Source organism: Ammospiza nelsoni, chromosome 17 (genome assembly GCF_027579445.1).
Source record: "Ammospiza nelsoni isolate bAmmNel1 chromosome 17, bAmmNel1.pri, whole genome shotgun sequence".
Lineage (NCBI taxonomy): Eukaryota > Metazoa > Chordata > Aves > Passeriformes > Passerellidae > Ammospiza > Ammospiza nelsoni.
Window position 1 is genome coordinate 16,815,150 of NC_080649.1, and position 142,964 is coordinate 16,958,113.

The 142,964-nt window shown below is 46.2% G+C and overlaps 3 protein-coding genes and 1 pseudogene across 3 annotated transcripts; 1 reads left to right on the forward strand and 3 right to left on the reverse strand.

The window, feature by feature from the left end:
- Positions 1-1,838: 1,838 nt before the first annotated feature.
- Positions 1,839-23,846, reverse strand: LOC132080772 (synaptonemal complex protein 1-like). Its single transcript, XM_059484055.1, is given in 31 exon segments — positions 1,839-2,360; positions 2,446-2,532; positions 2,841-2,987; positions 4,195-4,254; positions 4,691-4,765; positions 5,676-5,768; positions 6,431-6,541; positions 7,120-7,236; positions 8,094-8,156; positions 8,826-8,890; positions 9,207-9,267; positions 9,734-9,815; positions 10,461-10,531; positions 10,787-10,904; positions 11,396-11,499; positions 11,856-11,878; positions 11,881-11,949; positions 12,535-12,615; positions 13,535-13,602; positions 14,042-14,226; positions 14,363-14,457; positions 14,978-15,086; positions 15,545-15,618; positions 16,186-16,255; positions 16,638-16,696; positions 18,041-18,114; positions 18,280-18,347; positions 18,738-18,902; positions 21,792-21,838; positions 22,000-22,086; positions 23,750-23,846. Coding segments are annotated over 31 exon segments (2,769 nt in total). The 3' UTR covers positions 1,839-2,216.
- An 11,805-nt stretch (positions 23,847-35,651) lies between these two features.
- Positions 35,652-79,954, reverse strand: LOC132080773 (zinc finger protein 418-like; annotated as a pseudogene).
- On the forward strand, positions 50,965-72,933 carry LOC132081107 (synaptonemal complex protein 1-like). Its single transcript, XM_059484638.1, has 30 exons — positions 50,965-51,067; positions 51,188-51,211; positions 52,755-52,811; positions 52,973-53,019; positions 55,908-56,072; positions 56,463-56,530; positions 56,696-56,769; positions 58,115-58,173; positions 58,556-58,625; positions 59,189-59,262; positions 59,721-59,829; positions 60,349-60,443; positions 60,580-60,764; positions 61,205-61,272; positions 62,192-62,272; positions 62,858-62,949; positions 63,306-63,409; positions 63,901-64,018; positions 64,274-64,344; positions 64,990-65,071; positions 65,538-65,598; positions 65,915-65,979; positions 66,648-66,710; positions 67,570-67,686; positions 68,265-68,375; positions 69,037-69,129; positions 70,040-70,114; positions 70,551-70,610; positions 72,274-72,360; positions 72,446-72,933. The coding sequence occupies exons 1-30, from the start codon at positions 50,965-50,967 to the stop codon at positions 72,587-72,589; spliced, it is 2,622 nt and encodes an 873-aa protein (XP_059340621.1). The 3' UTR covers positions 72,590-72,933.
- Positions 79,955-96,773: 16,819 nt separating the features above from the next.
- On the reverse strand, positions 96,774-97,706 carry LOC132081110 (olfactory receptor 14J1-like). Its single transcript, XM_059484641.1, has one exon. It carries the CDS (start codon positions 97,704-97,706, stop codon positions 96,774-96,776), a length of 933 nt encoding a protein of 310 aa, XP_059340624.1.
- Between the last annotated feature and the right edge of the window lie 45,258 nt (positions 97,707-142,964).

A 142,964-nucleotide genomic window follows, 5' to 3' on the forward strand; every position in this document is an offset into this window, starting at 1 on the left:
GCAGATAATTATTGTTTTTCTTTTCCTCTGAGGCTTCTCAGCCTCTCAGGAGAAAACTCCTGGCAAAGGGATTTTTCAGAAAATACCATGGCAGCACCAAAGCTCCACCTCCCTTGTCCCATATAAAACCCTGGATTCTGCTTTGTTCTTGGTTCTCTGTGCCTGGAGCCCTTGGGTGTGCTGGCCCATAAAGCACCACTGGAACTCCCAGCACGGATCCCCTCCCGCCTGTTTTCCCCTGAGCTGCAATCGCCACCGGCCTGGTGCTCGCTGGGGCATCCCTGCCCTAGAGGAGACGCTCTGGGTAAGGAAGTGCCTGGGGCTGGGATGGGCTCTGGGCGCTGCTTTGGGCTGGGGAGGCTGAACTTCCTTCCCAGGGGCTTCTCTGGGGCAGGGCTTGGGTTTGGCCTGGAAACAGAGGGAAGGTTCCAGGAGGTTTTTGTTCCTGCCCAGAGCCGAGGCCTTTCCTGTTCCTCATCCTGCCCTGGCAGTGAAGGGCTGGGGGAGCAGCAGAAAGGGGCAGAGACACAGCTGGGACAGGGACCCTGACTCGAGCCCAGGGCATTCCCAGAGCGTGTGGAAGAAGGATCAGTCTGGAAAGAGGGGGAAGGAGCAGAAAGGGGGGGATGCTGGCAGTGATGGCATTTGTGTCCCCAGGTCACCATTGCCTGGGCTGGAGCCCTGCTCACCTGGGCACGGACGAACACTCACCTGCCCGTGGGAAGCAGGGAATGAATTCCTGGCTTTGCTTCCTTGCACAGCTTTTCCTTCCCCCATAGACCTGTCTGTGCCTGAGCCCAGGAGTTTGGGCCCTTTGTCTCTCTCACTCCCTGGATTTTCCCCCATGGGTGCTCCAGGGAACTGGGCCTGAGGCCAGAGAGAGAGACAGGAGAGATGGAGCCGTGCACTGCTGCCATGGCCACAAGCAGGGCACCCTCATCCATTAATGAAATCACGCACAGACACGGGCAGATGTGATTTTACACCCTCCCCTGCTGTTTGCATTTCCTGCAAGCTTTCTGCAGTGTTGCTGGCAATATTTTTGTCCTTTTTCAGGTGATTGACACAGCACCTCACAGGACACACTCACAGGATCAGGAGAATTATGTGATATACCATGGATTCATGTCCCTAAAATTACCAAGGCTCTAATTGATTAGTTACTGTTTGAGTCTAGAAGTGGTCAGTACAAACTTCAATTTTTCACTTTCAGGTGCTCATGGGGAAAGCACAGCATATTCTTCCAGGTCTTTGCACAATATTTGTTAGCTACATACAATAACAAATCTCATTTACATCACTGTTCAACAGCTCAACATAGGGAACCCAAACTACTGGCCTATCCCTAAGACTACACAAACAGAATAAAACAAATATGTCTTGCTTCCCACTTCAGCTGCATTTGGGATTTTTGATCTTTCAGTGTATTTTAAGATGTACTTGTAGTTTTCCTGTTATGTCTAGGCTCTGAAGTAGTGTTTGTCATTGTTGTGAAACCAAGATTAATCAAGGATTAATACAGAAATAGATGTTCTAATCTATCCTTGCACTTCTGCTGGTCCCTAGGAAGGCTGGTGGGTGATTTCTGTCTGTGTTCAAATATTTAAAGCAACAACAAATAGTCCCACACTTTATATTTCAGATAAGCAATTTATTGGCATCTTAACATTGTTTTCACAATCTTATAACGTGTTTATTTTACTCCTTGTGAAGCTGAAATCTTTTTAAATACAAGTAATTCTACTGAAATTTTAGAAGTTTCAAAATCATTTTAACATACTGAAAAGCAAACAGTCTAAAAAGACAGGTGCAGGAAAAAGCAAAAAGACTTCAGGTAAAAGTACATACATTTAACAGCTACATTTCTGCCACTAAGTATTTATGTGTTAAGAAAAACAGAGTAAATTTAAAAGAACAGAAGTTCTTTAAAAGCAGAATTTCTAATGCCAGAAACAGCTTTGAAACAACTTTCTATGTAGTTCTATTTATTTCCAAATTTAAAATTGGCTAATTTGTGTCCCAACATTTTGCAGCACAAGGGAGGAAAGGTGGAAGATGCTCTGCAGGGGTTGCAGTTATGGATCTATAAAGTTTATATGTGTAAAGGAATGAACATAGTATTAACACTGAGTATGACAGAAAAACGCAACAAAGCACCAACTCTGAGAGAAAAACAACCCTGTAAGCAATGCCAGGGCACTGGGCATTTCTGCATTTTAAGCAAAGAGCTTTACAGCATCTTTAATTTTCCTTTTCCTGTCCATTTTGGAGAGCACAGTCCAGCCCACCTGGCGCATTCTCCTCATGGTTTTGAGTTTCAGAGCAGAGCCTGGAGATTTCACACTGCATGGAGCTGGGCTCTGGGAAGGAAAATAAAGCCATCCTTTCGTTTCTGTAAACAATCTGATTAACTGCTTGGTTTAATCTTAGGAAAGGCTAACATACCTTTTTTGGTGCTGTGGAATGTAATTGTGATGCTTGTGGATAATCTTTGTACAAATTTTTAAACATTTCTTCTTCCGAGACTATGCTCTAATTAATTAAAAGTTGAAAGTTAAATTAAAAGTTACTTAGTCACACTATATTAAAAGTACTTTTTCTTTCCGCCTAAGGATATTAAATTATGAAAAAGAAAAGATGTCATTATGACGCAAAACAGTTGAATAAAAAGAATGTTAATTATGTACATACAACTACAATTCCAGGAAGAACCAATAAATTAAAAATATACACATAAATATTGGCTGGAATGTGGAAGCCCAAACTCTTTATTTCCATTCTCAGCCCCAGCAGTGAGCACAAAGAGCTGCTCAGCACACGATTTGTTCTCTGGCTCTTACCAGGAGCTCAGTGTGCTCAGAGCTGTCTGACTCAGTGTCCAGCTGCACAAGCACTTTCTGCTTTTTCCTGCTGCTCTGCCCTGCAGGCAGGTTTGTGCTTCTTCCACTCTGCATTTTATCCACTGGAGGAGTCTTTATAACACATGTCTGGGAAAGAAAATGTTTCTCTTTTTAGATTATATTTTATGGGGTAAGTATGGAATCTAAAGCCAAACTCAGGACTCAGTTTACAGTGTAAATGTCCAAGAATTCACCTGACAGAAATGGTGGAACTCTGATCTTTCCATCCAAACGTGGAGCAAATACCCAAACAAAGTGGGGTGGGGTGGAAATATCATTTTTTATACTATTTTTGTTGCCAAATGAGGAGAATGAAGGGGAAGCTATGGAAGAGCTGAGTTTCATGGCACATTGTATTTAAGTTCTCCATGCTTATCTGCAGAAATTCAGGTTATTCTGAACTGTAGCCACTACGTTGGACTCTATCAAACATCAAAGAAAATAGGAACAAACAAAACTGCAGGAAAAGGCTTCCAGAGAAAGATTGATAGCTACATCAAGATTGGTGTTACTTAAAATAGTTTTTTCATTAGAAGTTAAACAGAGAAGCATTGAATGGTCCAGTGCAGTCCTTTTTTAGACAGATAACATCAAAATGGTGCTGGATTCCATTGTTCCAATGTGAGAACCTCAAGTGAACTCCTGACAGGAAGAAGGGTGAGTTCTGCCGTCAGGACTACTTTGATACTTTGACCATTTTTACAGCTGTATCAGCTTTTTTCTCTTCCATAGAGGAAAAGTGCCTTTACAAATGGACATTTGTAAGACTAAGTAAAACAATTCTAGAGACATTAAAAAATCAACAACTGAGCAACAAAAATTACACACTGGGAGCCCTTCCAGACTCTGCTGTCTAATATCTCCATGGGATGGTGTGACCCTTTAAAATCCCTTCTTATCCCAGGGGGGAAAAAAATCATCTACAGAGAAGTAAGAAATACAGGCAGAAAAATGCAACAAGAAAAATTCACTGTTAGGAGTTATAAAATATCAATGTTGGACTGCCCAAGGGGCTTCCTGTTTGGAAGAACATATTTTTTATTTTTATCTTTTTTATTTCAGGAATATAATTTGGAGAGTTTCTATTTTTTACATGAATAGATTCACTGTATAGATCTAAACAAGGTTTAGAAGTCAGGAACATAAGTTTGTATTTTCTATAATTTAAAAAGTTTGAAGTCAAAAGCATTCCAGTGTCTTTTGCTGAATGCAAATAAATTATCATGGCACTGCAATTGATTGTACACATATAAATACTACAAAATTCTAAAAGCAATAAAAAAGTTAAAGTTACCTTGTGCTTCTTTTCACTTTCAGCAATCATAGTGCCAGAGTGCTCTTTTACAAGATTCTCCTACAAAAGAGTTATGCGACAGCAAGAAAATATTTATTTGAATTCAGTTGTTAAAAACCTTCTTGCTGCCATTACAGAGCACAGTCTATAATCACAGACTGTTACAAAGTTCACACAAAAATATGACCAGGTTTGGTACAACCTCAGCATTCAAAAGTCACTAAAAAACCCTACAGTTTAGGGAACTTTTTTGCTTTAGCTAGTTAAAATTAACTAAAATAAAGGAGAGTTTTGTTTTGTTGTTTGTTTATTTATATATAATCTATAATCACAGACTGTTAAAAGTTCACACAAATCTATGACCAGATTTGGCACAACCCCAGCATTCCAAAGTCACTGTTTTTCTGTTCAGTTTCATTTCTTATCCAACTTCTCCCACAGCACAAGCCCAGGCCACACCTCTCACCCCCAGTGCTCAGGGAATAAAAAACTCCACCTTTTCTTCCATTTCTGCTTTCAGTTGTTCCTTAAGGGAGGACAGTTCCCGTTTCAAACATGACAGCTCATTTTCCTACAAACCATTAAATAAAGGACAGGGTTAACTCTGCACAGCCCAGGAAAAGGAAAACAGTCCCAGGTGAGACAGTAATTAACAGGGACACTCATTAGATACACAAGATAATTCTATGTGCTTTTCAGCCCTATACTTGAAGCTTTGCTTTAGCTTGTTTAACAAAGACTGAAGCACTGTAAGAAACAGGTACTTGATCAGAAGTGTTCAAGGTAATACCTTAAAACCCTTGAGAGAGCAGGGGTGAGAGGGCACAATCTAAATATTTAAAACAAAAGTTTCCTATTCAAAGTGGGGAGTCAGAACATGACACACTATCTGGAGGAGCAGACACAAACACACTGCCACTCCAATTTATTTTCAGAAACATTTGGAGTTTTTAGTGCCCAGAATAAGATCTGTTGCAGCGGGTTGGATGGGACTGCTACTGGTAAAAATTAAAAGCACACTGGAAGAGTTCCCAGAGAATGTCTCTGGTGGGAAAGACCCCAGAGCACAGCAGGAAAAGAAACTCTCTAAGCAAACTGAAAAAAGATTTTAGAAGTCAAAGAGTGACTGAAGATCACTCTTCAGTCTGATCTGTGTGTGGTTGGTGGGCAAGAGAGAGGGATTGGGAAAAAAGGTGTTTTAAAGTTTATTTTAATTCTCATTACTCACTTTTAATTCTATTAATAATAATTATTTTATACTATTTAAGTTTCAATCTGCTTTACCCTCAAAGTGTTTTTCCCCTAATCCTTATCTGAACTCAGTCCTTGAATTTTTCTTTCCCCTCCTCTGCTCAACTCTAGCAGAGAAAAATGACTGAATGTTTTTTTGTGTGTATGCCTGCACTTAGCCAGTATAAAACCCCTACACAGGGACACAAGCCCCTTCACTGAATTATTGACCATTGCAAAGTGCTCCTTACCAGTGCTCTTTCTGATGAGAACTGCTTTTGCTGTTTCATTTTATATACTTTTAACTCTGCATCTTTTTCTTCAATCATTTTATCATATTCATTCTGTGTTAAAAAAACCAAACCAACAACAAACTCAAAACATGTGACTAAATGTTACAATTACAGAGTCTTAAAACATCATTTTTTTCAAACCAGGCCCTTAAGATTTAGAAAGAAAAGATTCATTGATGCTTCTGCAGAAACTGTAAAACAGGAAATGCTCAATTCAAGTATTATTTTGTGGACTGGCAGAGAGTGCTTTATTTCTGTGCAGCAATATCTGCTCAGCATTAAGAGCCAGCTGTGCCATCTCTATTAATGTATCTGCTAAAGATATTGCAAAATGAGGAATAGAAAGGTAAACTAAAATGTGTCAGGCTAAACTGCTGACAGTCACTATGTAACCTCTGAGAAAGAGGCCAAACTGATACTGAAAAATATTGCATTCACATGGTATCAAAGGAAGCCTGAATTGAAAAAAAAAAATCTAAAAATCCCAGAAGTTTAGATGAATGGAATTTATCTGCCCATAGGAATGTGTTCATAATCTTCAAATGAATTTGATTTTAGATGATGCAAAGTGCAGCATGTGTTCAGCTTCCTTTTCCCAGACTCAGGCCTGTTTGTGCTTTTGAAAGGTCATTAACGTGGTGTCACAAGTTATAAACATGGTATTGACATGGTATCACCCATTGCAAACCACAGCAAGCAGGAAAATCTCTGACCTTGTGCTTTTCCATCAGTGCCACCATCTCAGTTATCTTGTGCTGACATCTGGCATCAGTTTCTCTCTGTATCATTGCAGTTTCATCACAAAGCAACCTCATCTTTTCTACCTGTTAGTAATAAATTGCATTTCATTCATCAATATAACAATATATTTCTTTTAAATCTTAATTTCTTCTTCCTCCTGTAGGTACAAAGTTTGCAGTCTCACTTGGGGTTTATTTGCTTTTAAGACCCCTTTCAAATCCCAGATCTTTTCCGGAGATTGTTAAAATGGGCAAGATCAAAGGTACAGCCATGGCAGGCAAGCTCTCTGCAAACGAAAAGGCCATTTCAAGCCCTCTGCCCTAACATTTCTTAGCATTGCCATAAAAAAAAGTGTGGGCAGAAAAATACTAATATGGGAGAAGTTATAATCTAATTTAACTATGCTGACTTTATACCAAGGGTGGAATTTCTTTGACCTATATCTTGAAAGAAAGAAGTCTTAATGGAGTTCTCATTTTCAAAGACATATTCAAATACTTCAATCTAAGCACCTAATGTACTAAAGCTTTGCTCACAGGGATTCACAACAAGTTCCATTTATGTCTGCAATGTAAGAGCAAGAACTCTTGCCATAAAAGCTTCATAAAAACATTTTAAATTAAAAAAAAAATAAATTGCAGTAAAAATTAACACCTCTCACCTCTTCATGAAGTTTATTTTCATTTACTTTTCTTGTTTCTATGTCTTTTTGATACATGTCAACTTCTTCCTTATGTTGCTTGTTCATATTTTCCATCTCTAACTGCAATTTATTCACCTTTGGAGAATGCAGAATTGCTGCTGTTATTTGTTTAGGAATTACTATGTTAATGATTTTTTCTTACCTCTTATTTTTGAGCACAAACACTGTTACTTTTCAGGTATATGATTAAAGTGTTTCCTATTTAAAAGTTCAGGTTTTTTTAATAAAGAGTTGAACTTTGGCTTGAGGTGAGTTAGAAAATACTCAAAGAAAGAATGGCAACAGCGCAATGGGGAAGACTGCCCTAAGCAGTCACCCTAAATGCTCTGAACGCCTCAGAAAAAAACAAATGCAGATGGAGATTTTATTCTCTCTCTTGTAAATCTATATAAGATTTTCACAGGTTTTATGGTACATTTTCTTCCCAGCTGTGCATTTTGATTACAGTTTTTCCTTTTAAGTTTATCATATGAATATCCTCAAAAAAGTCCACTTTTCTTCAAGTGCAGTACCCAAAGCTGGACACAATATTCCCATCAGAGGGATTGCCACTGCAGAACACATTTAAAGAACAGCCTAAAAAGATAGATATATATATATACACACATATATATATGTCTTTTAAATGCTTTTCTGTTACAATGAGGTTGCTGAACCCTGTTCAGTCCACTATCAACAAAAGAAAAAAAAAAAAAAGGAACAGATTGGAAACACCATTAATTGCAATGTGAATCCATCTCTTAAATGTCCAATAGTCAGTGCCCAATGATTAAAAATGGAAGCATCTTCTAAAAACTATGAGCTCATTCCTGCAAAGTCTGTATCCCAGATCCAAAAACCAGTTCAGAATGTATTTAATAAGTATTATCATTATTTACAGAGGGACTTAAAAACACTCACCTCGTCTTCTACATGATATTATTTAAACCTACCTTCCCTTCATAAGTATTGCTTTTCTTGCTTTCTGCAGTAATTTTCTTTTTCAGCACCTTATTCTGTTGAAATTAAACAAAACAAGCACTGTACCATAATAAATTAATAGAATTATGTTATGGTTTAACTGCATCAAGAAGTTCCAGCTTTCATCGGGCAAATACCTCTCAGCTGTTGTGCAGCTCAGGTTCCAGAACAATTCTTCAAACAAATGAATGTTCAGCTAATTTCTGTGATAATTACTATTTCTTCATGGCCTTAAGAAAGGCTCCTCCTGAGCAGCAGCAGGGAATAACAAATGAGGTGCAGAATGGGAATTAAAACTAAGATGCTGCTGACAGAAGGTGTGAAGATGTTCATGACCAAAACCACAAGTTATTTATTTTTACAGTGAAGTTACTACAGTTTGTGCCAGTGCAGAATTCTTTTCTACTAGTGGTAACTGAGATACTCATTGCAAGTACATAAATAACACTATGCACTAAATGAAAAAGAGTAGAAGTTTATTAAAGATATTATTTTTGTAATTGCTTTTTTCAAATTAAGGCTCATTTAACAAATTAAGTGATCCCTAAGATGACTCCCTAGTTTGCTCAGGGTTAGGATAAGAAAGGAGAATTTTTAAATTACATAGGTGTATCTAAAGACATCACAGCAGACACAAACCTGCTGAAAAGCAACCCAAACTATAATGTATTTATGTATTTGTGACATTTAAAATCTCTACACACCTCCTGCTGCAACTCTTCAATGCATTTGGTTTTATTTTCCATCTGTTTCTTTAAATTATTCATCTGAAAGAGATGTTTCAGACATGAATTAGTAAGTTCTACAAATGACTCCCTATGTGAGCAATTCCTGTAGATGTTCTTGAACCTGCCCTTGCACCAATCTGGTTTGTTCCGATGGGACTGAAACACCAGCTGCCATGTTAGAATAATCAGAGTTTTAGCCATAAAGTACCACAAGATGTTAATTAATGGCAGTGAACCAGTTCCTTAGTGGTAATAGAGTTAAGAAAGAAGAAGAAAAAAAACCCAGTATCTTCACAATTTAATAAATGCACTTGTATGAAGTTCCCTACATCCATGAAAAAAATGAATTTTCCCAATTATTCTCTAGAATCTTCAATGGCTTTTCCTCTCTTCAACTTTCATTTTCAATACTCTTAACCTGAAATGACAATTGTAAATCTTTGACTTTTACAATGAAATTTTGAAATTTGCTAAAAACCCCAGGTTGCTTTGAACCAATAGAAAGAAAAGTAAAAATGTTTGAATCTATTTAAGCTCAAACTCACACTACATATAAAAAGCTAATCCAGAGCCCATCCATCACTGAGTGGGTATATGAAAAAACAGAAAAGCAGGTTCTCTGTTTGCCTGAAAACAAACAAATGAATCTTTAATATTAAACTTCCAGCACAGAGTGAACATCCCAGTGACTGTGCTTGTCTTTTGAAATACCAGGGCTCACATGTGGACACACAAGGGCACAGCTGGCAGCAGCTGGGAAAGAAGAAACCTCTGGCAGAGATCACATCCCCCAGGCAGAGCTTTGCAGAAAAACCCCAACAAAGATTTTACATTGAATGCTGTCCTACAGGTTCTGTAAGATAGCTTCCTGACACATGACATACATTTTCTTCTCTTTCATCCAGTGTACTTTTCATCTCTTCACCTGTCTTTGCCATTTTCTCCTTCAAAGACTCCAGTTCATTTCTAAGTGTCAAATTAACAAGCATTAGTAAATACTTCCTTATTGCCTTTAACTTATTTTCAGTACTTCTAATAAACCCATATTTTATTTTCTAAAAAGAGCTGCTAATGTTGATGGGAACTTCATAACCTGCTCAATGAAAATGTTCTTAAAATGCAGCAACATGCCCAGTAAGTCAATATGTGAACTGTCCATACTTCTTTTAAGTAGGAAAAGATGTTCCAGGAACCCAAGGAAAATACATCCTGACCTGGACTATTGCAATGCAGCTGTGAAACATGGGAGCTGCCTGTCTGTTGAACTGGGGAGGATACAGAGAGTAACTCTGATCCAGTTTTGCCTTGTCACATTTAATCCATAACCTTCAGGTTCCATTTGAATTTCCTTCACACCTGAGATGTCTAATGCAAAACAAGACAGCTCCTACCGTGTAATACAAAATGATGGCAAACATTGTTCCTGCAGCAATTGGTATTTCTAATCTGAGACAATTTGTACTTGGCCAACAGCAATTCTGAATAGTTTCTGTTTAGCTATGTAATCTAGAAAAACATTAATCAAAAAATCCCAGAAAGTAGCATTTGAACAGAACAAACTGAGTCTACTTCCTTTAACAATATCAGTTATTATTATTTGTTTTTACTTGCCTTAGCTGGCTATTTGCCTCTTCTAGGTTTTCAACTAACTGCTTTGTATTTTCTTCTTCTTTCTTACTATCCTAAATAAAGACCTCTGTGTCAGCAAAGAAATAAAATTCAAAGTGACTTCTTAAAAAATTCAAACACATCCAGAGCACACTGACCTGCCTTGTTCAGAAGTGTAAATACACTTCCTTTCCAATTCAAATACAAAAAATAGCTCAGGTACTCTACAGAACCAAGTCATGTTGCAGCTCATCATCTAATTTGTGAAACTGAGTAATTTGTCAAATTGAATGTTGTCCTTTCAAGAAAGCTGGAAGTTTACAACTTGCCTCTTGTTGTTCTTGCAGCTTCTGGAGTTCTGCAGCCACAGCATTTTTCTCTTGTGCTGTTTGTTCTTTCTCTAGTGAAAGCTTACTGAGATACACTGTTAGCTGTTCATTCTTTAACCTAATTTAAATCAAATGCCCAAGAAGAATAAGAAGATGCATTTTGAAATCTCCTTTTAAATTAAACTTACCCATTATCAAGTGTTATTCCATGCTGAAAAAATGTCCAGGCCTTTATCTACAAATATAAGCTTTGCAGAAGAGTCAAAGAGATGTAAAAAGGTGACAGAAGAAGGAAAGAAACTCAGAGTCAACTTTTATATAAATATAATGGTTAGTGAAGGTGATGTAGTTCAAAGCAAGATTAGCAATGAATTCAGAAACTTTCTCTTCTTGTTAAATAAGTCAGAGAGATGTGGAACAACTACATATGCCATAGAATACATACAAATAGAGAAAGTGGAATTTAGAAATATAAGTATATAATTAATGGCATATATGTGGTTCAAAACTTCCATTAGAAAACAATCATAGTTCATTTCACTGTAGATTAAAGCAACTTCTATATGACACCAAAACTAATTCAATATTATATTTTCAAAATGGTCATACACCTCTTGTTCAAGATCTGTTTTCAGAGTCACAAGCTGCTTTAAATAATCTTGTTCCTTCTCAGCTGTACATGTCAGCTGTGCTTTCAAATCCTGCAATTCTTTCTGCAAAATGGAAAGGAAGAGTTTTCAGTATCCATGTGCAAACTCCAACTGCTGGAGGTTATCAGACATGAACTAAGAGCACAAGGCTTTCAGAAGAACCCAACAACATCCATGCCATGGATTATCCAGATTGGATCTTTGCAGTCTCTGCTGGGATCTGGAAGTGGTGTGAGACAGTGAACTGCGACACCAGTGCTGTTCATGTCTGTCCCCTGCTGTGAGTTTCATTACCTGGGCTGCGCAATTAGGGTGGGACCCTGCTCTGGGTGCTGTTTCTTATGTATAAACTTGTATCCAAGTCATGATGTGTAACTGAACTATTTCTAAAAACATGTTACTGTGGCCCTGCTTCAGACCTCTCTCATCTGGAGAGCATTTTCATTTCTCTCTCCACATTTTTTTCTCTCTGCATATTTTCTACAGTAGCCTCAAGATTCTTCTTCAATAAAAGTCCTCCAATTTACCCATTTTAGAAAATGAGTGAAACTCAGTTCAGAACACTCAATGCACAGATTATAACAACAAGCAGACACAGTATAACGCACACGTGATTTCACACTATCTTAACTTTCGTTGATACGGATTCTTGTTAGGCTTGTAAATATAAAATCATAATGAAAATAAACCTCTGTTAAGAGTGTATTTCATATAGCTTAGACTGCTGTGACAGAAAATGGGCCTGTGTCACAGCACAGCAGGGTTCACAGAGGCAAGAGCTAATTACCTTCCTGGAAGGAAGAAAAAATGGGAAAACTTTATATCCAGAGAGAGTGGCATTTGAATGGGCATGAACAAAGAAGGAAATAACCAAAAACCTTGAGAAGGAAAACCAAAAACATGGGAGACAAGAAAAACCAAAAGCACAGGAGACAAGAAAAACGGAGGCAATAAAGAAGTTCTTCAAAGAAAACACTGAAATTGTGTGTGAGAAAGTTTAGTAGAAATGTTAAGGTTGACTAGATGGAGTTTATTTATGGCATTTAAGATACTTACAAAGCAAGAGGAATTTCATATGAAGAGCAAATGCCGTGAGATTAATAAAATGAACATTTACCAGAGTTTCTGACAGCTCTTCAAGTTGCACTTCTTTATCACATTTCACTTTAGTCATCTCTTCTACAGCACATGGAATGTAAAATGAACGGAACATAAATGATTTTTCATATTTAGCAGGCAGTATAAAACATTTACCCTTTTGCAATACCCAGTTCTCAAAACTTGTGGGATTAAGTTAAGAAACTGAAAAGCTAATTTATGACTTAATCTAAATGTAGACTTGAAAAAATGATTCAGACATTAGCAAATCTATATCTGAAGAGAAACTAAATATTTATCCTAAATAAAATTTAGAGCCTATTATGTTTTCCACAAATATAGCTTCAAATAAACCATGGACTGTAAGACTAGAGTATTCTCCAAGTATTGATGCACCTGCATTGTTCCAGAAAAAAAATCTGAACTGCTGAAGGTATCAGATGGATATGCTGAGAAAGGAAACTAGTTGTTACTAACTTCCAGATGGTTTCTATGTGCACATCCACAATTCTGGTATTTTTTGCAAGTTCTCAACAGCAAGACAGAGCTCTTACCCTGGGGACTAAGGAGCACATCCCTAGAAACCACAGGATATCAAATTGATGATATTTAAAGACAACCCCTGCCAGCATCATTCCACTTCCAGCATGGGCAGGGTCACAGAAACCTCCATGGGAGGTTTTATCTCTGCTGCAGAAGTCACTCCTGGCACCTGCAGTGCTGCTGCTCTGAGCTGCAAACCAAAATTACCTCCAGAGGAATTCATGCATGAATGGTCTGAATATTGGAGCTGTGCACAGCACTGCCCTGTGGCTGCTGCCAGCACCAATGAGCCCCAAAGAAAAGGGATCAGCTGAGTAAAAATAAATCCAGGCATTCCTGACAGGTACAGTACTGTAAAACCATTTCTCCAACTACCAGAGACAGTCTATTTCCAGACAACAGCAGAAAACATTTTTATTACTGCCCAGCTCATTTTCTGCCTTTCCACAAGCCTTACCCAGTTCAGCAGATTTATTCTGGAGCTCCAAGGTAAGTAGCTTTGAATCATCTTCAGCTTTCTTTAATCTAAGAAAATGGTAAATTAAAAACCCCAAATGTAGAGTACAAAGCACTGCATTTGAAACTTACAGGACAATAAGACAAAGTCTTAGCACAAGCACTTTAAGAACATTTACCTTTCAACAGGCAGCTGATAGATCTGCCTGCAACACACATCAAATTTCACTTGTACAACCTCAGAACAGTAGACATAAAAGTAAACAAATATATACCTACAGAAATCTGTATTTCTTAAAGAGAGAATTGTGAAAATTGGAGGGGGCAAAAATTTACTTTTTATACAGTATCAACTATCACAAACAAAAAAAATTACATTAAACTCTCTGCATTTAGACCACTGTGGGGAAAAAACCTCCAAATTTCAGCTTCATTTCCAACTGTTCTTGGTTTTGTCATAGACTGCAACCTGTAAGATCGCTCTTGGAATTTAAACTCATTCATTTACCTATTTTGCTTTTCTTGCAGCAAGCTTTTCAAATTGGCAACAGAAGTCTCAAACTCCTCTGTCAGGGCTTCAAGCAAAGCCTTCATTTTTTTACATTCTTCCTCCTGCTCTTCCTTTTCTCCAGTGACCTGAATTAAAGTTTTCACTGTAGTCTGGAATTCAGTTTCCAAGTTCTTCTGAGCAACCTTCAAGACATGATATCGTTTCTAAACATGTTTTGCAACAAACAGCTACAGCTGTTTCATGTCTAAAGTATCCATAATTACTTATGCAAATACTCATCCAGTCTATTTCTACTGTAAAACTATAAACAAGGGGTACCTCTGCCTTTTGCAATGAAATTTTAGCCTCTTCCAGCTCTGCTCTCAAATGTTCTTTACTGACCTGGGATTCCTTTAACATTTCTTCATTATGTACTAAACAAAAAAAGATGTTTATATTTTAAAAAATAGGATATTTACTAAAAAATACTGCTAAAAATGGAAAATTACATACATTTAAAGAATGTAACAAAGACCAATGGTACTAATATCATCTACTATGAAATAATATATAAAATTTTAATATAAATGGCTTAAAAATATTGAAAATCAAGTTCTGAAAAGTAAGTTTCCTCAGTGACATCTGCCTGACTGTACATTTGCAAAACTGAAGCAACATATTTTCCCCTTGCAATTTTCAAAAGCTCTCAATGCTTGACTCACCCTAAAAACTGCCCTGCCAGTCCTGCTCCCACATGAGCAGCTCCTGCTCCAAACAAAAATAAGGCCTTCAAAGTCCCAAAACTCTGCTGCCAACCAGCAACAGAATAAGACTATCATGGCCCTGTTTCCTATGCTTCTATAAACAATTACAGATAATAAATAAAGATTCATAAACAACTACATTGAAATTCTATAAACAATTACATTTAAACACAGCAGGCAGAACTCTTACATTTTGCTTCCATTAAGTCAGCAATCTTATTTTGTGACGTCTGCAGCTGAGCCTCGATGTCTTTTATGACATCATCTTTTTCATCTCTCTGTATGGTAAGAGCTGAAATCTAGAAAAATGCAAGAAATATCATCATTAAGTCTGGAAAAGGGACAGATATTAATTTTCATTTGTACCCAGGTATAATAAGCAGCCATTTTGCTGTCATTCAAGTTAGATTAGACAGATAGATAGACAGACAGACAGAGATAGATAGATAGATAGATAGATAGATAGATAGACAGAAAGACAGACAGATAGATAATATTTGTCTAGATATAATCTTAGCCAAATATTGATCAAGTCACATAACTATAAACAAAAAAATTCTCCAATTCAAAATCAAACCATAAATTCCAGGAGACTAAAGGTACTGAAACACCACTAAACTTAGCAGAATTTGACTTAAATGCAGCTTCAGATGTTATTTTGTCTTTTTTACTAATACCCAGAAACACTTCTTGGCTCTTGCATTGCCCCTTTAGGCACAAATAAAGCTCTACATCTTAGATGGTAAAATGAGCAAACCTGCTTTTCCTTTTGACTGACTTCCAGTTTGCATTCTTTCTCAAACTTGTCCACTTTTTTTGCTTCTTCTTTTACTTTGGAGATACAGTAACATCCATAGTTAACATTCTAGCTGAAATATACTCCAAGTTCAATACAACTTCCACTTTAAGACTGCTTGGAATTGTACAGCTGTACCATTTGTTTCCCAAGAGTAATTGTTGAGGCAATGTTTGATTTTATAATCAAAATACAAACAGAAAAGAGCATGTGAAAATGAAACAGGAACATACCAGACTATACATACAGAGAGAGAGCATTTAGCTAAAGTTTCTGTAGCTATACACTAGTGCATTGTCATTTAAATAAACAAACTATGGGAAGTAAGTATTGATCTCTAGACTGTACTTCACAGACAAAACTTCAATTTTGAGTGACTGTTTGAGAAATAAAGTTCCAGCTTTGGCCCAGTGGAACAGCAACAGAAAGGGCCAGGCAGTGACCAAAGGCAGCAGGAATAAAAGAAGGGTCCCAGTGTCTCAGTGTGAGCTGCTCACCATTCCAGCCGTTCACATTTCTCTGCCCTGACACTGCATGTGTAACACAAGCTATGAAGTACAAAACTGAGCCAGCTGTATAAACTCAATAAACAGAATTCTCACATTTGAAACTCATTTCCAATCTGTCGTTCTCTGCTTGCACACGAAGCTCTTCAAATGCCACCGTCATTCTCTAAAAACAAAATTTAATATTTGAAGTTCAATACTGGAAACCCTGGAACTTCTCCAGGGCTGCTGCCCCCCTCAGCCATTCTGAGGAACCAGCAGGGAGGTGAAACAGAGCCCAAAGAGAAGCCAGAAGCTGTGGCAGTGACCCAGCACTAAGCACACATCACCCAGATCACAGGATCTACATCCCACACACTGCTGCACCTTCTCCATTGAATGTGTTTGATAGAACACAAAAATAATTCTTGAAAAGGCATTGAAAACCCAACTTCCTGCATCACACATGACATGATACCCACACAGTATGGATACAAACAGTATCCCAACATAAACATGGAACTCAGCTCACATAACTCACATTCCTTTCATCAAGCTTGCTCACTTACTTCTATGTTGCTGTGAAGTTCCTCATACAATTGTATTGTTGCTTCCTTTTCCTGTTCATCTATCAAAGCAAGAACATATGAGAAAGTTTTTCTTTTGAACAAGAATGCCAGCTGCCCAAGTCATTATACTTAATCAGCAAAATGAATTCAAAACGGAATTCTCAGCTCCATTCTTATTAAATAAGTCATTATGAAACATGCTGCCGAAAGTTACAGAATCTAGGGAAAATGTGTATTTCATTGAAACATTGAGCAAGCTCAGCTTTTAAATTTCCTTCCTAAGATATTTTTTTTCTGTGAAAAGTGTAATTCTAGATCAGTTTATGTGACCATATTAATTATTATAGTATTAATGCTGTTGAATAATAATGTATCAGTCCTGTTAGTATTTATAAACTGTAATCCAGGGTTTAGCACTGAATTTCTTCCTATCAGCAGATACCTATAACCACAGAGCTGTCATTATAAAATTGCAACAACACTCCAGGTCCATATTTTCCTTCTTTCCTTTCACTTTTGTAATTGATACTATTTTTTCCTAAGAAAACAATTAAAAAGAGAACAGTAACAGAAACAGCTATCAAAAAAGAACAATACATCTATATACAAGTGTTTCTAGAATTAAGGCTAAAAAGAAACAGACATTTAAGTATCCAGGATCAAGTTAGTAAAATTCTAATTATTATAATAACGATTCTAAATTGCATATAAAGTAGGATTTCCAATCAAGAACATATTTTAAAACCTCAGGAATTTAAACTTCATTCAGTTGTCCAACTGTCTTGGCTTGTTCCGTTTCATGAGAAGAATTCCAGTTACTCATTATACTTTGGGGTTCAGACCTTTTTTCCCCATAAATGTGTGATGGCTGAAAACAGGAAATGTCAGCTCTGGAAATTTGTTCCAGAGTGCTGGGAATTCAGAGTAGATTCTACTGCCTAAAACCAGGCATGAAGTGTCACTTCCTATGTCTGAATATATTCCCAGAGTGTGGCTGGGGCTGCAAAGCTTCAATGGGCTGAGCAGCCTTGGGGAGCCCTGCCCTGCCCTGCAGTGGCTCCAGTGCCAGTCGGGGCTGTGGGCACTGCCTCAAACCTGGAGCACTGTTTGGGCACCCAAAGAGCTCCCAGGCTGGCAACCTTGCAGCAAGCAATCTCACTGCCTTCAAAAGCCCTCTGCATTTAGCACTACAAACCACAAGTCTGTTAGACCTGGGGCTTCACTTCCAATTTTGTGAGCCACTTAAAATTCACTTCTCATTCTGAGAGCCACATCCAGTTGATCTCAACTGGAGAACTTTTCTGAACAGCATGAGAAATTTCTTCTTCTTGCTTCTGTTTGTGAATTTAGAGCAAGCTAGAAGTACATTTACTCTGATAAATAAAAGCTAAAAAAGCATTTACATTTGCTGGTCTTCTCTGCAAAGCGAGTGCAGGTTTCCTTGAGCAGATTACACAGATGCCTTGAAGCAGCAGCTCTAAAGGAGGGAAAAATATCATGTTTGCACAGGAGTGCACAGTGCTTTGTGCACCTAAAGAGTAGCAATGGAAATGACCTTCAAAATTTAACAGCTACATAAAACTGCCCACATGGAAACTGATTATTTCCACCACAAAAATATATCCTTGGTTCTATTACTTACTCTTTCAAGAGATCTTTATTTTCACATATCTCATCTTCCAGTTTCAAATGGAGTTTCTCATTTTCAAACTGATTTCATAGGGAACAAATGCAAAAAGACACTGTTATTGAAAAATATATTAGAAATGCACTTGAACTTCTCAAATCCCTCATGAAAAAGTCATTTGGGGCATCAGTAGACAGAAGTCTGTTTTATCTGGTATTACATGCTGAGTCATCTTTTGCATGAAAGATGCAATAATTAATGAACAATAATTTACCAGCAAATGAGACACAGGTATATTCTTCATACACACCCTCACACAGGACAGGTGCCTGCAACTTCTCAAAATAATCATTTTCTCAAGGCACAAACCAAACTGCAACAGTCTTTAATATTTAACTGTATCAATAATAGTGTCATACTGAATCAGGAAGCACTGAACTTCATCTATTCAATGTACACTATACAATACTGGCCTGCAGCTCTTGAATGGCTTTCTTCTGTGCTTCAATAATCTTTCTATTCTCTTGGAGTTTTCTTTCTTTCTGGTTTAGTTCAGTTTCCACAGTCAGTTTCCACTGCTTGATCTTCTCAGCCTCTTTGTAGAGTTTTGAGAACAATTCATTCGTTGTTTCTGGATTCTATTAAAACAGGTTCCACAAGTTAATCTCAAATACTATCTAATTAATAGTATATAATATCTAATTAATACTGTTGTAGATAATGTATTTATCTCTTAGAAACATCACAAGAGTAATATTTTTTCCACAGATGGTGATATAAGCTTTTACATGATCAGGAGCCCAAGTTTAAATCTTTGTGCATCCTCTGTGTATGTATGAAAAGGCATTACAGGGCACATAGAAGATACAAATACAATGAAATATCCCAAACCCCCTTCAGACATCTCCAAATAGATGGGCTTAAAGACACGGATAACTGCAGTCCACCAAAATCAATAAAAGTTTTGCCAGAATTATCAGTGAAGCCAAAATTCCTTCTAGCAGGTTCTTCACACATTTCTGTCCTCTCCTTCTGACAGATACTGCTGAGTTAAGTAAAAGCAGCTTCAGAGACTTTATCCAAGAGTACCTGTGATATTGCCATGGACACACAGAGAATCACAGAATCACAGAATAATGAGGCTGGAAGAGACCTCTCAGATCATCGAGTCCAACCTATGCCCTGACACCTCAACTGCAGCACCAAGTGAAATGTCCAGGCTTTTTTAAACACATACAGAGATGGAGATTCTACCACCTCCCTGGGAAGAGCATTCCAGTGCTTCATTATTCTTTTAGTGAAAATTTTTTCCCTAGTATCCAACCTATCCCTTCCCTGCTGTAGCTTGAGACTGTGTCCTCTGGTTCTATCAGTGCTGCCCAGTGGAAGAGACCGACCCCACCTGGCTCCAACCTCCCTGCAGGAAGCTGTAGAGAGCCATAAGGTCACCCCTGAGCCTCCTCTTCTCCAGGCTAAACAGCCCCAGCTCCTACAAATGTTCCTCACAGGGCTTGTGTTCCAAACCCCTCACCAGCCTTGTTGCCCTCCTCTGGATGTGCTCCAGCATCTCAACGTCCTCCCTAAGCTGAGGGCCCAGAACCGGACACAGCACTCAAGGTGCAGCCTCTGCAGTGCCCATACAGGGGCAGAATGAGCTCCCTGCTCCTGCTGGCCACACCATTCCTGATCCAGGCCAGGATGCCATTGGCCTTCCTGGCCACCAGGGCACACTGCTGGCTCATGTTCAGCCGGCTGTCACCAGCACCCCCAGGGCCCTTTCTGCATGAGCACTATGCAGCCACACTGTCCCCAGCCTGGAACGTTGTAGGGGACTTCTGTGGTCAAAATGTGGAACTCAGCACTTGGACTGATTAAACTTCATGCTGCTGGACTCTGCCCATCCATCCAACTGATCTAAGTCTCTCTGCAGAGCCCTCCTTCCTTCCAATAGATCAACACAAGCTCCCAGCTTAGTGTCCTCTGCAAATTTACTGATGAAGGACTCAATGCCCTCATCCATGTCATCTATAAAAATATTAAACAGAACTGGTCCCAGTACAGCCCTGAGGGACAGCACTGGTGCCTGGCTGCCAGCTGGATGCAGCACCATTCACCATCACTCTCTGACCCGGCCATGCAGCCAGTTCTGAGCCCAGCACAGAGTGCTCCTGTCCCAGCCGTGGCTGCAGCTTCTCCAGGAGCGTGCTGTGAGAGACAGTGCCAAAGGCCTTGCTGGAGCCCAGATACACAACAACCACAGCCTTTCCTGCACACACCAGGTGGTCACCTGCTCACAGAAGGAGCCCAGGTTGGTCAGACATGACCCACCCTTGGTAAAGCCATGCTGGCTGGGTCTGATAGCCTGGCCATGCTGGGAGTGCTGTGTGATAGCACTCAGTGTGAACTGCTCCATTATCTCACCTGGCACTGAGGCCAGGCTGACTGGCCTGGAATTACCAGGATCCTCCTTCCTACCTTTTCTGTACATGGGTGTCACACTGGCCAGTGTCCAATCATCTGGAACCTCACCAGTGAGCCACAACTCCTGATAAATGATGGAGAGAGGCTTGGCAAGCTCATCTGCCAGCTCCCTCATCACCCTGGCATGGACCCCATCTGGACCCAGGGATTTATAAATATCCAAGTGTCCCAGCAGTTCTCTGCTCACACATGGAGCAAGAAGGAAAAGCACCACCCTTGTGCCCTTAGAACACCTTGAAAGTGTCCTACAAGCAGTGCTGGGCCAGTGGTTGAGGCAGGGAGAGCAACACAGGAGCCCCAAGGGCCCTTTGGTTCACTTACAACAGCCCCAAACAACATCCTTGTACTGGCTGCACCACAGTTTTGTTACAGTCCTGATGGTACTTTAATAGCTTAGGATTAAATAAGTCTAAAAAGTTGTCAGGGATATGAAAATCAGCAGGGAGAGCACAAGAAATGTGTTTTATTTTGTGGTAGCAAACAGTGTTTTGTAGCTGCAAAGTACAGAAGCTATTGCAAAAAAAATGAGCTGTACTGAGTTGTGCTAAAGCAGAGATGTGCTGGTAAATACACTGTGAAAGGAATCCAGTGCTTGAGGAAACCACTGAATTAATTGTTTTACAGATAAAATAAAGCCAGACCAGGCAATTGGGACAATCCATTTCGGTTTTCCAAATAATACTCTGACTTCAACCCTTCTGCCCCTCAACAGAGTATTCAGAGGCAGTTCCACAAGGATAGTTAAGTGTTTAAATCTTACTCTAATTAAAGCTCATAGACTTTGCAGACACTTCAAACAAAGAAAAAAACAACAACAATATTGCAATCACCTTAATTTTTAAAGATTAATTTCCAGGCATGTTCACTAAATCACAAATATCTCCTCTAAAGTGATTCAGCTTAAAACAGGAGACAGAAAACATTATTTCCTTCTGATTACTTCCTTTAGCCCTGAAATATCTACTGAATAATGCTTTAGGCGCTGTTTGGGAACAAATTCAAAAGACCCCAAGGAATTAGATGTGCAGAGTTGATACTTAGCTGACCTCTTCATCTACTTCAGAGCAAAGTTTCACTTGCTGTGAAATTGTATCTGAAACATGAAGAGATTTTGATCAATGTATTTCTAAAAAAAGTAACAGTGAAACTGTATTTAACAGTTACAGATATGAAACTGTGAGACTACTCATGAAAATTAAAACTTGACAATATATAAAAATCTAAAAAGGTGCATGGCAAATATTCCAATCGTACCTGAATCAGTGATTTCGCCACGGCTCGACACATCGAAGGGCAGCTTAAATTCATCAACTGAGCGTCTGTTAATACTCTGCACAAATTTAAAAATTAGTTCCTTAATAGTAGATTTGCAAAGAAGAATTATAAAAGCCAGAAAAAATCCCTACAGATGATGTGAAAATAGAATGTGTCATTAATTAAACAGCTGCCTACAATTTTCAAAGCCCAAGGGATTGGTAATGGCTTTGGAACTCACTTCTTACTTCCCAGTGGTTGATCAAACTGTTGGTGTCCTGCAGTTTGATTTACAGACTGTGGCCAAAGGGGAGCTTTCAATGCAGGGAACTCAGCAGCTCCTGCCTGTCTGGGCACTGGTGCATGGCAAAGGACTCAAGGAGAAAAATTACTTTTCTGAAGACTTCAGTAGTTGATATTTCTTTTTTGCTTTACTTCCAAGGGCACTTCTAAACCACATCTGATTATGTTTCAATATGAAAATACCCTTTTACAAGTTTTTGAAGTCACAGAAGTTCATCCTGTAAACAGCTAACTCATCTGATGTCAGAATATCCTGTTTGAATCTCAACATATTTCATAAGGAGCTTCGACATGAAAAAATAACTTGTTGAATTCTCATAACTCAGTGTGGGGACAGAACATTTTCACTGCACACCTGATCTGGTGAGACCAAGACACCAATGCCAGTGCGAGCATCTAAGTGGGGCCTGTGGGAATCCATAAAATCAGAGGGGTTTGGGAAAGCTGCAAAAGGCAGGCCTCAGAGACAGCAGAACTGTGATCAGAGCCAAGCAGCAGCCATGAGATAGGTCAGCAGAAAAATTATGCAAAAAGTAGAAAAGTAAGGACAAATAGAACAATGGTCTGTGTATTAATGCTTGGCTAGAATAACTACCTAAGCTACAGAAAAGTTTATCTAGCAAGGTATTAGGAAGTTCTAAGCTTAATAATGGAGCTCTGTGCATTGTGTTTCAAGGCTCACAAGCAGGTATTGTATTCAAAAAAGGCAAGCATTGTTTTAACCAAAGGTACCTGTGCTTAAAGTGGTTGGATAGAACTGCTGTCAATATGCTTTTGCTTTGTGTGATTGGTCAAAAAACTTTTAAAGTAAGTTGTCACATTATGTTCTTTGTCTGCCGCCTGGGATGTGAGCTGCTGGCATCTTCCCATTGTCATAACCACGTAATGAGACTGATGCTGGAAAATAAAACAACTCAAGGCAGTTCCTCAGCAGTTCCGTCCCATTGGTGATTTGTACACAGACCCCGGCCAGTGATAGAGTCCTGCTCACTCTCTGGGCTGAATTACCCACAGCAAACGTGGACTTACAGCACAGAGCAGATGCTCCAGAAGATGATTCCCTTCAGTTTTGAGAGAACACAACAACAAAAGTCTTTGAAATTCAAACCGAAGATGTCTGTGCATGTGCCACTCTAGGCATACGCACAGAAATGAGTCCAGTGCAGGAGCCGTCCCGGCCTATGCAGGGGCAGGTGTGTGTGTGTGCTCCGGCTCTGCTGGGACAAGGGGCAGGTGTGTGTGTGCTCCAGCCCGGGGCAAGGGGCAGGTGTGCGTGTGCTCCAGCTCGGGGCCCTGCCGGGGCACTTCCCGGGCCCAGCACTGTCCCCGTGTCCCCGGGGAAGGGCCCTGCGCTTTCCCCCCGTCCCCTCCTCAGCCGCGGCCTCCAGAGCAGCACAGCCCGAGGGGTCGGCCGGGGGGGTGTGTGGTATGGGCCGCCTTCAGCGGCCCCGCGGCCGAGCGCTCACCTGGGATCTGCCCGCAGACACCTGCCCAGCGCTCAGGCGCGGCGGCATGAACAATTTAAAGCGGTTTTCCTTCTCCATGGCTCCGATAAAAGGGCGGGCGGGGCGGCCCCAGCTCCCAGCGGCCGCTGAGGGCTGGCGCGAAGGGCGGGAAGCGGCAGCGGCCCCTCAGCGCGGGAGAGCTCTGAGGGGAAGGGGGAGTACCGGCTGCACAGGGAATAACTGGGGGAGCCCAGTCCTCCCGTCGGAAAAATGCGTGTTTTATGATTGTCTTTTCGCAAATATTAAAATTAATATTATATGTGTTGTGTCAGAAAGTTATGCTGTATTAATTTTCATAAGTAGTGTGTTAAATCTAGTTTTAGGGTATAACATAATATTAAAATAAAAACTATGCTATGTGAGATACTTTTTTTAAAGAAAGGACTCGCAACGAGATAGCGGCCACAGGACACCTAAATATTTCAGAGAAAGAGAATTTATTGCTCTCTTATCAGAAGAAACGAACTTCTTCCTGCCTGCTCAGCCATGAAGACGCCGTCAGGATTCAGAGGAAGAAGCTGACATTAATCAGACAGAATCCTGGGTTTGAATGGAATTTATGCATCATGTATGAGGGGTATGAATATGCAACAGGCTATTGTTTTTAAGGGTTAACCCTCTGTTAAAGTGTGTCCTTTTTCAGGCTTATGCTGCCCAGAAGAAGTTACCCAGACGTCTGTAACTCTTTGTTTCTATTATCTCATATTGTCCTAATTCAAATTGTCCAAATCATTAATACTCTAATTATAAAAGTATCTTACGTAGCATAGTTTCTATTTTAACATTATGTTATAACCTAAAACTAGATTTAACACACTACTTAAGAAAATTAGTACAACATAACTTTCTAACACAACACATATAATATTCATTTTAATATTTGTGAAAAGCCAGTCATACAATATGCATTTTTCACACAGGTAATGCAGGCCCTGGAGGCATCTCCTGAAGCTGGCACAGCCCCAGCAGATGGCATCGGTGAGGAGGGGGCTGCTGGGGGGCAGTTTGGAATAACTGTGCTGTCCTAGGGTGACATTAGGACGCTTGTATCCCCAGCTGTCTGTTCTGTTCATGCTGGATATTATGTTCTGTGCCTTCAAGACTGGCTCTGAAGAGCGAAGTTTTGTTTTGGTTTTGTTATCAGCCACTCCCCCATGGCTGGCAGGGCACAGAGACAGGGCAGTACATGGTGCTGCTTTTGCTTTTTGCTTGGCTTTTTGCTTTGCTCTTGCTTTTGTTTCTGCTCATTAGTTAGTTTAGCTAAGCATTCTGAATTTTTGCCTGGACTGTTTTCCTTTCCCTTTTTTGGAACCACTCAAACCTGCTCCAGACTGGGCCCTGGGAAACGCCGAGAGTTTGCACCTTGTGGCTGCAGCAGCTACTCCCGCACCGGAGGGACTGATAACAGAGCGACCATTCCCAAGAGACACTTTCTGAATTTGTCATCTTTTTCAGAGTGGTGAAAGAGTGTTGTCACCTGGTATTGTTCATTTTGTGTGCTGGGGGTGCTTTGTCTGTTAAATAGACAGGTTCTTTCCACTTCTCTCCAAGGAATCCTTCCTGACCCGGTTGGGGAGAGGGGCTGTGTGGGTTTCCTTTCTGGAGGGGCCCCTTTGGAAGTTTTCTCCGAAATTTGCCCTAAATCAGGACAAAAGTTGGTGCCCAATGCATGGGGCTTGAGAGAGAGTGGAAAAAACCCTGGTCTGACTGCATTTTGGTTGCCATTACTCTGTGTTGGTATCAAGCAGTTAATGGCCATGTTTTCTGAATTCATAATGTCTCTTGGGATGGAGGCTTGCATGCATTTCTGGTCCCCAGGTGCAGAGGATCATTAACGGGACATCACACCATGATCAATATGATCAAGTGAAGCCAATTTATTACAAAAAGCAAGCCATATTTATACTGTTCTCTATTGTTCACACCTCAAGCTAATACATGATTGGTTAAGTCCTTTTTACGCACGCATTTTGACATTTCAGTTAATTTTAGTTAATCTTTCTTCTTCATGCATCTTGCTGCAGGTTTTCTTGTGTGCCTTTGCATCCTGAACCATCTGCTGCTGAGCATGTTCTTCTCCTTTTGTGTCCTTCAAGGGCATAGAGACCTTACTCAGTTTCTAAGAAGGCTGGATTGTGCATATGTTGCATATGTCCATTGTCCTGCAAAAAACCCTCAACACTCCTCCCAATGCTTTCTGGTCATTCAAGTGCCCTTCAGCTGACTGGTTTCATGCTTTGAGCTTTGGGGAATTGCCTAATATTTCTGAAGCTCAAATAAATATCATATTAGTCAACATCTTAATTGTGTTTATATCTCACAGAATTACCTTTTCTTTTGTCTTTGTCTACAACTGTTGCTGTACGGAAATCTCTGGGGGATGGTGGACATGTCAGATGGTGCTGGGACATCCCAGAGCACTTGGACCTTGGCTCTGCACAGGAGAGCTCTTCATCCCCTTTCTCTCTTTTCGTCCCTCTGGGCATGGAGGGAGCTCCTGACTTCAGTGTGCGACTTGTGTGTGCAAAGAGCAAATCTGGGCAGAATCAGGGCAGGAAGGGTTTGGGGAGACCTTGGGATCTGTGCTGGGCACAGAAGGTGTTTTCCATTGCTCTGAAGCTGTCTGCTGTGGAAAGTGGATTTAATATCCCACAGAGAAATGACTTTTGCATTTCATGGAGCTGTGCCTTCCCTTGGCTTTGTTAGCTGACAAGAAATGAACATCCCTCTGTGTCTCAGGCAGCTCCTTCTCCAAGGAAAGCAGGTGGGAGTTGGAGTCAAGGAGCTGAAAGCTGCAGGTGCAGCCTGGGCTGGAGGCAGCTCAGATTTGCACAAGGCTGCTCTGAGTGCCAGGGCTTGGATGGGGGAAATGGTGGGGTGGGGGTAGGGACAGAGTCTGATTGATTGTCAGCCATGAAGGGTCTTGATTTTCATATCTATTCAAACTGCATGAGGAGGTACTGGGATTCAGTGTCAATTGAAGATTGCACATATCAATTTATTAACAGGGAAAAAAACCTAAACGGGACCTAAGAAATCTTTTCTCACTGTTTTTTAAAATAGAATATATTCAGTTTGAATGCACTTCTGAAATCTGCCTAATTAACCACACAAGATTTGAAAACTGAAATCAAATTATCCCTAGAGGCTTGGCTTGTTAAGGTGTTCTGAATGTTACTGAGCCCTGGGACACTGAATTCCTGAACTGAAGAGCTGAAGGCTGAACAAGCCTCTGGAGCAGGAAAATTCAGCAGCAGCCTCCAAGGTGCTGAGGATGTCAGCAGCCCCCACCGAGGCCATCCCTGCCCAGAGACCGTGGGGGAATGGGCAGACAAGGAGAGCGTCCCTGGGGCTGGGGCAGCACAACTCAGAGGCAGCAGCGGCTCCAGCTGGGAAATGGAGTGTGGAATGTGGCTGGGAGTTCAAAGGAACAAAACAGCCTTTACTGGGAACTTTAGAAAAATCAGAGAAATTTTGGCAAAAGGTTTAGTATGACATTCAAACAACAAAAACCAATTCTCAAAGCACTGACTTGGCCCATTCACCTTCACAAACTCTTAGCTTGATCAATTTTAAGTTACTCAAATTTTACAAGAAGCGTGAATTAAAAAGAGAGAAAGACAAAAAAGATACAGAGAAGCACACACACAGCTACCAACTCCTGGATTCCAGCAGTGTTCAGATAGAAATTCCAGGAGGAGAGAGGGTCAAGATGTGTGCTTGCCTTGTGGTCAGCCTTCAATACCCCTTGGTGTTGCTGGGCCCTTCCCCCAGGTGGGCCTTGGGCTCATTTGGTCCCTCAGGAGCTGGGCTGGGGCTGCAGAGGTGGCTGTGGAGCATTGCCTGTGCTGTGCCAGGGACTGGCAGACACTGCTGGGCTGGGATAGAGGCTCTGGGAGGATTGGGGTCACAGGGCATGTCGGTTTCTCGGCTGTTTAGGTGGCCTGGAAAGGCCCAGGGATGGCCTTGAAGAGCCGACGCTTCAAAGGACGAGGAGAGACTTCTGATCTTTTCTCGGTCTCGGTGTTTATTAATTGTTTATCTAAAAGATTTTCTTTCGGCCCAACAGAGGTCTGCACAGCAAGTCAGCCATGGGCACACTGCGAGCCCCCGGGGCGGTCACCTATCTTTATACACGAAGTTACTTACACAATATTTATTATTTTTCCCCAATACCTTTTACCCTTATTAACTGGTGCACTTCTAGTAATAACCAATCCCAAAGTGCCAACATCACCACAGAAGATGGAGGCCAAGAAGAAGAAGAACAGGACACGCCCCAATTTCTCCATCTTACTTCTTTAGACCCCCCTGTACAGAAATCTTAAACCCTGTGTCTTACACTCTAATTAACTTATCCCTTCACCATTCACCCAGTGAAATCCTCCCATCCTCATACAGGTGTCGTCTCCTGTGTAGGATCAAAGTCCAGCCACCAGACACTTCTGGCAATGTTCCAGGACTCCCGAGCCCCCCAAGGGTGGTCTCGGCCACTCTGCACCTCCGTCCTGAGGTGCTGAGATCCCACCAGGGCAGGGCAGGGCAAGGCTGGACCTGTCCCTTCCTCCCCCACACACAAAATGCTTAGAGCCAACAATCTCCTCCAGTCTGTCACTACAGGGAATGCTGGAAGTGAAATCCCATTTGTGACCATGGCCACCTGTTTCAGAAGGACAGTTCTTTTCCATAGGAAGGAAAGCACAGAGCTCCAAGGTTTGAAAGGCAGATGAGAACCTCAGTAGGCCAAGACCAGCCAGACGTGTCAGGAATGGCACGTTTTTTTTGGGAGCAGTCTTTGAATTTAGGGAATTTTGGAGGTGAAAACCCAATCTCGGCCATGGGCACCTGGAGAGGCAGGACAGTTCTTTCCCATGGGAAGGAGAGCATGGACCCTCACTCAGTGTTTTGGGGACAGATGAGAAGTGACTATTGTGAAACCACTGCCAGTCAGATTTGTCCTGACAATATTCCTATGGGAACAATCTCGAGATATAAGGAAATTTGGAGGTGAAATCCCACTTCTGGCCATGGGTGCCTGGAGCAGAAGGACAGTTCTTTTCCATTGGGAAGGAAAGCACAGAGCCCCAGTGTTTCAGCAGCAGATGAGAAGTGACCCTCAACATGCACAGGTCAGCTGGACCAGTCAGGCAGCCAATGAGAGGCCAAACCAGCCAGAGCTGTTCTGTGTTCCCTTGGTTTTATGGGGCTCCATAGTGTCACAATGGTGCCTTGGATCCATGGGGCCCCGCAGTGTCATAATGGTGACTTGATTCCATGGGTTCCAGCAGTGTCAATGGTCTCTTGATTACAAGAACACCTGAACTGCCACAACGGCCCCTAGGTTCCATGGGGTCCCACAATTTCACAGTGGCCCCTAGGTGTCATAAGGCCCCACAGTGTCACAACGGTCCCAAGGACTCCCTGAGCCCTTGCAGTGTCACAATGGTCTCCATGGTTCCCCAGGCCCCACAATGTCATGGGACTCCTCTGTTCCATGAGGTCTGCAATGTCACAATGGACCTTTGTACCCTGGGGCTTTGCTGTGTCACAATGGTCTCCTCTGGCTTCACAGTGTCACAATGGACCATTGATGACAGGAGGCCACTCTATTGCCCTGGAGCTTTGGTTCCATGCAGCCCTGCAGTGTCACAAAGGCCTCTTGGTTTCATGAGGCCCCACAGTATCACAATAGTCCTCCCAGGGCCACCATGAGGAGGTCCATAGTATCACAATGGACTTCCTCATGGTCTTACTGGTTCCATGAGGCCTCACAGTGTCCCAATGGTTTTTTTATTCCACCAAGCCTCATAGTGTCACAATGGTCTCCATGTTTCCATGAATCCCAGCAATGTCACAGTGCTCTCCATGATTCCATGGTGCCCCACAGTGTCACAATGGTCCCTTGATGTCACAGCCCCACAGTGTCACACTGGCTCTTTGGTCTGACAGGGCCCCACAGTGTCACCATGGTCCCTTGACCTCCCAGGGCCCCACAGTGTCACACTGGTCCCTTGGTGTCACAGGGCCCCACAGTGTCACAATGGTCCCTTGGTTCCATGGGCCCTGTGCTGCTGCATTCCCCCCTCCCCTTCTCAGGCCGCCCTGCCAGCTGAGAAATGCTCCTTGGGCCTGGGCCTTGGCCAACAGCCCCTGGGCTCAGCTCCTCTGCAGCTCATCACAAACACTGCCTGCTCCAGGCACTGCTGCTGCCCAACCAGCTCCTGGTTCCTGTAGCAGCAGCCCTGGGACCTGTTTGTGTTCCCTGAGCGGCACAACATCCCTGTTCTCACCCTGCCAAAGAAAGCTGTTGGTGCCAAGTGCGGCCAGGATGAACCATTGCTGGGACTGAAGCCCCTCTCTTGGGGCCCTGCAAACAGCGCTCCAAAAGGAGCCCTTGGAGCTCTCCTGGGCCAGCCACTCCCTCTGAGTGGGGCCTCTCCCAGCCGGGAACTCTCCCGTTTGCTGCACTCGGGGATCCTGAACAACGACGGAGCCTGGGCCGATCCCCCCACTCCTCCAGGGTCAACCCTTCACCCGCTGGGGAGATGCCAAAGGATCCACAGTGAGCATTGCCTGCCCTCAGGGGAACTGCTCACAGGTGCCTTGCACTGACTCTTGGTGTCTGTGTGCACACAGGAGTGCCTGTGCTGGGGAAATGTGGCAGAAATGCTGCTCTCTGAGGGGTTGGAGTGCCTTGGATAGCTGAGTCAGTCAGATATCCAGATATCAGTAAGTAAGGTTTTGTCACAAGCTCTAAGCTAAGTTAAATGCTGCTAAGAGCTGTTCTTTTGCTAAGATATAAAATTTAATTTAAGTTATTACCTAATTTTTTTAAGTGGTATTCCTGTTTTAAATTGTTAAGTCATAAGTTATACGTTAGGTTAAATACTGTTAAGTAGTGTTCTTCTGCCAAATCGTGAGGTTGAAGGTATCACTTAAGGTTAAGGTGCAAGTTATATTCTGTTAGGTTTGAGCTCTATTAAGCTTTTAGGCTGTAGTCCTTTTATCCTTGCCCTCGCTGCCCTTGTGTCATACACACACACAGGGACAGTTCTCAGTAAATTTCTGGTTTGATTGCCTGGATTTACTTTGGTTTTGTTGTTACTTTGTTTCCCTGGTGTGCCTGAAGTGTCCAGTTGGGAGCAGAGTGACTCTTGCCAAGGAACTTTGTGCTGCTGTCCCTTAATATTAAATTTGGTTTTTGCTGCTCCCTGCTCAGTGCTATCACGGCCTCGTTTGTAACAGGGCGAAGGAGCCCTGGCCCAGGCTCTGGCCCTGGGGGACACGGGGACGCTGCTGGGGGTTCCCTGTCCCCCTGTGCCACCCCCAGGGCCCCGGCCCCCCGGCCCCGTGTCAGGCTCTGGGGTCGATCTCGTGGAACATCCTCTGGGGGAGGCTGCGGGGCCGGGGGCGGGGGGACCCGGGGGGACAGGGGACCCCGCTGTGCACGGGCAGGGTTGGACTGCTCTGGGGGGAGCTGTGAGGGGGGCCGGGGCAGAGTGACCTCCCCAGTGCCCTCACACAGCACCTGTGATGTCACACAGCCCCTTATGATGACACACAGCTCTTTTGCAAGGTCACATAGACACCAATGATGTCACAGCCCACTCTGGGATGTCACACATCCCGCTTGTGATGCCACAGAACCAAATCTGGGATGTCACCCTAGAATGTCATGCAGCTGCACTGTGATGTCACAGAAGACACTGTGATGTCAAAAAGGCACCCTGTGATGTCACTGTCTGTTCTGTGTTGTCACAGCCTGCTCTGTGATGTTACACAGCCACCCAGTGATGTCACAACCCACTCTCTGATGTCACAGAGACACCCTCTATGATGGCAGGATCTGCTCTGTGGCCTCACACCCTACTCTTTATTGTCACAGGCAGTTGTGTGATGTTACAACAGTCTCAGTGATGTCACAAAACCCTCTCTTCGATGTCATACTGCCATTCTGTAATGTCACAGCACACACTCTGACCTCACAGCCAGCTCTATGATGTCACACAGCCATGCCATGATGTCACAACCTGCTTGGGATGGCACAGAATCCCCTCCGTGACGCTGTAGCTGCTCAATGACCTCACACAACAAACTCTGTGATGTCATAGCCCAATCTGTGACCTCACACAGCCCACTCTGTGCTGTCACACAGCCCCTTGCTGACATCGCAGCTGCTCTGTGCCTCTGTGACACAGCCCCAGAGGTGCTGCTGTGACACAGCCCCCTCGGGGACATGCCACAGCCCCTGCCAGTGCTGAGCCCCTGTGAGCTCTGTCTGTGCCCTGCTGGTGTCCCTGAGGGGCCCTGGCAGCGTCCCAGCCCTGCTGGGCTGTGCACAGGAGCTGCTCCTGGCCAGAGCTGTCTCTCTGCAGCGCTGCCCTTGCCAGGAGCTGCCTCTGGGCCAGGAGCCCGGCCCAGCTCAGCAGCACAGACACAGCACAGGGACTTTAATGACCCTCTGGGGCTTTGGTGCTCTTTGCATCAGACTCAGTCCCTCCGAGTGTGCTCAAAAATTTCTGAAGAATTCAAAAAGTAATTGAAACACTGAAATTTCTCAAAATATAAATAGATTCATCTGAGGGACAGGACTGAGAAAGTGTCCCCAGGTTCCAGGAAGAGCAGAACACTCGTTGCAGTGATGGCAGCTGGGGACAAGCAAGGGAAAGGTGTCTCTGATGCTGAGCAAACCTGCGCCTCTGTCCCTGCAGGCTGTCGGCATCCCCCGGCTGCCCCACCTGGCTGGGCCCTTCCTTTGCTGACAGCTCTGCCTCCTGCCTGCCTCTGCCTGCCCACACAGAGCCTGGGGCTGCTCCAGGCTCCTGCTGGGGACGTGCTGCACCACAGCCCTGCCCTGCCAGGGAAATTCCTTTCTGCTGCTGCCCAGGCTGGACCTGCCCAGCTGTCCTTGGTGCTATTATGTCTTATTCAGGCTCATTCCTACTATGAAAAAAAAGCTCCAGCCTCTCTGAAACCACCCTTCCATCCCTCCCAGGTCTACCCTCAGTCTCCACAGCACTGAGCCCAGAGCCATCACCCTCTACCAGCTGGTTTTGTGATGAGGCCTCCAAAGCGCATCCTGGGAGATTTTTGTGTCTTCTCCAAGGTCTGAGAAAATGGAAAAACAGTGATCAAAGTTATTTTCTCCACAATCTTGGAATGACAGAAGAGGGGCCAATATCTTTAAATTGAATGAGTGTGGATTTATATATCTTAGAAGGAGGAAATAATTTACAAGTATGAGGGTGGCTCGAAACTGCAGCTGATTTTCCAGAGAAGTGGATTCCCCATCCCAGAAATTGTCCAAGAGCAGGAACTTTGTGCAGCCTGACCCAGTGAAAACCTCTCATCCTCAGGGACAGAATTCCTGTAGTGTGGGTTCTCTGATGTGCTGGGTGCCCTCACAACGCTTCTGGCCAGAATGTCTGCTGAGGGCAGCCAGGCTGCTGCAGGGGCAGTGACCTCACAGCCATCACCATGGCAGCCCTGTCCCTTGGGCCTGGCTCTGCCTTTTCCTCTGCCCCTGCCTTGGCTCTGCTGCCATGAAGAGTTTTGTCATTAATATCTTGTCCCCAAGGTACTGGGGCCAGTGGCTTCCCAGTCAGGCTCCTGGAGCAGAAGTGGCTTTTCAGAGCCCAGCCAGGAATGAGCCCTGAGGCAGCAGCTCTGCAGTGGTGGCCACCAGGCCGGGCTGCCAAGGGAGGCTTCTGGCCATGGCCTGCAAGCAGCTGCTGCTGCCAAGGTGCCTTTGGTGCCTCAGGCTCTCCCTGGCACAGCTCCCAGCACGGCACTCTGCCCTTGTGCCCGAGCCCTTCCCTGTGCTGGGGCTGGCCTGGGGCTTCCTGCAGAGGGACGTGCCCTGCTGATGGCACAGGAAAGGCAGTTCCTGCTGGTGCAGGAGGCTCTGCCTGCCATGGGCTCCAACAACTCCAGCAAGGCCCTGTTGACTTCAAAATTGCTGCCTAGAGCACTATATTCTAATAATAGTTATAGCTCCTGAACTGTGGATTAAATAACTGTGCTGGTGATCTTTCCATCTGATCATGATCAGAATAAGCCAGAGACATATTTATATAAATTAATCTGGTATTCTATCATTAATCCTATGGGACAAATTGTGTTAAAGTTGAATTCCACATGTTCAATGTTTTACACCTTTGACAAATTCTCGAGCTTGGATTGGATCCAGCCACTCCCAGTCTCCTCTCTTTGAAGGAATTTTAGAAGTCTAGGGGCCCTACAGGGGTTTGAGGAACCATGGTGGCTGTTGGGTGTCATTTCTCCACCTCATGATTTAGCAGGAGTTTTTCCAATAAAGAAATAAAGCTTTTACCTGAAGCTCCCACTGTGCCCATGACAGGAACCCCTGTGAGTGTCTGGGACATCCCGGCTCTTTGGCAGCCTGGAGACTCCTGGGATGTCACCGTGGAGCCCCCTTGAATGCCTGTGACAGACCGGTGCCTTTGCAGCCCACAGTCCCCCTGGGATGTCACCATGGAATGGCTGAGACTGCCTCTGACCACAGGGCTCTTCACCATCCCCAGAAAGCCCTGGGAGGTGTCCATAGAGCCCCTCTCCCTGCCTGTGACATTCCAGCTCTGGAACAGCATGGAGACTCTTAGAAAGTCCCCATGGAACCCCTCTGAGGGCCTGTGACAAATCTGATCCTTAGCAGGCAACCATCACCAGCCCCCTGTTGCTATGGTCGGTATCCATGGCAACCATCACCAGCCCCCTGTTGCTATGATCGGTATCCATGGCAACCATCACCAGCCCCCTGTTGCTATGGTCAGTCCCTCAGCAGTTCCATGGAGACCCCATGATGGGGTGGTTGCCATGGACACCAGCTCAGGCCTGCAGCCAGATCCTGTTGCCATGGCAACCATTGGCAGCCCCATCCCCAGGCTCATGGGATCCCAGAACCACAGAATTGGCTGAGCTGGGAGGGACCCATCAGGATCCTCCAGTCCAACTGCTGGCCCTGCACAGGACACCCCAACAATGCCAGCCGGGGCCTGGCAGCGCTGTCCAAACGCTGCTGCAGCTCAGAGAGCCCTGGAGCTGGGACCCTTCCCTGGGGAGCCTGGGCAGGGCCCCAGCAGCCTCTGGGCAAAAACCTTTTCCTGACATCCAACTGGAGCCTGCCCCGACTCAGCTGCAGCCGTTCCCTCCACTCCTGTCCCTGGGCACCAGAGGGAAGAGGTTCCCACAGCCCCAGCCAGGGACCCGCTCCCAAGGCTGCTGCCATGGCCACCAGGGCTGGGACCAGCTGGGATGCTCGGTTTCCACGGCCGGGGTTCAGGAATGGGATTCCCCAATTTCCTGCTCCTGCTAAAACCACGCTGCCCTCCCTGCCCTCCCACCTCTTGTGGAAAGAACAAAAGGCAAAGATCCCAGGCTGGGATAAGACCAATTTATTGGGAACAGCAGCAAGATAAGGAACAAACAGGAACAGAAATAATACTGGTAACAGAAGGGATAAAATAAAGATAAAACTACAACACAACTGACTGTCTCTTCCCGGCCACAATTTTCCACTGCCTGTAAAGGACACCCTTCTCCTCAAGAGAGAGAGAGAGAGAGAGAAATCCCTTTCCTGCCCCTGGCAATGTCCTGAGGTGGGAGAGAATGTAATGACACGGTCATGCCCACACCCTCATGTGGTTTTTCAGGGCCACATCATGTCCATTGGCAGGGGCAGGAAAAGGTACAAGTGTTTTCTCAGCCTGGATCATGGGAAACATAGATCACTAGAGGTCTGCTAAACAAGGGTCCTCCATGGGGATTGAAGCTAGAGCAATGCACAAAGCTCCTCCTGCACTTGGGGCATTGGCAGAGCTTACTTTACCAGTGCCTCCTTTGGTGTCTGGTCAACTGAGAGCTCCGGGGGAAGCTCTTCCCACACTGGGGACACTCATAGGGCCTCTCCCCAGTGTGGATGCGCCGGAGCCTGATGAGGTGGGAGCTGCGCTTGAAGCCCTTCCCACAGTCAGGGCCGCAGAAGAGCCTCTCCTCTGTGTGAATCTGCTGGTGGCAGAGGAGATTGGAGCTGGTGTGAAACCTCTTCCCACACTCGGGACACTCGTAGGGCCTCTCCCCAGGGTGGATGCGCAGGTGGGTCACAAGGGTGGATCTGTAGCTGAAGCCCTTCCCACACTCCCCACACTCCTAGGGGGCTTCCCCAGTGTGGATCATCTGGTGGTGGATCAGGGTGCTGCTCTGCCTGAAGCTCTTCCCACGCTCCAAGCACTTCTGGGGCTTCTCCCCATCATGAAGCTGCTCCTGGGCCATCAGCTCCAAGCTCTGGCTGAAGCTGTGTCCACCGTCCTGGCTCAGGGTTAGTCTTTCCTCCTCAGAGCACCCTGGGCTGGGTTTGGAGCCCCTCTTCCTGCAGGATCTCTGGGGATTTTCCTCCCCAATGTAATTCTGCACTGTAGAGTCAATCAAAACAGCCTCTTCCATGAGGTTCTGCCAAGGAGATTTTTCTTCCATGGTCTCCATCATCACCTTTTTGTCTGGGGAAGGAATGGCTAGGAGAAGATGGGATTTTCCTCCAATCCAGAAGGAAGGGGAAGGACATCCCCCCAGTGCATCCCCGGCAGGATGGTCTTGGCACCATAGTTGTCCTGCAGCTAGGGGCCATGCTGGGCTGGGAGATGGAGCAGGAGAGAGGGGGAAAGGGGCACTGATTTCCTCCTCACCTGCCAGGGTATCCCAAGGCTCCTTCCTCTTACTCTCAGCCTCCTCCTACATCCAATCAAGGTTTGGGAATGGGAAATCCTGTTCTGGGAAGAAAACAAAGGGGGCACACATTGTCTTTTGTTCTGGTTTGAAGGCAAACCTGGGGGACAGTCTAAGTCAGAATTACAATTTAAGAAAAAAATTTAGATCAGGGCAATGATACAGAAACACTGCCTTAAACTGACAGAGTCAGGATATAACCTGACACCCTGTTGGTCTGGGTGGTGGCAGCAGTCCCATTAAATGGTGGCTGCAGTCCTGTAGGAGTGATCAACGTGATTCTGTCAAAGCAGTGATCCTGTAGAAGGGTCTGGTCTTCCCCTGAAGGTCCAGTGGTGGTTATGGAGTTCTTGTCCTCTGGCAATCCAGTAGGCAAGCTGCTCCTGGTTGTAGCAAGCCTCAGCTTATAACCAGGTAGGAATGCTTGGTCCCTCCCCCTGGGCGGAGCATCCCACAATGGGATGATAGAATTTTATCAGTTCTGCAGTGACACTCAATGGCCCATTAGCAGAAGATATCTCCCCTGGAGGGCGTTATCAGGGTTGAGTCATGCAAGAGATAAAGAACACTGACCCACCTGTTTATAGCAGTTGATGAAGATGGGGATTGAAAACCTGCATTTGGTTACATCTTACATTGCAACCTGAAACAGTGGGGTAATCCCTGCTCGGTGGGTTAACACCACCCCCCTTACCCAAACTGGCTCAGGTGTAAAACCCCCACCCTGGGAATGCCACACACACAGGGGACAATGTCACACTTGCCCTGCTCCAGGGGAGGTCTCTGTCCCTTGCTCTCTCCTCTTTTCTCTTTCTTTCCCTCTTTCTCTCTACCTCACATTTACTGTTTAATAAAATGCATTTTGGATTTGATCTCATTAAAACCTTAATTGGGGCAGAGGAATCTCTATAACAATTTTCTTAACCAGATTACAATATTATTTGGGCACAGTGAGTTCAGGGCGCTGTTCTCTGACTCCAAGTGCCTTTGACCACAGCATAGTTCCCTTCTCTGAGGAGGTTGTGGTTCTTTCTGGAGCAACTCTTGGAAACTTGGAAGGACTTGGAAACAGTCCCTCCTTCCTCCTGGGGAACTTATGGGAGAAATGATGATGAAAATGGCTGTTGTGAGTGACCAGTGAAAAAGAAAATATTTTGTTGTCCTTCCTTGAAAAGTTTGTTAAAATCACTGGAGCAACTGGAGCAAATGTTACCAGTGAGACTGACAAGGTTCATTCACCCCACAGTGAGGAACACAAGGCTGCTAAAAGTCCCAGAAGAAGCCCGGCTCAAGTAGCTAAATTCCCAAATAACTCCAGAATTCACAGGCTTGGGGGCTTTGTAAAATGTGAGGTTCATTATTCTCTTCATTCCTATCACCTTTTTGACAGCTACACAGAGCTTCCCCTTCCTTTTAATATACTGTATTGGGCCAAATTTGCACTTTGCTCTTATTGGAACCTTCCAGCAGCTGAGCTGGAGCTGTGCAGGAACCGATGAAACTTGGAATTGCCACATCACTGATACTATTGTCAGTTTATTCATTTTTGGGATTTTTTTGTGTTTTCGTCACATGTGAATTGTGGGAAAATCAAATATTCTTCAAAAAAGGTATTTTATGCAGAGTTGAGGTTGATTTCTGCTAAGTTTATTTTGTCCAGTGCCCAGCGGATGCTCAAGGGGTCTCTGAGGCTCTTGCCCTGGAGGATGCTTGGGAGGGGTTTGGGGGGGTTGTCCCTGTCCCTGTCACTCCACACCATTCCCCAGAGGACACCCAGGCAGGTGAGGAGGAAGTCAGTGCCCTATTCCCCCTCTCTCCTGCTCCATCTCCCAGCCCAGCACAGACCCCAGGACAAAAGATATTGTGCGCACCCTTTGTTTTCTTCCCAGAACAGGATTTCCCATTCCCAAACCTTGATTGGATGTAGGAGGAGGCTGAGAGTAAGAGGAAGGAGCCTTGGGATACCCTGGCAGGTGAGGAGGAAATCAGTGCCCCTTTCCCCCTCTCTCCTGCTCCATCTCCCAGCCCAGCATGGCCCCTAGCTGCAGGACAACTATGGTGCCAAGACCATCCTGCCGGGGATGCACTGGGGGGATGTCCTTCCCCTTCCTTCTGGATTGGAGGAAAATCCCATCTTCTCCTAGCCATTCCTTCCCCAGACAAAAAGGTGATGATGGAGACCATGGAAGAAAAATCTCCTTGGCAGAACCTCATGGAAGAGGCTGTTTTGATTGACTCTACAGTGCAGAATTACATTGGGGAGGAAAATCCCCAGAGATCCTGCAGGAAGAGGGGCTCCAAACCCAGCCCAGGGTGCTCTGAGGAGGAAAGACTAACCCTGAGCCAGGACGGTGGACACAGCTTCAGCCAGAGCTTGGAGCTGATGGCCCAGGAGCAGCTTCATGATGGGGAGAAGCCCCAGAAGTGCTTGGAGCGTGGGAAGAGCTTCAGGCAGAGCAGCACCCTGATCCACCACCAGATGATCCACACTGGGGAAGCCCCCTAGGAGTGTGGGGAGTGTGGGAAGGGCTTCAGCTACAGATCCACCCTTGTGACCCACCTGCGCATCCACCCTGGGGAGAGGCCCTACGAGTGTCCCGAGTGTGGGAAGAGGTTTCACACCAGCTCCAATCTCCTCTGCCACCAGCAGATTCACACAGAGGAGAGGCTCTTCTGCGGCCCTGACTGTGGGAAGGGCTTCAAGCGCAGCTCCCACCTCATCAGGCTCCGGCGCATCCACACTGGGGAGAGGCCCTATGAGTGTCCCCAGTGTGGGAAGAGCTTCACCCGGAGCTCTCAGTTGACCAGACACCAAAGGAGGCACTGGTAAAGTAAGCTCTGCCAATGCCCCAAGTGCAGGAGGAGCTTTGTGCACTGCTCTAGCTTCAATCCCCATGGAGGACCCTTGTTAAGCAGACCCCTAGTGATCTATGTTTCCCATGATCCAGGCTGAGAAAACACTTGTACCTTTTCCTGCCCCTGCCAATGGACATGATGTGGCCCTGAAAAACCACATGAGGGTGTGGGCATGACCGTGTCATTACATTCTCTCCCACCTCAGGACATTGCCAGGGGCAGGAAAGGGATTTCTCTCTCTCTCTCTCTCTCTTGAGGAGAAGGGTGTCCTTTACAGGCAGTGGAAAATTGTGGCCGGGAAGAGACAGTCAGTTGTGTTGTAGTTTTATCTTTATTTTATCCCTTCTGTTACCAGTATTATTTCTGTTCCTGTTTGTTCCTTATCTTGCTGCTGTTCCCAATAAATTGGTCTTATCCCAGCCTGGGATCTTTGCCTTTTGTTCTTTCCACAAGAGGTGGGAGGGCAGGGAGGGCAGCGTGGTTTTAGCAGGAGCAGGAAATTGGGGAATCCCATTCCTGAACCCCGGCCGTGGAAACCGAGCATCCCAGCTGGTCCCAGCCCTGGTGGCCATGGCAGCAGCCTTGGGAGCGGGTCCCTGGCTGGGGCTGTGGGAACCTCTTCCCTCTGGTGCCCAGAGACAGGAGTGGAGGGAACGGCTGCAGCTGAGTCGGGGCAGGCTCAGGTTGGATGTCAGGAAAAGGTTTTTGCCCAGAGGCTGCTGGGGCCCTGCCCAGGCTCCCCAGGGAAGGGTCCCAGCTCCAGGGCTCTCTGAGCTGCAGCAGCGTTTGGACAGCGCTGCCAGGCCCCGGCTGGCATTGTTGGGGTGTCCTGTGCAGGGCCAGCAGTTGGACTGGAGGATCCTGATGGGTCCCTCCCAGCTCAGCCAATTCTGTGGTTCTGGGATCCCATGAGCCTGGGGATGGGGCTGCCAATGGTTGCCATGGCAACAGGATCTGGCTGCAGGCCTGAGCTGGTGTCCATGGCAACCACCCCATCATGGGGTCTCCATGGAGCTGCCATGGAAACTGACCATAGCAACAGGGGGCTGGTGATGGTTGCCATGGATACCGACCATAGCAACAGGGGGCTGGTGATGGTTGCCTGCTAAGGATCAGATTTGTCACAGGCCCTCAGAGAGGTTCCATGGGGACTTTCTAAGAGTCTCCATGCTGTTCCAGAGCTGGAATGTCACAGGCAGGGAGAGGGGCTCTATGGACACCTCCCAGGGCTTTCTGGGGATGGTGAAGAGCCCTGTGGTCAGAGGCAGTCTCAGCCATTCCATGGTGACATCCCAGGGGGACTGTGGGCTGCAAAGGCACCGATCTGTCACAGGCATTCAAGGGGGCTCCACGGTGACATCCCAGGAGTCTCCAGGCTGCCAAAGAGCCGGGATGTCCCAGACACTCACAGGGGTTCCTGTCATGGGCACAGTGGGAGCTTCAGGTAAAAGCTTTATTTCTTTATTGGAAAAACTCCTGCTAAATCATGAGGTGGAGAAATGACACCCAACAGCCACCATGGTTCCTCAAACCCCTGTAGGGCCCCTAGACTTCTAAAATTCCTTCAAAGAGAGGAGACTGGGAGTGGCTGGATCCAATCCAAGCTCAAGAATTTGTCAAAGGTGTAAAACATTGAACATGTGGAATTCAACTTTAACACAATTTGTCCCATAGGATTAATGATAGAATACCAGATTAATTTATATAAATATGTCTCTGGCTTATTCTGATCATGATCAGATGGAAAGATCACCAGCACAGTTATTTAATCCACAGTTCAGGAGCTATAACTATTATTAGAATATAGTGCTCTAGGCAGCAATTTGGAAGTCAACAGGGCCTTGCTGGAGTTGTTGGAGCCCATGGCAGGCAGAGCCTCCTGCACCAGCAGGAACTGCCTTTCCTGTGCCATCAGCAGGGCAGGTCCCGCTGCAGGAAAAGCCCCAGGCCAGCCCCAGCACAGGGAAGGGCTCGGGCACAAGGGCAGAGTGCCGTGCTGGGAGCTGTGCCAGGGAGAGCCTGAGGCACCAAAGGCACCTTGGCAGCAGCAGCTGCTTGCAGGCCATGGCCAGAAGCCTCCCTTGGCAGCCCGGCCTGGTGGCCACCACTGCAGAGCTGCTGCCTCAGGGCTCATTCCTGGCTGGGCTCTGAAAAGCCACTTCTGCTCCAGGAGCCTGACTGGGAAGCCACTGGCCCCAGTACCTTGGGGACAAGATATTAATGACAAAACTCTTCATGGCAGCAGAGCCAAGGCAGGGGCAGTGGAAAAGGCAGAGCCAGGCCCAGGGGACAGGGCTGCCATGGTGATGGCTGTGAGGTCACTGCCCCTGCAGCAGCCTGGCTGCCCTCAGCAGACATTCTGGCCAGAAGCGTTGTGAGGGCACCCAGCACATCAGAGAACCCACACTACAGGAATTCTGTCCCTGAGGATGAGAGGGTTTCACTGGGTCAGGCTGCACAAAGTTCCTGCTCTTGGACAATTTCTGGGATGGGGAATCCACTTCTCTGGAAAATCAGCTGCAGTTTCGAGCCACCCTCATACTTGTAAATTATTTCCTCCTTCTAAGATATATAAATCCACACTCATTCAATTTAAAGATATTGGCCCCTCTTCTGTCATTCCAAGATTGTGGAGAAAATAACTTTGATCACTGTTTTTCCATTTTCTCAGACCTTGGAGAAGACACAAAAATCTCCCAGGATGCGCTTTGGAGGCCTCATCACAAAATCAGCTGGTAGAGGGTGATGGCTCTGGGCTCAGTGCTGTGGAGACTGAGGGTAGAATAGGAGTAGCCTGGGAGGGATGGAAGGGTGGTTTCAGAGAGGCTGGAGCTTTTTTTTCATAGTAGGAATGAGCCTGAATAAGACATAATAGCACCAAGGACAGCTGGGCAGGTCCAGCCTGGGCAGCAGCAGAAAGGAATTTCCCTGGCAGGGCAGGGCTGTGGTGCAGCACGTCCCCAGCAGGAGCCTGGAGCAGCCCCAGGCTCTGTGTGGGCAGGCAGAGGCAGGCAGGAGGCAGAGCTGTCAGCAAAGGAAGGGCCCAGCCAGGTGGGGCAGCCGGGGGATGCCGACAGCCTGCAGGGACAGAGGTGCAGGTTTGCTCAGCATCAGAGACACCTTTCCCTTGCTTGTCCCCAGCTGCCATCACTGCAACGAGTGTTCTGCTCTTCCTGGAACCTGGGGACACTTTCTCAGTCCTGTCCCTCAGATGAATCTATTTATATTTTGAGAAATTTTAGTGTTTCAATTACTTTTTGAATTCTTCAGAAATTTTTGAGCACACTCGGAGGGACTGAGTCTGATGCAAAGAGCACCAAAGCCCCAGAGGGTCATTAAAGTCCCTGTGCTGTGTCTGTGCTGCTGAGCTGGGCCGGGCTCCTGGCCCAGAGGCAGCTCCTGGCAAGGGCAGCGCTGCAGAGAGACAGCTCTGGCCAGGAGCAGCTCCTGTGCACAGCCCAGCAGGGCTGGGACGCTGCCAGGGCCCCTCAGGGACACCAGCAGGGCACAGACAGAGCTCACAGGGGCTCAGCACTGGCAGGGGCTGTGGCATGTCCCCGAGGGGGCTGTGTCACAGCAGCACCTCTGGGGCTGTGTCACAGAGGCACAGAGCAGCTGGGATGTCAGCCAGGGGCTGTGTGACAGCACAGAGTGGGCTGTGTGAGGTCACAGGTTGGGCTATGACATCACAGAGTTTGTTGTGTGAGGTCATTGAGCAGCTGTAGCATCATAGAGGGGATTCTGTGACATCACAGAGCAGGTTGTGACATCATGGCATGGCTGCATGACATCATAGAGAAACCTGTAAGGTCAAAGCGTGTGCTGTGACATTACAGAGTGCCAGTAGGACACTACAGACAGGATTTTGTGTCAACACAGAGCTGGGTGTGACACCACAGAACAGACAATGACATCACTTGGTGACTTTTTGACATCACAGAGTCGTCTGTGACATCACAGAGTCTTCTGTGAAATCACAGCACAGCTGTATGACATCACTGAGTGATACTGCAGAGCTTGCTCTGGGACATCACAAGGGTGTGCTGTGATATCCCAGAGTGGACTGAGACATCACAGGAGGCTGTGTGACATCACAGGGGCTCTGCGACATCATAGGAGGCTGTGTGACATCACAGGGGCTGTGTGAGGTCACTGGGGAGGTCACTCTGCCCTGGCCCCCCTCACAGTTCCCCCAGAGCAGTCCAACCCTGCTCATGCACAGCGGGGTCCCCTGTCCCCCCGGGTCCCCCCGCCCCCGGCCCCGCAGCCTCCCCCAGAGGATGTTCCACGAGATCGACCCCAGAGCCTGACACGGGGACGGGGGGACAGGCCCCTGGGGGTGGCACAGGGGGACAGGGACCCCCCAGCAGCGTCCCCGTGTCCCCCAGGGCCAGAGCCTGGGCCAGGGCTCCTTCACCCTGCTACCAATGAGGCCTTGAGAGCACTGAAAAAATCCCCTGCAAGGGATCAGCAAATATCAGATTTAGTATTAAGAGAAAGCACCACAACGTTCCTTGGCAAGAGCCGCTCTGCTCCTGACTGGACACTTCCGGCACACTAAGGAAACAAAGCAATGACAAAACCAAACCAAATCTAGGCAATCAAACCAGAAATTTACTGAGAACTGTCCCTGTGTGTGTGTGTATGACACAAGGACAGTGAGGGCAAGGATAAAAGGAATATGGCCTAAAGCTCAAAGGATCTCAAATTTAACAGTACCTAACTTATACCTTAACCCTAACTGATGCCTTCAACTTCACAATTTAGCAAAAGAGTGGCACTTAAAAATATTTGACCTAACTTATAACACATGACTTAGCAATTTAATAGAGTAACACTTAACAATATTTAACTTAGCTAATAGCTTAAATATACAACTTAGCAAAAGAAACACTCTAGCAGCATTTAACTTAGCTTAGACATCGTGACTTACCATTACTTATATCTGGATATCTGACTGACTCAGCTATCCAAGGCACTCCAACCCCTCAGAGAGCAGCATTTCTGCCACATTTCCCCAGCACAGGAACTCCTGTGTGCACACAGACACAAAGAGTCAGTGCAAGGCACCTGTGAGCAATTCACCTGAGGGCAGGCAATGCTCACTGCTGATGCTTTGGCATCTCCCCAGCGGGTGAAGGGCCGAGCCTGGAGGAGTGGGGGGATCGGCCCAGGCTCTGTCGTTGTTCAGGATCCCCGAGTGCAGCAAACGGGAGCGTTCCAAGCTGGGAGAGGCCCCTCTCAGAGGGAGTGGCTGGCCCAGGAGAGCTCCAAGGGCTCCTTTTGGAGCGCTGTTTGCAGGGCCCCAAGAGAGGGGCTTCAGTCCCAGCAATGGCTCATCCTGGCCGCACTTGGCACCAACAGCTTTCTTTGGCAGGGTGAGAACAGGGATGTTGTGCCGCTCAGGGAACACAAACAGGTCCCAGGGCTGCTGCTACAGGAACCAGGAGCTGGTTGGGCAGCAGCAGTGCCTGGAGCAGGCAGTGTTTGTGATGAGCTGCAGAGGAGCTGAGCCCAGGGGCTGTTGGCCAAGGCCCAGGCCCAAGGAGCATTTCTCAGCTGGCAGGGCTGCCTGAGAAGGGGAGGGGGGAATGCAGCAGCACAGGGCCCATGGAACCAAGGGGACCATTGTGACCCTCTGGGGCCCTGTAAGACCAAGGGACCAGTGTGACACTGTGGGGCCCTGGGAGGTCAAGGGACCATTGTGACACTGTGGGGCACCATGGAATCATGGAGAGCACTGTGACATTGCTGGGATTCATGGAAACATGGAGACCATTGTGACACTATGAGGCTTGGTGGAATAAAAAAACCATTGGGACACTGTGAGGCCTCATGGAACCAGTAAGACCATGAGGAAGTCCATTGTGATACTATGGACCTCCTCACGGTGGCCCTGGGAGGACTATTGTGATACTGTGGGGCCTCATGAAACCAAGAGGCCTTTGTGACACTGCAGGGCTGCATGGAACCAAAGCTCCAGGGCAATAGAGTGGCCTCCTGTCATCAATGGTCCATTGTGACACTGTGAAGCCAGAGGAGACCATTGTGACACAGCAAAGCCCCAGGGTACAAAGGTCCATTGTGACATTGCAGACCTCATGGAACAGAGGAGTCCCATGACATTGTGGGGCCTGGGGAACCATGGAGACCATTGTGACACTGCAAGGGCTCAGGGAGTCCTTGGGACCGTTGTGACACTGTGGGGCCTTATGACACCTAGGGGCCACTGTGACATTGTGGGACCCCATGGAACCTAGGGGCCGTTGTGGCACTACAGGTCTTCTTGTAATCAAGAGACCATTGTGACACTGCTGGAACCCATGGAATCAAGTCACCATTATGACACTGCGGGGCCCCATGGATCCAAGGCACCATTGTGACACTATGGAGCCCCATAAAACCAAGGGAAAACAGAACAGCTCTGGCTGGTTTGGCCTCTCATTGGCTGCCTGACTGGTCCAGCTGACCTGTGCATGTTGAGGGTCACTTCTCATCTGCTGCTGAAACACTGGGGCTCTGTGCTTTCCTTCCCAATGGAAAAGAACTGTCCTTCTGCTCCAGGCACCCATGGCCAGAACTGGGATTTCACCTCCAAATTTCCTTATATCTCGAGATTGTTCCCATAGGAATATTGTCAGGACAAATCTGACTGGCAGTGGTTTCACAATAGTCACTTCTCATGTGTTCCCAAAAACACTGAGTGAGGGTCCATGCTCTCCTTCCCATGGGAAAGAACTGTCCTGCCTCTCCAGGTGCCCATGGCCGAGATTGGGTTTCCACCTCCAAAATTCCCTAAATTCAAAGACTGCTCCCAAAAAAAACGTGCCATTCTTGACACGTCTGGCTGGTCTTGGCCTACTGAGGTTCTCATCTGCCTTTCAAACCTTGGAGCTCTGTGCTTTCCTTCCTATGGAAAAGAACTGTCCTTCTGAAACAGGTGGCCATGGTCACAAATGGGATTTCACTTCCAGCATTCCCTGTAGTGACAGACTGGAGGAGATTGTTGGCTCTAAGCATTTTGTGTGTGGGGGAGGAAGGGGCAGGTCCAGCCTTGCCCTGCCCTGCCCTGGTGGGATCTCAGCACCTCAGGACGGAGGTGCAGAGTGGCCGAGACCACCCTTGGGGGGCTCGGGAGTCCTGGAACATTGCCAGAAGTGTCTGGTGGCTGGACTTTGATCCTACACAGGAGACGACACCTGTATGAGGATGGGAGGATTTCACTGGGTGAATGGTGAAGGGATAAGTTAATTAGAGTGTAAGACACAGGGTTTAAGATTTCTGTACAGGGGGGTCTAAAGAAGTAAGATGGAGAAATTGGGGCGTGTCCTGTTCTTCTTCTTCTTGGCCTCCATCTTCTGTGGTGATGTTGGCACTTTGGGATTGGTTATTACTAGAAGTGCACCAGTTAATAAGGGTAAAAGGTATTGGGGAAAAATAATAAATATTGTGTAAGTAACTTCGTGTATAAAGATAGGTGACCGCCCCGGGGGCTCGCAGTGTGCCCATGGCTGACTTGCTGTGCAGACCTCTGTTGGGCCGAAAGAAAATCTTTTAGATAAACAATTAATAAACACCGAGACCGAGAAAAGATCAGAAGTCTCTTCTCGTCCTTTGAAGCGTCGGCTCTTCAAGGCCATCCCTGGGCCTTTCCAGGCCACCTAAACAGCCGAGAAACCGACATGCCCTGTGACCCCAATCCTCCCAGAGCCTCTATCCCAGCCCAGCAGTGTCTGCCAGTCCCTGGCACAGCACAGGCAATGCTCCACAGCCACCTCTGCAGCCCCAGCCCAGCTCCTGAGGGACCAAATGAGCCCAAGGCCCACCTGGGGGAAGGGCCCAGCAACACCAAGGGGTATTGAAGGCTGACCACAAGGCAAGCACACATCTTGACCCTCTCTCCTCCTGGAATTTCTATCTGAACACTGCTGGAATCCAGGAGTTGGTAGCTGTGTGTGTGCTTCTCTGTATCTTTTTTGTCTTTCTCTCTTTTTAATTCACGCTTCTTGTAAAATTTGAGTAACTTAAAATTGATCAAGCTAAGAGTTTGTGAAGGTGAATGGGCCAAGTCAGTGCTTTGAGAATTGGTTTTTGTTGTTTGAATGTCATACTAAACCTTTTGCCAAAATTTCTCTGATTTTTCTAAAGTTCCCAGTAAAGGCTGTTTTGTTCCTTTGAACTCCCAGCCACATTCCACACTCCATTTCCCAGCTGGAGCCGCTGCTGCCTCTGAGTTGTGCTGCAGCAGCCCCAGTGACGCTCTCCTTGCCTGCCCATTTCCCCACGGTCTCTGGGCAGGGATGGCCTCGGTGGGGGCTGCTGACATCCTCAGCACCTTGGAGGCTGCTGCTGAATTTTCCTGCTCCAGAGGCTTGTTCAGCCTTCAGCTCTTCAGTTCAGGAATTCAGTGTCCCAGGGCTCAGTAACATTCAGAACACCTTAACAAGCCAAGCCTCTAGGGATAATTTGATTTCAGTTTTCAAATCTTGTGTGGTTAATTAGGCAGATTTCAGAAGTGCATTCAAACTGAATATATTCTATTTTAAAAAACAGTGAGAAAAGATTTCTTAGGTCCCGTTTAGGTTTTTTTCCCTGTTAATAAATTGATATGTGCAATCTTCAATTGACACTGAATCCCAGTACCTCCTCATGCAGTTTGAATAGATATGAAAATCAAGACCCTTCATGGCTGACAATCAATCAGACTCTGTCCCTACCCCCACCCCACCATTTCCCCCATCCAAGCCCTGGCACTCAGAGCAGCCTTGTGCAAATCTGAGCTCCCTCCAGCCCAGGCTGCACCTGCAGCTTTCAGCTCCTTGACTCCAACTCCCACCTGCTTTCCTTGGAGAAGGAGCTGCCCGAGACACAGAGGGATGTTCATTTCTTGTCAGCTAACAAAGCCAAGGGAAGGCACAGCTCCATGAAATGCAAAAGTCATTTCTCTGTGGGATATTAAATCCACTTTCCACAGCAGACAGCTTCAGAGCAATGGAAAACACCTTCTGTGCCCAGCACAGATCCCAAGGTCTCCCCAAACCCTTCCTGCCCTGATTCTGCCCAGATTTGCTCTTTGCACACACAAGTCGCACACTGAAGTCAGGAGCTCCCTCCATGCCCAGAGGGACGAAAAGAGAGAAAGGGGATGAAGAGCTCTCCTGTGCAGAGCCAAGGTCCAAGTGCACTGGGATGTCCCAGCACCATCTGACATGTCCACCATCCCCCAGAGATTTCCGTACAGCAACAGTTTCAGACAAAGACAAAAGAAAAGGTAATTCTGTGAGATATAAACACAATTAAGATGTTGACTAATATGATATTTATTTGAGCTTCAGAAATATTAGGCAATTCCCCAAAGCTCAAAGCATGAAACCAGTCAGCTGAAGGGCACTTGAATGACCAGAAAGCATTGGGAGGAGTGTTGAGGGTTTTTTGCAGGACAATGGACTATGCAACATATGCACAATCCAGCCTTCTTAGAAACTGAGTAAGGTCTCTATGCCCTTGAAGGACACAAAAGGAGAAGAACATGCTCAGCAGCAGATGGTTCAGGATGCAAAGGCACACAAGAAAACCTGCAGCAAGATGCATGAAGAAGAAAGATTAACTAAAATTAACTGAAATGTCAAAATGCGTGCGTAAAAAGGACTTAACCAATCATGTATTAGCTTGAGGTGTGAACAATAGAGAACAGTATAAATATGGCTTGCTTTTTGTAATAAATTGGCTTCACTTGATCATATTGATCATGGTGTGATGTCCCGTTAATGATCCTCTGCACCTGGGGACCAGAAATGCATGCAAGCCTCCATCCCAAGAGACATTATGAATTCAGAAAACATGGCCATTAACTGCTTGATACCAACACAGAGTAATGGCAACCAAAATGCAGTCAGACCAGGGTTTTTTCCACTCTCTCTCAAGCCCCATGCATTGGGCACCAACTTTTGTCCTGATTTAGGGCAAATTTCGGAGAAAACTTCCAAAGGGGCCCCTCCAGAAAGGAAACCCACACAGCCCCTCTCCCCAACCGGGTCAGGAAGGATTCCTTGGAGAGAAGTGGAAAGAACCTGTCTATTTAACAGACAAAGCACCCCCAGCACACAAAATGAACAATACCAGGTGACAACACTCTTTCACCACTCTGAAAAAGATGACAAATTCAGAAAGTGTCTCTTGGGAATGGTCGCTCTGTTATCAGTCCCTCCGGTGCTGGGGCAGCTGCTGCAGCCACAAGGTGCAAACTCTCGGCGTTTCCCAGGTCCCAGTCTGGAGCAGGTTTGAGTGGTTCCAAAAAAGGGAAAGGAAAACAGTCCAGGCAAAAATTCAGAATGCTTAGCTAAACTAACTAATGAGCAGAAACAAAAGCAAGAGCAAAGCAAAAAGCCAAGCAAAAAGCAAAAGCAGCACCATGTACTGCCCTGTCTCTGTGCCCTGCCAGCCATGGGGGAGTGGCTGATAACAAAACCAAAACAAAACTTCGCTCTTCAGAGCCAGTCTTGAAGGCACAGAACATAATATCCAGCATGAACAGAACAGACAGCTGGGGATACAAGCGTCCTAATGTCACCCTAGGACAGCACAGTTATTCCAAACTGCCCCCCAGCAGCCCCCTCCTCACCGATGCCATCTGCTGGGGCTGTGCCAGCTTCAGGAGATGCCTCCAGGGCCTGCATTACCTGTGTGAAAAATGCATATTGTATGACTGGCTTTTCACAAATATTAAAATGAATATTATATGTGTTGTGTTAGAAAGTTATGTTGTACTAATTTTCTTAAGTAGTGTGTTAAATCTAGTTTTAGGTTATAACATAATGTTAAAATAGAAACTATGCTACGTAAGATACTTTTATAATTAGAGTATTAATGATTTGGACAATTTGAATTAGGACAATATGAGATAATAGAAACAAAGAGTTACAGACGTCTGGGTAACTTCTTCTGGGCAGCATAAGCCTGAAAAAGGACACACTTTAACAGAGGGTTAACCCTTAAAAACAATAGCCTGTTGCATATTCATACCCCTCATACATGATGCATAAATTCCATTCAAACCCAGGATTCTGTCTGATTAATGTCAGCTTCTTCCTCTGAATCCTGACGGCGTCTTCATGGCTGAGCAGGCAGGAAGAAGTTCGTTTCTTCTGATAAGAGAGCAATAAATTCTCTTTCTCTGAAATATTTAGGTGTCCTGTGGCCGCTATCTCGTTGCGAGTCCTTTCTTTAAAAAAAGTATCTCACATAGCATAGTTTTTATTTTAATATTATGTTATACCCTAAAACTAGATTTAACACACTACTTATGAAAATTAATACAGCATAACTTTCTGACACAACACATATAATATTAATTTTAATATTTGCGAAAAGACAATCATAAAACACGCATTTTTCCGACGGGAGGACTGGGCTCCCCCAGTTATTCCCTGTGCAGCCGGTACTCCCCCTTCCCCTCAGAGCTCTCCCGCGCTGAGGGGCCGCTGCCGCTTCCCGCCCTTCGCGCCAGCCCTCAGCGGCCGCTGGGAGCTGGGGCCGCCCCGCCCGCCCTTTTATCGGAGCCATGGAGAAGGAAAACCGCTTTAAATTGTTCATGCCGCCGCGCCTGAGCGCTGGGCAGGTGTCTGCGGGCAGATCCCAGGTGAGCGCTCGGCCGCGGGGCCGCTGAAGGCGGCCCATACCACACACCCCCCCGGCCGACCCCTCGGGCTGTGCTGCTCTGGAGGCCGCGGCTGAGGAGGGGACGGGGGGAAAGCGCAGGGCCCTTCCCCGGGGACACGGGGACAGTGCTGGGCCCGGGAAGTGCCCCGGCAGGGCCCCGAGCTGGAGCACACGCACACCTGCCCCTTGCCCCGGGCTGGAGCACACACACACCTGCCCCTTGTCCCAGCAGAGCCGGAGCACACACACACACCTGCCCCTGCATAGGCCGGGACGGCTCCTGCACTGGACTCATTTCTGTGCGTATGCCTAGAGTGGCACATGCACAGACATCTTCGGTTTGAATTTCAAAGACTTTTGTTGTTGTGTTCTCTCAAAACTGAAGGGAATCATCTTCTGGAGCATCTGCTCTGTGCTGTAAGTCCACGTTTGCTGTGGGTAATTCAGCCCAGAGAGTGAGCAGGACTCTATCACTGGCCGGGGTCTGTGTACAAATCACCAATGGGACGGAACTGCTGAGGAACTGCCTTGAGTTGTTTTATTTTCCAGCATCAGTCTCATTACGTGGTTATGACAATGGGAAGATGCCAGCAGCTCACATCCCAGGCGGCAGACAAAGAACATAATGTGACAACTTACTTTAAAAGTTTTTTGACCAATCACACAAAGCAAAAGCATATTGACAGCAGTTCTATCCAACCACTTTAAGCACAGGTACCTTTGGTTAAAACAATGCTTGCCTTTTTTGAATACAATACCTGCTTGTGAGCCTTGAAACACAATGCACAGAGCTCCATTATTAAGCTTAGAACTTCCTAATACCTTGCTAGATAAACTTTTCTGTAGCTTAGGTAGTTATTCTAGCCAAGCATTAATACACAGACCATTGTTCTATTTGTCCTTACTTTTCTACTTTTTGCATAATTTTTCTGCTGACCTATCTCATGGCTGCTGCTTGGCTCTGATCACAGTTCTGCTGTCTCTGAGGCCTGCCTTTTGCAGCTTTCCCAAACCCCTCTGATTTTATGGATTCCCACAGGCCCCACTTAGATGCTCGCACTGGCATTGGTGTCTTGGTCTCACCAGATCAGGTGTGCAGTGAAAATGTTCTGTCCCCACACTGAGTTATGAGAATTCAACAAGTTATTTTTTCATGTCGAAGCTCCTTATGAAATATGTTGAGATTCAAACAGGATATTCTGACATCAGATGAGTTAGCTGTTTACAGGATGAACTTCTGTGACTTCAAAAACTTGTAAAAGGGTATTTTCATATTGAAACATAATCAGATGTGGTTTAGAAGTGCCCTTGGAAGTAAAGCAAAAAAGAAATATCAACTACTGAAGTCTTCAGAAAAGTAATTTTTCTCCTTGAGTCCTTTGCCATGCACCAGTGCCCAGACAGGCAGGAGCTGCTGAGTTCCCTGCATTGAAAGCTCCCCTTTGGCCACAGTCTGTAAATCAAACTGCAGGACACCAACAGTTTGATCAACCACTGGGAAGTAAGAAGTGAGTTCCAAAGCCATTACCAATCCCTTGGGCTTTGAAAATTGTAGGCAGCTGTTTAATTAATGACACATTCTATTTTCACATCATCTGTAGGGATTTTTTCTGGCTTTTATAATTCTTCTTTGCAAATCTACTATTAAGGAACTAATTTTTAAATTTGTGCAGAGTATTAACAGACGCTCAGTTGATGAATTTAAGCTGCCCTTCGATGTGTCGAGCCGTGGCGAAATCACTGATTCAGGTACGATTGGAATATTTGCCATGCACCTTTTTAGATTTTTATATATTGTCAAGTTTTAATTTTCATGAGTAGTCTCACAGTTTCATATCTGTAACTGTTAAATACAGTTTCACTGTTACTTTTTTTAGAAATACATTGATCAAAATCTCTTCATGTTTCAGATACAATTTCACAGCAAGTGAAACTTTGCTCTGAAGTAGATGAAGAGGTCAGCTAAGTATCAACTCTGCACATCTAATTCCTTGGGGTCTTTTGAATTTGTTCCCAAACAGTGCCTAAAGCATTATTCAGTAGATATTTCAGGGCTAAAGGAAGTAATCAGAAGGGAATAATGTTTTCTGTCTCCTGTTTTAAGCTGAATCACTTTAGAGGAGATATTTGTGATTTAGTGAACATGCCTGGAAATTAATCTTTAAAAATTAAGGTGATTGCAATATTGTTGTTGTTTTTTTCTTTGTTTGAAGTGTCTGCAAAGTCTATGAGCTTTAATTAGAGTAAGATTTAAACACTTAACTATCCTTGTGGAACTGCCTCTGAATACTCTGTTGAGGGGCAGAAGGGTTGAAGTCAGAGTATTATTTGGAAAACCGAAATGGATTGTCCCAATTGCCTGGTCTGGATTTATTTTATCTGTAAAACAATTAATTCAGTGGTTTCCTCAAGCACTGGATTCCTTTCACAGTGTCTTTACCAGCACATCTCTGCTTTAGCACAACTCAGTACAGCTCATTTTTTTTGCAATAGCTTCTGTACTTTGCAGCTACAAAACACTGTTTGCTACCACAAAATAAAACACATTTCTTGTGCTCTCCCTGCTGATTTTCATATCCCTGACAACTTTTTAGACTTATTTAATCCTAAGCTATTAAAGTACCATCAGGACTGTAACAAAACTGTGGTGCAGCCAGTACAAGGATGTTGTTTGGGGCTGTTGTAAGTGAACCAAAGGGCCCTTGGGGCTCCTGTGTTGCTCTCCCTGCTTCAACCACTGGCCCAGCACTGCTTGTAGGACACTTTCAAGGTGTTCTAAGGGCACAAGGGTGGTGCTTTTCCTTCTTGCTCCATGTGTGAGCAGAGAACTGCTGGGACACTTGGATATTTATAAATCCCTGGGTCCAGATGGGGTCCATGCCAGGGTGATGAGGGAGCTGGCAGATGAGCTTGCCAAGCCTCTCTCCATCATTTATCAGGAGTTGTGGCTCACTGGTGAGGTTCCAGATGATTGGACACTGGCCAGTGTGACACCCATGTACAGAAAAGGTAGGAAGGAGGATCCTGGTAATTCCAGGCCAGTCAGCCTGGCCTCAGTGCCAGGTGAGATAATGGAGCAGTTCATACTGAGTGCTATCACACAGCACTCCCAGCATGGCCAGGCTATCAGACCCAGCCAGCAGGGCTTTACCAAGGGTGGGTCATGTCTGACCAACCTGGGCTCCTTCTGTGAGCAGGTGACCACCTGATGTGTGCAGGAAAGGCTGTGGTTGTTGTGTATCTGGGCTCCAGCAAGGCCTTTGGCACTGTCTCTCACAGCACGCTCCTGGAGAAGCTGCAGCCACGGCTGGGACAGGAGCACTCCGTGCTGGGCTCAGAACTGGCTGCATGGCCGGGTCAGAGAGTGATGGTGAATGGTGCTGCATCCAGCTGGCAGCCAGGCACCAGTGCTGTCCCTCAGGGCTGTACTGGGACCAGTTCTGTTCAATATTTTTATAGACGACATGGATGAGGGCATCAAGTCCTTCATCAGTAAATTTGCAGAGGACACTAAGCTGGGAGCTTGTGTTGATCTATTGGAAGGAAGGAGGGCTCTGCAGAGAGACTTAGATCAGTTGGATGGATGGGCAGAGTCCAGCAGCATGAAGTTTAATCAGTCCAAGTGCTGAGTTCCACATTTTGACCACAGAAGTCCCCTACAACGTTCCAGGCTGGGGACAGTGTGGCTGGGCAGTGCTCACGCAGAAAGGGCCCTGGGGGTGCTGGTGACAGCCGGCTGAACATGAGCCAGCAGTGTGCCCTGGTGGCCAGGAAGGCCAATGGCATCCTGGCCTGGATCAGGAATGGTGTGGCCAGCAGGAGCAGGGAGCTCATTCTGCCCCTGTATGGGCACTGCAGAGGCTGCACCTTGAGTGCTGTGTCCGGTTCTGGGCCCTCAGCTTAGGGAGGACGTTGAGATGCTGGAGCACATCCAGAGGAGGGCAACAAGGCTGGTGAGGGGCTTGGAACACAAGCCCTGTGAGGAACGTTTGAAAGAGCTGGGGCTGTTTAGCCTGGAGAAGAGGAGGCTCAGGGGTGACCTTATGGCTCTCTGCAGCTTCCTGCAGGGAGGTTGGAGCCAGGTGGGTCGGTCTCTTCCACTGGGCAGCACTGACAGAACCAGAGGACACAGTCTCAAGCTACAGCAGGGAAGGGATAGGTTGGATACTAGGGAAAAAATTTTCACTAAAAGAATAATGAAGCACTGGAATGCTCTTCCCAGGGAGGTGGTAGAATCTCCATCTCTGTATGTGTTTAAAAAAGCCTGGACATTTCACTTGGTGCTGCAGTTGAGGTGTCAGGGCATAGGTTGGACTCGATGATCTGAGAGGTCTCTTCCAGCCTCATTATTCTGTGATTCTGTGATTCTCTGTGTGTCCATGGCAATATCACAGGTACTCTTGGATAAAGTCTCTGAAGCTGCTTTTACTTAACTCAGCAGTATCTGTCAGAAGGAGAGGACAGAAATGTGTGAAGAACCTGCTAGAAGGAATTTTGGCTTCACTGATAATTCTGGCAAAACTTTTATTGATTTTGGTGGACTGCAGTTATCCGTGTCTTTAAGCCCATCTATTTGGAGATGTCTGAAGGGGGTTTGGGATATTTCATTGTATTTGTATCTTCTATGTGCCCTGTAATGCCTTTTCATACATACACAGAGGATGCACAAAGATTTAAACTTGGGCTCCTGATCATGTAAAAGCTTATATCACCATCTGTGGAAAAAATATTACTCTTGTGATGTTTCTAAGAGATAAATACATTATCTACAACAGTATTAATTAGATATTATATACTATTAATTAGATAGTATTTGAGATTAACTTGTGGAACCTGTTTTAATAGAATCCAGAAACAATGAATGAATTGTTCTCAAAACTCTACAAAGAGGCTGAGAAGATCAAGCAGTGGAAACTGACTGTGGAAACTGAACTAAACCAGAAAGAAAGAAAACTCCAAGAGAATAGAAAGATTATTGAAGCACAGAAGAAAGCCATTCAAGAGCTGCAGGCCAGTATTGTATAGTGTACATTGAATAGATGAAGTTCAGTGCTTCCTGATTCAGTATGACACTATTATTGATACAGTTAAATATTAAAGACTGTTGCAGTTTGGTTTGTGCCTTGAGAAAATGATTATTTTGAGAAGTTGCAGGCACCTGTCCTGTGTGAGGGTGTGTATGAAGAATATACCTGTGTCTCATTTGCTGGTAAATTATTGTTCATTAATTATTGCATCTTTCATGCAAAAGATGACTCAGCATGTAATACCAGATAAAACAGACTTCTGTCTACTGATGCCCCAAATGACTTTTTCATGAGGGATTTGAGAAGTTCAAGTGCATTTCTAATATATTTTTCAATAACAGTGTCTTTTTGCATTTGTTCCCTATGAAATCAGTTTGAAAATGAGAAACTCCATTTGAAACTGGAAGATGAGATATGTGAAAATAAAGATCTCTTGAAAGAGTAAGTAATAGAACCAAGGATATATTTTTGTGGTGGAAATAATCAGTTTCCATGTGGGCAGTTTTATGTAGCTGTTAAATTTTGAAGGTCATTTCCATTGCTACTCTTTAGGTGCACAAAGCACTGTGCACTCCTGTGCAAACATGATATTTTTCCCTCCTTTAGAGCTGCTGCTTCAAGGCATCTGTGTAATCTGCTCAAGGAAACCTGCACTCGCTTTGCAGAGAAGACCAGCAAATGTAAATGCTTTTTTAGCTTTTATTTATCAGAGTAAATGTACTTCTAGCTTGCTCTAAATTCACAAACAGAAGCAAGAAGAAGAAATTTCTCATGCTGTTCAGAAAAGTTCTCCAGTTGAGATCAACTGGATGTGGCTCTCAGAATGAGAAATGAATTTTAAGTGGCTCACAAAATTGGAAGTGAAGCCCCAGGTCTAACAGACTTGTGGTTTGTAGTGCTAAATGCAGAGGGCTTTTGAAGGCAGTGAGATTGCTTGCTGCAAGGTTGCCAGCCTGGGAGCTCTTTGGGTGCCCAAACAGTGCTCCAGGTTTGAGGCAGTGCCCACAGCCCCGACTGGCACTGGAGCCACTGCAGGGCAGGGCAGGGCTCCCCAAGGCTGCTCAGCCCATTGAAGCTTTGCAGCCCCAGCCACACTCTGGGAATATATTCAGACATAGGAAGTGACACTTCATGCCTGGTTTTAGGCAGTAGAATCTACTCTGAATTCCCAGCACTCTGGAACAAATTTCCAGAGCTGACATTTCCTGTTTTCAGCCATCACACATTTATGGGGAAAAAAGGTCTGAACCCCAAGGTGTAATGAGTAACTGGAATTCTTCTCATGAAACGGAACAAGCCAAGACAGTTGGACAACTGAATGAAGTTTAAATTCCTGAGGTTTTAAAATATGTTCTTGATTGGAAATCCTACTTTATATGCAATTTAGAATCGTTATTATAATAATTAGAATTTTACTAACTTGATCCTGGATACTTAAATGTCTGTTTCTTTTTAGCCTTAATTCTAGAAACACTTGTATATAGATGTATTGTTCTTTTTTGATAGCTGTTTCTGTTACTGTTCTCTTTTTAATTGTTTTCTTAGGAAAAAATAGTATCAATTACAAAAGTGAAAGGAAAGAAGGAAAATATGGACCTAGAGTGTTGTTGCAATTTTATAATGACAGCTCTGTGGTTATAGGTTATCTGCTGATAGGAAGAAATTCAGTGCTAAACCCTGGATTACAGTTTATAAATACTAACAGGACTGATACATTATTATTCAACAGCATTAATACTATAATAATTAATATGGTCACATAAACTGATCTAGAATTACACTTTTCACAGAAAAAAAATATCTTAGGAAGGAAATTTAAAAGCTGAGCTTGCTCAATGTTTCAATGAAATACACATTTTCCCTAGATTCTGTAACTTTCGGCAGCATGTTTCATAATGACTTATTTAATAAGAATGGAGCTGAGAATTCCGTTTTGAATTCATTTTGCTGATTAAGTATAATGACTTGGGCAGCTGGCATTCTTGTTCAAAAGAAAAACTTTCTCATATGTTCTTGCTTTGATAGATGAACAGGAAAAGGAAGCAACAATACAATTGTATGAGGAACTTCACAGCAACATAGAAGTAAGTGAGCAAGCTTGATGAAAGGAATGTGAGTTATGTGAGCTGAGTTCCATGTTTATGTTGGGATACTGTTTGTATCCATCATGTGTGGGTATCATGTCATGTGTGATGCAGGAAGTTGGGTTTTCAATCCCTTTTCAAGAATTATTTTTGTGTTATATCAAACACATTCAATGGAGAAGGTGCAGCAGTGTGTGGGATGTAGATCCTGTGATCTGGGTGATGTGTGCTTAGTGCTGGGTCACTGCCACAGCTTCTGGCTTCTCTTTGGGCTCTGTTTCACCTCCCTGCTGGTTCCTCAGAATGGCTGAGGGGGGCAGCAGCCCTGGAGAAGTTCCAGGGTTTCCAGTATTGAACTTCAAATATTAAATTTTGTTTTTAGAGAATGACGGTGGCATTTGAAGAGCTTCGTGTGCAAGCAGAGAACGACAGATTGGAAATGAGTTTCAAATGTGAGAATTCTGTTTATTGAGTTTATACAGCTGGCTCAGTTTTGTACTTCATAGCTTGTGTTACACATGCAGTGTCAGGGCAGAGAAATGTGAACGGCTGGAATGGTGAGCAGCTCACACTGAGACACTGGGACCCTTCTTTTATTCCTGCTGCCTTTGGTCACTGCCTGGCCCTTTCTGTTGCTGTTCCACTGGACCAAAGCTGGAACTTTATTTCTCAAACAGTCACTCAAAATTGAAGTTTTGTCTGTGAAGTACAGTCTAGAGATCAATACTTACTTCCCATAGTTTATTTAAATGACAATGCACTAGTGTATAGCTACAGAAACTTTAGCTAAATGCTCTCTCTCTGTATGTATAGTCTGGTATGTTCCTGTTTCATTTTCACATGCTCTTTTCTGTTTGTATTTTGATTATAAAATCAAACATTGCCTCAACAATTACTCTTGGGAAACAAATGGTACAGCTGTACAATTCCAAGCAGTCTTAAAGTGGAAGTTGTATTGAACTTGGAGTATATTTCAGCTAGAATGTTAACTATGGATGTTACTGTATCTCCAAAGTAAAAGAAGAAGCAAAAAAAGTGGACAAGTTTGAGAAAGAATGCAAACTGGAAGTCAGTCAAAAGGAAAAGCAGGTTTGCTCATTTTACCATCTAAGATGTAGAGCTTTATTTGTGCCTAAAGGGGCAATGCAAGAGCCAAGAAGTGTTTCTGGGTATTAGTAAAAAAGACAAAATAACATCTGAAGCTGCATTTAAGTCAAATTCTGCTAAGTTTAGTGGTGTTTCAGTACCTTTAGTCTCCTGGAATTTATGGTTTGATTTTGAATTGGAGAATTTTTTTGTTTATAGTTATGTGACTTGATCAATATTTGGCTAAGATTATATCTAGACAAATATTATCTATCTGTCTGTCTTTCTGTCTATCTATCTATCTATCTATCTATCTATCTATCTATCTCTGTCTGTCTATCTATCTGTCTAATCTAACTTGAATGACAGCAAAATGGCTGCTTATTATACCTGGGTACAAATGAAAATTAATATCTGTCCCTTTTCCAGACTTAATGATGATATTTCTTGCATTTTTCTAGATTTCAGCTCTTACCATACAGAGAGATGAAAAAGATGATGTCATAAAAGACATCGAGGCTCAGCTGCAGACGTCACAAAATAAGATTGCTGACTTAATGGAAGCAAAATGTAAGAGTTCTGCCTGCTGTGTTTAAATGTAATTGTTTATAGAATTTCAATGTAGTTGTTTATGAATCTTTATTTATTATCTGTAATTGTTTATAGAAGCATAGGAAACAGGGCCATGATAGTCTTATTCTGTTGCTGGTTGGCAGCAGAGTTTTGGGACTTTGAAGGCCTTATTTTTGTTTGGAGCAGGAGCTGCTCATGTGGGAGAAGGACTGGCAGGGCAGTTTTTAGGGTGAGTCAAGCATTGAGAGCTTTTGAAAATTGCAAGGGGAAAATATGTTGCTTCAGTTTTGCAAATGTACAGTCAGGCAGATGTCACTGAGGAAACTTACTTTTCAGAACTTGATTTTCAATATTTTTAAGCCATTTATATTAAAATTTTATATATTATTTCATAGTAGATGATATTAGTACCATTGGTCTTTGTTACATTCTTTAAATGTATGTAATTTTCCATTTTTAGCAGTATTTTTTAGTAAATATCCTATTTTTAAAATATAAACATCTTTTTTTGTTTAGTACATAATGAAGAAATGTTAAAGGAATCCCAGGTCAGTAAAGAACATTTGAGGGCAGAGCTGGAAGAGGCTAAAATTTCATTGCAAAAGGCAGAGGTACCCCTTGTTTATAGTTTTACAGTAGAAATAGACTGGATGAGTATTTGCATAAGTAATTATGGATACTTTAGACATGAAACAGCTGTAGCTGTTTGTTGCAAAACATGTTTAGAAACGATATCATGTCTTGAAGGTTGCTCAGAAGAACTTGGAAACTGAATTCCAGACTACAGTGAAAACATTAATTCAGGTCACTGGAGAAAAGGAAGAGCAGGAGGAAGAATGTAAAAAAATGAAGGCTTTGCTTGCAGCCCTGACAGAGGAGTTTGAGACTTCTGTTGCCAATTTGAAAAGCTTGCTGCAAGAAAAGCAAAATAGGTAAATGAATGAGTTTAAATTCCAAGAGCGATCTTACAGGTTGCAGTCTATGACAAAACCAAGAACAATTGGAAATGAAGCTGAAATTTGGAGGTTTTTTCCCCACAGTGGTCTAAATGCAGAGAGTTTAATGTAATTTTTTTTTGTTTGTGATAGTTGATACTGTATAAAAAGTAAATTTTTGCCCCCTCCAATTTTCACAATTCTCTCTTTAAGAAATACAGATTTCTGTAGGTATATATTTGTTTACTTTTATGTCTACTGTTCTGAGGTTGTACAAGTGAAATTTGATGTGTGTTGCAGGCAGATCTATCAGCTGCCTGTTGAAAGGTAAATGTTCTTAAAGTGCTTGTGCTAAGACTTTGTCTTATTGTCCTGTAAGTTTCAAATGCAGTGCTTTGTACTCTACATTTGGGGTTTTTAATTTACCATTTTCTTAGATTAAAGAAAGCTGAAGATGATTCAAAGCTACTTACCTTGGAGCTCCAGAATAAATCTGCTGAACTGGGTAAGGCTTGTGGAAAGGCAGAAAATGAGCTGGGCAGTAATAAAAATGTTTTCTGCTGTTGTCTGGAAATAGACTGTCTCTAGTAGTTGGAGAAATGGTTTTACAGTACTGTACCTGTCAGGAATGCCTGGATTTATTTTTACTCAGCTGATCCCTTTTCTTTGGGGCTCATTGGTGCTGGCAGCAGCCAAAGGGCAGTGCTGTGCACAGCTCCTATAGTCAGACCATTCATGCATGAATTCCTCTGGAGGTAATTTTGGTTTGCAGCTCAGAGCAGCAGCACTGCAGGTGCCAGGAGTGACTTCTGCAGCAGAGATAAAACCTCCCATGGAGGTTTCTGTGACCCTGCCCATGCTGGAAGTGGAATGATGCTGGCAGGGGTTGTCTTTAAATATCATCAATTTGATATCCTGTGGTTTCTAGGGATGTGCTCCTTAGTCCCCAGGGTAAGAGCTCTGTCTTGCTGTTGAGAACTTGCAAAAAATACCAGTATTGTGGATGTGCACATAGAAACCATCTGGAAGTTAGTAACAACTGCTTTCCTTTCTCAGCATATCCATCTGATACCTTCAGCAGTTCAGATTTTTTTTCTGGAACAATGCAGGTGCATCAATACTTGGAGAATACTCTAGTCTTACAGTCCGTGGTTTATTTGAAGCTATATTTGTGGAAAACATAATAGGCTCTAAATTTTATTTAGGATAAATATTTAGTTTCTCTTCAGATATAGATTTGCTAATGTCTGAATCATTTTTTCAAGTCTACATTTAGATTAAGTCATAAATTAGCTTTTCAGTTTCTTAACTTAATCCCACAAGTTTTGAGAACTGGGTATTGCAAAAGGGTAAATGTTTTATACTGCCTGCTAAATATGAAAAATCATTTATGTTCCGTTCATTTTACATTCCATGTGCTGTAGAAGAGATGACTAAAGTGAAATGTGATAAAGAAGTGCAACTTGAAGAGCTGTCAGAAACTCTGGTAAATGTTCATTTTATTAATCTCACGGCATTTGCTCTTCATATGAAATTCCTCTTGCTTTGTAAGTATCTTAAATGCCATAAATAAACTCCATCTAGTCAACCTTAACATTTCTACTAAACTTTCTCACACACAATTTCAGTGTTTTCTTTGAAGAACTTCTTTATTGCCTCCGTTTTTCTTGTCTCCTGTGCTTTTGGTTTTTCTTGTCTCCCATGTTTTTGGTTTTCCTTCTCAAGGTTTTTGGTTATTTCCTTCTTTGTTCATGCCCATTCAAATGCCACTCTCTCTGGATATAAAGTTTTCCCATTTTTTCTTCCTTCCAGGAAGGTAATTAGCTCTTGCCTCTGTGAACCCTGCTGTGCTGTGACACAGGCCCATTTTCTGTCACAGCAGTCTAAGCTATATGAAATACACTCTTAACAGAGGTTTATTTTCATTATGATTTTATATTTACAAGCCTAACAAGAATCCGTATCAACGAAAGTTAAGATAGTGTGAAATCAGGTGTGCGTTATACTGTGTGTGCTTGTTGTTATAATCTGTGCATTGAGTGTTCTGAACTGAGTTTCACTCATTTTCTAAAATGGGTAAATTGGAGGACTTTTATTGAAGAAGAATCTTGAGGCTACTGTAGAAAATATGCAGAGAGAAAAATGTGGAAAGAGAAATGAAAATGCTCTCCAGATGAGAGAGGTCTGAAGCAGGGCCACAGTAACATGTTTTTAGAAATAGTTCAGTTACACATCATGACTTGGATACAAGTTTATACATAAGAAACAGCACCCAGAGCAGGGTCCCACCCTAATTGTGCAGCCCAGGTAATGAAACTCACAGCAGGGGACAGACATGAACAGCACTGGTGTCGCAGTTCACTGTCTCACACCACTTCCAGATCCCAGCAGAGACTGGAAAGATCCAATCTGGATAATCCATGGCATGGATGTTGTTGGGTTCTTCTGAAAGCCTTGTGCTCTTAGTTCATGTCTGATAACCTCCAGCAGTTGGAGTTTGCACATGGATACTGAAAACTCTTCCTTTCCATTTTGCAGAAAGAATTGCAGGATTTGAAAGCACAGCTGACATGTACAGCTGAGAAGGAACAAGATTATTTAAAGCAGCTTGTGACTCTGAAAACAGATCTTGAACAAGAGGCGTATGACCATTTTGAAAATATAATATTGAATTAGTTTTGGTGTCATATAGAAGTTGCTTTAATCTACAGTGAAATGAACTATGATTGTTTTCTAATGGAAGTTTTGAACCACATATATGCCATTAATTATATACTTATATTTCTAAATTCCACTTTCTCTATTTGTATGTATTCTATGGCATATGTAGTTGTTCCATATCTCTCTGACTTATTTAACAAGAAGAGAAAGTTTCTGAATTCATTGCTAATCTAGCTTTGAACTACATCACCTTCACTAACCATTATATTTATATAAAAGTTGACTCTGAGTTTCTTTCCTTCTTCTGTCACCTTTTTACATCTCTTTGACTCTTCTGCAAAGCTTATATTTGTAGATAAAGGCCTGGACATTTTTTCAGCATGGAATAACACTTGATAATGGGTAAGTTTAATTTAAAAGGAGATTTCAAAATGCATCTTCTTATTCTTCTTGGGCATTTGATTTAAATTAGGTTAAAGAATGAACAGCTAACAGTGTATCTCAGTAAGCTTTCACTAGAGAAAGAACAAACAGCACAAGAGAAAAATGCTGTGGCTGCAGAACTCCAGAAGCTGCAAGAACAACAAGAGGCAAGTTGTAAACTTCCAGCTTTCTTGAAAGGACAACATTCAATTTGACAAATTACTCAGTTTCACAAATTAGATGATGAGCTGCAACATGACTTGGTTCTGTAGAGTACCTGAGCTATTTTTTGTATTTGAATTGGAAAGGAAGTGTATTTACACTTCTGAACAAGGCAGGTCAGTGTGCTCTGGATGTGTTTGAATTTTTTAAGAAGTCACTTTGAATTTTATTTCTTTGCTGACACAGAGGTCTTTATTTAGGATAGTAAGAAAGAAGAAGAAAATACAAAGCAGTTAGTTGAAAACCTAGAAGAGGCAAATAGCCAGCTAAGGCAAGTAAAAACAAATAATAATAACTGATATTGTTAAAGGAAGTAGACTCAGTTTGTTCTGTTCAAATGCTGCTTTCTGGGATTTTTTGATTAATGTTTTTCTAGATTACATAGCTAAACAGAAACTATTCAGAATTGCTGTTGGCCAAGTACAAATTGTCTCAGATTAGAAATACCAATTGCTACAGGAACAATGTTTGCCATCATTTTGTATTACACGGTAGGAGCTGTCGTGTTTTGCATTAGACATCTCAGGTGTGAAGGAAATTCAAATGGAAACTGAAGGTTATGGATTAAATGTGACAAGGCAAAACTGGATCAGAGTTACTCTCTGTATCCTCCCCATTTCAACAGACAGGCAGCTCCCATGTTTCACAGCTGTATTGCAATAGTCCAGGTCAGGATGTATTTTCCTTGGGTTCCTGGAACATCTTTTCCTACTTAAAAGAAGTATGGACAGTTCACATATTGACTTACTGGGCCTGTTGCTGCATTTTAAGAACATTTTCATTGAGCAGGTTATGAAGTTCCCATCAACATTAGCAGCTCTTTTTAGAAAATAAAATATGGGTTTATTAGAAGTACTGAAAATAAGTTAAAGGCAATAAGGAAGTATTTACTAATGCTTGTTAATTTGACACTTAGAAATGAACTGGAGTCTTTGAAGGAGAAAATGGCAAAGACAGGTGAAGAGATGAAAAGTACACTGGATGAAAGAGAAGAAAATGTATGTCATGTGTCAGGAAGCTATCTTACAGAACCTGTAGGACAGCATTCAATGTAAAATCTTTGTTGGGGTTTTTCTGCAAAGCTCTGCCTGGGGGATGTGATCTCTGCCAGAGGTTTCTTCTTTCCCAGCTGCTGCCAGCTGTGCCCTTGTGTGTCCACATGTGAGCCCTGGTATTTCAAAAGACAAGCACAGTCACTGGGATGTTCACTCTGTGCTGGAAGTTTAATATTAAAGATTCATTTGTTTGTTTTCAGGCAAACAGAGAACCTGCTTTTCTGTTTTTTCATATACCCACTCAGTGATGGATGGGCTCTGGATTAGCTTTTTATATGTAGTGTGAGTTTGAGCTTAAATAGATTCAAACATTTTTACTTTTCTTTCTATTGGTTCAAAGCAACCTGGGGTTTTTAGCAAATTTCAAAATTTCATTGTAAAAGTCAAAGATTTACAATTGTCATTTCAGGTTAAGAGTATTGAAAATGAAAGTTCAAGAGAGGAAAAGCCATTGAAGATTCTAGAGAATAATTGGGAAAATTCATTTTTTTCATGGATGTAGGGAACTTCATACAAGTGCATTTATTAAATTGTGAAGATACTGGGTTTTTTTTCTTCTTCTTTCTTAACTCTATTACCACTAAGGAACTGGTTCACTGCCATTAATTAACATCTTGTGGTACTTTATGGCTAAAACTCTGATTATTCTAACATGGCAGCTGGTGTTTCAGTCCCATCGGAACAAACCAGATTGGTGCAAGGGCAGGTTCAAGAACATCTACAGGAATTGCTCACATAGGGAGTCATTTGTAGAACTTACTAATTCATGTCTGAAACATCTCTTTCAGATGAATAATTTAAAGAAACAGATGGAAAATAAAACCAAATGCATTGAAGAGTTGCAGCAGGAGGTGTGTAGAGATTTTAAATGTCACAAATACATAAATACATTATAGTTTGGGTTGCTTTTCAGCAGGTTTGTGTCTGCTGTGATGTCTTTAGATACACCTATGTAATTTAAAAATTCTCCTTTCTTATCCTAACCCTGAGCAAACTAGGGAGTCATCTTAGGGATCACTTAATTTGTTAAATGAGCCTTAATTTGAAAAAAGCAATTACAAAAATAATATCTTTAATAAACTTCTACTCTTTTTCATTTAGTGCATAGTGTTATTTATGTACTTGCAATGAGTATCTCAGTTACCACTAGTAGAAAAGAATTCTGCACTGGCACAAACTGTAGTAACTTCACTGTAAAAATAAATAACTTGTGGTTTTGGTCATGACATCTTCACACCTTCTGTCAGCAGCATCTTAGTTTTAATACCCATTCTGCACCTCATTTGTTATTCCCTGCTGCTGCTCAGGAGGAGCCTTTCTTAAGGCCATGAAGAAATAGTAATTATCACAGAAATTAGCTGAACATTCATTTGTTTGAAGAATTGTTCTGGAACCTGAGCTGCACAACAGCTGAGAGGTATTTGCCCGATGAAAGCTGGAACTTCTTGATGCAGTTAAACCATAACATAATTCTATTAATTTATTATGGTACAGTGCTTGTTTTGTTTAATTTCAACAGAATAAGGTGCTGAAAAAGAAAATTACTGCAGAAAGCAAGAAAAGCAATACTTATGAAGGGAAGGTAGGTTTAAATAATATCATGTAGAAGACGAGGTGAGTGTTTTTAAGTCCCTCTGTAAATAATGATAATACTTATTAAATACATTCTGAACTGGTTTTTGGATCTGGGATACAGACTTTGCAGGAATGAGCTCATAGTTTTTAGAAGGTGCTTCCATTTTTAATCATTGGGCACTGACTATTGGACATTTAAGAGATGGATTCACATTGCAATTAATGGTGTTTCCAATCTGTTCCTTTTTTTTTTTTTTTTCTTTTGTTGATAGTGGACTGAACAGGGTTCAGCAACCTCATTGTAACAGAAAAGCATTTAAAAGACATATATATATGTGTGTATATATATATATCTATCTTTTTAGGCTGTTCTTTAAATGTGTTCTGCAGTGGCAATCCCTCTGATGGGAATATTGTGTCCAGCTTTGGGTACTGCACTTGAAGAAAAGTGGACTTTTTTGAGGATATTCATATGATAAACTTAAAAGGAAAAACTGTAATCAAAATGCACACCTGGGAGGAAAATGTACCATAAAACCTGTGAAAATCTTATATAGATTTACAAGAGAGAGAATAAAATCTCCATCTGCATTTGTTTTTTTCTGAGGCGTTCAGAGCATTTAGGGTGACTGCTTAGGGCAGTCTTCCCCATTGCGCTGTTGCCATTCTTTCTTTGAGTATTTTCTAACTCACCTCAAGCCAAAGTTCAACTCTTTATTAAAAAAACCTGAACTTTTAAATAGGAAACACTTTAATCATATACCTGAAAAGTAACAGTGTTTGTGCTCAAAAATAAGAGGTAAGAAAAAATCATTAACATAGTAATTCCTAAACAAATAACAGCAGCAATTCTGCATTCTCCAAAGGTGAATAAATTGCAGTTAGAGATGGAAAATATGAACAAGCAACATAAGGAAGAAGTTGACATGTATCAAAAAGACATAGAAACAAGAAAAGTAAATGAAAATAAACTTCATGAAGAGGTGAGAGGTGTTAATTTTTACTGCAATTTATTTTTTTTTTAATTTAAAATGTTTTTATGAAGCTTTTATGGCAAGAGTTCTTGCTCTTACATTGCAGACATAAATGGAACTTGTTGTGAATCCCTGTGAGCAAAGCTTTAGTACATTAGGTGCTTAGATTGAAGTATTTGAATATGTCTTTGAAAATGAGAACTCCATTAAGACTTCTTTCTTTCAAGATATAGGTCAAAGAAATTCCACCCTTGGTATAAAGTCAGCATAGTTAAATTAGATTATAACTTCTCCCATATTAGTATTTTTCTGCCCACTCTTTTTTTTATGGCAATGCTAAGAAATGTTAGGGCAGAGGGCTTGAAATGGCCTTTTCGTTTGCAGAGAGCTTGCCTGCCATGGCTGTACCTTTGATCTTGCCCATTTTAACAATCTCCAGAAAAGATCTGGGATTTGAAAGGGGTCTTAAAAGCAAATAAACCCCAAGTGAGACTGCAAACTTTGTACCTACAGGAGGAAGAAGAAATTAAGATTTAAAAGAAATATATTGTTATATTGATGAATGAAATGCAATTTATTACTAACAGGTAGAAAAGATGAGGTTGCTTTGTGATGAAACTGCAATGATACAGAGAGAAACTGATGCCAGATGTCAGCACAAGATAACTGAGATGGTGGCACTGATGGAAAAGCACAAGGTCAGAGATTTTCCTGCTTGCTGTGGTTTGCAATGGGTGATACCATGTCAATACCATGTTTATAACTTGTGACACCACGTTAATGACCTTTCAAAAGCACAAACAGGCCTGAGTCTGGGAAAAGGAAGCTGAACACATGCTGCACTTTGCATCATCTAAAATCAAATTCATTTGAAGATTATGAACACATTCCTATGGGCAGATAAATTCCATTCATCTAAACTTCTGGGATTTTTAGATTTTTTTTTTCAATTCAGGCTTCCTTTGATACCATGTGAATGCAATATTTTTCAGTATCAGTTTGGCCTCTTTCTCCGAGGTTACATAGTGACTGTCAGCAGTTTAGCCTGACACATTTTAGTTTACCTTTCTATTCCTCATTTTGCAATATCTTTAGCAGATACATTAATAGAGATGGCACAGCTGGCTCTTAATGCTGAGCAGATATTGCTGCACAGAAATAAAGCACTCTCTGCCAGTCCACAAAATAATACTTGAATTGAGCATTTCCTGTTTTACAGTTTCTGCAGAAGCATCAATGAATCTTTTCTTTCTAAATCTTAAGGGCCTGGTTTGAAAAAAATGATGTTTTAAGACTCTGTAATTGTAACATTTAGTCACATGTTTTGAGTTTGTTGTTGGTTTGGTTTTTTTAACACAGAATGAATATGATAAAATGATTGAAGAAAAAGATGCAGAGTTAAAAGTATATAAAATGAAACAGCAAAAGCAGTTCTCATCAGAAAGAGCACTGGTAAGGAGCACTTTGCAATGGTCAATAATTCAGTGAAGGGGCTTGTGTCCCTGTGTAGGGGTTTTATACTGGCTAAGTGCAGGCACACACACAAAAAAACATTCAGTCATTTTTCTCTGCTAGAGTTGAGCAGAGGAGGGGAAAGAAAAATTCAAGGACTGAGTTCAGATAAGGATTAGGGGAAAAACACTTTGAGGGTAAAGCAGATTGAAACTTAAATAGTATAAAATAATTATTATTAATAGAATTAAAAGTGAGTAATGAGAATTAAAATAAACTTTAAAACACCTTTTTTCCCAATCCCTCTCTCTTGCCCACCAACCACACACAGATCAGACTGAAGAGTGATCTTCAGTCACTCTTTGACTTCTAAAATCTTTTTTCAGTTTGCTTAGAGAGTTTCTTTTCCTGCTGTGCTCTGGGGTCTTTCCCACCAGAGACATTCTCTGGGAACTCTTCCAGTGTGCTTTTAATTTTTACCAGTAGCAGTCCCATCCAACCCGCTGCAACAGATCTTATTCTGGGCACTAAAAACTCCAAATGTTTCTGAAAATAAATTGGAGTGGCAGTGTGTTTGTGTCTGCTCCTCCAGATAGTGTGTCATGTTCTGACTCCCCACTTTGAATAGGAAACTTTTGTTTTAAATATTTAGATTGTGCCCTCTCACCCCTGCTCTCTCAAGGGTTTTAAGGTATTACCTTGAACACTTCTGATCAAGTACCTGTTTCTTACAGTGCTTCAGTCTTTGTTAAACAAGCTAAAGCAAAGCTTCAAGTATAGGGCTGAAAAGCACATAGAATTATCTTGTGTATCTAATGAGTGTCCCTGTTAATTACTGTCTCACCTGGGACTGTTTTCCTTTTTCTGGGCTGTGCAGAGTTAACCCTGTCCTTTATTTAATGGTTTGTAGGAAAATGAGCTGTCATGTTTGAAACGGGAACTGTCCTCCCTTAAGGAACAACTGAAAGCAGAAATGGAAGAAAAGGTGGAGTTTTTTATTCCCTGAGCACTGGGGGTGAGAGTTGTGGCCTGGGCTTGTGCTGTGGGAGAAGTTGGATAAGAAATGAAACTGAACAGAAAAACAGTGACTTTGGAATGCTGGGGTTGTGCCAAATCTGGTCATAGATTTGTGTGAACTTTTAACAGTCTGTGATTATAGATTATATATAAATAAACAAACAACAAAACAAAACTCTCCTTTATTTTAGTTAATTTTAACTAGCTAAAGCAAAAAAGTTCCCTAAACTGTAGGGTTTTTTAGTGACTTTTGAATGCTGAGGTTGTACCAAACCTGGTCATATTTTTGTGTGAACTTTGTAACAGTCTGTGATTATAGACTGTGCTCTGTAATGGCAGCAAGAAGGTTTTTAACAACTGAATTCAAATAAATATTTTCTTGCTGTCGCATAACTCTTTTGTAGGAGAATCTTGTAAAAGAGCACTCTGGCACTATGATTGCTGAAAGTGAAAAGAAGCACAAGGTAACTTTAACTTTTTTATTGCTTTTAGAATTTTGTAGTATTTATATGTGTACAATCAATTGCAGTGCCATGATAATTTATTTGCATTCAGCAAAAGACACTGGAATGCTTTTGACTTCAAACTTTTTAAATTATAGAAAATACAAACTTATGTTCCTGACTTCTAAACCTTGTTTAGATCTATACAGTGAATCTATTCATGTAAAAAATAGAAACTCTCCAAATTATATTCCTGAAATAAAAAAGATAAAAATAAAAAATATGTTCTTCCAAACAGGAAGCCCCTTGGGCAGTCCAACATTGATATTTTATAACTCCTAACAGTGAATTTTTCTTGTGGCATTTTTCTGCCTGTATTTCTTACTTCTCTGTAGATGATTTTTTTCCCCCCTGGGATAAGAAGGGATTTTAAAGGGTCACACCATCCCATGGAGATATTAGACAGCAGAGTCTGGAAGGGCTCCCAGTGTGTAATTTTTGTTGCTCAGTTGTTGATTTTTTAATGTCTCTAGAATTGTTTTACTTAGTCTTACAAGTGTCCATTTGTAAAGGCACTTTTCCTCTATGGAAGAGAAAAAAGCTGATACAGCTGTAAAAATGGTCAAAGTATCAAAGTAGTCCTGACGGCAGAACTCACCCTTCTTCCCTGCCAGGAGTTCACTTGAGGTTCTCACATTGGAACAATGGAATCCAGCACCATTTTGATGTTATCTGTCTAAAAAAGGACTGCACTGGACCATTCAATGCTTCTCTGTTTAACTTCTAATGAAAAAACTATTTTAAGTAACACCAATCTTGATGTAGCTATCAATCTTTCTCTGGAAGCCTTTTCCTGCAGTTTTGTTTGTTCCTATTTTCTTTGATGTTTGATAGAGTCCAACGTAGTGGCTACAGTTCAGAATAACCTGAATTTCTGCAGATAAGCACAGAGAACTTAAATACAATGTGCCATGAAACTCAGCTCTTCCATAGCTTCCTCTTCATTCTCCTCATTTGGCAACAAAAATAGTATAAAAAATGATATTTCCACCCCTCCCCACTTTGTTTGGGTATTTGCTCCACGTTTGGATGGAAAGATCAGAGTTCCACCATTTCTGTCAGGTGAATTCTTGGACATTTACACTGTAAACTGAGTCCTGAGTTTGGCTTTAGATTCCATACTTACCCCATAAAATATAATCTAAAAAGAGAAACATTTTCTTTCCCAGACATGTGTTATAAAGACTCCTCCAGTGGATAAAATGCAGAGTGGAAGAAGCACAAACCTGCCTGCAGGGCAGAGCAGCAGGAAAAAGCAGAAAGTGCTTGTGCAGCTGGACACTGAGTCAGACAGCTCTGAGCACACTGAGCTCCTGGTAAGAGCCAGAGAACAAATCGTGTGCTGAGCAGCTCTTTGTGCTCACTGCTGGGGCTGAGAATGGAAATAAAGAGTTTGGGCTTCCACATTCCAGCCAATATTTATGTGTATATTTTTAATTTATTGGTTCTTCCTGGAACCGTAGTTGTATGTACATAATTAACATTCTTTTTATTCAACTGTTTTGCGTCATAATGACATCTTTTCTTTTTCATAATTTAATATCCTTAGGCGGAAAGAAAAAGTACTTTTAATATAGTGTGACTAAGTAACTTTTAATTTAACTTTCAACTTTTAATTAATTAGAGCATAGTCTCGGAAGAAGAAATGTTTAAAAATTTGTACAAAGATTATCCACAAGCATCACAATTACATTCCACAGCACCAAAAAAGGTATGTTAGCCTTTCCTAAGATTAAACCAAGTAGTTAATCAGATTGTTTACAGAAACGAAAGGATGGCTTTATTTTCCTTCCCAGAGCCCAGCTCCATGCAGTGTGAAATCTCCAGGCTCTGCTCTGAAACTCAAAACCATGAGGAGAATGCGCCAGGTGGGCTGGACTGCGCTCTCCAAAACGGACAGGAAAAGGAAAATTAAAGATGCTGTAAAGCTCTTTGCTTAAAATGCAGAAATGCCCAGTGCCCTGGCATTGCTTGCAGGGCTGTTTTTCTCTCAGAGTTAGTGCTTTGTTGCGTTTTTCTGTCATACTCAGTGTTAATACTATGTTCATTCCTTTACACATATAAACTTTATAGATCCATAACTGCAACCCCTGCAGAGCATCTTCCACCTTTCCTCCCTTGTGCTGCAAAATGTTGGGACACAAATTAGCCAATTTTAAATTTGGAAATAAATAGAACTACATAGAAAGTTGTTTCAAAGCTGTTTCTGGCATTAGAAATTCTGCTTTTAAAGAACTTCTGTTCTTTTAAATTTACTCTGTTTTTCTTAACACATAAATACTTAGTGGCAGAAATGTAGCTGTTAAATGTATGTACTTTTACCTGAAGTCTTTTTGCTTTTTCCTGCACCTGTCTTTTTAGACTGTTTGCTTTTCAGTATGTTAAAATGATTTTAAAACTTCTAAAATTTCAGTAGAATTACTTGTATTTAAAAAGATTTCAGCTTCACAAGGAGTAAAATAAACACGTTATAAGATTGTGAAAACAATGTTAAGATGCCAATAAATTGCTTATCTGAAATATAAAGTGTGGGACTATTTGTTGTTGCTTTAAATATTTGAACACAGACAGAAATCACCCACCAGCCTTCCTAGGGACCAGCAGAAGTGCAAGGATAGATTAGAACATCTATTTCTGTATTAATCCTTGATTAATCTTGGTTTCACAACAATGACAAACACTACTTCAGAGCCTAGACATAACAGGAAAACTACAAGTACATCTTAAAATACACTGAAAGATCAAAAATCCCAAATGCAGCTGAAGTGGGAAGCAAGACATATTTGTTTTATTCTGTTTGTGTAGTCTTAGGGATAGGCCAGTAGTTTGGGTTCCCTATGTTGAGCTGTTGAACAGTGATGTAAATGAGATTTGTTATTGTATGTAGCTAACAAATATTGTGCAAAGACCTGGAAGAATATGCTGTGCTTTCCCCATGAGCACCTGAAAGTGAAAAATTGAAGTTTGTACTGACCACTTCTAGACTCAAACAGTAACTAATCAATTAGAGCCTTGGTAATTTTAGGGACATGAATCCATGGTATATCACATAATTCTCCTGATCCTGTGAGTGTGTCCTGTGAGGTGCTGTGTCAATCACCTGAAAAAGGACAAAAATATTGCCAGCAACACTGCAGAAAGCTTGCAGGAAATGCAAACAGCAGGGGAGGGTGTAAAATCACATCTGCCCGTGTCTGTGCGTGATTTCATTAATGGATGAGGGTGCCCTGCTTGTGGCCATGGCAGCAGTGCACGGCTCCATCTCTCCTGTCTCTCTCTCTGGCCTCAGGCCCAGTTCCCTGGAGCACCCATGGGGGAAAATCCAGGGAGTGAGAGAGACAAAGGGCCCAAACTCCTGGGCTCAGGCACAGACAGGTCTATGGGGGAAGGAAAAGCTGTGCAAGGAAGCAAAGCCAGGAATTCATTCCCTGCTTCCCACGGGCAGGTGAGTGTTCGTCCGTGCCCAGGTGAGCAGGGCTCCAGCCCAGGCAATGGTGACCTGGGGACACAAATGCCATCACTGCCAGCATCCCCCCCTTTCTGCTCCTTCCCCCTCTTTCCAGACTGATCCTTCTTCCACACGCTCTGGGAATGCCCTGGGCTCGAGTCAGGGTCCCTGTCCCAGCTGTGTCTCTGCCCCTTTCTGCTGCTCCCCCAGCCCTTCACTGCCAGGGCAGGATGAGGAACAGGAAAGGCCTCGGCTCTGGGCAGGAACAAAAACCTCCTGGAACCTTCCCTCTGTTTCCAGGCCAAACCCAAGCCCTGCCCCAGAGAAGCCCCTGGGAAGGAAGTTCAGCCTCCCCAGCCCAAAGCAGCGCCCAGAGCCCATCCCAGCCCCAGGCACTTCCTTACCCAGAGCGTCTCCTCTAGGGCAGGGATGCCCCAGCGAGCACCAGGCCGGTGGCGATTGCAGCTCAGGGGAAAACAGGCGGGAGGGGATCCGTGCTGGGAGTTCCAGTGGTGCTTTATGGGCCAGCACACCCAAGGGCTCCAGGCACAGAGAACCAAGAACAAAGCAGAATCCAGGGTTTTATATGGGACAAGGGAGGTGGAGCTTTGGTGCTGCCATGGTATTTTCTGAAAAATCCCTTTGCCAGGAGTTTTCTCCTGAGAGGCTGAGAAGCCTCAGAGGAAAAGAAAAACAATAATTATCTGCTGCTGTGGAATGCAACAGGTGCATCTTTGACTGGTCCATGTTGGTTGTTTCTAATTAATGGCCAATCACAGTTGGCTGGCTCGGACTCTTTGAGAGTCACGAGCTTTTGTTATCATTCTTTTCTATTCCTTGCTGGCCTTCTGATGAAATCCTCTCTTCTATTCTTTGAGTATAGTTTTAATACATCATTTTCTTTTAATATATTATAAAATAATAAATCAGCCTTCTGAAACATGGAGTCAAGATTCTCATGTTTTCCCTTGTCCTGGGGCCCCTGCAAACACCACCACACTTTGGGTCTGAGGGCCAATGGGCAGAGGGAACAAGGGCGGTGCAAAGGCGGCACAAAAGGGCAACAACCAACTGGGATTCAGGGGAGGAGCTGCAGGGAACGGGAGCCAATGGGAAAGCGGGAGTGGGGAACATTCTGGAACTGGGGAGGAGAACCAGGATGATGTAACTTGGGTCACCAACATATAATGGACATGATGCCAGCAGGACACACACCAGGGGACAAAGTCACCACACCTGTGGGGATGCTGCCACCAGGACGCCTCCAGTGACACCAGCATGGCCCTGCATGGCCCCTGTGGGTGAGACTGACCCTTGCCCTGTCCCCAGGGGCAGTTGGGGTCCCCTGAGCGCGGTGGCCCTGGGACACCCTGGTGGCTGTCACTCACTCCTGGGCCACTTGTCACCAGCTGAACAAGCTCCCATCCTGCCCTGCTGGGGGGTGACATTCGGCTGGGACACCACAATGGTAGCAGGGGGGACGTGGTGGCAGGAACTGCATCAGGCAGCGCCATGGCTGAGATGAAGGTGCTGGTGGCAATGTGGTGGCACAGGTGGTGGCACTGATGCTGTCCCAGTTCATGTCCCCATCCATGTTCATGTCCTCCCATGTCACCATCCATGGCTGTGTCCCCCCATGTCCCTGTCCATTTCCAACCCAGGTCCCCACCAAAGGCTGTGTCCCCACACGTGCCCATCCAAGCACGTTCAATGTCTTGATTTTTACCCCAATTTCAGGGCTTTCAAAGGGATGAACAGAAACCTTTGTATTTAAAGGCCAAAACAAAAGGATTTCTGTGTCCCTGCCAGAAGAGCATCCACGTCCTTGGGTGGGTGGAAAGAACCTTTTTTGGAGGGGTTTCTACCCAACTGTCTTCAAAGTCATGGGTTTTGCCCCAATCCCACCTGATTTGGTTGTGGAAGATGCCTGTGGGGCAGAGAGAATTAAAATGATGGATTTATGTTGGAGAAGACCTCCAAGGCCATCCAGTGTTACTTGATGCCACCAAAAGACGCAAAAAGTGAGATTTTTCTGGGGTCAGAAGTTAACAAATCTGCTCAATGTCGCTATAAGATACAAAACAACAGGAGCGCACATACCACTGTTGTCAAGGTGAAAAAAGGAAAGTTTATTTTCTGACTCCAACATTTATAGTTTTCCAAAAGTGACAGTGGATCAGAGGGGGAAAGTCCCACCTCTCCAATGACTCTGGAAAAACCAACAGTCCATCAAATTTCTCCTCCTCCATCAAAGAATGCAAAACAATAAGTTATTTACAGGAAGTGTGTGAGAAAGTTTGCTACAAGAATGTAAACATCAGAAGGCTTAGAAAATCTTAAAAAATCAGGGCGACAGCTCTCCACAATGGATTTCTGATGCTGGTCTGTGGATGTGTCCAGGTGCTCATGGGGAGCCAGGAGCCATCCAGGTCTCTTCCTAACACAGATCACTGGCACCAGAGGTCACCAGGGCTCTGCCCACCGGGGTCACTGGGGATCATCCAGTGCTGATCCTCCAATGAGGGATGGAGCTGTGGAGCTGGAGCAGCACATAAAGCTCTTCCTGCCCTGGGGGCACTCCCACAGCTTCCCTCAGTGCTGGCTGCGTTGGTGCTGGGTCAAGGCTGACCTCTGGGAGAAGCTCTTCCCACACTGGGGACACTCGTAGGGCCTCTCCCCGCTGTGGATGTGCTGGTGGGCAGTCAGGTGCGAGCTCGTCCTGAAGCTCTTCCCACACTCCCTGTTAGTTTTCTGCGTTGTTGCTGTTTAGGTGGCCTGGAAAGGCCCAGGGATGGCCTTGGGAGAGCCGACGCTTCAAAGGACGAGGAGAGACTTCTGATCTTGTCTCGGTCTTGGTGTTTATTAATTGTTTATCTAAAAGATTTTCTTTCAGCCCAACAGAGGTCTGCACAGCAAGTCAGCCATGGGCACACTCCCCAAGCCCCCGGGCGGTCACTTATCTTTATACCCTAAGTTACGTGTACAATATTTATCATTTTTCTCCAATACTTTCTACTCTTATTAACCTGTGCACTTCTAGTAATGACCAATCCCAAAGTGCCACCACCACCACAGAAGATGGAGGCCAAGAAGAAGAAGAAGAAGGACAGGACACGCCCCAATTCCTCCATCTTACTTCTCTAGACCCCCCTGTACCAAAATCCTAAACCCTGTGTTTTACACTTTAACTAACTTATCCCTTCACCATTCACCCAGTGGGATCCTCCCAGTCCTCATACAGGTCTCATCTCCTGTGTAGGATCAAAATCCTGCCACCAGACACTTCTGGCAACATTCCAGGATTCCCGAGCCCCCCAAGGATGGTCTCGGCCTCTCTGCACCTCCATCCTGAGGTGCTGAGATCCCACAACTCCCCACACCTGTAGGGCTGTTCCCCCATTGTTGAAAGCGAAGGGAGCCAACCCATCTTGTTGTTGATCAGCATCGACTCCGATTTATTGATCAAATCAGCCACTTTATATAACAGTGTTAATTAACTTCATGCATATTGCAAAATTCAAGCTCACGATAGGCTACAGAGAAAACTCTAACCCCTCCTTTTGTCTTACAACACCTGTGGTTTGTTCACTGAAAACAGGACCAGCGTTCTCACTGTGATATGAAAAGTTCTCAAAACCTTCATATCTGTTCCCAGAGCAGCTATCTGTTCCCAGAGAGCCCAAGGACAGAATGTTTTGCCTGTTATGGGAAGACTGTCTGAGAATCTTATTGTTTATAAAGTGGTGCTTGAGAGCCTAATTATTTACAAAATCAAGCCTGGGAACTGCTGCTTTACAGCTGCCCCCTACTTTCCCATCAGCTGTAGGGAAAGTAGGGGGCAGCTGTAAAGCAGCAGACCGTCATGGCCTCTTTCTTTAAGCCATGCTTGAACCAGGCTCTCCACACCCCATGTGGCTCTGCTGGTGGGCAGTCACTTCATAGCTGGTCTTGAAGCTCTTCCCACACTGGGAACACTCATAGGGCCTCTCTCCAGTGTGGATGAGCCGGTGTCTGATGAGGGTGGAGTTCGCCCTGAAGCCCTTCCTACAGTTGGGGCAGCGGAAGGGCCTCTCCTCTGTGTTGAATGCGCTGGTGCTGGAGGAGATTGGAGGTGGTCTTAAACCTCTCCCTGCATTTATCACACTCGTACAGCCTCTCCCCGTGTGAATCTTCTGGTGGCGGATCAGGCTGGAGTTGTAGGCAAAGCTCTTCCCACATTCCCCACACTCATAGGGTCGTTCCTTCGTGTGGCTGCTCTGGTGGATAATCAGGCTGGACCTCAAACTGAAGCTCTTCCCACACCTGGGACACTCATAGGGCCTCTCCCCGGAGTGGATGAGCTGGTGCCTGAGGAGGCTGTGCTTGTGCCTGAATCCCTTCCCGCAGTGGGGGCAGTGGAAGGGCCTCTCCTCGGTGTGAGTGCGCTGGTGCAGGAGGAGGCTGGAGCTGCTTTGAAAGCTCTTGCTGCATTTGTCACACTCATAGGGCTTTTCCCCTGTGTGGCTCCTCTGGTGGAAAATCAGGCTGGATCTGGCTCTGAAGCTCTTCCCACACTCAGGACATCCGTAAGGCCGCTTCCCCGGGTGGACGTGCTGGTGGCGGATCAGGCTGGAGCTGTGGCTGAAGCTCTTCCCACACTGTCCACACTCGTAGGGCCGTTCCCCAGTGTGGATTCTATAATGGTAGGTCAGGTGGCATCTCTTGCTGAAGCTCTTCCCACATTCTGAGCACTTGTGGGGCTTCTCCCCATCCTGAAGCTGCTCAGGGACCCCCAGCTCCAAGCTCCAGCCGCCTCCCTGGCACAGGGTGGGTCTTTCCTCCTCAGATCCCTGTGATCCACGTCTGCAGCCCCTCCTTGTGTGAGATCTCTGGGACTTTTCCTTCCCATTGGATTCCTGTCCTGTGGAGCTGCTCAAAACGGCCTCTGCCAAGAGGTTCTGCCGTGGGGATTTGTCCGCCCTGGTCTCCATCCTCAGCTCCTTCCCTGGGGGAGGAAGGACAAGGAGAGGATGGGATTTGCCTCTGTGCCACAGGGAGGGGAAGGAGATCCCCCCAGTGCATCCCTGGCTGCACAGCATCAGCAGTGGGGCTGTGCTGCAGCCGGGGGCCACGCTGGGCTGGGAGATGGAGCAGGAGAGAGGGGAAAAGGGGCACTGACTTCCTCCTCACCTGCCTGGGGGTCCTGGGGCATCTTCCTCCTCCTCGCAGCCTCCTCCTCCACCTGGCGAAGGTTTGGGAATGGGAAGTCCTGGTTTGGGGAGCAAAACAAGTGCTGAGCGTGTTGGGTTTGATAGTCCCGGTGCCCAAGGGCAGCTGGAGAAGCCAGCGCCCCTTTCAGGCTCGGGGGGCCCGGACCCCGCTCATCCCCAGCCTCCCGCACCCCTCCCGGCTGCCGGGGGTCCCTCTGCACCGGGATCGCCCCTCTCCGGGGCTCTTCCCGCTCCGGGGCTTCCGCGTTCCCCCCGGCTCTCCCGGGGATCCCCAGAGCCGGGATCGCCCCCTCCCTGCCGGTACCGGGCCAGCGCCCCGGGGACCCCCCGAGATCCCTGCAGGGCCATTTCCCGCTCGGCTTTGGGCTCCTGCACGATCCAAACATCCCCGCCCCGCCAAAAATCCCTCCCGGAGACCCCCCCGCCATGGGCTGGGGGCGACTCCCCCCCCCCGCTCACCTGCGGGCTCCGGAGGGGCGGAACCGGGGCAGCCGCGGCCCGAACGGGGGAACCGCGTGGGGTTGGTGCTGCGGCTGCTCCTCCGCTGCTCCTCTTCCTCCTGCTCTGGCCCTCCTCTTCCTCTGCTTCCCGCTCCTCTCTTTCCCTTTTCCTTTCCTTTTCCTCTTCCTCTGTCCCTCCTCTCCCTCCCGCTCCTGCTGCTGCTCCGCTCCCAGCCCGGCCCGGGCAGTGCCGGCACCCAAAAGCAGCCGCTCTCTGCCCTGGGGGATTCCAAAGCGGCCCCGACCCGCGGGGCTGGGAGCGATACTGGGAGCACTGGGAGCGATGGTGAGAGCAGCGGGCAGGAACTGGAGCGCTCTCCCTGCCGGTGCCGCTCTTACTGGGAGCGCTGGGAGGGAACTGGAACGCTCTCCCTGCCGGTGCCGCTCTTACTGGGAGCGCTGGGAGGGAACTGGAGCGCTCTCCCTGCCAGTCTCGCTCTTACTGGGAGCGCTGGGAGGGAACTGGGAGCAAACAGCGCCCGGAGGCGGCCGCAGCCGGCGGGGGGCGGGGACGGAGTAAGGGGCGTGGTTATGCTAATCAGGGAGCGATCGCGAGCTGGGATTGGTGGGCGGGAGCAGCGCGGGGTTTGCACGGTAGCGTGAGGGCCGGTGGGGGGCCTGAGCGATGGCGCCGGCGTCCGGTGAGAGGGGACAGGGAGCGAGAATGGGAATGGGGAATGGGGAATGGGGAATGGGGACTGGGGAATGGGAATGGGGAAAGGGAATGGGAACGGGAACGAGGACAGGGAATGGGAATGGGGAATGGGGAATGGGAATGGGAATGGGGACAGGGAATGGGAATGGGGACAAGGAATGGGAATGGGAATGGGAATGGGGACCGGGAATGGGAATGGGGAATGGGGACACTGACCGGGAACAGGGAGAGGGAATGGGTACAGGGACCGGGAATGGGGACACGGCCGGGGACCTAGAATGGACTGGAAATACGGTACAGGGACCAGGAATACAGTACAGGGAGAGGAACGGTGTCCAGACTGGGATGAGACCAGGATGTGAACGAGATAGGGGGGACATGGGAACGGGCTGGGTGAATGGGAGTGACAGCAGGAATGGGGCATCCACTCCAGGGGACACCAGGAAGCGGGACAGGGGCACACGGGGGCAGTTCCAGGGCAGGGGCTCCTTGATCAGCTGCCCCAGAACCTCTGCCAGGGTCTCCCAGCGCAGCCGGAGCTGCTCAGCCTGGAGTGCTCAAAGCCCTGAGCAACCCCCAAGTCCTTCCCAGGAACCCTCAGCTCCCTTGGACCCAGCATCCCCCACATCCCCTGGAACAGCCCCCCATGTCCCCATCCTTCTCTTAGTTCAACACCTTTGTTTTTACCCAGGTTTTGGGTGTTTGGAAAAGATGAAGAGATCTGAAAAGAAAATTCAGGCCATGGAGAGCCAGGAGGATGTGGAGCCCCAGCCAGGTGTCTTCCCAACAGGGATCACGGGCTCTGCCCACCGGGGTCACTGGGGGTCATCCAGCGCGGATCCTCCCGTGGGGATGGAGCTGGAGCAGCGCACTGAGCTGTGCCCACACTGGGGACACTCCCAGGGCTTCCCTCAGTGCTGGCTGCGTTGGTGCTGGGTCAGGGCTGACCTCTGGGAGAAGCTCTTCCCACACTGGGGACACTTGTAGGGGCTGTGACATCCCCTGGAGCAGCAGGGCTGGGGAGGGGAGGGGAGGGGAGGGGAGGAGAGGAGAGGAGAGGAGAGGAGAGGAGAGGAAAAAGAAAAAGAAAAAGAAAAAGAAAAAGAAAAAGAAAAAGAAAAAGAAAAAGAAAAAGAAAAAGAAAAAGAAAAAGAAAAAAAGAAAAAGAAAATAGAATGAAGGCTTCATGGCTTGACAAAAGGACTGGGACAGATCACCCAGGAAATGCCATCATAGGCAAAACAGTTAGTTTTACATTAGAGAGAAATTAGTTAGTTGAATGTATTTCTCTCCAGATCAGGATAGTGAGAAGTAAAATAAAGCTTCACAAACACCTTCTGCCCATCCCTCCCTCCTTCCCAGCTCTGCCTCCTCCCCCAGTGGTGCAGGCAGACAGGCACTGGGGGCTCTGCTCAGTTCATCACCTGTTGTTTCTCCTGCTGCTCGGGGAGAGGAGTTGTTCCCCTCCTGTGGCCCTCCTGGGGACACTTCTCCATGAACTTCTCCAGGGTGAGTTCATCTCAGGGACAGCAGCTCTTCACAAAGTGCTGCAGCTGCCTCACCCTCCATGGGCTCACAGGTCCTGCCAGGACCCTGCTCCAGCATGGGCTCCTCTCTGCAGGGTTTGCAGGCCCCTGCCTGGTCCCTGCTCCAGCACAGGTTTCTCATGGGGTCACAGCCCCTGCTCAGGCCCCCCCTGCTCCAGCACGGGCTCCTCCAGGTGCTGCAGGTGCATCTCTGCTCTCCGGGCCCTCCATGGGCTGCAGGGGCCCAGCTGCCTCCCCAGGGGCTGCCCAGGGAATCTCAGGGCAATCAGCTCCAGCCCCTGGAGCAGCTCCTGCCCCTCCTGCTGCCCATCCTGCCCTGGGCTGTGCAGAGTTGTTCCTCTCAGTGTTCTCACCCTGCTCTTCCCTGCTCACACTCACACCTACACCATCACCCATTTCCTGAAATCTCTCACCCCAAAGATGTCACCACCATTTCCAACTGGCCCAGCTTTGGCCAGCGGCTGCTCCATCCTGGAGCTGGCTGGAATTGACTGTGGGACACAGAGGAGCAGCTGCTTCCAGCAGCCTCTCACAGAAGGCGCTCCTAGAGCTCCCCTTACCAAAACCTGGCCATGCAAACCAAGTATAGCATGGCAGGGTTTTTATTACCATTATTGATTCTTCTTATTGCTATTGTGACTATTATTGCTATTAACATTAAGCTATTATTTTTATTACTACTAATATTTTTTAGTATTTTTGACTCTTTAAATAGTGGCTATAGTAGAACTCAAAACAAAAGTTCTTCATTGCAAGTAGAAGTTATAATTCTGTCAGCCTCTTGCCCTGCCCTGTTCTGTGTCATTGCTGTGTGTGAAGCTGCTGCTGCCTGGGCTCCCTATTTCCCTGGTTTGGGAAATTCCATGGCATTGCTCACATGTCAGAAAGAGAGGGCTCATTCCAATCAAACGGATTGCCTGAGCTCTTCTAGTCCCAGTGCTGGAAGCTTGTTTTCTAATGTTGTTGGCTTTCTCAGCTTCTGTCAACATTTGTGATTTTATAGCAAAATGTTCTGGGATGTGATTTTGCAAGATTCTCTAATCAGATTTCAGCTTTGCTCTTGGATTCCTGGATGGTGTGTCAGAGCTGAAGGCAGCAGTTTGGGTGGGAAGCCTTCAGTGGGAGCTGGGGTTGCCTCAGCAGTAGCTGGTTGTGCCCATGTGTGAAAAACACCAATCACTTGTTTTTAAATTTTTTAAAAGTTTAATAGTAATAAAATGGTTAAAAAGAATAGTGACACAATTAGAGTAATAACAATTTGGACAAATTGAATTAGGACAATCTGAGATAATAAAAGCAAAGAGTTATGGACATCCAGGTACCTTTTTCTGGGCAGCACGAGCCCGAAAAAGGACCCCCGTTAACAAAGGATTAACCCTTAAGAACAATAGCCCGTTGCATATTCATACACCTCATATATGATGCATAAATTCCATTCAAACACAGAATTCTGTCTGGTCAGTGTCAGCTTCTTCCTTCTAATCCTAACAGCGCCTTCGAGGCGGGAAGAAGTTCATTTATTCTGATAAGAGAGCAATAAATTCTTTTTCTCTGAAAGATCTAGGTGTCCTGGAGCTGCTATCTCACTGCAAGTCCTTTCTTTTAAACAAAGCATCTTACATAGCATAGTTTCTATTTTAACAATTCCTATAAGTACTTAAGTACTTAAGAAAATTAATTCAGCATTGCTTTCTAACACAACACATATAACATTCATTTTAATATTTGCAAAAAGCCAATCATAAAATACATGCATTTTTCACAATTCCCACTCTTATTCTTTGTAAATCATTTGGCTTGAGCAATATTTCTTATCTATTTGTATCTTCTGGCCTATGCTGGCAAAATAAAACGGGATTACACAAGGAAGAAATACAAAAACAGTTGTAACGCAAAATGAAAGATCTTAATTTCTTCTAATACATTACCTCACCAGCTAGATTTTAACATTGTTTTCTAATTTTTGGGTTGGTACCTGGGTTATTATATGCATATATATTTTTCTTCTTTGATTTCTTTTGCTTTTGCTAGAATGACTTTTCTGTGGTCATCAATTTTCAACAATCTGATATATTGAACTTACCACAAACACCCCCTTCTTTGGCCAATAAATAGTCCAAAGCCAACCTATTTTGATACCCTACAGTTTTTGTTTGGCTTAACTGGCTTAATATTAACTCTAATGCCTGGGCAGCCTTATTTGCTACCATTTCTGTAACTGCTTGGAGTCTTGTAATACAATTCAACAGATAATTTGGAGTCAATACAGAGTTAGATTGCTGTGCTGGTTTTAGCTTTTCATTTATTGTTTTTTTACCAAATCTTGAACCGTATCTTCAAGATTAAATTTAAAACAAATCCATCTCTCTCCTTTTCGACATTCAATTCCAAATTATTACCACTTTTTCTTAAATTTCTTGTAATCCAATAATTTACTCTGTTTTGCCTACAAGTTCTTAATTTGGATGGGTTATAACAGTGGCTGTTGACATAGGTGTGTGTAATAAAGGAGGAACTTTGGTTTCTTTCTATGTGATGCGTTCTGTAGCATTTGTGACACAATCCTGCTGGTATCCCGAAAGGGAAAAGGCAACAAATGAGTGCCAGAAACAGGAATAACAGAGGGCCAGTACGGCTTATGCTCCCACCTCCCATGCCTGTGAGGCTGCAACCCACAGCAGGTGTATTTGATCTTCTCGGTGGCGAAATACAGAGGCCAATCTGGTCTTGCCCTCTATTTTCTTGTCGCTTTGTCTTAACTAATTGCTAGGCAAATTGTTTTTGACGCCCTTTAACTGTGGTCTCTTACTGTTCCTCAGGTATCTCTCATTCAACAGGCACTAATAATTCCCATCCACAAAACAAAGTTATTGCTTTAACATTTTTTGCAATAAGAGCATAAATTTTGTGAACTACAATACTAATTACTCTCACAATATAAGCATTTACTTATAACCCAGCTAGCATGTCTAGTATTGGAATGAATCAAATAAAGTATAGTAATGGAAATGGTAATTCCCCTTCTCCCCTGTACAATTCTCAGGCTAAGGTCAGAATACAAAAACATTCTTGATCTTTCTATCTGAGGTATTCCTCCCCCAAGGAGATGTTTTATTCAGGCAGTGCTCAAAACCAGTGATATAAGCATTACCTTATTTCTAAATTCAGTGTTATTCTTTGTACATTTCTTGGATCATTTGGGTTTTCTCAAACTATTACCACTCAGTCTCCATTGGAAAGTCAGTTTGGTATCACCCAGTTTAAATGTGATAGTCCATTTTTCAGGTTTCTTCACAAGTCCTTTGATTCTGCTGGCATGAATTCACTCTCTTTCCGTGATTTTGATTGTTGCTTCAGTAGTACCTGGAAAGGACTTCTTAATAGCATAGTAATAAAAGAAAGATAATACTGCATTAACTTTTACTATTTGATTTCCTCCTAAACTTTCTGGGTTTAGCTAAAAGCTTTCTCTACAGCAGCGTCTTCTTCTTCAGGAAAAAAACCACCTCATTAACAGCAAACAAAATACACAAAAGAAAAAAAACCCAAAAAACTTCTTACTTAAGAAAAACAAACCGCTATGTGAGGTTTGGAGAGTCATCAATCTCCGCTTTGATTTTATCTTTGAGTGCTAGCCCCTCTCCCCCTCTCTTCACGGCCTTGCTGTCAGTGCTGTTCTTGGCCCTTCCCCCGGTGCGGCCCCTTGGCTGCAGGGCCGGAGCCGGGGAGAGCAGCCCCGGGCATGGGGACCCTGGGGGCTGCCCTGGGTCTCTTTTGCCCTCTCTCTCTCTCTCTCTTCTTCTCTCTCTCGGCCCACTTCCCGGGCCGATGCTGCCATCCTGGGCTCGGGACCCCGACAGTCTGGGAGCCCCCCGGCAGCTCTGCCCCAGAGCCAGCCCGCTCCTGGCCGGCAAACCATCCTCTGCTATCAAATTGTGAAAAACGCCAGTCACTTGTTTTTAAAATTTTTAAAAGTTTAATAGTAATAAAATGGTTAAAAAGAATAGTGACAGAATTAGAGTAATAACAATTTGGACAAATTGAATTAGGACAATCTGAGATAATAAAAGCAAAGAGTTACGGACATCCAGGTACCTTTTTCTGGGCAGCACGAGCCCGAAAAAGGACACCCGTTAACAAAGGATTAACCCTAAAAACAATAGCCCATTGCATATTCATACATGATGCATAAATTCCATTCAAACACGGGATTCTGTCTGGTCAGTGTTAACTTCTTTCCTCTAATCTTAACCGTGCCTTCCAGGCAGGAAGAAGTTTGTTTCTTCTGATAAGAGAGCAATAAATTCTTTTTCTCTGAAAGATCTAGGTGTCTTGCGGCTGCTATCTCGCTACAAGTCCTTTCTTTTAAACAAAGCATCTTACATAGCATAGTTTCTATTTTAACAATTTTTATAACCTAAAACTATATTTAATGCAGTACTTAAGAAAATTCATTTAGCATTGCTTTTGAACACAACACATATAATATTGATTTTAATATTTGCAAAAAGCCAGTCATAAAATACATGCATTTTTCACACCACGTGAGCAGGGACACCAGAGATGCCGTGACCGGGATGTTGTGCCCATGTGAGCTGAGATAGCAGAGATGCCATGACCGGAATGTTGTTCCTGGCTGGAACCCTCAGTGCCCGGCTGGAGGGAGCTGCGCTGGAGCCGCAGGCTGTGCCGGGGGCGGGCAGGGGCCGCAGCCCCGGGCAGGGCCCGGCCATGGACACTGGCCCGGGGCCGGGCAGACGCTCGGGGCCCGCTCCCAGCGGGGCCGTGCGGGAGCCGGAGCAGCGAGAGAGCCCGGGCCGAGCATCAGCCCCGGGGCGGGCACGGCTGGGAGGGGGCCCGGCCCGGGGGTCCCGCCGAGCCCCCCTTGTCCGGAGCCACGGCTGCGGCAGCACCGGGGGCAGCACCGGCAGCTTTGGGCCGCGGAGGAGCCGCGGGCGGGCATTCCAAGGGCTCCTTCGGGCAGGATTTTGTCCCGGTGCGGGGCAATGCCCGGGGCTGGGCGGGCTGGGGCCGCTGCCGAGCGCCGCTGCCTTTGCCCGGAGCCCCCGGGCAGAGCTCTCTGCTCGGGGCTGGGAGAAACACGGTCACTCTCCTGGGAAAATTCAAAGAGTTTAATAAAGGTCAAGGGGAGCATGGAGCAAAGGTTATTACGGCCGGGTGCATCTTGGCACTGAACCAAGACCACCCTGTTATCTTCGGGATATCCCTTAAATACCTTTTCCTTCCATCAGCCTGTTGCATATTCATGGACACTCCTGCATAGTAAACTTTTTTCCCAAACTAGTTTCCATATTCCAAGAACTGTTTAGCATGGCTCCTCCTCGGTTCCACCTTTTTAGAGCATGCACATGCCTTGGTTGTGGTTTTGGTCCTTTTTTATCATCATCTTCAGTTTTGGCCACGGCCCACACTGCCTTCAGACAGTGAGTGCTGATGGCTGGCACATCTGTACCAGGTGTCTTCATCTCATGTTCATTGGATGTTATCCCATCCAAGCAGGCATTGTAACACAAGGATACTTATATCAGCTATTTCACTGTTATGTCTAAGCTTGTAATTACAACAGAAATAAAAACTGTATCTTTATAACCAAGTTATTTTAACACACCCATGCAGAATCCATGTTAATATTTGCACAAAGCCAACATTGCAATCTGTATCTATAGCCAAGGGTGCCAAGGGCCGGGCACCCCTCGGCGGCTCCGGCCCGGCAGAATTTTGGGGGTCCCGGTGTTGGTGCCAGCAGAGCCCCATCGCTGGGCCGGGGGTGCAGGGGCCCCTCCCGGGGGAAGTCGGGCTGCCCGGGGCAGGCGCTGCAGCGTCAGCCCGTCAGCCCGGAGCAGGGGGATGGCCCGGGCCCGGCGGGCTGGGGCTGGCACAGCGGAGAGGGGGCACCGGAGCTGGGGGAGCCTCTGCAGCCTACGGGGTCGGACACCCCGATAAGGGGGAGCCCGGATAAGGGAACCCCGGCAGCCTGGAGATGGTGGGACCATGGACAAGGGAGAGCCATGGTGTGAAAAATGCGTATTTTAAAATTGGCTCTTTGAGAATATTAAAATGAATATTATGTGTGTCATGTTAGAAAGTTATGCTGTAATAATTTTTTTTAAGCTGTGTGGTAAGTATAGTTTAGGTTATAACATAATGTTAAAATAGAAACTATGTATGTGAAATATTTTTTTAAGAAAGGAATGAGGTACTCACACCACAAAGGAGCCCTAGGGCACTTAAATCTTTCAGAGAAAGAGAATTTATTGCTCTCTTATCAGAAGAAACTAATTTCTTCCTGCCTGCTCAGCCATGAAGACGCTGCCAGGATTCAGAGGAAGAAGCTGACACTGACCAGACAGAATCCTGTGTTTGAATGGAATTTATGCATCACGGATGAGGTGTATGAATATGCAACAGGTTATTGTTTTTAAGAGTTAATCCTCTGTTAAAGTGTGTCCTTTTTTGGGCTTATTTTGCCCAGAAAAAGGTACCTGGACATCTGTAACTCTTTGTTTCTGTTGTCTCATATTGTCCTAAATCCTAATTGTCCAAATTATTATTACTCTTATTATATTGCTATTTTTATAACCATTTTATTACTATTAAACTTTTAAGATTTTATAAACAAGTGGTTGGCGTTTTTCACCCTTGGGTACCCTGGGCCCTGAAACGGGGACCCCGCACAGGCGGCACCCCTGGAGCCCCTCTGACCCCACCTGGGGAGCCCAGGGAAGGAACCTCTGGCATTGCCAGGAGCCCCAGCAGCCCCGAGAGAGGGGACACCAATATACACTGGGGCTGCAGGAGCCCAGACAGGAGGGAGCCCCTGAACCCCAATGTAGGGAGACCAGAGAGGGGAACTCCTTGGTGGGTGTTTCTTTGCTGAATCTTGGTGGTTTGGGGTTTTCTTGCTGAATCTTGGTGGTTTGGGTTTTTTTGAGGGTGGCTGAATCTTGGTGGTCTGGAGGTTTTTATGGACATCAGACACCTGGTGACTTCTAGAGATGGACTCAGGCAGGAGGAACAGCCAGTCCCCAAAATCCCACTCTTGGCATCCCTCATCCCCCTCTGCAGTCCTCCCTCTAACTTAACTAAGCCTCTGCGAAGAGCCCAAAGGGATGGAAGAGCCTAAAACGCTGCTAGAGTGCCTGAGCTGCTCCCAGCTGTGGATGTTCCTGTCCACAAACCTCTCCTGGTCAGTGCCACGGGGGGCTGGGAAGGAGTTTAGGGGATCCTGAGAGGATTGGAAGGGGTTTTGGTGGCTCTTGGCTCCATTTGTGGTGCTGGGAGGGTGTTAAGGGGGCTTTGGAGGGGTCTGTGGGAGAGTGTTGGGAGTTCTGGAATGCCAGTGTGACTTGGAGAGAACTTGGGTGGGTCTTGGGAGAGGTGGGAAAGAGTTTTGATGGATCTTGGGGCCATTTCTATTGCACAGAGTGGTTTGGGGTGTGGGGGGCAGCAGGGATCTGTGGAGTCGTTTGATGGAGCTGCAGTAACTGTGTGGCTGGGAGGGGCTTTTAGGGCAGCTGTGACCCCCCAGACCCCCAGAGCTGCCCCCAGACCCTGCGCACAAGGTGCTGCTGGGGACAGGGGTTCCGTGGAGGGGTTTGTGTTCCTGGCACCATGGAAGTGAGGGGGGATCCCCAGCGGCCATGTCCGACCCTCCCATGCCGGTGTCACCCCCTTGGCCCTCCCCACAGGGCTCCTGCCCCAGCTCTGCTGCCCCAGAGGGAATTTGGGGAGGGGGCAGAGGGGGTGAGCAGCCCCTGCCGGGGGATGGCCCCGGCCCAGCCCCTTTGTTCAGCACCGAGCTGGGCTGGGGCCGCAGGAGGAAGAGGCCGATGGGAAGCAGATCCTGCAGCTGGGACAGGGCTTGTGGGCAGGGCAAGGTCCTGCCCTGCAGACCTGGCTCAGGTGTGACCCTGCCCTGGCAAGGGAGCGGGACATTCCCATCCCCACGGATCAGGGCTGGGAGCAGCACTTGGAGCACGGATGTGGAAATACTGGGAGTGACTGGGAGCTCACTGAGAGGGTGAATTATCCCCCCTGCCCTTCTCAGGCCACCCTGCCAGCTGAGAAATGCTCCTTGGGCCTCGGCCTTGGCCAACAGCCCCTGGGCTCAGCTCCTCTGCAGCTCATCACAAACACTGCCTGCTCCAGGCACTGCTGCTGCCCAACCAGCTCCTGGTTTCTCTAGGAGCAGCCCTGGGAACTGGTTTTGTTCCCTCCGTGGCACAACATCCCTGTTCTCACACTGCCAAAGAAAGCTGTTGATGCCAAGTGCGGCCAGGATGAGCCATTGCTGGGACTGAAGCCCCTCTCTTGGGGCCCTGCAAACAGCGCTCCAAAAGGAGCCCTTGGAGCTCTCCTGGGCCAGCCACTCCCTCTGAGTGGGGCCTCTCCCAGCCGGGAACTCTCCCGTTTGCTGCACTCGGGGATCCTGAACAACCACAGAGCCTGGGCCGATCCCCCCACTCCTCCAGGCTCAACCCTTCACCCGCTGGGGAGATGCCAAAGGATCCACAGGGAGCATTTCCTGCCCTCAGGGGAATTTCTTACAGGTGCCCTGCACTGAATCTTTGTGTCTGTGTTCACACAGGAGTGCCTGTGCTGGGGAAATGTGGCAGAAATGCTGCTCTCTGAGGGGCTTGAGTGCCTTGGATAGCTGAGTCAGTCAGATATCCAGATATCAGTAAGTAAGGTTAAGTCACAAGGTCTAAGCTAAGTTAAATGCTGCTAAAAGTTGTTCTTTTGCTAAGTTGTTAAGTTTAATTTAATTTATTAGCTAAGTTGAATATTAAATGTTATTCCTCTCTTAAATTGCTAAGTCCTATGTTTTAAGTTAGTTTAAATACTAATTGCTGTTCTTGTGCTAAATTGTGAAGTTGAAAGTATCAGTTAAGGTTAAGGTATAAGTTAAGTCCTGTTAAGTTTAAGCTCTGTTAAGCTTTTAGGCTGTATTCCTTTTATCCCTGCCCTCACTGTCCTTGTGTCACACACACATACGCATGCACAGGGGCAGTTCTCGATTCATTTCTGGTTTGATTGCCTGGATTTGGTTTGGTTTTGTTGTTGCTTTGTTTCATTGATGTGCCTGAAGTGTCCAGTAAGGAGCAGAGTGACTCTTGCCAAGGAACTTTGTGCTGCTGTCCCTTAATATTAAATCTGGTTTTTGCTGCTCCCTTGCTGGGGATTTTTCAGCGCTCCCAAGCCCTTGTTGGTAGCAGGGTGAAGGAGCCCTGGCCCAGGCTCTGGCCCTGGGGGACATGGGGACCCTGCCGGGGGGTCCCTGTCCCCCTGTGCCACCCCCAGGGGCCTGTCCCCCCGTCCCCGTGTCAGGCTCTGGGGTCGATCTCGTGGAACATCCTCTGGGGGAGGCTGCGGGGCCGGGGGCGGGGGGACCCGGGGGGACAGGGGACCCCGCTGTGCACGAGCAGGGTTGGACTGCTCTGGGGGGAGCTGTGAGGGGGGCCGGGGCAGAGTGACCTCCCCAGTGACCTCACACAGCCATCTGTGATGTCACACAGCCCCTGTGATGTCACAGAGCCCTCTTTGTTGTCCCACAGCCACCTCTGTGATGTCACACAACCAACTGTGATGTCAAAAACTCACCCTGTGATGTCACAGTCTGTTCTGTGATGTCGCAGCCTCCTCTATGATGTTACTCTGACACCCAGTGATGTCACAACCCACTCTTTGATGTCACAGAACCACCCTCTATGACAGCAGAATCCACGCTCTGGCCTCAGACTCTACTCTGTGATGTCACAGCCAGCTCTGTGCTGTCACAACCACCTCAGTGATGTCACAAATCCCACCCTGTGGTGTCAAACTGACACTCTGTAATGTGATAGCACACGCTTTTACCTCACAGAGCTCTATGGTGTCACACAGTCATGCCATGATGTCACAGCCAGCTCTCTGATGTCACAGAATCCCCTCTATGATGTTGTAGCTGCTTGTTGACCTCACACAACAAACTCTGGGATGTCACAGCCCAATCTGTGACCTCACACAGCCCACTCTGTGCTGTCACACAGCCCCTTGCTGACATCCCAGCTGCTCTGTGCCTCTGTGACACAGCCCCAGAGGTGCTGCTGTGACACAGCCCCCTCGGGGACATGCCACAGCCCCTGCCAGTGCTGAGCCCCTGTGAGCTCTGTCTGTGCCCTGCTGGTGTCCCTGAGGGGCCCTGGCAGCGTCCCAGCCCTGCTGGGCTGTGCACAGGAGCTGCTCCTGGCCAGAGCTGTCTCTCTGCAGCTCTGCCCTTGCCAGGAGCTGCCTCTGGGCCAGGAGCCCGGCCCAGCTCAGCAGCACAGACACAGCACAGGGACTTAATGACCCTCTGGGGATTTGGTGCATTTTGCATCAGACACAGACCCTTAGAGCGTGCTCAAAAAACTTCTCAAGAACTCAAAAAGTGATTGAAACACTGAAGTTTTCTTGAAGGGGTAATGGGTCCCATTGAAGGACTAGACTGAGAAAGTGACCCCAGGTTCCAGGTAGAGCATAACACTTGTGGCAGTGATGACAGTTGGGATCAAGCAAGGGAAAGGTGTCTCTGGTGCTGAGCAAACCTGTGCCTCCATCCCTGCAGGCTGTCGGCATCCCCTGGCTGCCCCACCTGGCTGGGCCCTTCCTTTGCTGACAGCTCTGCCTCGTGCCTGCCTCTGCCTGCCCACACAAAGCCTTGAGCTTGATATCAAAAGGGTTAATTCAATTTTTACTGTGCCTGTGAACTTTCAGCACAGGAACAAGGGATGCAGGAGCTGCTTACCCAGCAGGAATGGGTGGAAGAGTAGATGAAGACATCTGGCTCAAGAATGCAGTGATAGAAAAAGCAAGGACTGAATCTGGGAACTTGGAGTGGGTTTTATGGAAATGGGTAAATTTTAATATGCACATAGTGACTGTATATAAGCTATACACTAGTAGAATCACCTGTCCATGTAAGTAGTTATCACCCACTGCACCTCAGGCCTGAGTAAATGCTCTCTTAGACACCAAATTAGACTTATTCTGTTATTTTGGCCATTTGGTGGCAGCAGAGGCTCACAGAACAAAGGATCCAGCTGTGACACTTGGAACCCCATGGAACAAAGGGTCCGTTGTGATGCAGTGGAACCCCATGGAACCAAAAGTCCATTGTATCAGAGCAAGGCCTTATGGAACCCAGGAGATCATTGCTGACAGTATGGAAGCTCATGGAACCATGGGTCATTGTGACAGTGTGGGGCTGCATGGAACCAAGGGTCCATTGTGACACTGCAGAACCTTTTGGAATCAAGGTGGTCATGTTATTCTATAGAACCTCATGGAACAAAGGATCCATGGTGATACTTCAGGACTCAGACTTTGTTGACAGAGTAGAAACTTATGGAATCAAATTTTGATTGTGACACAGTAGGGCTTCATGGAACCAAGGGTCCATTGTGGCTCTGTAGGGTTACACAGAACCAAGGAGACCATTTGGACATGTGGAGCCTCATGGAACCACCTGGCACTGTGGCACAGCAGGGCCACATGGAGCCAAGGGGCCATTGAGACACTGAGGAACCTCATGGAACCAAAGTCTACTGAGATGAAGTGGAACCTCATGGAACCAAAGGTCCATTTTTACACTGTGGAGCCCAGTGGAGCCAATGGGACCATGGTGACACTGTGGTGCTCCATGGAACCAAGGGGCCATTCTGATGCTGCTTTGCCTCATGGAACCAAGGGGCCACTACAGCACTGCAGGGCCTTGTCGAACTAAGGCAGCCTTGTGACACTGTGGGCCACCTTGGAACCAAGGGTCCATTGGGATATTACAGGGCCTCATGGAACCACAGAGACCATTATGAGCCTTTGGAACCCCTTGTAACCAAGGGCCATTGGGATATTGCAGGGCCTCATGGAACCACAGAGACCATTATGACCCTTCAGAACCCATTGTTACCAAGGGACCATTGTAGCAGGGCAGGGCCTTATGGAATCAAGGGGACCACAGTGACACTGTGGGGCTCCACGGAACAAAGGGGCCATTGTGACACCATGGAACCAAGGAGACCATTCCTATGCTATGGGGCATCATGGCATCATGGAACCATGGAGACCATTGTGACACATGGGGCCTCGTTGAACCAAAGGACCATGATGGCACTGCAGGGCCTCATGGAAACAAGGGCACAATAGTGACATGTGGGGCTCTAAAGGACCAAGGGGGCATTCTTAAAGTGCAGAACCCAGGAGGCCATTGTGACACTCTGGGGCATCATGGAGTGGAGGGTCCATTGTGACACAGAATGGCTGCATGAAACCATGGAGGCCATTTTTACACTTTGAGCCTTGTGTAGCCAAAGGGCCATCGTGACACTTTGCATCCCCATGGAACCAAGGAGTCCACTATGTGACACTATGAGGCACTGTTGGGCCAAAGGACAATTGTGGCACTGTGTGGCACCCTGGAACCAAGGAGAAAATTGAGACACTACAGGATCCCATTGAACTAAGGATTCATGGAACAATGTGGGACTCAAGGAACTAAAGGTTCATTGTGACATTGCTGGGCCTCATGGAATATTGTGACACTTCATTGTGAACCATGGGGCTTGGCAGGACCTTGTAGAACCAAGGAGACCATTTTGAAACTGAAATATACTCTATTAAAAAAAATGCAGAGAGAATTGTTTTGTCCTGTTTTCTTTTCCAGTTTATAGATTGATGTCAGCAATATCCAATTGATATTGACCCCCAGCACCTTCTAATGCAGACTAAATAAATATAAAATCAAGGCCCTTCATGGTTGACAATCAATAAGACTGTGTCCCCACGCCCTCCGAACCATTTCCCTTCTCCAGGCCCTGGGACTTGTATGGATCAGGAATGGTGTGGCCAGCAGGAGCAGGGCAGGGATTCTTCCCCTGTGCTCAGCACTGGTTGGGCAGTACCTCAAGTGCTGTGTCCAGTTCTGGGCCCCCAATTTAGGAAGGACATGGAGAGGCTGGGGGGGCTGGAGCGTATCCAGAGAAGGGCAACAAGGCTGGGGAGGGGTCTGGAACACAAGAGCTTTGAGAAGCGGCTGAGGGAGCTGGGATTGTTTAACCTGGAGGAGAGGAGGCCCAGGGGAGACAGGACAGTGTCAGGGCACAGGTTGGACTTGATGGTCTCCATGGCTTGTTCCACCCTTGCTGATTCTGTGATTTTCTCAAAGAACCCTTGGAGCAGTTGCAGGAGGAGCCCTGGGCCTTCTCTTCAGCAGCTCCAGCAGCCCAGGTCCCTCAGCTTCTCCTGCCAGCCCCAAAGCTCATCCTGTCAGTCCTGCAGAGCCTCTGCAGCTCCTCCTCACTGCCCAGAACAGGGAGCCCCAGAGCCAGACACAGCAGCCCAGATGTGCCCCCCTGGCCTGGGGTGCCGCTGGCAAGGGAGCAGCACCAGGCACTGCAGGAGCCTGCAGACAATTCCTGCAGCACTTGCAGGATGATCCTGCTGCCCAAGGGATGTTCCCATGGAGCCAAGTCAGGAACTGCAATGAGGAGTGGGGCCAGGGAGGAAAGGGCAAACAGGTATGGGCTGTTTGCATGGGAGGGAACAGAGGTCTGCATTTCTTCCAGGAAAGAGTAAAGAAAGCATAGGTGAAGCAAGGGAAATGCTCAGGGCAGTCTGGGGGTGGCTGCCAGGCAGCCCTGGCACTGAGCAACAGCGCCTGCAGTGGGACAGGAAACTCCCAGCTGATGGGAACAAACTTTCTGGCTGAGTGCAGAGGCCAGGACAAAGCTGAGTGGTTTCCCTGGTGTCCCCCAGCCCTTGCTGGCCCCAGGGGCTGATGGCATTTGTGCTCCCTCAGGTTCATGTCCCCACAGCAACAGCATGGTGGTGCTGCCCCTGCTGTGTGCAATGCAAACAGGGGCTGCTGAGCCAGTGCTGCCGTGTGTGTGCCTGCAAGGATGGGGCACCTGTGTGAGCTGGGGGAGAGGCCAGGGCTGCAGAGGGGGGATGTTGTTGGCAGCTCCATCAGGACGCTCTGGGACGCTGCCCTGGGCTGTGCAGCGCACTGGGGATGGATCAGCCCCTGCTCTGCTGCTCCTTCCCGTCTGCCCCAGGGCCCTTGCAGAGCCCCAGCCATGCTGTTTGCCCCCAGCCTGCCCATGGCCAGCCTGGGCTGCTCACGGGGCTTTTCCATGCTGAGCATTGGCCTGGGTGTGTTCTTGAGAGAGCCTGGGCAAGGAGCCTGGAGCCCCCAGGCCCTGGGCTGAGGCGTCAGCGCTGCCCCAGCAGTGCCCATGGCCTGTCCCTGCTGCAGCCCCAGCACTGCCACCCCCAGGGCTGTGCCCGGCCCCGAGAGCCCTCAGGCCCTGCAGCAACACCAGGGCCACCAGGGCAGCGGGGCAGGGCCACGGCAGCAGCACTGGCAACACCAAGTGCTGCTGCTGCTGGGCACAGCTGCTGGGCCAGCACTGATCTGCCCCCAGCTCTGCACACAGACATTGCTGCTGCAGCTCCAGAGAAGGCAACAAAAGCGCATCTCCGGTGAGAGCTTTCCTGGGAGATTCTTTAGTTCATTTTAAAGCCACTGAGAGCACAGCCCCTCATTGAAACAGTCTCTGAGCACAGGGAAAGTAGACAGAAACAAAATGAGAAATGCACAAGCAATGATATTTGTTTGTTGACTATATTGTAAAAGTAAGACACATAAAAAGAACGTCCAAAATGAAACCAACAAGGAGTATCAAAGATGACTTTCAATTCAAATGATTAGCAAAAATTTTCCAGCAGTTTAATGTTTCTGAAAGCATCCAGTCATCAGTTTCCACACTGCAGCCTTGAGCTCCTGGTTCCTCAGGCTGTAGATGAGGGGGTTCAGGACTGGAGACACCACCGAGTACAGAATTGACAGGGCCAGATCCAGAGATGGGGAGGAGATGGATGGGCGCTTCAGGTAGGCAAATGTGCAAGTGCTGAGGAATAGGGAGAGCACGACCAGGTGAGGAAGGCAGGTGGAAAAGGCTTTGTGCCGTTCCTGCTCAGAGGGGATCCTCAGCACAGCCCTGAAGATCTGCACATAGGAGAAAACAATGAACACAAAACAGACAAATGCTAAACAGGCACTGACAGCAATGAGTCCAATTTCCCTGAGGAGGGATTTGGAGGAGGAGAGCTTGAGGATCTGGGGGATTTCACAGAAGAACTGGCCCAGGGCATTGCCACGGTCCAGGGGCAGGGAAAATGTATTGGCTGTGTGCAGCAGTGAATAGAGAAATACAGTGGCCCAGGCAGCTGCTGCCATGTGGGCACAAGCTCTGCTGCCCAGGAGGGTCCCATAGTGCAGGGGTGTGCAGATGGACACGTAGCGGTCGTAGCACATGACGGTCAGGAGAGAAAACTCTGCTGAGATGAAGAACGTAAAGAAAAAGAGCTGTGTGACACATCCTATGTAGGAGATGTCCCTGGTGTCCCAGAGGGAATTGTGCATGGCTTTGGGGACAGTGGTGCAGATGGAGCCCAGGTCGCTGAGGGCCAGGTTGAGCAGGAAGAAGAACATGGGCGTGTGCAGGTGGTGGCTGCAGGCTACGGCGCTGATGATGAGGCCGTTGCCCAGGAGGGCAGCCAGGGAGATGCCCAGCAAGAGGCAGAAGTGCAGGAGCTGCAGCTGCCGCGTGTCTGCCAATGCCAGCAGGAGGAAGTGCCTGATGGAGCTGCTGTTGGACATTTGCTCTGGCTGCACATGGGGACCTGTTCATGGAGAAAGGGACAGTGAAGAGTCAGAGGTTGACATCTGAAACCAAAATAAAAGCCATTTCTCATACACCCTCCACTTTAACATACATAGACACTGTTTTGTGTTTAAGAGTTGTGAGGTTTTCTTTTTGAGCTCCCTGCATATCTGTCCAGCTCTTCTTCAATATCAGATACACCCAGCATTTCTGCTGCCCTCTGGTAGAACAAAGTGAGTTCCCTGCAGCCAGATGGTAAGTGCAGACTAGGAGCAGATGATCTGTCACTTCATTCTGTTTTGAGTTTCTCTGGGCTTTTAATTTCCTAAATGGAGAATTTTCACACTCCCAAGTTTCTCTTACCAACCCCCAGATACTGCTGAGAGCAGATGGATCCACCACAGCCCAGCTCCACATTTGTAGCCAAGGACTCACATTGCTCATTCCACCAACTCAGCAGCACTTTCAGTGTCACAACAGCTCTGCCTTTCCCCATCAATCTTATAACACAAAGTTGTTCTAGGACAGGTTTGCATCCTGGATTGAAGCTCCCAGCTTGGACTGAAATCTCAGAGAGACTCCCAAGTGTTCTTATGATGGCACTGGATTGAGGGAGATGCAGCTCCTTCCCTGGCTGCACTGACAGCATTGCTCAGAGCCGGGCACTGGGGACAGCGTCACCCTGAGCCAGCTGTGCCCCCATTCCAGAGCCCCCAGGGCCGGGCAGCTGCTCCCAGCCCTGTGCTCTGCAGAGGGAACTGGGCCCGGGGCTGCAAAGCTGCCCCACGGCTCTGCTGCAGCTCTGCCTGCACAGGAGGGGCTGCACGCCTTGGAGCCCCAGCCCTGAGGGCAGAGGCTGGGCTGGGGCACAGGAGGGAGGGGGCTTGTTCAGATGGAGGGGCTGCACTGGAGGGGATCCTGTGGGCATCTCTCAGCTCTCCCTGCCACAGCATTTCTGAGTTTTGTTTCCTCTCATTGCCTGATTTTCTCTCCGCTTCCTGGAGATTTCCCTACTGCAGTTGTTTCCCTGCTCCTGATCTCTCTGTGGCAGCACTCACAGACCCCAAATCTCTGTGCACTCTCCCTGGCCTGACAAAACCCTGCCTGTTTGCTGGGCACTGGCTGGGAGCAGATTCTGTTTGCAGCTTGGAGAAAGGACAGCTCAGACTGAGCCTGAAGGTTAAGAGCAAAGGTGATGTTGCTGCTGTCCTTGGGCACAGTGGCCTAAAGCACATTAGGGATCTCCTGTTAACCTATTGGAAGCACATTAGGAATCTCCTGTGAACCTATTGATCACAAAAAGTAACACTTCAGATGTCTCAGGAACTTGTCAAAATTCATATTAAATACTTCATAATCAACCTTTAATATTCATCCCCACTACCTTTCATTCTGCAATAGTAGGAAACTGACTTAGACTTAGAAAGTTTCCTCATTTTTATCAAAATCCTTGACTTGGAAATATTTTATGACTAATCAGAAGCCCTCAGCATGTCAGAGCTTCACGAGCATTTCACCTCCCCTGCACCAGAAATACCCAGATTTATACTCACAGAGTCTGTAGGCGTTGGGATGTTGCAGCTGCAGGAGATGGCTCCAGGAGCTGCAGCTGCATTGTCCTGCAGCCAGAGGTTCCTGTGCCAAGGACTGGCAGTGATTCTGCCCCAGGCACTTCTCAGCACCTTCCCAGCCCTGACTGATTGAAGCTCTTTGTGCCTCTGTGCTGTGCCCAGGGTGGCTGCAGGCAGTGCCCCAGCCCCGCTGGGCTGGCAGAAGAGCTGCTCATCAAGAGAAATGTGCTTTTGAAGCTCTTCTTGGTTACCAGGAGTCCAGCCCAGCTCAGCAGCAGAGACAAAGAACAAGGAATTTAATGAGCCTCTGGGGCTTTGTGCTCAGGCCCTGAACATCAGTCCCTGAGAGGGTGCTGAAGAAACCTCTCCAGAACTCCAAGTCAGAATCCAAGTCCAAAGTTTCTTGAACTTTTAATGGGTCCCACTGAGGGACATGACTTAGAAAGTGTCCCCAGGCCCCAGGCAGAGCAGAGAGCTGCAGGCACTGATGACAGGTGGGGACAAAGAGAAGCCAAGTCTTGGTGCCCTGGGGCACAGCAGGGTCTGTGCCACCAAGGCCTGGGAGGAGACACCTTGTCCTGAGGCCCTGGGGCCTCCTGGCACAGCCCCAGCCAGGCTGGGCACTGTCAGCCCCTTGTCCTGCCCTCAGCATACCCCCCTAGCCCACATCCCAGTGGCCTCAAGGATCTGCTGGAAGGAGTCCCTGGGGAGCTTGGTCAGGAATGGCCCTGTGGGGCTCCTTAATACTCCCAGGGACTGCAGGTTTTTCAAAGGACTTTGGGTTTGACTTTTGCCTTGCAGTCTCTGAGAGGTTTGTGCAATCCTGGCCTCCAATTATTTGCTGTAATTAGTCCCTGGAGAGGCTTTGTCAGTAGCAACACTCAGTGGGGCTCATTAATACTTCAGGATACTTCAGTTGTTTTAAGCTACTTGGTGTTTCCCTTTTGATACAGACTCTATGAAAAAAATTGTGCAGTCCCAGCCTCCAATATCTCCTTTAATTATTCCCTGGAGAGCCTTTATCAGTAATGACACTCAGTGGGCCATTTATGCTTCAAGGTACTTCAGGTATTTTAAGGTATTTGGTGCTGCCCTTTGGATACAGACTCTGCGAGAGATTTGTGCAATCATGGCCCTGGTTATCTGCTTTAATGAGTCTCCTGAGAGCTTTGTACTGACACTCAGTGGGGCTCATTAATACTTTGAGATACTCAAGGTTTTTAAGGTACTTTGTGTATTCCTTTGCACTCTGAATACCTGAGAGGTGTTTATTCCAATTCTGGTCTTCAATTCTCTCCTCCAAGGAGCCCATGAGCAGCTTGTGTTGGGGATGGACCTCAGTGAAACCCATTCATGCCTTGAGGCACTTTGGGTTTTTTTTCTTACTTTAACTCCTGGAAAGGTTTGTGCAATCTCCTCTCAGGTCCTGAGCTTCAAGGGCTCAGCTCCAAATGCAGCACAGGGCTCATTAGGATCAAGCAAGTCCTGACAAACCATGGCTCTGCCTTGATTTCTCTCTGGTCTGGAGCAGTTCATGAGGCAGACTTCCTTTTACAGTTGCTGAGAAATATTTCAAAGAGCTTTTAAGTAATATGTAATCCTATTTTAAAGAGTGTATTTCATTACTGTTCTCCTTGGAGAAGGGCTGATTGGAGCATTAAGTGATTTATATTGATGTAGGGGTGCTCCTAAGGAGGTCTGGCCAGGTCAGTGAAGTTGCACCTTGGAGCTCACCTAGTGTGGACAATCTTGCCTCACATTTCCCAGCCTCATGTGAGAAACCATTTTCATTTTCAAAAATTTAAAATATTAAGATCTTTTCAAAATACAACAGAAGATTTAATAAAGAAAATAACACAGTGCCGGGAGCAAAGGATTCCATCACCATGTGCTTATCTACAAAATGGATGTTCTGTCTTTTATACCTCTTGCCCCTCCCAAAGTCTTGTCAATCAACTCCTTCTTCACTGTCCAGGGGTGGAGATCACTGTCTTACACCTTGATTGGAGGTCAGGTGCTGCCATAGTAACAAGCCAACCCTCCCAAATGCCCCGACTACTGAGGCTATCCTGTGATAACAATGCAAGGGGGAGGAGAAAGATAACTATACGTCTAGAAAACTTCTCTTAACATATATTTAATATTCACTCCTTAATTGTGAGAGTCAACCATAGAATTACTAATTTATAACAAACCCCCCTTTTCTTTTTCTATAAGTAATTTTGCTCGAACAATTAAGTAAAAAACTGTCTCTGTCTCTTGAATGAGTCATACCAGCATCTGTTGATGTGGGCAAGGACAGTGGGAACAGCAGAAAAAATCTCAGATTTTCCTTTGACACACTTATTTGGAATGGACAAAAGAGCATCAGAGAGGTCCAGTATGGCTTTGACTCCCACCTACCGTGCCTATGTGGCCGCTACCCATAATCAGTGTGTGTTAGGGATGAGCATAGAGGCCAATTCAGTCCTGCCCTCCAGTCCCTGTTGAATTAAAAGACAACTGAGCAAAGATAGAGGTCTGGTATGGCCTTTTGTCCCCACCTTACCATGCCAACAGGGTTTCTACCCACAGCAGGGCTATGGAGCCTTCTTGGTAGTGAACAAAGGGGCCAACCCGATCTTGCCCTCTATTCCTTGTCTTACTTCTTAAGGATGCTGCCCCATTACCTTTTACAGTCCCTTGTGTACTTCTCCTCAACAGATGCTGGTAATTCTCACCCACTAAAACAGGAAGACAGTTCTCTAGCTGGTTGGTGGAAGCTTGACTCTACTTTTTGGTTGTCTTGGTGTTTTCCTGCTTGTCTTTCAGTCTCTGCTTGAGAGTCAATCTTGTTTCACCCAGCTTGAGTGTTATAGTCCACTCTTTGGGTTCTTGTACTGGGCCTTTGACTCTGTTGCCATGAGTCCATCCCCGCTCTGCAGTTCGCGCGGCCGATTCGGTGATGAGCAGTACCTGAAAGGGACCTTCCCACTGAGGAGTTAGAGGCTGATCTCCCATGACTTATTCATCTCCCAATTCCCAGGATTAATATTATGGATTCTGAAATCCAGGGTGGGAGTTTGAGGAATTGCCCCTTTATGCCTTAGCCCTTCTAAGGTTTGTGCTATGGACATCAGTTATTTCTTAGCATTGGCTTCCCCTTCCTCATAGGTGGCAACCTTCTGGGGTGAGGTCAGGAAGGGTAACCCAAACATCATTTCAGCGGGTGACACCCCCAGATCTGACTGGGATTGGGTTCTAATTCTTAATAAAGCCAAAGGGAGACATTTTATCCATGACATTTGGGTTTCAATCATTAGCTTAACTGGAGCTCTTTTAAGAATTTGATTCATCCTCTCTACCAGCCAGAACTCTGTGGATGCCATGGAGTGTGTAATTCCCATTTTATTCCCAGGGCCTGAACAACTTTCTGCAATATCTTCCATGTGAAATGAGTTTCCCGGTCTGAATCAATCCTGTTTGCCCTCCCATATTGGGGAATGATTGATTCTAGAAGTGTTTTACTCACAACACTGGCATTGGCTTTCACAGTGGCTACCACCTCTGCCCAGTGAGTCACGTGATCTACTATCACTGGCAAAAACCTCCACCATTGTACCTGGGGAAGCTCGGTAAAGTCAGCTTGGATGTTTTGGAAGGGCCTTAAGGCTAGTTCTCACCCTCCTCTGGGTGTTTTCCTCACGATTTTCTTATTCACTTTTTGACATATCACACACCGTTCAGTTACTTGCTTAGCTATTCTGAAAATTCCTATGCAGCCCAAATCCCTTAGAAATTGATCACCTACTACTTGTGTACCCCAATGTGTTGTTCCACGTATGCCTTCTAACATTTTCCTGGCAAGGGGTTTATTCAATATTTGTCTCCCACCTGCTCATCTCCACTTCCCGTTGTTTTCTTTCTTGATTCCTATTTCAATGAGTTCTTCCTCTTCTGTCCCACTGAATATGGGGACTTTTTGCATTTCTTTTATGGGTGTTAATACCATTATTATTTTATCTGTCTCTGATTCAGTTGCATTTTTAGCTTCAAAATCAGCTAAATTGTTCCCTCGCGCCTCCTGAGTTGCCTCTTTTTGATGCCCTTGAACATAGACCACTGCTACTTCTTCTGGCAATTGTAAGGTTTCTAACTCTTCTAAGACAAAAGTTTCGTGAATCAGTCCCTTTCTTTTTGAATTTAATAGCCCCCTCTCTTCCAAAATTTTTCCAAACTTATGCACTATTCCAAAAGTGTATTTTGAGTCCTGTATATATTGTTCCCCTTTTTCATGCTAATGTTTCCAGACTTTGTTTTAGGGCACACAACTCACACGCTTGTGCTGACCAGTTGGAAGGTATAACTTTCTCTTTTCTATGGCCTCTAACCCTTCATGCCTTATAGCGTACCCCAATACTCTGTGCCCCTTTATTACCCATGAAGATCCATCGAGGTACAATCATTTTCCACCTTGTAGTGTTTGATCTGTTATGTCGTCTCTTACTCTAGTTTGATAGTTTATAGCCTCTAGGCAATTATGTTTTAGTTTCTCATCTGTTTCTCCATCCAAAAACTGGGCAGGGTTGAGTTGGTTACTCATGATTAGCTCTAAACCATTTTCTATTAAGATGTCTTCATACTTTAGCCTTCAGGAATCAGTGAGCCATTTCTCAGCCTTTTGGCTCAGGATACTCCTTACTGATTTTGCGATATATATCTTCAATTTTCCCCCAAAAGGTTAATTTTTTGCTTTCTGCTACGAGTATGGCAGTAACTGCCACAGCCTGAATGCAGGTTGGCCACCCCTGGCTGACAGGGTCTATAATTTTGATAAATAGGCCACTGGTTTCCTGGACCCTCCCCAGTCCTGGGCTAATACTCCATGTGCTACCCCTTTTTCCATATCCAGAAACAGATAGAAGGCAGGAAGACTCAGTGCTGGTGAACTGACAATGTTTTGCTTTAAAGCTTCAAACTTTTGTTCGTCATCTTTTCCCCACCTAATCTCTTCTTCCACTAACTTTTCATACAAGAACTGGATGGCCTGCGTGCATCCTTCAATCCATAGCCCACAATATCCCAACAAGCCTAGAAACCTTCTGACTTCTCTCTTTGTTTTTGCTGGTGGGAGTGAGACTAACCCCGTAATTCTCTCAGGGTTCAGCCACCAGCTCCCTTGACAAATCACATGTCCTAGGGAATTTTACTTCCCTCTCTACAAATTTGAGTTTCCCTTTTGATACCGAAAGTCCTTGATCCTTCAGAAAATTTAACAGCACTATGGTGAATTCCCAATCTTCTTTTTCTTCCTGTCCTGTGAAAAGGAAATAATTTACATATTGGATGAGCTTTAGCTCAGGTTTGATGGAGAAGAATTGTGTTACTTCTCCTAGGGCTTGACCGAAGAGGTTTGGAGATTTGGAAAACCCTTGGGGTAACCTAGTCCACCAAAGCTGTTTCTTACTCCCAGGATCATGGTCCTCCCATTCAAAAGCAAATATAGCCCTGCTTTTCTTTGCCAGTAGACCTGCCGAAAAAGCATCTTTTAGGTCTATGACACTAAACCACTGGTGTGCTGGGGGGATATTACTCAGTAGTGTAGAGGGGTTAGGCACTACTGGGTACCGATTCACTGTTTTGTTGTTCACTTCTCTCAAATCTTGGACAAGCCTGTAAGTCCCATCTGACTTCTTTACTGGTAATATGGGTATATTATGGGGGGACATACATGGTTCTAAGGTCTCATCCTCAAGTAGATCCTGGATCAGTGGCTGCAGTCTTCATCTCCCTTCCAGGGAGAGTGGGTATTGTCATACACAGACTGGATAGCTGTCATCAATTAATTTTATTACTGTAGGTTTCACGTTCAATTTGCCTCAATTTTTTGGTTTTGCCCACACCATCTCATGAATTTTGCCCTCATCCTCTTCCCTTATTCGAGAAGTTTAACTACCATTTTTCCTTCCTCTAGGAGTATTAATATGCTTAGCTGCACTTGTAAATCTCACCCTAATAGATTGCATCCTGCTTCTGGAACTAATAGAACATCCTCAGTTCCTACTTATTTGTTTCTTCAAACTTTATTTGCTTTATAACTGAGGCTTTGAACCCTTCCCCTTTAGCACCTACTACTTGCACAGTATCTTGACCCTTTTTGCACCCCTTTGGTATTCTACAAAGACAAGCTCTTTCAGCCCCCATGTCTACTAAGAATTCAAATTCTTCCTCCTGGGGATCTATTTTTAAAGTTCTCAAGGGCTCCTGATGGTATTCTGTCCCCAGGAGGTACAGCCCCTGACACCCCAAGTCTTCCGTTTCTCGATTTTGCTCAGTCTCATAGACCCTCAGCTCCTTTTCCCTCTGGGGGCAATTCTTTCTGATATGCCCACTCTCTTTACAGTAAAATCAAACTGGTTGCAGGTTCTCCTGTTTCCCAAACTCTCCTTTTTGTGCCCACTCCCAGGGAGCTGAATCTCCCCTCCATCTATCTACCTGCACTTGGAATCCCCCTCCCTTACCTGGGTAGTTCTTTATGTGCTGGTTTCCTTCCCTAATGGCAGTTACCATTACCTTGGCTTTTGCCTTGGCTTTCTCTTCATCCCTCTTTACATACTCCTTCTGTGCTTCTCTTAAAAGATCCTCTACCTTCCTTTCTTGCCAACCATCGAGCTTTTTTAACTTTCTCCGTATATCTGGCCAGGCATGAGTGACAAAATTTACCTTTAGTAAAATCTGTCCAGCGACCGTGTCAGGGTCAACTCCTGAATATTGCCTTGTATTTTTCCTCAACCTTTCTAACCACTCTGTTGGGGTTTCTTCCCTTTTTTTCTGCTCATCAAAAGCCTTATGGGCATTTTGATTACATGAAGCAGCCTCTTTGACACCACTTGTAATCAGTGTTCTGTATTTCTCCATTCTTTCTTCCCCCCAGTGCTCTTGTGGTCCCAGGTGGGGTGCACTGTGGGCATTTTCAGATCCCCTGGAGGTTCTTACACATGCTCCCTTTCCCATATCCATATCTCAGTTGCCCAGATCATCTGTCTTTCTTCTGGTGTGAATAGCATGGTCATTATTGATTGTATCTCTTCCTATGTATAAATATTGGGCCCTAGAGACTGGTCTAACTGTTCCACTAATCCAGTGAGGTCCTCTAGTAATCCCTTCAATTATTTCTTGAACATTCTCACATCAGAAGAACTGAGAGGCACGGTTACAAATCTAATTCCTTCCACCACCCCACACAGGGGTACTTCCCTCAGGGGATATAATCCCACTGCTTGGTTCCCATCCCCTGATCTGCTTTCCTCTCATTGTGCCACCCTGTTTGTGGTGTTTTGACTAGGTCCATCAGGGGGTAGGGGAAGTGCATCTGGGGCTATTGGAGGTGGAGGGGCTAAGTGTTCTAATGGGTCCCATTCTTTATTTTCTGATACCTTAAACATGCTCACCTTTGAGGGTAAACTCTCCCTCCCACAGCATGCAGCATAGTCACTCTCTTCCTGATTGAATTGTTTCTTAGCTCTTACATGGATATTTAATGTCTGACACATTCACCCTTCATCTGACCCATATCCCAGTATACATGATTGCTCCTTATTTCCCTTCTGATGAATTCTACCATGCAATTCTGAATCACTTTGAGCTCATCCTTATCTCTGGTATTTGGGTCATATTTCTACCAGGCTAGTTTCCTTCCCAGTGGGCCACCTGGGAGTATACCTATTGGTACCTCTTCAATTTCTACTCCTCCCCTTGGGGATTCCCTATTTGCCCACAGTCCCATCCTGACTGGCCGATCACAGGCCCTCTTCCAACAGAGCCCACCTTTCCAACCACAGGCCCTCTGGACAGCGCCTGCCTCTCTCAGAAGGGAAAAGGAAAGGGGGGCAGGAAAAAAAGAAACAAGGAAAAGAGGAAAGAGAAGAAAAGGGAAGAGAGAGAAAAAACAAAAAAACTGTACTTCTCTTTAGACAAGTAAAAACAAAAAAAATCTTACAATCCAGGGGCTTCCATATCACCAGATTGGTCCCTGCCCTTTCTCTCCTCCTCGGTTCAATGCTCTGGTCCCACGGTTGCACTCTGCTCCCTGTCCCGCCTGGCTCAGCTGAGCTGTGGCCTGCCCCTGGCCCAATTCCCCTCAGCAGCTGCAGTCCCACCCCTGGGTCAACCTGGCTCAGCTTTGGTGGCTTTGCCCGCCATGATTCGAGTCAGAGGCTTCCATCCCACATCTGACCCAACTTGGTTTGGCTTCAGTGGCTCCCCCACCCCAATTTCAAGGCTCAGCCTGCCCCAGTTCAGGAGTTCCTGCTCCTGGCCTTACTCGGCTCAGCCTCAGCAGCTCTACCTGTGCCGATTTGGTTCGGCTCAGCAGCCGGCCCAGCCTGACCCCCTCGGTTTGGCGGCTCTGCCCTGACATGACTTGGCTTGGCCGGACTGCCCCGACCCCCTTGGCTCGGCAGCACACAAACTGTTGCACCAGCTCCTCCTTGCAGCAAACCCCTTGGCGATCACCCCGCTTCCAGCCTGGCTTCGGCTGGCCCTGGAAATTACAGCGCCAGCTGTGCCCCAGAGGCTGCCCCCGCTCTGAGCACTGCACGAGCCGCCGCGCCATTTGGAGCTCATCGGCTCCCTTGGTGTGTGCTGGATGGGAATCCTGCCACGGGTCCCCAATGGGTGAACCCAGTTCCCAAGTCCCCATAAACCCTTCAATCCTACATGTCCCACCAACCATGGGGTCCTTGTCTATGGGATCTCCACTTTCCTCCCCACCATGTGTCCCGCTGTTCCTTTTTCCTTTCTACCATCCAATATCCTGATGTGTCAAGGGACCAGGATGGATCCAGTATATTACTAATGTGAAGCTCACGTTCATACACTGGAATTACGGAGTCACAATCTGGCCAAAAATAGTTATGTGGATGTGCTCACCCCCCTTCCCCTCTTTTCTTTATCCCAAAGTCTCCTGGTTTCTTTGGGCTTCCAACCTGCAACCATTGGTGGAACTGGGAGAGTCCAATAGCCTCTGCCCAATCTGTGGTGGGGCGCGCCCCTTTTGAAAACTCCTAAGACCACCAGGTGTACTTCCCAGACGAGTCCCAATTTGTGAGAAATTATACTTACTTCCAGAAATTTAAAAGGATTATTAAAACCTTATAAAAAATACAACAGAAGACTGAATGTAGAAAATATTATGGCACCCAGAGCAAAGGATTTTTTCCCACCTTGTGCTTGTCCACACAATGGATGTTTCACCTTTTAACCCTTTAGCCCATCTCAAAATCTTGTTAATCAACTCTTTCTTCTCTGTCCAGTGGTGGAGGTCACTTCCTTTACATCTTGATTGGAGGTCAGGTGTTGCCATAGTAACAAGCCAACCCTCCCAAATACCCCAACTACCAGGTAACCCTGTGATAACAACACAAGGGGGGTAAAACAAACCTGTAAATCTATAAAACTTGTCTTAACATATCCATAACATCTGCCTTTTGTGAGAGGCATCAACCATGACATTACTGATCTATCATACAATTATTTCAAAACTGCTTCCTGTTTCAGCCTGACTGTCCCTGCAAAGGAACAGGGCATTCTTCATGCATTTCCACAAGGTCAGGCTTCTCATTTCATGGTGAGTCTGGGATGGAAATGGCCTTATTAAGAAGGATAAAAGCAGAGGAAATGGATTAGAAACTCTTAGAAAAAATTACCCTTCTTACAGACAAAGTTCACACAGTTATTCCTTGCATTTCTCCTTTTCAGATTCTTTCAGTCTTCTACTCTGGGAGATGCAACTTGTTCTGCTGCTTATCATGAACTGATTGTGTTCTTAATTTATATCAGCACGAGAGATGTGAAATCATCTAAACTGAAAACAGAAAGAAACTGCCTCTGACAACCAATTTTCATGTACTAGATCCCTTTCCAGTTGTCTATGGAGATGTGTGAAGGATTATCACACAACTCTCCATTTCTGGCTGCAGCTTCTGGAGATTCTTTCTCTGAATTCAGTCAGGGTTGCCTTCCCCAACAAGTTCTGGTACCACCTCCTGTTTTCCAAGTTTGGAACTGTCACAATGAAAACCTCACCAATGGTACAGCTCCCCAGTCCACCAGGAAAAGAAAGGACAAGCTGTCAAGTTCTCCTAACCTTTGTCTTGCTTTGCTGCAAGAGTCCTGCTGCAGGCACAGTGCGGAAAGACAAGAGAAGCTGCAGTTGGTGGCACATCTTGTGACAGGAGCTCGACCTCATTCTCCAGGAAAGGTTCTTTAAAAGAGCAGACAAACCTATGGAGAAGATTCCTGGAAAACAGAGACAGCTTTCCAGAAGTGAAATGAAAATGGAAAGAAACCATCTGAAATGTTTTCCTCTATTTATTTCTATGCTCCTCTTTTCCATCTTACACTACTTCTCCATGCCATGAATTCCAAATGCATCTCATCTCTAAGATCGGTGACTTAGTGAGTTTTAGACATTCTAAAATGCCATGAGCTGCACACAGTTTGCTTTCCCCTGTTTTGGTTGGAAAGCAATGCTGGAGCCATCAGTGCAGTGCTTGGGTTGGGCACGAATCCTGCAGGCAGGGAATGTGCCCCGGCAGTGTGTGACCCTCAGCAGGGACAATGCTCAGCAATGCTGCAGGCAGGGAATGTGCCCCGGCAGTGTGTGACCCTCAGCAGGGACAATGCTCAGCAATGCTGCAGGCAGGGAATGTGCCCCGGCAGTGTGTGACCCTCAGCAGGGACAATGCTCAGCAATCCTGCAGGCAGGGAATGTGCCCCGGCAGTGTGTGACCCTCAGCAGGGACAATGCTCAGCAGCGTTGCTGTGCTCGGTCTCCATGGAACCATGCCAGGAGCAGCTGCTGAGCTCAGAAGCCATCACAGCCCGCGCCCTGCTCCAGAGCTCCTTGGCAGGGTGGGCTCCTGCCCTGGCTCTGTGTGCCAGGAGCTGGCAGCGCTGGGTGCAGGGAGCCCAGGGAGGGCACAGAAACGCTGGGTGAGAAATGCTGGGGCACAGCGAGATGGGCGAGTGCAGCCGGCCAGGGCAGAGGAGCAGCACGCACAGGGGCACAGCCTGCAGGACAGATGGTCAGGGGGAGAAAAAAACAAACTGCTCAGGAGGGTGGAGAACAAACTTTTAGTTGCAAACTTCAGAGAATGAGGTGTTTGGGAAATCTGAAAAAGCATTGAATTACAGTAAATCACTTGACTTCTTCAAGTCAGTGAAGAAGTAAATCACTTCAAGTCAGTGCTTGACAGTAAAGCACTGACTTCACAAACTCTAACCTGTCCAACTTCAAGGTATCCAGATTTCAAGAAGAGGAAGTCAGGAGAAGAGAGAGGGAGAGAGAGATCCACAGTCAGTCTTGGATCTCAGCTACTGTGAGGTCCGGGGCCATGGGACGTGTCAGTGTCACACCTGTGTCACAGTCTGACCTGCTCTGGTCCCTCTCCCAGGTGGGGTTTTCGGGGTGCCAGGGGCTTGGCAGCCACTTTGGGGCTGCACCAGAGGCTGCAGTGGCTGGGGTAGGGCAGTGACCACCCCACCTATGCAGAACACTCCCTGCCCCCAAACACACACTGGATATGTCTGGGGCTGTTCATCATTTCTCTGCTCTCCAGCACCAAGGCAACAGACTCTGGATACGGCTCTGAGATCATGCCCAAGGCAACCACCCCTGGCAATGGGGCTCCATGGAGCTGCTCTCAGGAACGCCCCCAAGAGCTGGGGAGTGCCCCAAAACTGCCTCAGAAATGTGAGATACCTCAAAATCTATTCAGGAATGTAGATTATTAAAAAATTCACTCAGTAATGGGCTCCCCCTCCCTTCATCATCCCCAAACTTTGGCTGTCTCATTCCAGACCCCAACCCACCTCCCCATTCCCAACCTCAACACATCCCACCCCTCCTGGACATCATGGCCACCTTCCCAAGCCATATTTCCCCCATTTTCCACCTCCCAAACTACATCCCACCCATCCTGCCCCACCTAATGCCCATCTCAACCCTCCTGATTTGAAGCTCACTTTGCTCAATCCCCTTCCAACCCCATTACACACCAAAGAGCTGTGGAATTGAGGAATTTTGGGGTGGGATTGAGTAGCTGGCATTAAGATGACAGATTGAATCCTCTCTTTCAGTGCCAGGAAAGGGAAACAAGTACACCAAATAACCCCAAAACCCCCAAATTCTCCCAGTTATCTCCCAGAATCCCAGATTCCCCTGAAACACAAGTAAAAAGTAAGGTTTTAGATGCCCTTGATGAATTTATTGATTTTTACCCCAATTTTCTCTGTTTTAAAGGGATGAAGATGAATCCAAAAATTAGGGCCAAAACAAAAGAATAACCAGCCCAGTGTCTTCCCAACATGGATCACAGGGAATGTGGATCGCCAGAGCTCTGACCAACATGGGTCCTCCCATGGGGGATGAAGCTGGAGCAGTGCATGAAGCTCCTCCTGCAGCTGGGGCACTCACAGGGCTGCCCTTACCGATGACTCTTTTGGTGTCAGGTAAAGAACGAGCGCTGTGAGAAGCTCTTCCCACACTGGGGACACTCGTAGGACCTCTCCCCGATGTGGATGCGCCGGTGCCTGATGAGGGTCAAGTTGTGCTTGAAGCCCTTCCCACAGTCAGGACAGCAGGAGGCCCTCTGCTCTGTGTGAATGCGCTGGTGCTGGAGGAGATCGGAACTGGTCTGAAACCTCTTCTGACACTGGGGACACTCATAAGGCCTCTCCCCAGTGTGGATGCGTTGGTGGGTGACGAGGGCAGAGCTGCAGCTGAAGCCCTTCCCACATTCCCCACACTTGTAGGGCCATTCCCCGGTGTGGATCATCTGGTGGCTGATCAGGTCGGAGCTCCGTCTGAAGCTCTTCCCACGCTCCAAGCTGTTGCAGAATGGCTCTCAAGTTCAAACTTCCTTTAGGTCCCTGTTCGGGCAGCCATGTGTTGCAGAACGAGGCCTTTGTCAGGGATGAGCCATTTGTCGGTGAGGGGAGACTCGGACACTCAATATGAGTGATAAGCAAGTTCCGTTTATTGAAGAGAGCATCAGACACTTATACAGCAAGTAATAAGCTTATGAATATTCTGTAAGCCAAGCGATCTATTGGTTAAACTGTACCATCAACTCTTTCTCATTCCTTTGGGCCTACATTCCCTATTTTTCACGTCTCTCTGTCTACTTGTTATCATACCCAGCTAGGCCCAAGAACACGCTATCTTGCAGGTGCAAAACTCAAACTAGCTGTGTTCGGTACTTTCCCAGCTCCTGGTCGGCTAACAAGCAAATGTCTATGTGACCTCTGTCATGTAGCTATTTCTCCACACTTACCAGTGAGCATTTTCAGTTCTGCCACCCATGTTTAGAGCAAGTTTTCTGTGACTCACTGCACCAGGTCAGTCCAAAGAAGAGCATTAGGAAGTATCCAGCTGTATTTTCTCTTCTTCCTTCTGTACATGCTGCTTTTTTGAGCACTCTGGCTTTCTGAGCTCCCTCACATGTCTTGATCCTTTTCTGGATAACCAGAGGGATATCGGGATTAAATCCTGTCTCAGCTCTGAGGTCTGGCTTTTGAAGAGCCCCAGTCATCCTCTCCTACTCATCTCATCCTGGTCTTGGTGGAAATATTATGCCTTCATGGGATTGTTATTCAGCTTTGGGGCATTCTGGCACTGCTGTTCAGTGAAAGATTTTGAGACTTTGAAAGGTTTCCTGGTGTGGCAATGAAAATCCTCAATTCTAATGCTTGATGGGGTGTGCAGTTGCCTGAGTTGTGAAACCTCCTGAAAAACATTGTTTGTTCTTTTCTCTTTGACTTTTCCTTGACTGTTTTCATCAACAGATTAGGAGGTTTGGGGATATCTTTTCAAAGGGAATTTCAATTAATCTCCTGTGTGGCATTTCAAAGGGGAACAGTGGTTTGGTTTTTTTTAACCAGCACCTGCTTACCATCCAATTAGCTAACTGCCTTTAATTAACCATAATAGATTCCAGGAGAGCAAAATAACAAGGGAACAAAATCAAGTGGTGACGACTCTGTGACTGAACCTGGACTTGCCCTTTCCCAGGTGCAGGATTCTGGGTAACCCTTTGCTGGCCACTTTGAGCTCTGCCATGCAGTGCCTTGGGTTTCTGGGGAGGGAAAAGCATCCAGTCCCTCACCTCCAGGTTCACATCTGCAAATCCAGAGGCCAGTGGATATTTCTGTCCATGGGATTTGCATACTGCATGCCCCATAGGATTCTGGTTGTGAGCTTTCCTCAAAAACATGGTGAGATGAGGTGTGCAGGACTCATTTCTTCAGAAGGGCAGGAGAAACCTCTGAAGGCCTCCCCTAAAGGGCCTCCTTACCCAGCAATCTGACACAGATTTGCTTCTGAAGAGCTTTGTAATTTGTCCTTATTATGTTCTATGTGTGATTTAATGAAAGCCTTTTTCTCTACTGTAATTGAGCTCTTAATCTCATCTGAAAAGCAGAGCACAATCCATTCAGAGATGGTGTTTGAGTAACAGCCTGTTTGTGCTTCCTCTGCTGTGGTACTGCTCATGGAGCTGCTCACTCCTGATTTAAGAACAGAAAATAAACAGATTTCTCTGAGTCAAAAATACATCAGTGATGGCACATAGAGTAGGCTTGAATAAAAAACTCTTTTTTCTATTGGGCAAGAGATCTTCCAAGCAAGATCTTTCCTGGTTCTGCAAAGAATATGAAGGAGTGAGTTTTCCTTAGTGAGCCCCTGAGGCTTCATGCAGGTGATGCTCAGAAAATGGCACATGGGCATGGCAGCTGTCAGCAAAACAATTGGCTCTGGGCAGGTAAAAGTTGGCAGGAGATAAGAGTGGAAAGTCAAAACAACAGGATGCTGAAAAACTTGTAAGAGGATTAACGACTTCAGTGAAAATGCCTCATCTTAAAGCTTCAAAACACATTTTTACAAAAATCCACAAAGGTGTCCTGATTTTGATCAGTCTGATCTTCCTAAATAGCATTTTACAATCAGAATTAGGAGTTGAGAGACACTAAAGAAGGCTCAGCAGAGGATTTTTCATTGTGACCTTAGTATATCTTTTTTACTGTGCTGTAGTTTGGAAGGAGGCCCCAAGCTCCAGCTGCAGCCTGGGGAGATCCTGTTGACCTAAACACTCCCCAAAGCTGCTGTGGGACTGACCCAGAACCAGGATCTGTATGGAACTGGGTAAAATACTTCCCACTAGAAAACACTTGCAACTTGATGGTGATCCACAGTTCCCAGTTCAGACCACAGGCAGTGCCAGTAGTCACCAGTTTGCTGCCTGCTCTGTGCAGAGCTGGTGGCTGTGAGTGGCAGAGCTGTGGGGTGAACAGGCTGGTGGCTTTTTGGGGCACACAGAACCTTCCATATCTACTGCTTTGTCCCCACTAGAGAGAGGATTTTCCTAGAGAAATACCTGGAGAGTGGGAAGGATGAAGAGCAAATCATTCCCTGCCAGTGGATGCTGTGCTTGTTGCAAACACGAGTTACATCTGGTAGGAGTCCTTGCTGTCAACCCTCAGGGATTCCAGGCTGAGATCAGCTCAGCTCTGTCATTTGCCAGGGGAGTGAGGATCAGACTCCACCACACCTCCAGAGCTGGGGACGAGTGGGTTGAATCACATCCAGAGCCAGGATGAGGAATGGGTGGTGTTTTGTCTTGCCATGCACAGCAGATATCCTAATTTAAAGCTGTGCTGTCTTCCCAGATTCTGCTTCTTCCTCTGAGAAGACCCATCCATTTTGATCCTGTTCCTTTCCACCCATCCCTCTAAAGATCTCCATTACTGGAGTAATTGGCACTATTGGATCAACTTTTGATGTGATGAGCAGTGGATTTTTGTAGTCAACATGCCAACTTAAAGTGCCACAAATAAAAGATCAATTACTTCTTTCCTGGAGAAGAAATTAAGGTAAAATCTTTCAATGTAATGGGCTGAGTGTACAAAGCTAACGAGGTAGAAGATTTAAATGAGACTGTCTCCTGAGAGGATGTGTTTTTAATGTAAAAGTAACAAAAACAACCTAAACAGTGAGAGAGCATCACTTGAGCTGCACCTCGGTCAGTAAGGGATGGATCCCTCCTGCTCTTTCTCCTGCCTGGGGCACCTGTGTGGGGCTGGTTGTCCCTGTCATTTACCTTTTGATTGCACAACCATTTCTTAGAAAACAGTTGGCTCTTCAGACCCTCCTGGGCATTCAAGTGAGTCCAGGAGATGTGGGGGTGAGCTGACAAGTGGGTTTGGATGGTCCTGGCTGTTAGGTGTTGCTATGTTTCCTGATGCTGGTCTCCAAAGCAATCCCTGGCACGCTGCTTTTGTGGAAGGCAGAACAGCTCTGTGCTTGAAATTACCTGTTCTGGGGAAATGCAATGAATTTTCTGCTAGGAGCTGCATGTAAGCAGGGATGGAGCCTGAATTAGGGATCTGCCCTTGTGGGGATCCCTTACACTGACACAAAGCTCTCTGTGCCTCTCCAGAGGGCTGTCACCCTACAGAAACATATCACTTCAGGGCAGGGAGGGGGATTTGACATCACAAAACATCGAGGGAAAGACATCGAGGCAAATTCTCCTTTTCTGGTCAGGAAAACCAGAGTGTGTGCCTGCTGTGTTCCACGAGCAGCAAATCAGTTGCTGAGGGATTTCTGCTGGGAGATTTGTGCTTTATGAAATTCCTGCCAGGGGCAGAGGACTGGGGAGCTGGAAACGATAGCGCTGTCTTCCTCCCCTCTGCTGCTTTAATTGTTTGTAGTGATTTAATAAGCAGCACTATTCTTCCCTGCAGCAAACACAGACAGGTGGCATTTTATTACCTTTATTAGGGCCCCTGTTTGGAATTTCTTTGCTGTATTTCCTTCTTTGCAGGCTTGGCCCAAAATTTGGAGAGATCAGTGTGAGAACTGGACTTTGTGCTGTCAACATTCTGAGTGTTGAGCTAGCACCAAATCCATGCAATTATATGGGAAGGAAATAATAAGGACAAATGACATGATTTAAACAAGGAAATGCTCTTGGCTTTGGCATTTTATGTGCACAAATGCACACCAGAAGAGGAAGAGCAAAGCAGGTACAAGCTCCCAGTACTTGCAGAAGAATGAATGGAAATAACTTCCTGTTTAGGCTGGAAACTAGGAGAAAATTTGTACCCATCAGAGAGATGTTGAAGTGGAGCAGCTGCCTAGTGACAACAGATAGGTGGAGAAGTGAACCCCCAAATTAAAGGCTTTTAATGTGGAGTTTTTTGGATGTTGGGGTCTTTACAAGCAGATCATGTGAGTCCCATGGGCAGTGCAGGTGGATTCCCAGGGGAGCATCCCTGTCCCATGCCTGGGATCTGCTGCCCTGGTCCCACAGAGTGATTTGGGTTGTACCTGATGGCCCAGCAGAGCTTGGGGAAATGCCTCAATGTTGGTTGGATTTGAATGGCATTTGGGTCAAATCGAGTTTCTCCTCTGAGGGATGTCTTGACCTCTCACAGGTTTCGCTTGAGTATTTCTTTAATCTGTCCCCCACCTCAAAACCCCCAGCAGATCCCCTGCTCCTGCCACTCTGTGTCTCCCACAGCTGAGATCCTCAGAGCTTTTCCCTTACACTAAAAGAACTGGAAATTGGCTGGGTTTTGTTACCTCTTGCCAACAAAATTGTCTCCTATTGTGCAGTTCAGGGGGAAAGAAACCTCTTCCTCCCTTCAGTCTGCTGCCACAAAGTGTTTTGTTCCTCTTTGTGAAGAACCAGGAAGAAACACTTCTTTTTAAGATGAGGGAGCCCAATTCAATTCCCTTATCATTCTGAGCAAAATAACCCAGTTATTTATGTTGAAAGTCACTCCAAAATTTTGAAGAGATCTTTTTAGAAAATATTTCTCTTGGTGACTGATTATGAGTGGGTATGGGAAGAAACTCTTTGCATTGAACCACTCAAAGCAGTAATTTCTTCCCAAATAGTAGATGTAATTCCATTTTTTGGGTGAAAAAAAATAAGTAGTAGTGGACCAAAGGAGCTTCAAGCTGATCTCTATTTGCTGCCAATGACTGAATTAAATGCACAGGGTTCCTATCAGCTCTGCCAGACAAAACGTTGTATTTGGGTTATTGGGGGTTTTGTCAGAAATCTTTGTAGCATGAATAATTCATGGACTTATCTCTGCTGGCTTCAGCCATTCCTGCTGTCCATCATATCTTCCTATTATAAGGCAGCTCTTTTCATTATGCTGTCTTTTAATTCAGATATCTGAGCCTTTTTCTACTTCTAGTCTCACTTTTCAGTAGGACAAACATTTTCTTATCTGTGAGTGTATTCAGTGGTGGCCACACAAGTGAAGGCAAGGAGCTGGCAGGTGATAATTTATGAAACTTTCTATAATGGGAAAAAACTCAGCATTCAATTTCCATCTCCTTAGAAATCTCTATTTCTTTTCTTGTCTCTTGTGCTCTTTGTGGCTGGTCTGAGTTTAGTGCTTGGAAATGCAATTATATGGCTTCAAATTCTTTTGAGAGAGAATAATCTTGTATACAAAGCCAAATAAATTTAACTTTTCAATATTAGAGCAGTTTGACATTGTCATGGTTTGGGCCTGGCAGAGCCAGAGCCCCCATGAGTATACCTTCTCCCTGGTGTCTGCTGTGAGATGTGACCAGGAATAAGCAAAGCAGGCTCCAGCTTAAACATAAAGAAAACTTTATTACCTAAAGTACAAGAAAAGAAAGAAGGAAAAAAACTATAAGAGAAAAAAATTGAAAACCTTACAAAAAACACTTTCCTCCTCCCCACCAGCAAAATTTCCCAATCTAATACATTCCCCCCAAATTCACCAACTGCCCAGTCTGGCACCACCCTTTTGGATATTCAAACTTCAGTCCATGAAGAGGAGAGGAGTCTTTCTTGCACCATAGGCTTCCCCTGGAAACACGCTGAAACTCATGTGCTTCCCTGTCACTCAGCACCGCCCGGAAAGTCCTTTTGCCGCTTGTGACATCTTCCTTCCATGCCCAGTGCTCTCACCACTGGCATGGACCAGAGCTGCTTTTAGGCTTGTCTTTTAAGGATGCCTTGTCTCACTCCAAAAAGGCACAGCCTCTGCTTTGGGACATCTGTTCCCCCCATTTTTATCCAACCCCCTGGGGCCGAGGGGTCCCCACACTGAACCCTCCTGGTTCTGAGGCACGGCCTCCCCCTAAGTGCAGTCTGTGTTTCACAGGAATAAAACTGGTTCAGTCTATGGCTACACAAGAGAAGTCCAGCCAAAAGGCCACTCCAATCATCTCTCTCTCCACTCAGCAAGCCTTCTCCACGTCCTTTGGGCCAGGTCCTTGTCTCATCTCATCTCTTATCTCCCGTCTTATTCAGCTCCGAGGAGGATCAGCCTTTTTGCAAGCTCCCAATCATGAAAGAAAGGGGTTAAAAATTTCAGTCTGTCTGTCCCAGAACTCCAGCACTCCCACACTCGCTGCTGCTCCGGCCGGGCACCTCCTCCCTCGCTGCATTCCCCCCCCTTTCTCCTCCTGGGCCGGCTGCTATCACATTCGTCTTCGCCGGCTCTCCTCTCTCTCTCTCCTGGGGGGGGAATGGCTCCCCGATGTCTCTTGGGGCTCCTCCACCCCTCCATCCTCCAGGGCCTCCTCACCTCCCATCTCTGTCCAGGCCCAGGCCTACCACATGGCTGCCGCTCCCCCGCCCAGCAGCGGCGGCTGGACGGGGGAGGGAGATCCGACCTCCGTCCCTCGAAGTCCCAAGAGAGCCCCCCAGCGCCGAAGCTCTGCTTTTAACCCCTGTGTGTTCTCAGAGGTGTGTCCAAAACCCACTGGCTACACCAGGTGCCAATATCAAAATCCAAGCACCCATTGGTTTGACCACAGCATCCCAGAATTCCCACTTCTTCCTGGTCAAACCACCACAGACATCCAGGCTGGGGACCTGGCAGTGGTTAGTGCCTGGCCAGCCTCAGAACACAGAGTTTGATTTAGGTGAAATTTCATTCATTGGAGACAAAGTAAAATTGCCTCTTATTTGCTCAGCACTAAAAATCCATCTGAAGCTGATTGCCAAGACTTGCTGCTGAATGATGGGATTAACTCCTGCAATGGCACCATGAAATGAGAGACGGGGAGAGGAATATTAAAAAAAGGCATTTCCAACCATGTGCAGGCCCTCATGTCCTGCTGTTGGCTTGGTGCTGTCAAAGGGGCTGGTTTTAGAGGCACTAACCTGGGCAGTGAAATGCACCTCAGGCAGCAATTGCTTCTCTGGTGTCTGCAAGTGCCTTTATCTCCCTTCATGCTCCTCAGAACTGAAGTCCTGCACAGACCGAGTGAATCTGAGGCTTTGGGAAGGCCCAGTGGTGATAGATTTTGGTGAGACTTGAGTCAGGAGATGGAAGCAGCAGCTGAAGATGCTGTAATCTTCATCCTTGGGCTCTCCTGCAGGCTGATGCGGTGTGAAGGAGGCAGGGATTCCACAAAGCAGCTTCTGTAGCTCCTGGGGGAAAAAAAACCAAGTGGAAAGTTCTTTAATTTGTTAGAGTTTCAGGCTGTGCTGTACCTCAGGGCCAGGCTCTGCCCCTCTCTGCTCCAGCTGGTGCTTCCCTCTGTGGTTTTTATTTACAAACCACCTCTCTGACCAGCTTCCACTTTGCTTTAAAAATTCAGCACCACGTTTGTGGCTGAACGGGTTCCAGAGCTGGGGAGAAGGGTTTGAGATGCAATTTGCATCACAGAGTTGTTACAGCAGGGAAATTGCTCCATCCCTCCTGTGCCTGGAGCTGCTAATCTTGTTCTGAACATTGAAAAACTTTTCAGCTTCTCTCATTATACCTAAATTTGATTACTGCTTTGATTTCACACCTCTTTCACGCAGGCTTTTCCTCTCTCCTTGGCTGGAATTCTCTGAAAAGATAAATTTTATCAAGCCTTGGGACAGTTCCCCTCATCTATCTCTGCTCCTAATGCTGCTTTTAATTATCTTGGGAACCTGAGCAAGAGGGAAACTGGGAGGAGTTTAGTGAGAAGAAAAGGAAGGCACAGAGGCCAAAGTGTAAATGCAGAGTCTGGGTCACCAGAGTCTGGAGTGTTGAGGGGGTCTGGGCTGTGCAAACTGATGTTTTTCTCTGTGAATGGCTGATTCCTTCTGTATCTCCTCCTGAAATTCCTGTGCACCAGGGCTGGTGCTGGAACTGCGGCCACACAAACTCCCCATGGAGCTGTGTGGGACACAGTGGGAATCATTTATTTGCTGTTTTTGATGAAAAGTTGTGACATGAACCTCAGTGTCAGGGAGGTGACACGTTAATGCTGCTGCTGTCAGACAGTGCCCACACATTGTGTCTGGAGACAGCTGAGGAGAAGATGAATTAAAACCAGGATTAAGTCCCATGTGCCACTGAACTCTATCAGAGATAAACTGCTTGGAGTGAAGTCTGTGAAGTGACTGGGGAGACCTGGATGAAAGGGACAGCTCTGAGAAGTGTGTGGTACGTCAGTGATGTCCTAACACTCATCTTTGCACAGAGATGAAAAAGTATCAGTTTGCATGGCCTGAATGTCTGGGTGTGGAAACTGTGTGTTGCACAAGCTATGCTGAGCTCATCTGGCTCTGAAATATCATCTCTGCACCTTAGCCAGGAACAGCAGCAGAGTTCTGAACAGATTAATAAAAATCAGTCATAACCCAGAAGCAAACCTTGGCAATACACATCTGTGGCAGGTGAGGAGACCAAAAGCTTTCATTATTGTTCAATAAAAAAATCCTCTCTCTTGGCATTAAAATGCTTTAGTTTCAGCTCTGCCCTAGACTATCAATGTCAAGTGTTTCTCTGGGTGTTGGGGATAGGTTCTCCCCCATAGCTCTCTGCAGGTTGGTGCTAGTTAAAGATGTTCTGTCAGGTTCAGATGTTTTGGTGCCTGACCAGGGAGTGCAGAACAGGGATTACAAGTGCTGACATTTACTGTACTAGAAAGCCCAAGGGATAAATTTGTGCCAATTAACACCTTTAACTAGGAGGATCAATTCCTGTTGTGCTTGCACCAGAGTCTGGGCACAGACGGGGTTTCCAAGGGAAATCTTGGTCCATGTAGGGCTGGGGCTCCCTCCAGGCTGGTCCAGCCCCTCAGGGTGCTCAGGAACAGGGGTTCCCCACAGCCCAGCGCACCCTCCTTAGCCCTGGGCTCCCAAGGGCAGAGCCATGGCTGAGGCTCTGCAGGAGCAGGCGGGCTCAGCCCTGCTCCAACATGGGATCCCATGGGACAGGGCACGCTGGGATTTGCCCCTGCAGCTACCAGGTGTGTCCAGAGAAACTGCAGGGAGGGGGTGACCTCTGTCAGTGGGACCCCTCTGTGCACAGGTGCCCCCACTCCCGGGGTGGCTGTGCCAGCTCCCCCAGGGACCTCCAGCCCTGAGAACCTGGAGCAAGTGGAAACCACAACTTTGCAAATGCTGCCTGTGCCCAATGCAAATGGTAAGAGAACGGGGGTGTGAAAAAAAAAAAATGTTTATTACAGAAGAACATCAACAACAATACAAAACACTTTAACAATGTAAGAACATTTGTAACAACAACAATCCGTAGAACGTATATACATAAGAACCTATCTAGCTAAAATATATGAAATGCATTTGTAGAAGATAAAAAAATTCTAAAAGTCTTAAGTCCTAAATCCTATTCCTAAAGACAAAAAAATGTAGAACATATGTACAAAAGTGTGGCATCTCTGTCCGGAATGTTCATCAGTGCTGGAAGAAAAGCAGGTGCCATGGTCACTGCATCAGGCACAGAGGGCTCTTCCATGTGTCCCCAGGTTGGCACATGTGGGCAAAGCAGGACTCTGCTACCAGAGCTGAGCCTGGCTGGCTGTGGGATGGAGCTTGAGTGGCCCAAAGTGAGCACAGGACAGGCAGCGTGTGGCCACCAGACTCCAGTTCGCGAGGTGCCATGTCTCTGCACAGGGACCAGCCTAGCTCCAGTCTGGCAGCAGGGGACCCACTCTGCCTGTGGGGATCACGTGCCTGTCCTGCTGCTGGCATTGGTCTTCATCCCAAAATCATCTCCTCTTCCTCGTCTTTTATATCAATGTCCATGTCCTCAATGTATTCTTCCATTTCCACTTCCATCTCCTCCTCTTCCTCATAAACATCCACTTCCATTTCCTCTTCCACATCTACCTCCATCTCTTCTTCCGTATCCATATCCACCTCCATCTCTTCCTCTCTGTCCATGACAGCCTGCAGAGGTGGCAAAACCTCAGAGTGGGGTCCCTGTCCCACACCATCCCCACAGAGCTGCAGCCCACTCGGGCAGCTGGAGGTGTCCACCTCCATGGAATGGCACCATACCTCCCTCAGTTGACAAATGAGACAAAGGATAAACGTGAGCATCCTGAAGTGATGGATGACAAAATCCAGGCACTAGGGAGCTCTCAGCACTGATGGGAGTAGCAGAGGGCAGGTGACAAGAAGAGCGGCGAGAACAGTCACGAGGCTGAGCAGGCGCAGACCGCACGGTAGGCTGACACAAGGGCCAGTGGTTGAGTTGTGCTCTGTGCTGGGGGGTGGCAGTTCCAGTTGGAACGTGGGAAGTGACATCACATAGATCCCAAGATTCCAGGGTCAACAGAAGTGGTCGCTGGGGATCCCTGAATGGTTGGCCTTGAAACGGACCCTGAAGATCATCTTGTTCCAAGCTGAGCAATCTTCCCCCAGACCTTGGGGGAGCCCTGTTCCCAAGGATGGGGCATGCACAGCCTCTGTGCCCAGCCTGGGCCAGTGCCTCACTGTCCTCAGTGTAAAACAGCAGCTTCCTTAGATCCAGCTCCAATCAATCGGCAGTTGAAAGCCATCCCCCTTGTCCTGTCACCACAGGCCCTGTTGAACACTCTGTCCCCTTCTTTCCTGTGGGACCCTCCCAGTCCTGCACAGCCACAGTGGAGCCTCCCAGTGTCTCCTCTTTTCAGGCTGAGCATCCCCAGTGCCACTTGGACAGCAGTCAGTCAGATCAGGGGATGTCAAAGCTGAAGGGTACTAAATAGCATCAGGAACTGAGAGATGGAAGTTTTAGACACAGATTTGCCTCTAAATGTACAAAATTAATAACAGTGGAGGGAAAGATGGTGGAACACTTGTTCTAACTGGTGAATTTCATTTTTTTCTTCTTTTCTGTCATGCTGATGTTTTTTCTGTTTGAAAGGAAGCTTGGCACAATGTCCACTGTGTTCTCCATTTGTGAAACACCAAGCAGAGTCTGGGCGGGCTGATGATGCAGAGCAAAACCTGCAAATATACTGGTGATCCTGAGTCTAGGGATGCAGCTAAACCCAGCCAAAAGTAATTTCTGGAAAGTCAAGCCTGGTTTACATTTTCTTGAGTTTGACTAGGCCAACTTAACCAGTCATTTATAAAAAAGCAAATTAAAAGCTCAAACCAAAACAGACAAAAACCCAAATAAACAAACCCACGCAATCCAGCCAAACAAATAAAAATCCCAAATAAAACCAAAGGGAATGAGGAGTTAGTGTTAGTTGTGAGGATATCACAGCAGGCAAATGGCTGCTTCCCACAGGATCACCATAAAAAGCCACATAAAACAGCTGCTCCAAAATATACCCAACAGGAGAAAAATAAAAAGTGATAGATGGCAACTTTGGGGGCAGCTCCACATTAAGGTGAAGGATGAGCAGTGGTTCAGATCAGCATTCCCCACCCTCCAGGCTGCTGTTTGCTCCTGATGAAAGACCCTTGCAGGCCTGTGGCCCCTCTCAGTGCAGTGTAAATCATCCCCACAGATCTCAGCTGAGCCACTGGCATTTCCAGAGCAAGATCCAGGCACAATCCTGAGCATCTGTGGAAGGTCCTGAGCATCTTCATGCTTAGAACCACAAAACAGCTCAGGCTCTCCCTGGACTGGGTTTTCAGGGGAGGTTTCCATATGCCTGTGAGATCTGTTCATCCCTCAACACATCTGACTTGATGTACAATGATGCATTTTTGTTCCTTCCTTGTTCCTGTGTGCCAGTGAGGAACCATCCATGTGAATGGAGGATGTTGTGCACAGGAACATTTATTCCTGGATTGCCATTTTACTTCACTGTCACTCAGCTGAACACGGTCCTTTTCTAAGAGGGACTTACAAGAAATGTGTAGGAATTTTGGCTCTGAGAGGAGCAGAAAGCACATTTTCTACACCCCATTCCCAGCAGATGCAGTTTCCCTGGCAGAACAGTGATTGCCATTCATCTTCCTGGGAAGATTGTGAAGACATTCTGAGATCACAGGTTCAGCTGGCCTTTGGCTTTGTGTCCCTCATTTCACATGGCCAGTTTCAAGGGCCATTGAAAGAGGCTCATGTTTGCCTTGCTACCCAGAAGTGCTGTAGTTATTTTCAGGAGAAAACAAAAAATTGATTGTCCTCTGGTGTGGTAGAAATCCCACCACAATTGTGACTCTGAGAGCAAAGACAGCCTGTGCTTTTTGGGGCTGTAACAGCTGAGAGTGTGGCACAGCAGTTTTTATATTATTTTTAGAGTGCTGAAAACATTGTTCCCAAAACAATCTTTCTCTCCTGTCTTCTATCATAAACTGTGGAACAGAGAAAATGGAAAGGAGCAGAGGTTTGTTTAAATTGGCTGGGGTTTTTAAAGTCTTAAAATAGTGTCAGCTTGATGCATGATACTTTAGATATTGGATTAGTAGCACCTATTTCATCCCACTAGAGAGGTGGGATTGAAGACTTCCAACAACAGAAACACTAGATGTGCAAGAGCTCAGTTTTCCACCCCTCACACAAGTGTCTTGCTGTACTATTTTAAGCAGCTCAGCCAGATATATTAAAATATTGCTCCAAACAACAACGGAATGAAAATGTTCCACCAAATGGGGAAAAATAAGAAAAGTAGGTGGCAGCCCTTTCTGAAGAGCTTGTGTTGATTTTGCAAAGTTGGATGCATATTTCTTTCCTAGAAAAATGTAGATATTTAATAGAAATCTGTGTCTGAGGCTGCTAAACTGGGTATGATTTTAGATCTGGGTGGAGCAGAACAGGTCCCAGAGAAGCTGTGGTTGTGTCCCCCTTGGAAGTGTTCAAGGCCAGGTTGGATGGGGCTTGGAGCAACCTGGTCTAGGGGAAGTGTCCTGAGTATGGTGAGTCCATGGAAAGAAACTTTTGGTTTTCCTGAGATGCTGCCCTTGCAAGGGGAGCTCACAAATACCCCACATAGTTTGAAATGCCCTGAGCAGAACCCAGCTGTGCTTTCCCACAGGTGATGAGGGACTTTCACTTGTATTTTATGGGGGATTTTCAGAGGGCAGTGCAAGAGTATCTGAGTGTATTTGACAGGCAGAGAGGGCCAGTGTGGCAGCAGCTTAATGCAATGGAGCTTTTCCTTCTGTGATCCTGTATAACCCGAGGCACTCTGGGGCTCTTGGACCCGGCAGCTGGGCAAGTTAATCATTGTAACAAGGGATAAATTAACCTGCTCCACTCTCCTCAGCATGGCTGTGATGAGCATTAAGTAAACCAGCGAGCCCTTGCCAAGGTGGGAGCTTGTTCTTAGCCAGGGAAGAGGGAGAAAATATTGCTTGGAGTAAATAAAGCAACTCTGCTTCCCCAGGAAGAGGAAAAGAAGTAATTAAATATGTGAGTGCTGCATGGAATAATTTGCACAAGAATATATCTTGTCTGCTATGCAGGAATGTTCCCAATCAACTATGCTTCTCCTGACCTTTATTTTTCTGTATTTCTACCACATCATATAAGAGACTCTTGATTTAAAAAAACCAAAGCACCTTGTGTGGAGGCATTTTTTCCTTTCTTCAGAGTGCCTCTTTCTTTTGTTCCCTCCAGAGCTCTCACTTCATTTCTGCTGTTCCTTGGAGCACAGGCTTACCTCTTTCCTGATTCCCTGGGTTTGTTTTGCCTCTGGGTGTCATGAACACTATAAATTGTGGGGTTTTTCTCTCCATCTTAAATCTGTCTCTTCAAGTGGTTTACCTTCGTTTACCTGTTCGAGTGATGGATTTTTCTCACCTTTTATTACTTAGTGCTTTTTCTTCATTCTCTAAAACCAAGTTCTCCCTTGCCCTGTGGCTGTTAGATGCCATTATAGGAGCATTCATTCTTTCTCTGCTGCTTGTCTGAGCTTTCACAGGGAGCTGAGAGCTCTTTGGGGTTAAACTTGACTAACTTCAGTGCCTTCCTTGATGCTGCCTGTGTACTTGGTGTCATGGTTTGACACTGGCACAATGCCAGTGCCCCCATGAAAATTCCCTCTCCCTGGCATCTGCTGTGAGGTGGTGCCTGGAAACAAGCAAAGCAGGCTCCTGCTTAAGGAAAAAGGAAAAAAAAACTTTATTAACTAAACTACAAAAAACTAAACTACACACAAAAGAAAAAAAGAAAAAAGACAAGGAAAATGAAAACCTCACAAAAACACTCTCCTCCTCCTCCCCCCTAAATTCCCAATACAATACGTCTTCCAAAATCACCAATTCTGGGTCCAGCACCACCCTTTAGAATGCTCAACTTCCAGTTCCTCAAGAGGAGAGGGAGTCCTTCCGTGTGTTGTGGTGGCCTTTTCCGTCCTTGTTCCGGTGCTCTCACCACCGAACAAGAACCAGGGCTGCTTCCAGGGTTGTCTTTTTAAGGATGCTTTGTCCAGTTCCAGAAAAGCACAGTCTTTCACCTTTGGGACATCTGTCCCCCCCCATATTTTATACACCCCCTGGGGCCGAGGGGTACCCACACTGAATCTTCTTTGGCTCTGGGACATTTCTCCCCCTGGACTCAGTCTCTGTATCAGACGGAAACATGGCTCTGCCCATGGCTACACAAAAGAGTCCAGCATAAAATGCCACTCCATCTTCTCCATTTTCCCAACATCTCTCACTCTCTCTCTCTCTGATCCAGACCTTCATCACTCATCTAGGAAGGGTTAATGTTCTGTGAAGTTTTCATTGTCCAAGAAGGGTAAAAACTCCTCCAAGCAGCTGGACTCCTGGCTGCACACCGCCCCCCATCTCCTCAGCCGGGCTGCCTGCTGCCAGCACATATTTACTAAATTTCAAGGTAACGGCCACAAACACAGGCTGCACCCTCTCTCTGTCTGTCTCCAAGGGGCAGGGGGGGGGGGGAACAGGCTGCACATTGCTTCCCGGCATTTCTTTACTTCTTCCTTCCACCCTTGGGGGGGCCAGGCCTACCTCTCCCGGGCCGGGCCGCATGGCTTTTCCCCTCCCCCCGCCCAGCCAGCAACTGGGCTGGGGGAGAGACCCAACTCCTTCCCGCCGGAAATCCAAAGAGAGCTCTGAAGAAAAAGAGCCCTGCTTTTAACTCCTTGGGTTTGTGGTCTCAAGAGGCGGATCCAAAGCCCCACTGGTCAAACCAGGTGCTCATCTTAAAATCCGAACACCCATTGGTGACCACAGCAAAAACAACATATCCCAGATGTCCCATTTCCAGTCAAACCACAACACTTGGACACTTTAAGGGAATAAAGTCTCAGTGTACAGATTACAGCTGTGAAATAATGGCTCTTTTGAAGAAGACAAGAATGCTGCTGTCAATCTTTTCAAGGATAAACTGAGCACCTTCTTTTTGGGGAGAACCAGGCTCAGCTCAGCACAGAGGTGGCTGATGCGGGTACCCAGGTTTGGAGGGAAGGGTGCAGCTCCTGGGGGTGTGTTTGTGGGGGGCTGTAAGGTTTGTGTGGGGTCCCTGGAGCAGTGGGAAGACCCCACTGGGAGATGCGCATCAGGAAATGGGGGCACAAAGGGCCTGAAGTGTGACCAGCTTTGGTGAAGGTTTCCATAGAAAAAAATATTTTTACTGAGATTTTGGACATTTTGAAGCTCCTTCTCATATCCTTTGCCTGATGAACATTCCCCCTCTGCAAGAGCATGGGGAATCCTGAGTTCACACTCTGAAAACCCCTTATAATTATATTTTTTTCTATTTTTCAATGTTGTCATCCCAGCAGGAGTTAGAGAAAGAGAATATATGTGCCCTGCCTGTCTTTGACTTCGTGACAGGAACAATGCCGTGGGGAAGCTGGTCAGAGGAGCATCACTGCTCTGTCCTTAATTTTCCTGCACAGCTGAGGATGATTTAAGAACCAAGGCACAGCCAAGACCTTTCCTCCTCCCGTGCTCATCAAGCAATCAGTGCCTCATCACACCTCAGCTTCAAACACCTCGTTTGATTCTGGCTGACCTTGACTGCCCTCCCTGGATGGGAAGATGAAGAGGTGGAAGTGTGAAAGATTTGGATTTTAGGGGTGAGTTGTGAAATAGTGTCTGGTGCAGGCTGGTTCTGTGGAAACATTGTGTGCTGTGCCATGGAGGATGAGAGTAAATGGAATAAACAGGAGATAAAAAGGGCAAGGCACCTGGTTAGCTGCTGTTGAAGAAAATGTTGGAAAAAAATACATGTAAGAAATATGTCAGAGATGGTCATTAGCTGCACTGCACGGTCAGAGCTCCTTTAGTAATTGGCCATGTAGTGAATACTAGAAATTATTTTAAAAGTTCTTAAGTGACTGAGGGCTTTTAGTGAATGGTTGGGGGAAACAAAGGACTACTGTTTCTGGCAGAACTTGTATTATAATTTAAGCATCATCCTCTTTCTGAGATAACAGCTGCTTTGAATAAACTGAAATATCTTCTCCATTAGCTCCGGCAGGAACTGGATAAAGCTCTCATTCAGGTAAACTTTAATCCAACATATGTCTGTAGAATAATAAATTTAATGAGAGTCATCAAACGTATTGTATGAGTAAGGATTGTGCTTAGGGCAAGAAGAAAGAGTAATTAGGAGTGGACAAAACATGAGTTGTAGTGGGGAAATGATAATTTATGGTGGTTTAGGGGGAATATTTAACTAAGCTGAGATAAAAGTCTACCTTTGTTGCAGGCTAAGCTTTATAACAGAATTCTACTACAGCAAATTTGGGCTCCAGACAGACCTTTGGATATGAGTTTACCTCTGGTTTGAGAAAGCTCAGGGCTTGAGCAGCATTTTATGGCTTTGCTCTTGACCCTTGGGCTATAAATGCTCCTGTAAAATTAATGCCAAAGTTATTGCTTCTACAAATTTCTAAGAGTTCCAATGGAGAAAGGTCCACCTGGACTTTGGGGACAGTTTCTCAGAGCAGAACATTTCAGGTGCCATTAAACTGCATTCAAATGCCCTTTTATTGGGGCATAAATTTCACAGCCTGGTCTATCAGCCTGACACGTTCTTTGAGAAGAGACAAACTTTACAAGCCACTTTAAAAATAATTTCATTGCCAGGTTTGCAGCTCTGAGAACATTAATAAACTGAAATGGCTTTTCACCCTGCAGTAGCCACTAAGTAATTATGATTGTCGGTAGGCAGACTAATGAAACCAGATGTTAACAACCTAATGAGAATTTTTACCAGCCCTCTGCTCCACAGACACATCCCTTTTCTGTCCCTGATTTTCCTGCACCCAGTGCTTCCCAGAGAAGTTTAGTGTTGCTTGATAGTCAGGTAAAAACTGCTTTATTTTGTAGGAGTGGTGATGCTTCAACTGGGCTGCTGTCATGTTGGGGTCACATCACAAAGTCCAATTTCTGCAGGAGCTGGGGAGCATGGAGAACTCTGATAGCACAGCATGGCAAAGCTGGAGTGGAGGATTCTGGTTTAGTGTGCCCCTGGTTTAGTGGCAGACAGCATTAGTGATTGATGAATCTTTAGTTCAAAGATAAGGTGTTGCTGTTTTGGCTCTAATCTTAGGTTGCTTTCAACACAGTTTTCCCTGGCACTTAAGATACTTTTCTCTTGCTTTCAGTACTCTGTCATTCCGGATGACCTTTAAAGGTCCCTTCCAACCCAAACCATTCCATAATTCTTTGGATACATGATGAATAGCAACATATATTTTACCCTTATTATGGATGATATTACATCATGTCTGGCCTTTTGGGGCTCTTTCTTCTCCAGGTCCTTGTGACTACACTCACTCCTATATGCTTTTAATTTTTTCTGTTGCTTACCTGTTGCAGAATGAGGCCTTTGTCGGGGATGAGCCATTTGTCGGTGAGGGGAGACTCGGGCACTCAATATGAGTGATAAGCAAGTTCTGTTTATTGAAGAGAGCATCAGACACTTATACAGCAAGTAATAAGCTTATGAATATTCTGTAAGCCAAGCGATCTATTGGTTAAACTATACCATCAACTCTTCCTCATTCCTTTGGGCCTACATTCCCTATTTCCCACGTCTCTCTGTCTACTTGTTATCATACCCAGCTAGGCCCAAGAACACGCTATCTTGCAGGTGCAAAACTCAAACTAGCTGTGTTCGGTACTTTCCCAGCTCCTGGTCGGCTAACAAGCGAATGTCTACGTGACCTCTGTCATGTAGCCATTTCTCCACAGGAGCCTGCCTTTATGCAGGCACAGGGAGAGTGAGTGTTGAACCAAATCAACTTCCAACACACTGAGCCAACCTCCAAAGAGTCCAGTTTGTTCTGCTGCTTCCTTCACGAACACTCGTTGCCTGCCAGTTTGCATTTTTCCCATTTCTGCTCAAGACTAAGGAATTTGGGATTTTAGACTGCTATCAGTCTGGGAGCACCCATAACCTGCCTTGGGCTATTGAAAACAAAGAGTTGGCATCACTGAATCTCTGGTGTGTTTCCATCTGTAAGTTAGGAAATGTTTCCCTAAGCCTCGGTATCAGTGATCCTGGTTCTAACTTGTGTTTTCAACAGGGAATTTCCTGTTTTATACTCTAAAGATTGATGGGGTTTCTCTGTGTCTTTGTAGGGCATGGAAAACCAGAAGGCTGAAGGCCCATCTGTCAAGGAGCCGGTGAAGGAGAGGAACGATGGCTCAGAGGAGCCCCAGGCCACATTGTCTGCTGGCAAACGGTACTGAGCACTTTTGTCAGATGTGACAAAGCACATGACAAGCTTTACATGCCTCTTCCTCAGGAAAAACTGTCTGGCAGAGATGACCAATGCCACAGATTGTTTCCTTTCCCTACAAATGCTCTAGGATAAAAAATGTCTACTTGTGCATTGTGCTGAACACAACTTCTCTGGAGGGGTTTCCACAAAAATGGAGAGACAAACAGACACCCATTGGTGGCAGCTCAGATGATCCAGTGCATGGCAAGGGCAGTGTTGTGGAGGCTGGGAGAGAGCCAAGTTTCTGCTGCATGACTTGGGACAAGTAAATACAAACAGGGCTTTTTTTTCACCTGAGTGGAGTCTTTTTCAGATGAGTGTTTTGATGAGAAATCTCAGTCTGGAAGCAAGATGCCATTCCACAAAGATGTAATTCTCATCCATGTGGTTTGGCCTGGCTGAATCATGGTTTTCTTACCCTCAAACAGTGCCAAGTTTGAGTAGTAAGGAGCAAGGCAATTCCTGAACAACTTCAGTCAACAGGTGTCTGAATGTGCACTTTTTGTCTTGATATTCCTGTCCTCCATGTAATTTGCTTGATGGACAGCATGTTTGGTTTATTTCCCCCTGTGCTGCAATCAGCATTTAAGACAGGAATTTGCTCCTTGCTGTCTCTTCTTGGCAGCTGCAGAGCTGCTTGTACCTGTTCTCCTCTGATAGCAGAGGGGATTTATTTAGCTCTGTCCTGCTCAGCAGTGGCAGGAAAGTGACCACATGCCTCAGTAGCACAGCTGGCATCTTCCTGTGCTCATGGAAGAGACAGGTTGATCAGGAGAATTGTTCCCAGTGGGGTTGTGAAGCTGTGCATCTGGTCTCTAGGGAAGCAAATGAAATGTGAGTGTAGTTCTGGGATGTCTGGCTTCTGTTTTTATCTCCCTTACTGATTTTCTGAATCCTTCAAATATGGCCCTGTTCATCTGTTCAGATGCATCTGAGCTACTTTTCCAGATTGTCATGCCTGGTGATAGAGACACTTCTCCAGAGTGATGAGTTCCCTTATTCTAAGACACACATGTCCCTTATGAGGAGGCATTTAAACTTGGCAGTAGTGTCTCTCTGCACAAAGTAATGTGACCTGTGTGCCCTGGCAGCCATCTGAAGATAGATCAGATGCATCTCATCCTTGGTTTTCCTGAGTGAGCAGTGGTGAGAATGTCACTTGCAGATTGTCTCCTGTAATGATTGTCATGAGGTCCATGTTGTTCTTCAGAGCCTCATGATTTTCCAGCTTGAAATCACAAAATTGGGAAAGCTGCTCAAGATGTTTTGCTCACAATTAACTGAAGGTATTGTCTGTGGCTGCAGCTGTCTCCACAGAGAGCAGCAGGCATAACTTTGCCAGGCATTGTCCTGGGGAAGGCTGTGAGAAGATCAGAGAAAAGAATGAGAAACAATTCTTATCTTCACTTGCTGCGCCTGTTGTTGTGAACACATGGAATGTGTGATGGAGATTTGTTTACCAAAGGCTGATTTGTTAATTGGACACTGGTGATGGTGTTTTGGATTCAATTGACCAATCTGGTCTGTCTGTATCAGACTGTCTGTAAGGGCGATGAGTTTCTGTATAGTATAGTACAGTATAATAGAGTGATTGATCAGCCTTCTGGAATCATGAAATCAGTGCTAATTATTTCCACTATGGGGATGCCATGCCACGATAATTATCACCACCAGGTCCTCATTTGGTTTTATTTTTCAGGGTGAAATCTCCCTCTGATGGACACCTCCTACCCCGTGCAAAAGCCCAGGTCACGACACCTCCAGCTGTGGAAGAAACGGAGCTGCTCCAGAAGCTTCACCATCTCCTGGAAGCCAAGGGGTTTCAGGCACAGATGGAAGGAGTGGAACTCCTCCTAGACCTGTGCAAAACCAGCCCCCAGCTCATCTCCACCAACATTGCCCAAGTATGTAGGGTATCTTCACTGCTCCTTTCCTTTAGCTCCTTTCCTAAGCCTGTAGCAGCAAAGGTAATTCAGTGTGTCTTGGCATTCTATCCTATCTGTTTGGGACTCGCTGTTCCCTCTGACCCAGACAAATGTAATTCAGGTCCAGGCTTCAGGACAACCAGCTGTATTTGTCTGGCAGGTGCCTATTGATGCTGTTCATCAGATGATGGCAGAATTTTCTGCTGGTGTAACTGCTGCTCTCTCCTACTCCCAGCTGGGTGAAGGGAATCCAGCCCCTGAAAACATGGTAATTATTCTCTAGACCAAAAATGGGTTTGCATAGGGAAGAGAAGTATCAGGCTGGGTGTTTTAAACCCAGTTGTTTTTTTTAAAGAATACTTCTATATACTCCATTTTGTCACAGCTCTGGCTACTCATTTCCATCCTTGTTCCTATTCCTCTTGGTAAAGACAGTGCTCACCCTTCTTGGGGGTCTTTTTTTCTCTTTGGAAAAGGAGGGAAACAGCTAAGGACTCATCTCTGCCTTCTCCTCCCAGTAGCTGCTTTTTCCCTTTTTCCAGGAAAAGGTGCCTGATAATGTGGCTGTCAAGGGACTGAACCTGCTCTAATGAGAGCAGTACAGCACATTACCTTTCAGAAGTCCACCTGTTACTTAGAGAAATGGTCTGGATCCTGGAAGAGTTGATCAGGGCCCTGCACTTCTCCAGACACAGGTTCTGAGACAAACAAAATAAAACTTAGATCTCCTCCAGCCATAGTTTTGGCAAAATCATAATTGCCCTCAGTACTTGAGGCAACTGTATAGAAAACCAGGCATTGTAAACATCTGCTTCCATTCAAAGCAAAGGTGCTCTTTAGCATTAATAAATGGAATTGATTTAATGATTTACAGATGGAGAGAAATACCATAGGAACTATTCTGTCCCCAGCCAAACCTCTTAAAAACAGAAGAAAATCTTTCAACAAGCATGAGGTTGTGCCACCATTCCAGTGAGTGGCCCACATGAAAACAGTGAAATTGTGCAAGCGAGTGCTGCCCTGACAGAAAGGATCACTTTCATCTTTGACATTGCTGACTGCTACATCCACTCTTCAAACAAGGACATTTGTATCCAGCTTTCACGTTGCTTGTTCCCTTCACAGATTTTTGATTATTTTGTCCTGAGAATATCTGACAGCCACAAGAAAGTGAAGCAGAGGGTGCTGGACGTGCTGGCTGAAATCACAGGAGCCCTGAAAGATGCTTTGAACCCGGTGATCATTGGTTTGGTGGAAAGAATAACAAAGAACCTGAACTCAAAGGATGCCAGGGTTCGTGGGGCAGCTGTGAAAGCACTGGGAGAATCCATTGCTCATTTGGGTAAGGCTGAGCCCTGGCAGGGACTCTCCTCAGCTTCGTCTCTGTCTCTCCTGCACAAGAGAGCGCTGAGTGCCTTGGCAGCTGCTCTTGTCTGTGGAACCCTCCAGCTGACACCCACCAGAGGCTGTGCAGGTGCAGTCCTTATGCACCATCCCCAACAGGCTGGAATGGGATCAGCATTTCCCAACAGTCCCAGGAGCCCTTGGCTCTGTGCTGCTTGTCTGAAGAGCAAGTCCTGGGCTACAGCTCTGCTACAGTTCAGGGGCAAAGGGGGTTTGGAGTTTGCTTGGGCCCCGTCTGACTTCCCAAATGAACAGCTTTGCTGTTGGCATGAAGGGACACTGACCCATCAGAGCTTCTGCAGAGCAGCCACCTGGAAGGCTCTACATCAGAGGCATTAGCTGCCTATTTTCCACTTTTCTTCTTTGTCTTCTGTGTTCAAAGGGGAACGTGTGATTCACCAAGTCCATTTCTTTAGAACAAACAGGTATAAACCCAGCTGTCAAGGATGCCTTGTTCCACATGTTGTTTTGCATGGGGCAAAATGGCCACAGCAATTAACTACATAGGCAAGGGCTGTTCTAAATTCCTTTGCCACACAGATTTATGTCAGCTCTGAGAATGCTGCACTGGGGAAATATGCCTGAAAAATGGAGTGTTGAAGAGGCAGGTCTTCAAGAGGAGTTTCCACTTTCTCCTCCCCAGCTGCCCTGTGAGCTCAGGAACTGCCCGACTCAGTGCCTTTCTGTGTCCCATGTATGGGGCTCTTCCTTTGTGCTCTGGGATGCAAAACCTTTTCACTGCTTCCATGTGACTGAACTCTTGAGGTCCCTGATGTGAAATGTTTTAACACAGCTCCTGCTACAGCAGACAACTTTGGATTTACAAATGTGAAAGGAGAGCTTTTCTTTTGGAATTTAAAACCCTGCCAAGCAGGCTGGAAGGAAAGAAGAAAAGGACTCAAAAATCCACAAGAATGTACTTTATTTTATAAAATTGGGCTGGCCCTGCCCTTTCCCTCCCCACTGTCCTTTCTCCTATGACCTGAGCAAAGTGAGCAGAAACGTGTGTTTCCCTTGTAGATAAAGTGTCCCTGCTGCAAGAGTTCAGCTACCAATGGAATCACCTGAGTGGCCAAGCCCTGCTGGATGTCACCGAGCGTATCACAGGTTTGGCCTCCCCTTCTGAGCCCAGAGCTCTTCCTAGGGAGCATTTACAGGGAATGCCTGTGAGCAGACAGCAGAGCAGCTCCTCCAAACCAGGAGGTGCTGAGCGTGTCCCTGCTGCCCCATGGCCAAGGCAGGTGGGTTTGGCAGGTTTTCCCTGGCTGCTGCAGGGCTGGGCAGCACCTGAGATGGGGGCAGCGCTCGGCCTGGGGCTGAGCTCTCACTGGGGCATCTCAGAACCACCTCCAGCAAAGGGAGGGCTAAAAATGCCCCAGCTGGCTCCTCTCTGGGGAGCTCAGGGACATCTGTGATCTTTGAGGGGAAATGGTGGCCAATGCTGTTTCAGGGCATCCGTTTGTTTTGTCCTCACAGAATTCTTGTTTTTCTCTTGGAAAGTTTTGAGGCTGAACCGTGCAGGGCCTGGGGGTCACAGCTTAGGCCAGAACTCAACAGAGGTACCAGAGGCACGGGTTTAGTGCAAGGCAGCCTCTGGGGCACAGGGACAGAAGCAGAGTGCTGAGGCTCCTGCCTGTGCTGCCAGAGGGGCCTTGGACTGAGCCTTTCAGGGTGTGCAAACAGTGTCTGCCCGGGTCAGCGCTGTCCAAAATGCTACAAATGCAGCTGATAATTGATTCCTCAGAGGAGCTTGCTATGTCAGCAAGAGCCAAGGAATGGAAAAAGGATAATCTCAATATATAATAGAGAAGATGATTGATAGCCTTGCTTTAACTGGGCTAAATCCACTGCTAAATATGCCAACATCTTTGAATGCAAGGTTTAATAACTTTGTGTCTTCATTAGGAATCTCAAAAGGGCATGTTCTGAGATTGGGAATGTCAAAGGCCCTTTAAAGAGCATTTGAATAAAGTAGATCTCCAGCAACAGGGAATTTAGTTTAGCAGTTCTTTTGATCTATTTTTCAAATAAAGGAATAAACCATAAATTAGGAGTACTTTAGAAAAAGCAGATATTCTCTCTGAGATTTAGTAGGAACAGACAGCTGTTCCTCACATTCAGTAGTCACCGATGTCTTTAATTGCATTTAAACTGAAATGAATTCCCATTTTAAAATGGGTACCATAACCCTTTCCTGCTTAGCAGAATTGGTTTTGGGTACTTGCAGGAGCTCTTTCAATGTTGATGTCTGCTGGTGGATTAACAGCATAGAGAAAATGAAGTCTCTTCCACCACAGAATATTAAATGGCTGCTAGATAACATTTTGTCTGATCAGAAAATAAGAATGGTCTGCAGAGCATTTCAGGTTTTCATCTCTTAGCCAAATCGCCTGTTGCAAGGAGCCTGTTGCTAGTAAGCTTTTGTCTATGTTTGATACAGTTCAGTTAAGAAAATGGGCAGAGAGATTTCAGAGACAATGTGAGAAAACACTCGTGTTTTGGTTACCTTTCAGTCCCCTGTGTAGCATTTCTCTTTCTCTATGCCCTTATTCAAGTGGACATTATAAGAAAAAATGCCATTAAGATTGAGAGGGGAAATGGCATTAAAATGTGGAGATGCTCAAACACCACAGGAATGGGGTCTGGGTAATTGTCTAAGACACCCTGAGATTTGAAGCAGCTCTTTGTAGGAAGCCCCAAAAGCATTCTGCCAAAGACCCCAGCTGGCCACTGATGTTTCTCATCCAGCTGTCAGGCAGCAGCCATCTCTGGTGGGCTGGAGTTTTGAGGTGTGTTCTAATCCTGCCCTTTGCTGTGTGCCGCTGAGCACAGAGAAGAGCCAGATTAGACATTTGGCACTTGGCATCAAAGGTACAAAAATGGAATCATCCCTTTTATTAGAAATCTCTCCATTTCCTCTCTATGGTGCATTTCCAAATCTTCAGTGTGGGTTTAGACAACTTCTTAATGGAAATCAAAGGCAATTGGACATTTCATTCATTGTTCATGCAGAGATTGTGAAATAATTTAGTAAAGGTAGGAAGTCTGCCACAGGGACAGGGCTCTGGTTGGAGCAATTAGTGCTGAGGGGTTGGTGGTTCTGTTTCCAGGATGATCAGCTGCTTTACCCCTTTCTGGACCAAGGGGCTCTGGGTGCTGTTTTGCTGCTCTTGGCCAGAGAGGCTGGCAAGAAGCAGAAGCAGAGGCAGATCCTTGTTGCAGGGAGGCTGGTGGGTAAGGAGCTGTGTCTCTGTCCCGGCAGTGCTTGTGCAGGGGGTTCATGCCAGGAGCCCTGAAGTCGCCCAGCGCGACGCCCTGCCCGTGCTCTGGTCCTGCCTGGAGAACAAGGCGCTGCCTGTGCGGAGCGCCAACGTCCGCACCGTGGCCACCAAGCTGGCCTCTGCCCTCTGCAAGGTGATGGGCACCCAGCTGAAGGAATGTGCTGCCAGCAAGCCTCCACATGAGCGGGAAAACCTCTCCAAAATGCTGGGCTGGTGAAGGCGAGATGTTCTCCAGAAAGCTGAGGAAGCGCTGAGTTGGACACCTCTGGATTTGCCTTTTGAGCTGTGCCAAAAATGACAGAATCCTAAGGAAGGGTGTGTATCTGCCCCCACTCTCTTCATCACATTTCCTAGTCATGGCATGGGGGCCTGAAGCAGCTCCAGATGGAGGACAAGGTGAAGGCAATCATGGCTCAGCCACACGCAGAGGTGAGGGGGGAGCTGGGCCAATCTCTGCTGGCAGGAAGGGTCTTGTGGCAGCCCAGAGAGGCTGTGCACATTGCCAGGGAACAGCTGTGCCCTGCATGTGCCCCTGCAATGAGCTGTGCTGCTGCCAGTGCCCCTGGAGCTGTGGGGCTGCTGAGCTGTGGGGCAGGCAGAGGAGCAGGAGGGTGCATGTGCAGCTGAGCCATTCCTGGGGAGCACAGGGCTCTGGGCTCCCTGCTGTCCCAGGGCAGCCCAGAGGCCAGGCTGGGCCTGTGCCAGCTCTGGGCAAGTGGCTCAGGGTTTTGCCCCGGCCTGCCTCAGTGTCTGCCAGCAGGAGCATGTTTCCCTGTGCAGCTGTTTGGACATTTCCAGGAAATGTGTCCCAGGAAATATGGAGCTTCACATGCTTTAGGTTTACATGGTGGCCTCTGTTAAAGTTTGCCTCTCTGTTAAACTTTGTGTCTCCATTTTGCAGATCTGGCTGGTTGCAGTCTTACTGAGAAGTTTTCTCCGGACACTTCCGATGTTCCCTCACCCACAAAGTCCTCGCCTCCCGTCCAGAAGAGCTCTCTTTCCTCCCAGCTCAGGAAGAAGCTGCCGCCTGTATGAAGAGTGTTTGAAGAATAGGATTGATGCGTTAGGCTTGATAGTTACAGCTGTACATATGTTCTGATCTTTAGATGTAGTTTTGAATTAATGTCTTTTGATTTTGTCTTTAAGTTTTGATGACATATTTTTAATCGTATATATTTTATTTTGATGATGAAAAACAAAAATAAATAAATAACATTTAAATAAACCAGGAGGAGAATGTGAGACCATGACCTGCTAGCCTAGAGATTATGGGAGTGCAGCTCATTCAGTGTGCCAGTGTCTCACCACATCCTTTCCTCATTGGGCCTCTCCTCTTCCTCTTTGGCCATGTTTTCTTTGTGTCATTTGTGCTGCTGTTTTCAACTTGTCATTGTAACAGGGCCACACCTTGACATGTTTGGGGGACAATGGATCCAAAAGATCCTGTATAGTCAAAGGTTTTCTACCTAGGTGTGTTCTGTGCTCACCAAAGGCCTGAGCAAAGAAATCAAGAGAAGTGTGCCCAAATCCCAAAGCTTTGCTCCTTTGCAATCTCCCACAGATCTGGCTCACAGGTGTCTTCAATCACAATTCCATAGGTAAGAAGAGGTCATGTATTTCACTGGGAAATGATGCACTGCTTTGGCAATCACCTGTATGTATATTTATCTGGGACAGCAGTGCAGCTGTGTTGTTTGCACCTTGTTTGCAGAAGGATGAGTGCCCTGGGAGGCCAATAACAAGTGACAAGGGTTCCTCAAATCTGCACTGCAGCCTGGGCGCCATTCAGCCCAGAGCTAGGGGATCATTTGTTCCCAGGGACCAGTGCTTTCCAGTGGAATGAATTCCTGCACAGCTGGAAGAAGCAATTCTGGATTCAGCTCCAGCTGTTGGTGGGCTGCATGATCATTGACAATGCTGCCCTTCCAGAAATTATTCTGCAGTTTCCTTTCATAGTCATTTGAAGCTTTTAAACTTCACATTTCAATTTGCTTTGCCTTAGGGAAAACACTTCTGGGCCCAGTGCAAACTGTCACCTTTTGGCAGCCAAGTCCTCAAGGTTGCCAGCTTCTGATGTTACAGAATGTCACCTGGCTGAATGAGTTTGCTTAGCTCTGGGTGTAGTCCTGGCCTAGTAAAACAGTTGGTAGCTCTATACCTTCCTTTCTCTTCCTCCCTCTTTTTCCTTATTTTTCCCTTTCCCCCCAGTTCCTCCTCAATGCATTTTGCTGTGGTTATTCAATAAAGGTACATTTGTTTTGGTTATAGCAGCAACTCCCTGTACCGTGTCGGTGTTTTTTGCACTCTGAGATCAACCCACAAACTACCACAAAACCCGTTTGTAAGGACAGATCGTGACACTTGTATACATACTATAGAAACCTTCTATCAAACCTTAAAAATTCTCTACAAATTCATTTCCAACATTACTGGGCCTGGCACTGCCCAGCTCTGGTGCTTGCTGCCACCACCAGTGCCCAGATCTGGAAATTCCCTTGTTCTGGCAGAGCCGAGTCCAGCAATTTTCTGGTAAAGAAAGCCAAAATCTGGCAATTGCTGCTGCCAGCACTGGCAATGCCAAGATCTGGTGTTTGCTGCCACTGCCCGTACCCCAATCTGGACATTTCTCGGTTCCAACACAGCCCAAGTGCAGCAATTTTTTGGAAAAAGAAGACAAAAGGCAGCAATTTCCTGGTGCCAAGACTGTCACCACCCAGACCTGGTGTTTGATGGCACTGCCCATGCCCAGATCTGGATATTTCCCTGTGCCAGCACAGCCCAAGTGCAGCAATTTGCTGGCAAAGAAAGCAAAACCAGGCAAATACCTGGTGCCTACACTACTCCGATCTTGTGTTTGCTGACACCGTCAGTGCCCAGATCCGGAATTTTTCAGATGCCTGCACAGCATAATTCCAGCAATTTCCTGGCACAGAAAGTTAATATTTGGCAATTTCTCAGTGCCAGCACAACCCAAATGCAGCAATTTTCTGGCCAAGAAAGCCAGAACCCAGCAGCTTCCCAGTGCTGCCACCAGCACCACCCAGATGGGGTGTTTGCTGCGCAAGTGCCCAGATCTGGAAATTTCCCAGTGCTGGGAAATTGCCCAAGTGCAGCAATTTGCTGGCACAGAAAGCCAAAACCCGGCAACTTTCTGCTGTCTGGCACCGACCACATCTTGTGTTTGCTGCCCCAGTACCCAGATTTGGAAAATACCTGGTGCCAGCACAGCCCAAGTCCAGTGATTTGCTGGCACAGAAAGCCATAATTTTGAAATTGGCAGATTCTGGCTCCAGCACCATCCAGCTCTGGTGGTTGCTGGGACTGCCAGTGCCCAGATTTGGAAATATTCTGATGCCTTCACAGCCCAGGTCTAGCAATTTGGTTTTAGCTAGCTTAGGCAGAGAAGTTCCTTTGGACTGTGACTTGTCTTTCTCTTGGAATTGTTTAAACCTGCTCTGGACTGAAAACCCAGACAAACACCGGCAGCAGCTCACACCTGTGGCCCACCGAGCTCTGGGATGCTGCATTCCAGCACCAGAGGGACTTAGAAGAGACCTAGTGAGCCAACTACAACCCACAAAAAGGACTTTCTGAATTTGCCATCTCTTCAGCACTGTCAGAGGTTTTATTTAATATTATTCATTTTTCATGCTTGTGAATACTTCACTTGTGAAATAAACTGGGGTTTTTTAACTTTTCTCAAGGGAAGTCTTTTCCTGAACTAGTAGGGGGAGGGGCCATTTGAACTTGCTTTCTAGACGGACCCCTTTTGGAGGTTTCCTCCCAAAATTTGCCCTAAGCCAGCACAAACAGTCATAATGAAAATTTCACCGGTGGCATAATTTCCTGATGAAAAGTCTTGTGACCAAAGCTCGACCTTGCTCTCCATGAGAGATTCTTGGGAAGAGCAGACAGGAGAAGATTCCTGGAAAACAGAAAGAGCTTTCCAGAAGTGAAATGAAAACGAAAGAAACAATCCAAGATGTTTTCCTCTATTAATTTCTATGCTCCCCTTTTCCATGTTGCACTACTTCTCCATCCCAGTAATTCCAGATGCATAGCACCTCTAAGATCTGTGACTTAGTGATTTTTAGATGGTCTAAAATAGCATGAGCCACACACAGTTTTCCTTCCCCTGTTTTTACAGGAAAGCAACACTGGAGATGTAAGTGCAGTGCTCGCGTCAGGTAGGAATCCTGCCCCAAGGGAAGGTGCCCCGACAGTGTTTGACCCTCAGCAAGGACAATGCCCAGCAGCAAGCGAGGGGATCGCTGTGCCAGCGTGCAGGAGTCAGGGCTCTGCATCCGGGCTCAAGGCTGCAAAGTTCCCGTGTTTGGGCAGACGGAGGGGCTGTCCCCGGGGCGCGCGGGGCTCGAACGTGGGGCTCGTGGGGCGAGCGGGGAACGGACACGGGGACGAACGGCCCCGGTGCTTCAGTTGCAGCGGCGGCAGCGGCGGCGGCAGCAGCGGCAGCAGCAGCGGCGCAGCAGCAGCGGAAGAAGCAGCAAAACCAGATTCGTTTTCTCTCTTTCTTCCTCTTATTCTCTTTCTCTCTCTCTCTCCCTTTCCCTCTGTCGGGCACCCTTCTCCCGCGGTCCCTTGCCCGGCGTCCCTCTCCTCTCCCCGCCTCCCTCTCCCCTGCAGGGCCGGGCCATGCCCCCGGCCCGCCCCCGGCCCCGGGCGGGGCTGCCCCGTGCCCGGCCCCGGCCGTCCCGCCGCGGTCTCGCCTCCGCCCGGCTCTGGCCGTGCTGGCGGTGGCGCTGCCGGGCGGGCATCGGTGCCTGGGGCGGGGGCGGCACCGCCGCCCTTCGGCTCCGCCTGGCCCGAGCCCGGCCCCGGCCCCGAGGCAGGCTCCAGTCCCGGCCCTGGTCCCGGCCCCGGCTCTTCTCGGGGCCCGCGGAGCACACACACGGCGCGGCCGCTCCCGCCGCCTTCGCTGCGGCTTCCCCGGCCCGAGCTCCGCCGCTTGGCAGCGCGGCCGCCGGCCCCGAGCCTCCCGTGCCGCGTTCCGAAGATGGAACGCCTGGGCATGGCCGGCCCGGGGCGGGTGAGGGGCGCTCGGGGGCCGTTGCTGGCCCCGGGCCGAGCCCTGACAGCCGCGTCCCGCCCGCAGGGAAGGCACAGGAGGCCCGGCAGGAGCGGCACCGGCTGGGTTTGCTGCTGG

Bases quoted from the DNA above. Each gene is read 5' to 3' on its own strand.
- LOC132081110 (XM_059484641.1), bottom strand. From the start codon at position 97,706: ATGTCCAACAGCAGCTCCATCAGGCACTTCCTCCTGCTGGCATTGGCA.
- LOC132081107 (XM_059484638.1), top strand. From the start codon at position 50,965: ATGGAGAAGGAAAACCGCTTTAAATTGTTCATGCCGCCGCGCCTGAGC. The intron at 56,531-56,695 runs GTAAGTAATAGA...TCCCTCCTTTAG, and splicing joins AATAAAGATCTCTTGAAAGA to AGCTGCTGCTTCAAGGCATC. The intron at 61,273-62,191 runs GTAAGGCTTGTG...CATGTGCTGTAG, and splicing joins GAATAAATCTGCTGAACTGG to AAGAGATGACTAAAGTGAAA.